Source organism: Leopardus geoffroyi, chromosome B1 (assembly GCF_018350155.1).
Source record: "Leopardus geoffroyi isolate Oge1 chromosome B1, O.geoffroyi_Oge1_pat1.0, whole genome shotgun sequence".
NCBI classification, from domain to species: domain Eukaryota; kingdom Metazoa; phylum Chordata; class Mammalia; order Carnivora; family Felidae; genus Leopardus; species Leopardus geoffroyi.
Window position 1 is genome coordinate 35,842,569 of NC_059327.1, and position 142,001 is coordinate 35,984,569.

General features: G+C 50.3%; 1 protein-coding gene across 4 annotated transcripts; it reads left to right on the forward strand.

Moving 5' to 3' along the window:
• Positions 1-29,889: 29,889 nt before the first annotated feature.
• Positions 29,890-115,514, forward strand: GFRA2 (GDNF family receptor alpha 2). 4 transcript variants are annotated; one of them, XM_045457978.1, is made up of 10 exons: positions 29,892-30,679; positions 35,904-36,218; positions 41,819-41,902; positions 61,495-61,849; positions 99,967-100,076; positions 100,827-100,967; positions 103,329-103,501; positions 106,530-106,673; positions 113,099-113,152; positions 114,168-115,514. In XM_045457978.1, exons 1-10 carry the CDS (start codon positions 30,640-30,642, stop codon positions 114,288-114,290), a joined length of 1,539 nt encoding a protein of 512 aa, XP_045313934.1. In that variant the 5' UTR covers positions 29,892-30,639; the 3' UTR covers positions 114,291-115,514. The 4 variants fall into 4 exon arrangements, with proteins under 4 accessions (XP_045313944.1, XP_045313934.1, XP_045313954.1 ...); XM_045457988.1 differs by lacking the exon at positions 100,827-100,967 and having other exon boundaries at positions 29,890-30,679; XM_045457994.1 differs by lacking the exon at positions 106,530-106,673 and having other exon boundaries at positions 29,894-30,679.
• The last annotated feature ends 26,487 nt before the right edge of the window (positions 115,515-142,001 follow it).

The window sequence follows — 142,001 nt, forward strand, 5'->3', positions numbered from 1 at the left end:
TATCTGGGGCCCAGAACAAGCCCTGGCTCCTCCCTGAAGCCCTTCCTACCCACCCGAGCTTCTCCTTCCTCCAACTCTGAAGCTCCTGTTGTCTGGAGCCTTCACTGGCATGAACCACACAGTCTCATTACATCCAGTGCAAGGTATTCAGCATGTCATGAGTTTCCTGGTTTCCACCAAAAGATCACAAGGTCAGGAATTAAGTCATTGAGATTTTTGTGTCCCCATCACATTTAGTACAGCCCTAAAACAGAGGCTGTTCAGTGAGTTCTGCAGGCAGCTGGGGAATAAGGAAGGGGGGAGGAGGGCAGGATGGGGGAGGAGGAAAGGATGGTTGGAAGGAGAGAAGGAAAAACACTCAATGCTAAAAACCTTCGTGTCTTTGGATAGGCAAAAGTGCCCTCTCTAGGAAAGGACATTAGTGGGGAACCGCAGGGTGGGACGTGGGTAAGTGGCCAGCAATGGGCTTGGTTCCAGGTGGCATGGAACCTGGGAAGGACCAGCTCTTTTCTGGCAGTTATAGAATCTGAGGGAGGGGCACCTGGGTGGTTCAGTCAGTTGAGCATCTGGCTCTTGATTTCAGCTCAGGTCATGATCTCACAGTTTATGAGATCAAGCCCTGCGTTGTTGCACTCTAGGCTGACAGTGTGGAGCCTGCTTGGAATTCTCTCTCTCCCTCTCTCTCTGCCTCTCTCTCTCTCTCAAAATAAATAAATAAATAAATAAATAAATAAACAAATTTTTTTTTTTTTTTTTTTTTTTTTTTTTTTTTTTAGAATTTGAGGGAGTGTATGCTGGTAAGAGGAGGGCAAAAGAGGAGGGTCCTTTCAGCCAATCACTGCCTCTATTATATTTCTCCTGGCGGTAGTGAGTGGAGGTGAGCCGGGGTCCAGGGGGTAGTTGTAGGGGGTGGGTGTTGATGCCTTTGGTGACAGGAGATAAATGGATCCATCCCAAAGAGCAGCTCCTTTTCTAGAAATGTAGCAGTTCAGCTCTTGACTTCACTGCCTTGGAGTTTTAATTAAATGTCAAATATAATTTAAGACTGCAGAGCTGATGGGTGTATGAACATGGAGTCTGGTGCCTTATCTTTGTGGGTCTCCCCACCACATACCTAATTTGGGGGGTTAATTGATCACTATTTGAATGTGACATGAGAAAGCATTTGATTTCCCTTCTCCCCTCATCCTTGGTTTTGAAATAATAGTTGGAAGGGTAAAAATCAAAAACAAACAAAACTTGCATATATGTTTCATATAGGGAAAGAACTAACTGATCGGTTTGTAGGTAATTGGAGACCTACAGAAATATGTATAGCTGATCCGTAGTTTTTCTTTCCCCAGTCAGGCTTGGGGTGGCATAGTTATTGCCCCATTTTCTCTGCTCAGTGCTTGGTGCCTGATGATCTCACTAAAGCCATCCCACAAACTTCCCCTACCCATTTTGTGGGAATAAAGAGGAAGGATCCCATGACACCTCTACAGGTTGCCGGATGCAGTCAGCCACCGTCTCCAGGATCACTGCAAAAAGTGAGACCAATTTCTCCACTTTCCTTGTGTAGATGAGGATGCTGAGACCCGGAGAGGGAAGTGAAGTCATTGGCTGGGTTAGTGGCAGACCCAGAAACACAACTGAAACCTTTCTGAACAGTTTTAGCAGTTGTTTGAAGCAGTGTGTGTCCCAAGGAAATAATTAGGTAACTTCATTTCAATTCAGTTCAACAAATATGACATGGTGACTATATAAGAGACTGTAGGGAACCCAAAATTGTAGTGGACACTACTCATAGGAGACATCTATGTCTTTAAGGGGGTGGTAGTTCTTCCTTTATATGATCGATGCAGTTATTCTCCAACACAACTATGTTACTTTCTTGTTTGAAGCTCTGTACACCTCTCCTTTGAACTCCTTTGCATGGTGAAGTGGGCCTTTTACTTTCCCTCCTAACCTTCCTCTGCAGCCTCTTTCCTGCCAATCTATGCTGCACACTCCATCCTCCAGACAGACCAAATTTTCACCAGTCCCAGGCATGACTTACTGCACAAAGCTTCCTCTGCTGAATCTCCACTTGAGTTGGTTAGGATGGTGTTGAGCTGCAAGTATAGGATACTGGCATAAACTTAAGTCTGTAAGACCTTATATTTCTCACATGCCAAGAAGACAGGCAGTTGCCATATGTTTGGCTATTATTCAGTTATGCTGTCAGAATTCCAGGTGCTTTCTCCCTTTCCACTCTGCCATCCTTAGCTCGTTGGCATTTTGTTGTCCTGCTCAACAGCTGATGGTTGCAGGATGGCTCTAGTGGCTTTAGGCATCACATTTGCATTCAGGGCAAGAGGAAAGAAAGGGACAGGAGCAAATCCATTTGTTCTTTTGCTCAGGAAAGCAAATGCTGCCCCAGAACCTTCCCCAACAGATCTCCTTTCACTTCTTATTGGGCAGACTGGGTTACATGACCATTGCTGGATACCAGAGAGCCTGGAAAGCCAAGAATCTGGCACGGGCAATAAGGAAATCATGACTGGCTTATGGGAATGGGTTGATGTCTCCACTCCCTCAACCCTCAAGTGGGGATCATTTTGAGGTGTGATTTACACTATTTCCCAGAGCTTCTCTGTGGGCTTGAGTTTCAGACACAAGTAGTGGGGTAGTGGGCTTAGCAAAACATATCTTCTGGACCATTCCTCTTTACCTTGCTGGTGTTCTCCTGCACCTCCCAAGTTAGCCACATTGGTCCTTGACCCAGGGTCTGCTACCAGGATGATCCAAACTAAGACATGGTCTTAGTCATCTAGGGGTTTCCAGAGGTCAGCATAGTGCTGACTTTAGAGTAGACCCCCAGAAGTTCCGTGGAGTGAGTAACTGGATAGCCAGGGAGGAAAGCTTAAGCATAGTTAAGTCACAAGGCAAAATGTCTCATGCAGTGTTGTGGCAGACATTTAGTGTTCATCTATGTGCTTTCTGTGTTTCCCGTCCTCCGTGCAGTGAGGTGGGAGCTAGTTGACAAGGCCTGGCCGATGGCTGGGAGGGGGGATGACACATATCGCTGTGTACAGCAATCTAATTCTCTCTTTCCTGCTATGGTTACATGGAATTTGTGCATAGACAAAGCAGGCAGTGCGCCATGATGCAAGCAGCCTAGATTTCTGAGTTCCTGCTTGACTCCTGACCCAGGTGGGCTTTGTATGAGTAGGAAGCAAACCATGTCAAGCCATGGAGATTTTTTGTTGTTGTTGTTATCACCGAGTAATCTAGCCTAACCTGCATGATTCATTCACCAACACTTACTTTTGAACTCCTCCTATTTGGTTCCTGGTGCTGGGGAGAGAGGTAAGCGGAGAGGCCGAGTCCCTGTTCCCATGAGCTTGTTGTCTCGGTACTTAAGAGGTGGACAGTTCTGACAGTGTTTTGCCAGTTCATGCCTTCTCTCCTGGGGGTGGGGAGTGGCTGTATCTTGGCCCCCTACCCTCTCTTTAGCACTTCACTCCAGACATCTTTGGTGGAGAAATTAGGCAGATTATAGGTTTGTGGTGCTACTGAGGCCAGAAGACACTAATATCTAATGCTTTCAAAAAAGTTTTGATTGCAACTCACAATGGAAAGTATAGTTTACATTTCATTAGTATGCAATGCATGCATATGTATATGTACATGATATGCCGGGATCAATATCACTGGCAATATATTCTGATATTTTGTATTCTATTCAATTTTGTTAAAGAATACTCATTGTGGCCCACTGAATTGATTTCCATGACCCTCTATTGTGTCTGCAGTTTGAAAACAAAATGAGTCTATACAATAGAGACTTTAGGAAGCTAGAAGGTGGTGGCGGTAAACACTGTGGCCTTGGGATGGTCTGGGAAGGTCTCCTGTAGGAAAAGGCCCTTGGGCAGGTCCTGGAGGATGGGCAGGAGCTGGATCAGTAAGGGAAAGTCATTGTGGAGAGAAGACTGAGCAAGAACTTGGAGGATGAACCTAGCTGTTTGGGGAATAGTGGTTAGCCCACCTGTAGGGGAGCGGGCATATGGGGGTAATGGGAACATGGAAAACAGGCAACAGTGATACTCAAAATCACTGATACCTGGAATATCTCTGATACCTGGAGGAACATGGGCTTTGACCAATCAGAACATACACCAGCTGTACTGTTTCCTGCCCTGAGCAATCATACAAAGGTAAGCCTGACCATCTTTCTGGAAGCAGGACATGCAAAGAAAGGAGTTAGTTGTGAACAGGGGTGGAGGATGGTGGTGGAGCTGGGAATGGCAGATTTGGGTACCAGAAACCCTTATGGGATAGAAAAACATATCTGTATTATTTTTTTTAATGGCTTTTTTTTTTTTTTGACAGAGAGAGAGAGAGAGAGAGAGAGAGAGAGCAGGAGTGGGGGAGGGGCAGAGAGAGAAGGAGACACAGATTCTGAAGTAGGCTCCAGGATCTGAGCTGTCAGCACAGGCCCTGACGTCGGGCTCGAACTCAAGAACTGTGAGATCATGACCTAAGCTGAAGTCAGATGCTTAACTGACTGAGCCACCCAGGCACCCCAACATCTCTGTGTTATTATATTTTCAAATGTTTATTTATTCTTGAGAGTGAGAGCCAGTGGGGGAGGGGCAGAGAGAGAGGTAGAGACAGAAGATCCCAAGCAGGCTCCACTCTGACAGCAGAGAGCCTCATGTGGGGCTCAAACTCACCAAACATGAGATCACAATCTGAGCCAAAGTCAGATGCTTAACTGACTGAGCCACCCAGGTGCCCGCAATCTTATTATCTCTTTATATGATTCCAAACCCCTCAGGATTCTGCACATCTCATTCCCAGGTGAGGATCCCATCTGGCTGAGAACAGGACTCAGTGAAGGTCAGGGGCAGGTCACAAACAGGAACACCTGTGTATGCTGGGGCAGCCAAGGAGGCAGCCTGCTGAGATCCCTGTGCTTAGTGTTGCTGGTCTGAGGACTGAGGGATGCATCGGGGATCTGACTTTAGGTCCAGCCAACAAACTTCCTTTGCCATGAGTTTCAGGATCTAATAAAGGAAGTATAACAATGTCTTCCCTGCTGACCTCAGAATTATACCATGAGCACATGATGATGAGCAGTTAGAAATCACCTTGGAATGAAAAAGTGGTTTATGAGCATAAGCACTGCCTTGGGGGGTAGGGGGAGCACTTTCCTCCCAACTTGCCTAAGGAGGAAAATTTTTGTTTCAATAACACAAATGTAATAGAACTGTCCAAAGTACATGATTTCAGCAATGAAATTTGTGGGACTTAACTCGTGGTTCTCTTAGTTTTATAACAGTGTGAAAGTAATACATTTTTCATCAAGATTAGAAATAAAAACAATAATAAAAATCTAACATTTATTGTGTGTTGATTATGTGCCAGCCACTATACCAGGTACTTTGCATCTCACTTAATTCCCACAGCCAACCTGTACAATGCATACTATTATCATCTTCATTTTGCAAAGAAAAACGATGCAAAAGCTGGTATAACTCAATTGATGATGACATGGCAATTGTTCCCACCTCCCGGGGAGAGCCCAGAAAGATGCAGCACCCCTCCACCCGTAAGTGATCCATCATGCTAGGCCTAAGTCCACAAATGCAAGGTGAGCTCCTCTGCCCCAGCCCCAAGCTGTGTGGGGCTGTCTTCCCCACAAACACAGCCACGTTCTGCTCCCACCCCACACCCCTCTCCTCTGATTTCTCCTTGCCAAGCCTCTTAACTTCCCAAGAACTTGGGTAGGAATGTGGTGTATGGAGCAAGTGCTCTAGCAGCAGAATAATCCTGTCACTTTCTCTGAGGTCTGAGCGATCCTCTGGTTATTCCAGGACAGGGCCTGGAGAATGGGGAGGGGAGGGCAGCCATCTGGGAACTAGACTGGGAGTCTGAGTTCCTTCTCTCTCCCATACATATAGCTACCAAAACCCAAGGGAGGCTTACCGTTTCTACTAGGTCTTCCCTGAGATTCCATCAATTCCAGGGGCCTCCCCATTTTCATCTGCTTTTCCAGATCTCTCCCACCCCAAGTGCCCTTGGAGGGCAAGCTCCAGGCATACCTCCTCCATGAACCTTTCCTTTGTCTTTTGTACTCAGGTGCATCTTTCCTTCTTGGTAACCTGTTTGTTGACATTTGGCCACATGTGGTCTTTAGTGTTCATATTGTGAAGAACGTGTTGAGTTGAATACCATCAGTGGGGACCCATGGCTGGGACATTCCGGGAGGTATGTTTCAGGACTTCTCGCATTGGGAGAATGTGTTTACAAACTCACTTAGGCTTGATTCTGTCTGCCCTTGATAGATATTTATGAGAAAGGATGGTTTAGTGACCTTGAATTCCTCATTTATTACTTTTTAACTGTGTGCCATTGGGCAAATCAGTCCATTTTCTCACCCCCAAAATTAGGATCATGTACCTCAAAAAGTGGTGGTGAAAATCAGAAATAATTTATGTAAAGCATATAGCACCGTGCCTGGTTTCAATAAATGGTCCTGGGGTAGTAGAGTAAACCAGGAATTGGGAGAACTGAGTTTTCATCCTGGATCTATGACTATTCAACTGAACTTGAACAAGATATTTCTCTCTTTGGAGCCTTGGTTTCCTCATTTGTGGAACTGGCATATCTGGATGATGTTTGAGATCTCTTTCAGTTTTTTTCCTTTTGAAGTTTTTATTTAAATTCCAGGGAACATACAGTGTCATATTAGTTTCAGTTGTACAATGTAATGCTTCAACACTTCCATATAGCACCTGGCGTTCATCACAAGTGCAGTCCTTACTCCCCATCACCTATTTCACTCATTCCTCCATCAACCTTCCCTCTGGTAACTGTCACTTTCTTCTCTAGAGTTAAGAGTCTATTTCTTGGTTTCTCTCTTCCTGTCCCTGTCCCTTTATTCATTTGTTTTGTTTCTTAAATTCCACGTATAAGTGAATCATATAGTATTTGTCTTTCTATGGCTAACTTATTTCGTTAGCAAAATACTCTTTAGCTCCATCTATATCATTGCAAATGGTGAGATTTCATACTTCTTATGGCTAAGTAATATTCCATTATATATATCACACATCATCCTTTTTTCCCCTCAGATCTAGAGTTAGGGTTTAGGTTAGGGCCAGTGTTGGGTTAGGGCCAGGGTGAGGCTATGTGTCTGGTAACCTGTAGTTCAGAGACCTCTCCAGAGCATTGGGGTTAGGGTTAGGGTTAAGGTACTGGTTAGGATTAGGAGTTGGTGGTTAGGGTATGTGCAGGATTGCAGTTCACAATTGCTGTTCTTTCCTTTTTTTCTCCTCCAAGTTTTCACTTAAATTTCAATTAGTTAACATATAGTATAATATTAGTTTCAAGAGTAGAATTTAGTGATTCATCACTTCCATACAACACCTGGTGCTCATCATAGTAAGTGCCCTCCTTAGTGCCCATCACCTATTTGACCCAGCCCTCTGTTTTCCTCTAGTAACTACCAATTTGTTGTCTAAAGAGTCTCTTTCTTGGTATGCCTCTCTTCCAGTTCTGATATTGTCTCTGACCCAGCATCTTCCCCCCTGCCCCCACCAACACCTAGATGAATGAGCCCAGGAAGACACAACTGGCTCCCAAGAGCTGCATTTTGAAGGAGCCTACTTTTCCAGAGGACCTGGTTGATCTCTCATTTGTGACTGGGGAAGCTTGGGCTCTTCGCTGGGTGAGGCATGGCTTGGAGAAGAGAGAATGGGCAGGAAGGAAAGAGGGAGGGTGTCTGAGAGGAGGATGGTGTGACCTTGAAGTTGAAGTCCTGTCATCAGCCCAGAAATGACAGGTTAAGGAGGGGTTCTGGTGTGCTGCTCTTCTCAACGTTAATTACTATAATTATGAGAAGACTTGAGTCTAAGCCTTAGATTTCCTCCACGTAAAACTGTGTCTTTGTGGCTTCCGCAGACAAGGACGTTAGCGAACTGGCAGTCAACGCTCCATCAACTCTCCATGCAGGGAGGGCCGCCGCTGACAGATGGAGGTGTGTATGTGGCATGGGTCAGAGCCTGCTGAGCACCTTCCCGCGTGCCTGGCTCCCCTTTCACTGTGATCACATGGCTACTCAGCTGGTTACAATTACAGAGATATGAAGACATCTATTACTTCCTGGGGAGGGGCCAGGTGGTGGAGAGAGGGGACAGAGCAATTCTGAATGAGGAAAAAGAAGAAAAGGAAAAAGAAGATGGCACGTCCATGTTAGAGGGGATACGGGGTCCTCTCAGTGCAATCCTGGGGGGAATGCCGTGTGTGTGTGTGTGTGTGTGTGATGGGGAGTGAGGGGCAAGGAACATCTGGTGGGGCTTGGAGAAGCCTGGCTTCCACTTAAGGATCTTACTCATTCATCAGGCCCCGATAGCCTGGAAACTTTCCTGATTTTGGAAATGATTATTCAGTAATTTCAATGTTGATTCTTGGCAAAATTCCAAAACAGAGGACTGAAACTGATGATTTGTGAGTTCTTGGAAAAGGAAGGTGATCGCTAGAAGCCAGCATGAGTTCACTTAGAACACAGCAGATCAACCCACCTCCTTTCCCTCTTTTTGACAGCCGTTAGACTGACAATCAGTGTGGCAGGGTGCTTCTGCTCAGCACAGGGTGGAGGGTGGTAGGTGAGGGTTACCCTTTGCCCAATGTTGTTCATGTGCACATGGGACTTAGGTACTGTGGGGTGGGTGGCCATGTAAGCTATCCCTCTCTTAAGTCTCTAATTTTATCCTGAACATACACAGGAGTGGAGGGGGGGGGTCCCAACAGAGATGAGGGAAGGGGACCCCATGCCCACACTGCCGCATTGGATGATTGCATCTAAGGCAAGCAGTCAGGCAAGAGCAGCAAGGCTCTCTGGGAGGACCTCACCAGTAGATAAGGGGAGTCAGGCCTGGGCCCAGGCCCCCAGGACCATCGGCACAAGGCAGGGATGTATGTGGGGTGGGGTGTGTGGGGAGGTGGCTCTGGATTCCATGGTGGCTCAGGGCTAACTTAGAACCCTGGGGGCCTGGGAATAGCTTTAGACCCAGGGCAAAACTTGGGTCCTAAGTAGATTTGGTGTCCTCTCTCTCACCTCAGAGAGCCATCATAGTACCCGCAAGTCAGACAGATATCTATGGCAAGGCCAGGGAGCAGACCTAGCCTCTGAGTTTCTGCTTTCTTTGCAGGTAGCAGGTAGCCTCAAGGAGGGCTGAGTTTTAGACAAGTGTATACAACCTTGGGAATTCTTGGGAATCTTTGGGAATCAGATCCTTAGTTAAGTGGGTGGGGACTCAAAGCCATAGTAACTTAGGCATGAAAGGAAATATGACCCCATTTTATACTTAGAGGCTGCTGAGACTTAGCTACTTGGGTTGGTCTATCCTTGAACACACAGTGTAAAATCACTCATTGCAGCCTTGTGAAGAAATGACAAAGAGTGAACTTCATTTGATAGTACATTTTGGTGGACCCATAGCTTCTAGGTAACTGTCCTGAAAGGGGATTGCTTACATCTCAAATCTCAATCTAGAAGGGAGACTCCTAGTATTGTGCCACAGAACTCAGTCCTAAACTCTCTTCAGTTAAATGATGTCATTGATGATGTGGGTGAAGACACAGAGAGCAGGATTATTAAATTTTTAGATGACAGAAGGGATAATTGAGGTTCAGAGAAAGAGCTAAGGGTTTGAAAACATCCTGATAAGCTGAAATGATGGCTGAAACAAACAAGATGAAATTTAACAGGGACAAGTATTAAGCCCTATATTTAAGCAATAAAAATGAATTATGTAGGTACAGTATGGGGAAGCAGGATTTCAAATTAAAATCCTTCAACTGGGACTCATTGAACAGCAAACTGCCTGATGGAGGCAGCAGAGAGCAGCTGCTTTATGGAGCTCACTAGGGGAGTGGACCAAGCAGGTAGGGATGCAGCACCATGGGACAGGCAGGCCCGAAATGGGCAGGGGAGGAGTGATTTGTAGCACCCAGTCTCCAGATATGTGGGTTGTCTGAATCCAAGTGAGGCTAGGCTCCCTGTGCCTTGAATCACTTTTGTCCTAGGCTTCCCTGTCCTGGTCAGTCCCCTCCTCAGCTGGGGTCTGCCCAAGTCTCTAAAGTGGGGTTTAAAAAAATTTTTTTTAATATTTATTTTTGAGAGACAGAGTGAGACAAAGTAAGAGTGGGGGAGGGGCAGAGAGAGAGGGAGATACAGGATCGGAAGCAGGCTCCAGGCTCTGAGCTGTCAGCACAGAGCCCAACGTGGGGCTCAAACCCACAGACCATGAGATCATGACCTGAGCTGAAGTCGGACGCTCAACTGACTGAGCCACCCAGGCGCCCCTAAAGTGGTTTTGCATGTCCACTAGCTCAGTGAGGGACAAAGACTGGAAATGACACACTTATAGACATGGAAAACAGATTAGTGACAGCCTAAGGTTAGGGGGAAAGACAGGGGCCAGGAGGTATTTGTGGGGGAGGAGGAGGAGGTGGTGAACTTTGTGGTGACGGAACAGTTCTGTATCTTGATTGCAGTGCTAGTGACATGAATCTGCACCTGGGAGAGAAAATGGCACAGAACTATATACACACAGTTGTACCAGTGTATCATGTCAATTTCCTGGTTTTGATGATATAGTATAGTTGTGTAAATTGTAACCATTCAGGAGACTACGGAAAGGTCTAGGAGGTGGATCTGTACTATTTTTTGCTACTTCCTGTGAATCTATCATTATTTTTAAAAAAGTTAAAGAAGCCTAAAACAAAACAAAAACTAAGCCAGACTCTGCTCTGAGTGACCAAGCATTGGGGTAGAGGAGCAGATCTCCATTCAGTCCTGCAGAAATGCACTGTTAATACAGCCTGTGGGGAGGGTGGGGAGGCTTTGCCTGCAAGAGTCCCTCGGGGTCACTGGCATTTGAAGAGCCCTTGGCACAGCCTATAACTTTGGGAATATAACGTTTCTGCAAGATGGAGACAAGAACGGCTCCCCAAACCCACAGGTGCTCCTGGTGGATGGAGGACTGGGGACACTCCACATTCCTGGGCCCCTGACAATGAGTTTGGTTAGTGGTTGCTAGAGAGAGATCATCTGGGACTTAATCCTGGGAGGGGCACTCAATTGTTAGTATTATCCAGCCTGGGAAAACCTGCCACAAGTTCTCTAAGGGCTGGAAAAGTAGAAAGTAAAGGTTTCCTGGCTTGAGAACTTAGAAGGGGTGGGAGCCCTGGGGAGGCCCGCCTCCAGCAGTGCTGGCTGAGGTGAGGACGAGGCTACAGCTATGGGGCCACCTCGAGGAAGGCCAGCTCTGCCTTCGGCTCTGGGGGAGGTGTGAGGCAGAGAGTACACTGTCCTAGAGGACACTGCCGGAAAGGCACTGCACCGGGGGCCCTAGCAACTTCCAAGGAGGTGGCTGCAAGTGTGTCCTCTGTCCTGGTTCTGCTAAGAGTTTGGGACTGTATTTCTCTCTGCGTGCTGCTCCACCTCTCTCTTGGGGTCAGAAGAGGCTCCCACATTCCTGTCCCCAAAGCCAGTGGGATTTGAAAATGGATTTTCTGGAGAGGACAGAAGTGTCAAGTATTTCTACAAGGCTATCAAGAGGCAGCCTCCTTCCCTGATGTCCTCTGGAGGGGGGCCAGGTGGCTTTCCAGGTCCCTCTTCTCCCTTGGGAGTTGCTTGCTTGCTGGGGTTCCTCCCAGTCTCCAAGACTGGCACCCAGAGCATGAGCTGCATCTCAGGAGGTGTGCCTCACTAGGTGGGATATCTCACCTCATTCCCAGGGCTCCTTTCCAGGAACTGGGCCTTGGTCCTGTAGCACCTCCTGTTTTTGCCAGAGTCCCTAAGAATCAGGCCTCTGTAGCTGATATTTCCATTGTCACTGTCCACTCTGTTGAGGCCCGTAGCCTACTCTGGTGATGGCATTCTTGGCACTGCTCCAGTTGTGCTGAGATTGGGTCTCTGAGTGACAGCTTCTTTGACGTCTCTATTTCCCCCAGTCCCGCTGGGATGTCCTGCTCCTGCTCCCTTGGGGCCCATTCCTTTTGCACCCTCAGCATGTCAAGGAGATGGCACCAAGTGGTTGTAGATTTTGATCTGTATTCTGGCAGCAAATGCCCAGGAAGGACTCTGTCTGGGGAGGGGAGGGACTTGAAGAGACTAGGGACATTGGTATGGGTCAAAGGAGCAACTATAATTCTCCAGACCAATCATGGGAGCTGGAGAGAAGGGGAGGCTGTCTGTACCCACGCTAGAGACAGACACACCCAGTAAGGAGGCATGGAGAAGACTGCATGTTGAGGCTCATTTCCACTCTCTGAGTCCAGACTTATGGATGGCAACAGGGGTCTGTTTGGGTATGGGGAGCTATGCTCATTGGTAAAGGGGGTTGTGTCATCTGCTATGTGCCTTTTGTATTTGGCTTTCGAGGGACATTGTAGGGCTTACAAATTCTCCTTTTTGAGCTGAGCTGGTGAGAGCCCATGGATTGCTAATTCTGTGCCTATTTCATAGTACATATTAGATAGAGGATGATCAAGGAGGATAAAAAATGTGGGATCCACTTATGCCCAGGACTTTAGGAGAAGAAGCATCTGTGGCTTAAGGCACCAGTCCCTATCACCTGGTGCAGGGTCTGCCGACCCTGGCAGAATTATGTTGCTGGATGAGGAGGGGCATGCAGTTTGCATTTGCTGTTCCCCCACTACCCTTCCTGAGCCCTGAATCACACCTGAAGTTCTCTCCCATCCCTCACACCCAGAAGGCTGCCCAAGGGAGCCCATCTCAAGGATGCTGTTCATAGACCAAACAGGGATTGCAAATTCAAAAGCCATTAAACATCCTGATAGCAACAGAGACTCTGATGGCAGGGATTGATGCATTAGGGCATGGGGCAGGGCAGTCTGTGGGGGACTAGGGAATCTGCACCTCAACTGAAATCATTCCCATACAAATTGCTTAAAAATGGTGTCTGCCAAAGAAGATACATCTGCACATAGAATCTGGCAACTGCAGATCTTTCCCTTTTCCTGCTGCCCTCAGAAGGGGTCTCTCCTGGTCTAGTTCCTCGGGGTTCCTCCCACACCAATTGGGTGACTCCAAGGAAATGGCATGGAGTGTGAGTTAAGGTCCAGTTTATTAATCTGCTCCCTAAATGACTTTGGGCAAATACTCGACCTCTCTCTGTCTTGCTTTATTCATCTGCCCAATGGGTATAACAATATCCTTCTAGTCCACTTTGAAGCATTGTTCTGAAGATGAAATGAAATAGTGTATTTTTAAAATTCATACCTTATTTCATTCCACAGTGGATTTGAGGCAGCTTCTAAAAATACCTGTGATATAAAGGATAAAAATAAATAATATGTGAAATCATTTTGCGATTGTACTGTAAACACGTTCTCCTTATCGTTCCTGGGAGCAGTGTGAAAGTGATAATGGATATATTATTTCCCAGACTCATTTTCAATTTAACCTTGGCCTTCAGGGCCTTAACTGAAAAGCAGGACTGTGGAGTGGGGGGTAAGGGGTGGGAAATCTCAGAAGCCAGCCATCTGCTGGGCCCCAAGTTTGGTTTTGCCTGGGGATGCTTGGGGGTTGGTCAGTTCTGACTTTTCAGCCTCCTGCTGCTCTACATGGAGGTTTTCCTGGCAGCTCCATTATCATTAATGCCAAACTCCCTTGAGCATCCCCTCCGTGCCTGGCCCTGGCCTGAGTGTGCAGACACAGAGAAGAAAATGACTAAGTCCTGTCCTACAGGGGCTTGAAAGGAAGACCTGGGAGTGAAAGTCACACTGGGTTTAGCTTGATTGGGAAAGTTATTGATTCCTTCTTATTTCAATTCTTTGTCTGGACAAGGGACCCCATACCCCCCTCTTCCTCCTTCACAGCAATGCTGGAAGGATGGAATGGGAATGTGCTCTGATAGAAAAAAAAATTGCTATGCAAATGTAAAAAGTCATCATCTCTGTTCAGTGCTGCTTTGAAGTGATTTAGGAAACAATGGAGCTGTTTAAGATGTTGGAGTGGACATGACCAGGAGGGTTTGCCTTGAACACTCCACCATAGAGTCTTTCAGGGACCTGTGCAGGACTGGGGGCCTAGACCACAGAGATGAGCCCTTCCCCACAGAAAATGGAATGCCTATCAGCTTTGGAGCATGTATCGAATATTTAGTATGTGCCCAGCACGGAGACAGGCATTATGAGTGAGAGTTGTTATGGGCTGAATCGTGTCGTCTCTGGCCCCCTTGCCAAATTCCTATGTGAAGTTCTAACACCCAGGGTCTCAGAATGTGAGTATATTTGGAAATAAAGTCTTTAAAGAGGTAATTAAGTTAAAATGAGGCCAGTAGGGTAGGCCCTAATCCAATTTTATAAGGGTATCTCACTAAAAAGAGGATATTTGGTCACACAAAAAGATACCAGAGACACTCACATGCAGACGGAAGACCATGTGAGGACACAGTGAGAAGACAGCCACCTGCAAACCAAGGAGGAGATCATGGCCAGAGCCAACCCTGCCAGCGCCTTGCCCTTAGACTTCCTGCATCCAGACCTGTGAGACCATAGATTTCTGTTGTTTAAGTCATGGAGTCCATGGCATTTTGTTCTGGCAGCCTGAGCAGACTAATATAGATTTGCAAAGAAAAGTACAAAGTAGTCACTTCTTTAATGACTACTCATTGAGTCGAGCACTATGTGGGCAGCAGATGCGAGGATGAACAAGAAAGATGTGGGCTGCACTCTCAGGAAGCTTAAAGTCCAATAGGATATTGTAGCTGCCTTCAAGATGGGGAGAGAAGACCAGCACTCAGAGAAAATAGAATTGCATCTAATTATATGTGTGTATGTGAAGTTTAGTGGTGCTGACTTCCAGTGATGGAATCGCAGAGAAAATAAAACTAAAAGGACATCATTAGGAAGGTTTTGTGGGGTGGGGGCTAAAAAAGGTTCAGGGGATGAAAATCTGGGCTGCTCCTGACACTTGCAGGGAACTTCCAGCTCTAGCAAGTGGTGCCCTGCCAATGCTGCTTACCTGGAAGGCCCCCCACCTTGGGGACTTCTCAGTGCTCAGGGCGCTGGCCAAGACAGGCTTGTCTCCTGGGCGCCACTGCTGCCACCCTCAGGCTGCAAGCTTCTGCTCTCGGGTGGCTGGGGCTTGGCTGGCCCTTGTGTGCTTGTTTGCTGCCATTTCTCCAGGCAGATGGGGACTGCTGGCTGTTTGTCAAGTTAGCAATTAACAAGTAATTCATTAGGCGCCTAATGAACAAATTATTAACCTGGCAAGCCATGTCCAGCTGCTGACTGGGAGTGGGGGAGAAATGACTATTAATAAGGTCTTGGAGTGGCAGTTGTGGTTTAGTGGTTAAGGCATGGGCTGGGCGACAGGAGATGTGGGTTCTGGACTTTTGGACCAATTGCCTTACCTCTCTAGGCCTTAGTTTGGCTGCTCACATGGTAGGAGTAATAAAGCCCTATTAGTGGGCAAATGAAATGTCAGAAACAGTCTGTATAAGTGCAGGGTATTCAGTTATATAAACTCTAAGGCCCTTCGTTCTAACTTCCTCTGATTCCACCTCCCCAAGCCAGTGTAAGGATACCAGGACCATCCCTATAACCCCTGTAATTGCTAAGTGTCACTCACAACTTACTATGTGCCTGGAGACCTAGTATATGCAAGGACAATACAGGGCAGGGAGCATGTGTATAATGTGTCCCTGCTCTCGTGCACTTGCCATTTGTGGACCTATCAGACATTCACACACAGCAACTAACTAGAGTATGAAGCAATTTGTGATAGGGCCAAGAGCCACAGAATTTCAGAGGGAAAAAAAAGAAGTGTAACCCCAGGTGAGCAGGAGCCTTGCAGGAGGGCAGGGACTTGAAGAACGACTTCATTGTGTTTTTCTGATTATAAAAATAACATGCGCTCATTCCCCCAAATCTCCAAATAGAGAAAATTGGAAAGAAGAAGATAAAGATAATCCGTAATCTCATCAGCCAGAGATAACTGCTGTTGACATTTTTGTGTGTATCTGGGAAGGATTTTGACAGGCAGAGATGGGGAAAGGATATCCTAGATGGACGCAATGTCTTGAGTGAAAGCTCTGGGCTGGAGGAGGGTAAGACCTGTGGTGGGGGCTTTGGGAGATGAATGTGCATACTGGGCAGGCTGGAGCAGGGGTCCTGGAGCAGAATGGAATTGGTAGCCGGTGGCCGTGAGGGGAGTGGGGAGGGCTGAAGAGGGCAGGAGGGGCCAGACTGTCACGGCAGAGGGTGTGTGTGAGAGATAGCGCCTTGTGCATCGGACCAGAAGCCCCAGCCAGCAGGCCAGCCCTCTGCTCTTCAATCACACTCCTGATGCAATGGAACTTATCGATGTAGCTGTCCCACTTAGGAGAAATACTGCAAAAACCCCGGCAGGAAAAATAAACAAATATGAAGCTGTGGCAGAGCTGCCAGAGGGAGTGTGGGGCCAGAGGAAGAGGCAAAGAAGGCCTGTATTTAGTGTGACCGGCTGAGGCTGTTTCAGCTGTGTGGGCAAGTCTGCACAGGGGATAAGGGACCTGTTCTGCTTTGTCCCCCATCCAGCAGGGGTGACATCCCTTCAGAGCCTTGTCTTATCCCTAGGAGACATCTAATCCACAGATACTTTTTGTCTCATAGCAGCAGAAAAGTTTATAGTTGGCAAAACTCTTTTCTATGAGACACTTAAAAGGGTAGGAGGCAGAGTTTTTCTTTGGTTCACCACGACAAAGACATTGATGGCACCACACAGTCCATCTCTTTATCCACATCCCATGTGTCAGATGGGACCATGTAATTGGTTCTGGCCAATGGGCCATGGGTGAAAGTGACACGGATCACTCTGGCCAGCTGTCTCCACTCCAGCTCTCTCTGCTTCTGCCTTAGTGACTCAGGAAGGGTTTTGTTCCAGGAGGAGCAGCCACAAAATGATAGCATGTCAGTCTGGATCCCTGAGTGACTGTGTGGAGCAGAACTCCCTGCAAACTTAAGCTGAGATTGTTGTATGAAGAAGAAAGAAACATTTATAACACACCCCATGGAGACTTCACAGTTTGTTTTTTTGCTGTAGCATAGCCTAGCTTAACAACCCATTTTGGTTGACTGAGGCTTGACATCTTACATTAACAGTAAAATGAATACCTTGCTCTGGACAGCTTTCCACAGTTTATTGTAGGGCAAATTCACATCTATCATTTTGATCCTAGGAGCAATTACATATTCGGGAATTGCCTCCTGGCAAGAGCTCAGGAAGCATTCATTCTTAATGTAATGACTTCCTTAAATCTCCACTGCTACACACATCCAATGTTTAATCAATCCCTCTCCCCACTATGCTCTAATTCTACCACTGGTTAGCTTCTAAGTGTGTTACACTTATTTGAATTTTTTTAAATGTTTTATTTATTTTTAAGACAGAGAGAGACAGAGGGTGAGCAGGGGAGGGTCAGAGAGAGAGAGCGAAACACAGAACCTGAAGCAGGCTCCAGGCTCTGAGCTGCCGGCACAGAGCCCGATGCGGGGCTCCAACTCACAAACAGCGAGATCATGACTTGAGCCGAAGTCTGACGCTTAACCGACTGAGCCACCCAGACGCCCCGTGTTACACTTATTTGTTCTTCCATCTGCCTCCCCACAACCAGGTTGGAAGCTCCTCGACACTGTCTTATTGAAGACAGTGTTTGTTGATATTGCACATCAGTGTCTACTGCAGCAGGCACTTCAGTGATGGCAGAACGAGCCACCAGTTGTGTATGGGCAGAGTAGGCCTACCATCACTGTTTTCTTAAGGGGCAGCTAAGTTAGGGGGCTGGCTCAAGGTCACACAACTAGTAAGTAGCACAGCCAGGAATGGGCCCCATCTTTATGACTAACAATCACAGCCTGTCGACTGTGCAGGCGGTTTTGAGGACCAGAGGAGATACTGCCAGGGTGCTTTGTGAGGCATTCCCATGATGTTTGCATTTCCTGTTTCTAAAGGCCAGTAAGGAGTCCAGTGTGGTGGTGTTAGAAGCTGGAGAGGGGCCTGGTTGGACTAAGGGGGGAGGTTGAGAGGACTGGGGCAGGGGCTCCCTGGGGGAGGAGGCCTTGTCTGCCATACCCTCAGCAGCAGGATGGTGCCTACAGTTTCGTGGATGCTCAATCCAGTGCCCCCTTGAACAAATGGGAAGGAATGAGCAGGCAAAGGGCGGCAGGAAAGGAAGCTGCAACCTGAATTTTGAAGGTACAGATCTGTAAGGGGGTGTGTAGGATGGGGAACAGGCACGGGCTCCCTTCCTACCCTCCTGCTATCTGCGTGCATCCCCTGGGGTCCACGTGGTGTCTGTCTCCTGCCCCTGTGGAAATGCTGGGGTTGGGTTGGCAAGCAGGTGATATTACGTGTGGCGGGCTCATTGTTGCACCTGTACAGTCCATTTAAGCACTCCCAGAACACTCATTAGCAAACACAACATCGGTCATGGGGCCTCCCCTATTCCTAGCTCCTCATGGGGTTGGGGGTGTAGAAGCAAGGCCTTTCTCATGCTCTGGTGGCCTGAATCTCATCCAAAGAGTAGATGGATGGAGCACACTGGAGTGGTGGTCCAGCAGGGGCTGCGAGCAGCACCTCGGGAAGAAATGCCTGCTCCCTCAGGGCTGATGGCAGGTGGAAGCTCTTGTGTAGCAGGGATTGGTTCTAATTAGTCATCAGATTCCAACAGGGGCTGGGTGTTTTTCTTGGCACAGTAGGTCTCTTCCAACAGACCTGTTCCTGTTCTCCTTTGGGGAGTGGAAAGGTCTTTGTCTTTTGAAAAGCTCTTTCACACCCTCATTGGACACTCCTGGTGTGGCTGGGTACCTCAGGGTCAGCCATAGTGTGATTTGAAGGGTGAAGGGAGTGGCTTCCCAGACACCTCCCAGAACTCCAGATTTTAGGACCAGAGGGCATTCAGAATTCATCAAGCAGCACTTGCAAATGGATTAGATGAACTCGCATGCCCACTGCAAGTGACTGGTTCCGGCTGCCTGGAGCGCTGCATTGAGAAGTCTTAGCTGCGATCAATTAAGAGTATCTACCTTGGTTAGGAGAGGGGAGGGGTGCATGAAGGCAGATTTGCCTTCTCAGATCTCATTTGAATGAATCCCTTTCCCCTGGTGCCTGATTTCCGCTATTAGAGAACCATTACGTCCTGTTAAGACCTTGTCTCTCTGTTCATATTTCTTTAAAATGCATGTGTGTCAAAGAGGAATACCTAGAAGGTATTGAAGAATTCAATGATTGATTGATTGATCAGAATTGATTGCAAAAAAAAAAAAAAAAAGACCATTCTCAGTTTTGCTAGTTCTGGAAAATGCAATGCACTGACAACCTTAAAATACATGGATTACCACTTGGCTTAGGATCTGCTTATCAGACTGCCTCTGAAGTGGCAGTTACCTGAAAGGAAATGGGAGAGCAGGTCAGTTTGGTGGAAGGCAAGGCTGGAAACTGGAGGACCCCCTCTCCCACAGGGTATGCCTTGTAGTGGGGACACCAGGGGTCAGAGGTATTGAAGTGTTGACCACCTGGGGGAGGGTGCAGATAAGCTCTACTCTTTTCAGTTCAGAAACCCTTTCTTGGGAGAGACCGGTGTTCCTGGCACTCTTGCCTATTCTCTGTGGGCTATGTCTTCATCACCCACTTTGGCGGGGGAGTCAGGTTTGGGGAGAACTGAGGTTGTAGCTGCCCCATTTCTTTAGAGTAAAAATTATTGGGGTTGCTGGGCTGAAGAGCAGGGGGTGGGGGATTACATGCTAACAAGAGCCAGGCAGTTCATTGTGTCGATCAGGAATTCTAATGAACTGTTAATGTACTAAGTCATTATAGACTTACACTTTAAAGTGAAGAGTATAAACCAATCTAGCTTGAATTAAAAGAACTTAAGTGGCAAAAAAAAAAAAAATCCTTCGGTCAGATTTATCAATTTTTCCTAAGGAAAACCGAATGGGAGGAAAGAGAAGCATTATAAATGGGTCAGTTAGATCCTAGTGAGTCCCGTAACAGTCCAGTAAAAGAAGTGTTTTGACCCAGGTCAGTGATCCTGTGCCTGAGCCTCTGTGCTGAGCTTAGGTCAGGAAAGAGGCATCATTCATTCATTCATTGATTCCAGAAGCACACACTGGGCACTGATTATGTGCCAGCCTCTGGGAATATGGGGATAAAGAAGATGTAGGTCCTGTCTGCATAGAGGTTTGAGTGGGGTGAGGAGTATAGACAAGAAATCAACAGGCATTTTTGATAGAGCATGAGTGCTCAGCTTTGGAGATCTTGGTTTTCATGTCTGAGGAAAGGGGATGTTCCTCTTTACCATGGATCTCCAAGTCACTGGAGCAGCCAGAGCTATGCCAAACAGTTCACTGGGTGTGGGCTGCTCACTCCTGAAGCAGATGGGGAGGCCCCAAAACTCTCCATGGGGTAGGGGCTGCCCCCCAAAATACTGACTGCTTCTTGCACCAGCAGAGTTTCTCAGACATTTCAGAGTCACTGTCACATGCAGCGTCTCACTGGATCTTCCTTCTCTTCTGAGAGGCCTCTTCCCTGAGGATGTTAAGGCTACAAGCATAGCTGGAGTAGAGCTGGGGCTGGAAACCAAGTACACTTGGCTGGCTCATTCCATGGGGTGAAAGGGGTGGAAGATGAACTGGGGAGTTGGGATGGAGCAGAGACAAGGAGAGGACAGAGATTCTAACACAGACTTCTCAACTTATGTATGACTTAATGATGGTACAACTTACAAATACTCGACTTTATAATGGTGTGAAAATGATATGCATTCAGTGGAACCCATACTTTGAATTTGGATCTTTACCTGGTCTAGCGACATATGGTACAATCTTCTCTCATGATGCTGGCCAGTGACAGTGAGTGCAGGTCCCAGTCTGCCATGCGATCATGAGGGTCAACAACTGATGCACTGACAACCATTCTGTTTTCATCTACAGCACAGTGTTTAACCAGTTACATGAACTATTCAACACTTTATTACAAAATAGAATGGTTTTGCCCAAATGAAAATGTTCTGAGCACGTTTCAGGTAGGCGGGGACAAGCTAGAACATTCAGTAGGTTAAGGTGCATTAAATGCATTTTCTACTTACGATATGTTCATCTTATGATGGGTTTATTGGATGTAATCCTATCGTAAGACAAGTAAGGGTAGTACAAAGTCTGTCCTTCCTTCCTTCCTCTTGTTCTTTCAACTAGGAAACCCAACTATGTGCACTGTGCTATGTCCAAATGGTACTAGACTCTTTTTCTTTTTTTAAGTTTATTTATATATTTTGAGAGGGAGAGAGAGAGAGAGAGGCAAAGAGAGAGGTAGAGAGAGAATCTCAAGCAGGCTCCACGCTGTCGGTGCAGAGCTCAACTTGGGGCTCCATCCCAGGAGGAAATGTGAGGAATCGATATCCAGAGTCTGACACTTAACCGACTGAGCCACCCAGGCACCCCCAAATAATACTGGACTCTTAAAGGTGGACCTCTAAGCCTAGTCTGGGCCTCCTTCCACAGTGCCACACTTCCCAGTTGGGGTGTTGCCCCAGGAGCCAGGTTGCAAGAATATGGAGAAATGGGACCACCCCAGGCCTGGGAAGATAGAAGAATCCTGAAGCTCCCCCTCCTGTCAGCAATGCAGACTCCCTAGTGTGGGGCCAGTGGATCTGGGGAGGCCCAGGCAGTGAAAGAACTCAGCCAAGGCAGAACAAAGGAGATAGAAGTTTATTGAATACACTGCAAGACAGCAGTAGGCAGGACGGTAAAGGAGAGACTCTGCCAGGAGGCAGTGGTGGGAGGCTGCGGTTAAGCAGGGAGTGAGGAGGTATGGGAACGTATGGAATGTTCCTTTTTTGGTACGTATGCCTGGTTGTTAAGTAGCCCATTGGTCAGCTAGGGCCTTTGGCTATTTTGAGATGGGTCACCTAAGGAATCTGTTTGCACTCAGTCCTGGGGGTCACTGTGGGCCCCTTCTACCTTACTCAAGTTTCCACTGCTCAAGCCTACTGCTTAAAGGTGGCCTCCAAACCTGGTACAGTCAGTCCCTCCCCATCCAGGGAGCAGGGACCCACCCATTTTTGGAGTAGGGAGGCAGCAGGTGCCTGGACCCCTGGGAATGGCCTGCTTTGCAGATGTGATGACTTCCTCCACGTGATGACTTGGGCTGGGGAGCAAGAGGTGGGAACGGTACCCGATAGCTCTGCTCCCTTCTGCGGAAAGCAGACAGCGCCAAGAACCCTGCTATCAGGGAGGTTGATGGGCAGCTGGCTGTCCACGGGTGTGGGCAACCTGAGGGACTCTTGGGGGACTCCCATACAGGTTCCATCCTTGCGGACACGGGAGCTCTGGGGAGACAGATTCCACTTTGGTGTAAGGAAGAACGTCTCAACGATCCAAGCAGTTTGGGACTGTGGAACGGAAGGAGAAATGAGCACCCTGTCAAGGGAAATGTTTCTGTGATATTGTCTTAGTTTTTACAGTTAAAAAGCATTTTATTTTTGTTTTATTTACGGAAGTGTTTGAGGAAAGGTTACCTCATAAATAGGAAATTTGGAATCAGTTATATCTGGGTTCAAATCCTACGTTGGCAACTCACTAGTGACCATGGATAAGTCACTTGGTGCCTTGACTTTTAAATTTTTTTTTTTTTTTATCTGAGAAATGCTCACCTCAGAGACTGTTTGGGGGCTGAAGGGAAATGAATTTACAGAAAAAAGCTTTGTAAGCTGTTGAATGCTAGGCATCTGTTGGCTCTCTATTCTTGTTGTCCTGCGAATTTCCTTCAACCCTGACAGCCTGAGGGCTCAGGATGATTGAAATTCTACCATTAGCAATTCATTCTTTTGGGTTAAGCATTACCCCTCCCCCTGGTTGCTGCTGGGGCTAGAGAGGATATCTGGAAAGTATAGTGCAAGGGGACAGTGGAGTGAGGAGGAACGTTTTGGATGATGAGAAAGTTCCCAGGGTGAAGAGGGTCAGGGTGAGGAAGGGGGGCCATGAAGGTAAATGTGCCCATCTGTCCAAACTCTACATTAGGCCTAGGGGAGGCATGTCTGCTCAAAGAGGGATATTCTGGTCCCTGTTTTCTGTCCAGAGCCCCTTCTGAGCTGCCTTCCAGGCCCCTGGAGACTGCCCTGGGCCCTTCGAGTGACAGTCCATTTCAGACCTAGCTCCGGTGCTCCACCCACTTTGCCAGGCTTGGCGAAATAAAGACATAGTCCCTGTGGGGAGCTGCTGGGTCTGAGAGTTCTCCTGGGGGACAGCAGGCAGCAGGAGCAGGCTCCCCTCAGCTTAGCAGAAGCAATCACTGCCCCTCTCCCTGGATTCTGCCTCTGACCTTGGGTAACCTGGCAGATCGCCAGTGCCTGAGAGCTGGGGTGGGTGTGCATGCTCAGACAGGCAGCTGGGATCTGCCAAGCACAGTGCTGGCATGGGGACAATGCTGGGGTGTGGCCTGGATGGTGCCAACATAGGCAGAGCAGTGCACTCAGGGCCAGCGGGGAGGAGGCTTGACAGTGAGCTGGGATATTTTAAGCTGATGGTAGCTCACCAGAAGGACCACTTACCAGCTCAGCTCTGGCCTCCATTGGGAAGTTGTGAGGCGGGCAGAGGAGAAGTGGGGTTTTGCAGTTTTCTCAGGACATCTGTGACTTCTAGTGAAAGACTTTAGAGAAACAGTCCTTCCCAGACCTGTTCTGGATGAATGAAAGACACTGCCAAAAACTGTTGGGTCCCTTCTCCCTCTCCTCCATGATCTCCTATGTAGGAGAAAGCAGCAGAGAGGCCCGGCACCCTGGCAGGATGAATGCTTGGTTTCTGTGTTAGAAGGGGAAAGCTCATTAGACCAGAGTGTGGGAGGACCTGCTTTCAAGTCCTGGCTCTGCCACTTGCTGGCTGCGTTGTGACCTTGGCCACATCATGGGACATGTTCAAGCTTGAGTTGGTTTTCACTTGGAAGAGAAGTTAATTCTGCCACGCCTTCCTCTCAGGGATGCTTATAAGAGCTTCAGGATCTTGGAGGAGAAAGCCTTGAAACTCAGAAGTGCTATATCCACATAAGGTGGTTCTGATAGCTCCCTGCCCAGTAACCATCTGCATTCCTGCATTCCTGCTTTAGCAGCAGCTTCCTCTCCCTCTGATGGGCTACCCCAGGGCCTGGGGACTCTTTGGCATGGGTGGGGCTGCAGAGATGTCTCTGAGGCCCTGGGGAGAGGCTAAGTAAAGCCAGATTCCCACCTCCTGCCAGTGCCTACCTCAAAAGAGAATGATGAAGCATGGAGAACATTGACCGAAATCAATTAGAGAAATCAATGCCCCTGAGTGCAGTATGCATTTCTTCCCTCCTAATATGGTCCCACCCACCCTGCCTCAGCAGCCCTGTTCACTCTTTGGGATCAGATAGTTTAGTTAAATCCCTGCTGGTCTTCATTCCCAGACTAGTTCTCCCCTGTCAGGCTGGGCATCAAGGATCTGGAGTGGTCCTATGGGGATGGAATGCTGGTGAGGGGGTCAGCCTGCCATTAGGAGGGAGACAGGGGGCTGGAACAGGGCTGGGAAAGGCCCCGGATGAGCTGGGCACCATGCAGCTATGCCATGTTGGACAGGATGCTTTCTAGGCTCTTGACTTGAACTCCAAGGATGAGGTCAAACAAAGCCCACAGCAAAGCAAAAAAAAAGAAATTTCAGTTTTTAGTGTTTTCACACTGTTGCTGGTCAGGGCAGGGAGAAAGGGAGTATTTAAGATGCTCTGAATTGGGACATGAAAACTTACAGGCTGGAGAGCCATCACTTTGCTTATTTATTTAGGGCATATGGGTTACCAGAGAGAAACCCTAGATCCCAACTGCCAGAGTTCGAATCATGATTCTGCCACTTAAAATATGACCCTGGCCAGGTTAAATCACTTTTCTTGCCTCAGTTTTCTTATTTATAAATGGTGCTTTTAAGAGTACTTGCCCCAGGTAGTTATTACAAGAATTAAAGAAATATCAACATGTACCTTGCCATAAAGTTTTAATTATTTTTTTCATGACAGAGACTGAGAAGTCAGGGCTGGTCACCTTGTCTGTCTTGACCGCTGAGTAGAAGGCAAATTCCCTCCTCCTGGGACTCCATGACGAATCTGTCACCAACAGCTTAAAACTTTATCTTTACGGTGCCTCTGACACCTTTTCCTGTCCCCGCCCACCTCCTCCAGTCCTTGCCTACCACTTCCTGTCCACGCCCACCACCACCTCCTGTTCCCTCCACCCCTCACTTCCTCCAGTTCTTGCCTACCACTTCCTGTCCACGCCCACCACCACCTCCCTTCCACGCCCACCTCCAGTCCTTGCCCATCACTACTTCCAGTTCACGCCCTCACCTCCTGGTCCACACCTGCCACTACTTCCAGTCCCTGAGTCTTCCCCTCCTGACACACCCACCACCACCTCCTGTCCTTGCCAACCGCCTGCCTGCTTGGGTTTTGGGCCCTCATTACCTTAGGCGAGACTGTTAACAATTGCCTCCTAACTTCTCTTATCTCCATCTTTCACAGAATTGTCAGATCAATCTTCTGAAAATACCATTTTCATCATGTCACACGCCCTCTAAGAGACCTTCAGTAGCTTGTAGGGGAGCAAGTCCAAAGCCTTCCCCGCTTGGTCCTCCACTATGCATCCCAATGGGACCTTCCAGATTTTCTCCCACCAGCTCCTCCCAACCTTTTCCCCTTGGTTCCTCCCCACTCTTGGCCAGCTCAAACCTTTACCACTGTGATTTTACCTTGGCTGCTCCTTCCCAGAATGCTGTCCCCTGTGTTCAGTCAAATTCTACCCATCCTCCAGGTCCAGCTTGAGTCCTACTTTCCCAGCAAGTCCTGAAATCCAGTGGCACTAACTCTTCTTTTCTCTTACTTGGCCCCAGTCAGTGTTCCCTTGGGTTGCTTACTCTTCATGGGTACATGACCTAACTCTATGTGTAAATGCTTCCATGGCAGGAACAGTTCAACACTGTGTTGGGGATAGAAAAGGGGTCCAATAAGTCGGTGCTGCTTGATTGATTGCAGGAGACTGGTGGGCTGCTGTTCCATGTTTGTTCCTGACGTGTCTTAGCTGACATTTTTTTTTTTAATCCCTGGTTGGCTTTTATCTCTGGGGCAAGGGAACACCCAGCCTTCTTCCCTCCACTGAAGGAAAGTAAGGGATGAGATTCTGTGGGGGCAGTACAGGTCTGGTCAGCTGAGCTCTGTGGCTACTGCATGTGCACATGCCTGTGTGTGTAAGCGTGTGTGTGTACTGTGGTGGGGCTGCAAGTTCCTGCCCCAGTCCTTCTTCCTCTCTGCTTCTATTGCTCTTGTCCTCCAGAGAATCCACTCCACAAGATGAGTAGGTCAAGAGAGATGAGGCCAAGGAAGAAACAAAAGGCCTAAGTGTTCTCCTTCCTTCCCCTCTGCACATTATAACTTCTGGATCTTTGATGGTGGAGGGGCAGGCAAGGTGGGTGGATGGGCATGAGAGTTACCTGCTGGTTAGCTCAGGGCAGCTGGGGTGGGCTCTGGAAAGCAGTCTGAAGGATACAGTACCTGGGGGTGTGAGGAAGTACATCAGTGAAGCCTAGGTGCTTTTGTTCACACATGCTCACTCTCCTTTCTCCCATGACTCCCTCTTGCAAGATCTCCTATCCATCATCCTCTACAAAGTAGTCTCTATTTCCCTTGAATAACTATAGCTTTTTATCTTCCCTTCTTATTCCGCACTAAGTTTTATGCCTTGTCGTAGGTACCCAATTCTTTTTTCTGGATCCCAGAGGAAAGGGGTGACATTTTATGAACAACTGCCTATGAACCAGGCATCTGACTAGCTACTCTGTGTACAGTATCTCATCAAATTTCCTTAAGATTTTTTTTTATCCTCATTTTATAAAGATTTTATAAATTAAATTGCCTATGGCTAGTATGTGTTCCTTTGTGTTTCCTCTGCAGATGCTGGTGGGGTGGGAGGCTTACATATAGCATGTGCTCAGGAAATAATGGTGTGGCACCTGGACTCCGCCATATCTAAGGGCAACGTAGGTTGAGGGCTGGGGTCAGCAGAGGGTGGGCTGTATTGGGAGAGGCTTGTATAGACAGGGAGGAAGAGAGGGCCCAACGCCAGAGGGCCCCACAGCCACAACAAGCTCAATGTTGGTCTGGCTGGTGTTGTCTAGTGTCCTTGTTAAGGCCAGTGATGCCTAGTCCCTGAAGGGCCTCAGCCACTCACCTTTTGCTACCAGATTCCCCTCCCGCCAAGAAGGCAAGTCAATGGGAGCCATGCCTGGTGTCCATTGCTGCTTTCTCAGCTCCCTTCACCAGAAAGGGGGTCAGGCAAAGCTCCCACATGTGTTTCAGAAAGTTGTCCTTCCATATATGTTTATTTATTTTTGAGAGAGAGAGAGAGAGAGAGAGAGAGAGAGAAAACGAATGGTGGAAGGGAGGAGAGAGAGGGAGACACAGAATAAGAAGGCTTCAGGCTCTGAGCTGTCAGCACAGCTGTCACAACCCAGGAGTTGTGAGATCATGACCTGAGCTGAAGTCCTAAGCATAACTGCCTGAGCCTCCCAGGCACTCCCAGAGAGTTGTCCTTATGTCTAGCCAGGGTTAAAAGACAGTTAAAGTTTTAGAGGAGAAAGAGCGATGTGTTGATTTGGGAGCCGGGAGTAGAGTTAGCCCTTGGAAGAGGGAAAAGCTGCATGGGATACCAGAGCGCGTGGGGATGGTGGAGGGAATTTGGGCTACCAGAAGTCCCTGAAGTGGGGGAGGGGAGGGAGAAAGTTTATTTGCGGGAGCCTCCTAGCCTCTGGCCTCCAGTCTCCCCAGACTCCCCAGCAGCATAAGCCCTATGGGCTTGTTACCCTTTCATCTATACTTTTCCGAAGCTGCTTCCTTAAGTCCCCGAATTCTGGAAACGAGGCAGGGAGGTCTTGTCAGTTGTGGTCTTTTCCTACAACAGAGAGGCCCAGAGGAACGGCAGGGAGGTCTGCCCTGAGGAGGCTTTCCCCAGCTCTTACCCCAAGCATTCTTGGACCCCGTCTCCCACTCCTTGGGTTCGGCCGCACCTCCATAGGGCATCATTCAGTGGAGGGCAGGGGGAGGGGCTAGGGCTCCGGCCGACGCCCCAATATCAGCAAAAGGAGAGGGGTATTCGAAGAAGACCCGCGCGCTGTGCTTCCAAGGCTGGGGGATCCGTGTTCCCGCCTAAATCCGCAAGATGGAAGTTGCTCCCTCTAGCTCTTCCACTAGCGAAGGCTGATGGTTTTGTGAGTGACCCTTCCTTTCGAGCCCAGGTCGATTTCTAGCGTTTACTCTTTTCTAGAGACTTGTTCATTTAAACATGCATGGTAAAAGACACCACCAAATACACCTTAGATCCGGTTTTGAGTAGCGCCGAAAGTTTACGAGGCACTGGGTGTACCCCACCCCAGTACCCGGGGTGCGCGCCGAATGTAGGAATGTGTGCACCAAAGCCGAGGGACGCAGGCAGCTCGAACGTTGCTGAGGATGTGTCAGGAGGAAGAGTGAAACTGGGGTGCCTGGCGTGCGTGGGCGTGTCCCCCGCGTGTCCACCGCCCCGCCGCCTCGCCCCCTCTTGCCGGAACGTGCCAGCAACCTCACCTCTCTTTCAGCCCTTTCCCAGCCAGACGCTTCCTTTTTGGTGCCTCTGGGCGTTTACTGTAAATTCCGTGACTAAAACACGCCGGTGAGCCCGGCCCATCGACAGATGGATCAATCGCCCCCTTCTCGGCTGGGGGAGGGGACCCCTCCCGGTGCCTCCGAAGCGAGGAGCTGCCGGTTGCCTCAGGAGAGCTCTCGGAGCCCAGCCCGTCGCCGAGCGCGGGCCGCCAAGCTTGGCACGGAGCCCTGGGCCGGGTCGGTCTCCGGAGCGCCCCCCGGGGTGGGGTTCCAGCCCCGGACCGATCCCTCTCGTGCGGTTCGGGCAAGTCCGCTGTTCTAGGAGGCGGTCAGGGCGCTCAGGCACCACGGCCTTCCTCCCGCACCAGGGGAGGAGAGACCATTGGGGAAGGGGAGTCTCGAAGGGCTGCAACGCCGGGGCATGCGGGGCGCCGGGGGTGTGTAGGGAAAGTTCTCGAGCCCCGCGTGGAGAGCACAGGTGTATGCGTGTTCGGGGCTGGACCTGGGCAGGCAGCCTGCGCGGGGACCCTGGGGGCTGGCGCTGGAGGGGGTCTTTCTTTTCTCTAGCACCTTCGGGGAGACACTCTGCTTGGACTCCCGGGTCCAAGGACGCTTCCGCTTAAGGAGGGTGGAGCCCGTCCCCAGACCCTGGCCACCAGGCCTGGGGGTGGTTTTCGAGCGCCCCTCCCCCACACCCCGGGATGGCTGGGATGTCCGGGACTCCCCACGCCCTCCGGCCTCAGCTGAGCCTCCCCAGGCCTCCAGGACCCGTGGACCGAGGCAGCGGGGGCACGGGCAGTGGGGGTTGGAGGGCGCAACCCGCCCGCCGCAGGGGGAGGTCTGGTGGGGCGGCGGGGGAGGAGGAGGGTGCGGAGCCTTTGGTGGGCTTGAGCCGTAGCCCCGCAAGCGGGTCAGTTTCCGGCCAAGGCATCAGGTCAGTCCCGAGAAGGGCGGGCGCCAGAGCAGAGGGAGTCAGCGGCGGAGCTCTCCTCTCGTCCAGCGTTCCCCGGCGCCACCGCCACCGCCGTGTCGCCACCGCCGCTGCAGAGTGTCGCTTCTCCGCCGCGCTCCCGCTCCCCGCGCCGCCAGCCGCCTGGGAGCCCGAGCGCCGAGCCCCGGGCGGAGAAGAGGGGCGCGGGCGCGAGAGCCGCGGCGAGGGAGCCGCGAAGGGGGAAGGGGGGGCGGGCGGAGGGAGGAGCAGGGAGAGAGGGAGAAGGGGGAGGGAGGGAGGAGAGCGAGGGAGAGCTGGAGAGAGCGAGAGCAAAGAGCGAGAGCCAGGGAGAGGAGAGGGAGGGAGACGAGAGAAAGACACACGCACGCAGATACACACGGTCACTGGAATTCCATTAGAAAAAAGTGAGACGAGCAAGGGTTAGCGGGAGAAGATTTTTTTTTTTTTTTTTTTTTTGTTTGAATCTTTTCTTCGTCTTGGTGCGAAAGAAGCGACTCCGGGCTCTCGTCCTCGAAGCTCCCACCGGATTGTTCCTTGGCGCTAACACCCGTCGGTGGATTTCTCTATTTGCATTTTATTCTGACCCCCACCCTTGCTGCTTCCTTCCAGCCCTTCACTCTCAAATCGCCTCTCCCCCACCTCCCCAGTCCGCTCCTGGGAAGCGCAGGGGAATTGGACCCGCGGAGACTCGCGCCTTCCCGGAGCAGCGGAGGGGAGGACAGAGCGACGACCGGGCTCTCGGCTTGTAAAGCAGATATATCCTCACATACGTGTATATTTCATTTTAGTGGGCAAGAAGGGCGTCGAGAGGCAGCCCACCGCCCTCCTTACCCCCCACCCCAGAGGCGAGAATCGCAGGACTCGGGATCTTCATCGGGTGGACTAGCTTGGGATCTCCGCATTGGATTTGGGGCTGATTATCACTGCTTGGCTATTATTATTGTTGTTGTTATTATTTTTTTTTTTACCCAAGGGAGAAAGAAAAAAAAAACACAAAAAACTGTGGGATTTATTTAACATGATCTTGGCAAACGTCTTCTGCCTCCTCTTCTTTTTAGGTGAGTACCTGCGGGCGGGGACGGAGGAGGGCAGCTTGTTCGCGGGAGCCTGGGGGGCCGCGCGGGGCCGCGCGTTCGGGCGCCGGCAAGAAGCCGGGAACGCGGCGGGCGAGCGGGGCGCGGGCTGGAGACCGGCGGGGAGAGCGCGCCGCGGAGCGAGCCGGGCCCCAGCGCTGCCGAACCGAGCGGGGCCGGGCGGCGAGGATGCGGGCGGAGGGACGCGAACCGCTGCTGGCTGGTTACGAAGGGGCTTGGGAAGGAGACGTGGAACACCCTAACCATCCCCGCACATACGCACGCACACACAGGCACACTCGCTTACTCGCACACAATGCTACTAGCATTCATTTCTCCCAAAATAATGGATTCAAATTGCGGCAACTTGAGAAAAAAAGAATTGCAACTCTTGATTTGGAAGAGAGGAGGGTGGGTGGGGAGAGGCACAGTGTCGCGGAGAGAAAAATCATGCCAGTTCCATCTTTCTTGTCGGCTCCCGGATCGACTCGGGCGGACAGCATGGGTTTCTCCAGGAGCTCCTGCTTGGACGTGTGTGGGGGCAGCGATGGCAGCCATCCCCTCACCTGCCAATCAACCTCTGGAAAGTGCATCCCGCTTCCCGCACCCGGAAATCCTTTCCAGTGGCCCCGCTCCCTGGAACACTTTTCAAGTTTCTCCCCACCCTTTGCCCTTCCTGTAGCCCAGACCCAAGCCAGATACCTGGGCCGGAGTGGAGGGTTTGGAGCATCCATTCACTGCCTATCTTTCACCACCTCTGGCCGCGGGGGCACCCTGTAGTTTGTAGGAAGAGGAGGGAGGTCAAAGTTTGCTTCCTTGGATGAAGAAAGAGAGGGATGTTGGAAGAAAGAGATCTGAACAAAGACCAGTGCCCATTCTGTAAGCCCCCTCCTCCAAGGGCAGGGAGGAGGGGCTGCCTGGTGCCCCCGAACCTTGGGCAGTCTCTTTCCCACCCAGAATTCCCAACCTCTCACCCCCTTTTGTGCTATGTGAAATCTCAGTTGCTTGGGAAATAGGTTCAGAGAGAGCATTCTGGGAGTGGAGGTGAGGGAGAAGGCGTTTCTGAGGCCCTGGGCAGACCTGGAGTCCCAGGCAAGGCTGCTGCTCTGGAGAAGGTGCTCCAGAGAGGGAGCTGGGGAATGCATGTGTTGAGGGAGCACACATCTGCTTCAGTGTGGATGCTCTTCCCACCACCCTGGCCTGCGATTAGCCAGTGGTGAGCCAGGCTGCCAGGCTGGGTCCAGAGTGTACCCTTTGCCTCCTGGTGGAGGGGAGAGGGGAAGGCCTGAGGAGGTAGGTGCCTATCCTGGAAAGATTTGGATGGTCTAATAAGTGCTCTCTTGACTTGAACAGGGGATTTGAGTCAATATTGGTTGGGCGCTGGACCCTTTGTCCACCCCCATCCTTTGCCCCTTCCCAGAAACTTCCTAGGGGGCTTGGCCCTGCTCTAGGGTATGGCCTTGGAGGTCCTGCCTTCCTAAGTCTGAGGCAGCTCCTCTCTTGGGTAGGAGAGGGTGTGGGAGGGAGCTGGAGAGGTACTCCAGGCCCATTGTGATCCTGCAGCCCTTCCTGGCTACCCACTGCAAGTGGACTCTCATTCCAAAGGGGTTGTTATAAAACCTGACCTTTTCTCCCACTGCTGGTCTGAAAATCCAGCTTTTTGGGATCAAGAATGAGCAGGGCCAAGAAGAAAAGAAAATTATATTTCAGGAAAAGCAACCAGATTGTGCGCTGCTGAGCTGTGTACAACCCAGAGGGGGCTTCTAATGTCCTGGGATAGAAAACAGCAATATGGGCCCCTTAGTCCTGTCTCGGCACAGAACACCATGTTGCAGGCAGGCTTTTTTCAGCTGAGAGGGCTGAGGAGTTGACTTTGTTCTCATGATATAGGTGTGTGAGAGCATGCATGCATGCATGCGTGTGTGTGTTTGTGTGTGTGTGTGTGTGTGTGTGTGTGTGTGTTTGCGTGTGTCAGAGATGCACCCTGGACTCTGAGACCCTGGGGGCTGAGTGGTGAGAGGAGGAGTAAGAGCAGGGGGTAAGCAGCCCTTTTGGTCAAAGCCCTTCCCTTGAGATGCCCCTTTCCAAAGCCAGGGCAGGGGAGGGGTTAACTGAGTGACCACAGGATATCGGAAGGCTGTGGGTTAGGCCCACCAAGGAGGAAGGGATACGTTGTTATTAAGGAAACTTCAGCCTCAGGGTCACTTTCCTGGCAAGGATCCTACTGTTGGGAGTTGGTTGGAAATTCCACTTGAGGGAGAGGTTTTGTGGAGCCTGAGACTGGGTTGGCAGTTTCAGTGTGTGAGAGGCACGGTGAAGCATGTTCCCAGGAGCACAGGTCTTCGGTGAGCACCCCCTAAGGTTCTGAGTGAGGTCTTGGGGTAGAGAGGCCTTTCTGGCCAGTCATCCTGACCTCCAGTGTTGACATGCCCAGGAGGGAGAATGAGCATTCTGGCTGTTGCCAAGATGTTCAGTACAGCTCCACGTAGTCTCTCGGTCCCCCTTGTCTCTAGAAGCTGTTCCACATGTCTTTTCTTGATGGATCTGAGTTTTTTCCCTGACCTAGAACTTGGGAGCATCTCCAGGGTACCCTCTGACTTTTACTCTTTTGGAATTCCTGGCCCAAGGCTCTCAGTTGCTATTTCTTTCTCTTGCTGGGCTTGATTGGTTCTGGGGGTCGTGACGCCAACTAGAAGAGCCAGGGATAGGTGCAGTCAGAGAGTTTGGTGAGAGGATTCTCTGGCTCTCTGCAGAGCATCTTCCTGCCCCAGTCACATGTGCCCACTGGCAGGATGGGGGAAGCCCTTGCTTTTGGCACAGGAGCCCAGGATTCTGTAAGGATTGTTCCGTGGGGCTCCGGACCCCACCTGCCGGGCATGCAGGGTAAGTGCCTTTATTGCCCCAGTCCCCTAGGCCAATGTCCTGACCTTTAAACCTGCCCACAATGCTCCTTTCTCAGTCTGTCTCCGACAGTGCATCCTCAGGCTCAGTCAAGATAGGAAGGGAGAAAGCTGCTGGGATGTTGGGGTGAAGTCAGTGGAAGTCCCAGGGCTGGGTTATTCTTGAGCAGGCAGGCTGGCTGGCTAGGTGGGGGCAGCAGGTGCAAGTGAGGCTGGGTCAGCTCAGCTGGTGTGGGTGGCCCACATGCACTGAGTCTTGCTCAGGGACCTAGGAATTTGCTGAAGCCAGGAAATAAAGCTGCTGCCTCTGCTTGGGTGGAGGACACCTCTCCAGCCAGTGCCTGGGCAGATGCCCCCACTCCATGCTGGCTTCTTCTCCGGTCTTGTCTCAGCCTGGCCACAGCCTTCAGCTCTTCCTGTCCTGGGGCAGAGGTATGGTCAATGGGAGAGGTATTATCTTTTGCTCTGGCCTACCCCTTCCTCCTTTACTTCCTTTTCTTGTGGGTGGGTGTCCTCTCTTCCAGCAACGGTTTCCTTTTCCCTCTGCAGCTGTAGGGAGTGACAGGCTCGTGGTGCAGTGCTCTGCCTCTAGGTGTCGCTGTCTCCCTGCAGTAGCACCCCCCCCCCAGTGAGCAGGGCCTTCTGGGGGAAAGAATGAGAAGTGGCTGTTCTGGATAGGGAATGGGGTAGGGTGTGTGTGGGGGATTCTGAGGAGGGGACTTCTGGCCTAGGATCTTACAATGTTTTGGGCTGGATGGAATGGAGGAGGCCTCCCAGATCACTCCTGGGTCTTGGAAAAGGCAGTCTTGGCTCTGGGGCACAGAAGAGCTTTTTCTGGGGCAGATCTGGAGTGAGGGGCTTGGAGAGGACAGGGAGACCAGGGAAATATCTGCGTCTAGAGGAAACCATTTTGGGAGCTTGATTTTGACAGGACCAAGTGAGCCCCTCCCTACCCTTCACTTCTGAATCTTTTTTCCTGAGCCCCTTCCTTCAGAGGCCTGTGGGTTTAGATGCTCTGAGGGTGATGGGTAAGAAAGGTGGCTGAATTCTGCTTGTTCACTTTTGGAGAGGTGAGGCTCCATGTGCAAGGCCAGGGTCTGAGGAGGGAAGCTCTTTCTCTTTTGTAATTGGCTTATTATTTGGCTTTTGGAAAGAAAAAAAAAAAAAGGAGAGACAGAGGGGGACAGGGTTTCAGGGGAGGGTGGAAAGAGAGGGAAGAAAGAGAAGAAAATAGTAGATGCTATAGAGAGAGAGCAAGCAAGAGCACAGAGCTATTCAAAGAGCAAAGGTGATGGAGAAATAGACCTTAGGAGGAAGTCAGAGAGAGAAGTGTGTGTGAGAGAGACATGGAAAAGGCCCGTCCGGACACACACACACACACACACACACACACACACACAGAGGAAATCAAGTTGCTTGTCAGGCTTGCCTGCAGCACTTTCTGTCAGTGGGGCTGGGGTAAAGCTTGTCTACAGAAATCCTGTTTTCAGCTCTCTAGCCAGTGTGCAGTTGGACTGGAAGGTGTGGAGGGTTGGGCCGGGGAGGGGTAGCTGCTCCCTTCCAGGCATGCCTTGCCTCAGGCCACAGGCTCAGGCTTGTCTCTTGGGGTCTTCTCTTAGGGTCTGGGAACTTAGAATAGACAGGTTAGGAGTCTGAGGGATCTTTTCGGCCTGTGTGTGACCTTGAGTTGTTATCTCCCTTCTTTAGGTCTCAGTCCCCTCACGCCCCCAACCCCATGGTAAAATGTGGGGGCTGGACACTGTCTCTAAAGTCCTAACAGATTAGGAAGGTTAAATAATATTCTGCTGCTTTCCTGGCTTAGCCCAGCATATTGGCTGGACCTCTGGCTGGAACTGAGGTTGATGGAGGTTTGGGCAGCAGGAAAGTGAGGGTCCCCCTCCGCATGCTCAAGCAGGTCCTGCAGCCCCCAGCTCTCTGCTGAGGCTGTGACCTTCTTCTCTGGCCTCCTGGTCTTTTACAGGGTCTGTGGTCTCTCCGAATGATCTTCTGGCTTTCCCGTGCTCTGCTCCTGGGCCCAGGGCTGTGGGGTGACAGGGAATCTGGTAGGGAATCTGGTAGAACCAGGGCAGAATGACAGCTCGAATTCTCCTTCTGGTTTGAGGAGGGGTGTTGGTGTCTTGGAGTCCTTTCACAGCTCTTCCTCTGACTGGCTCTGTGGTGGCCTTGGTGTGCTTTGGAGTAAAATGGGTGTGGAGTTTCCCAGAAGGGCGCAAGCCCCCAGGCCTGCATCTTGGGTCAGAGATTACGGCGGCCCTCATTCATGCTTGTCTTCCCTCCCCACCACCCAGACGAGACCCTCCGCTCTTTGGCCAGCCCTTCCTCCCTGCAGGGCCCCGAGCTCCACGGCTGGCGCCCTCCAGTGGACTGCGTCCGGGCCAATGAGCTGTGCGCCGCGGAATCCAACTGCAGCTCCCGCTACCGCACGCTGCGGCAGTGCCTGGCGGGCCGGGACCGCAACACCATGCTGGCCAACAAGGAGTGCCAGGCGGCCCTGGAGGTCCTGCAGGAGAGCCCTCTCTACGACTGCCGCTGCAAGCGGGGCATGAAGAGGGAGCTGCAGTGCTTGCAGATCTACTGGAGTATCCACCTGGGGCTGACCGAGGGTAAGCCCAGCCGGGCCTGGCGGGGGGTGGGGGGGGTGGGAGTGGGGTGGAGGGATGCGGTGGGATGGGGGTGGTGGGGAGGGCTGCGCACGGCGGAGGGCGGGGAGGTGGGGCAGGTTCAGGGTAGGACTTGGTAGTGGAGGGAACTGGCGAGCTCTCTGTCGCCCCCTGCCACGGGGGCCTAGAACGCAGAGGAAGTAGGGGTTGTCGGAGTCAGCCTGGAGACATGGAGGAGGAGGGAGAGTGACAGCTGGGAAGGAGACAGGGCCAGGTGGTGGGAGAAGAACGAGGCTGGAGAAAGGAGAGAGTAGGGGTCGGGAGAGGATGGATGGACTGATGGACGAGTGAAGTGGTAACAGAGAAGGGGAGGCTGGGGTACCCAGGCAGCTGGGAGAAGGGAGGGTGGGTCCTGTGCATGCAGAGCTGTGCTTCCAAGCAAACCAGTCCCTGGGACTCCCCGAAGCCCTGGGCGCTCAGCGAAGGGCAGTCCCATTTCTGTTCTTCCTGCTGCCAGAACACCTGCTCTTCAGGTGGCTTCCTGACTGCAGGGCTGGCCTAGGCACCTTCTATAGGGCTTGGGGCAGTGTGTGGGCAGCAAGCCGCTTCAGGTCCCAAGGTGGTACCTTACCAGCTCCCTCCCCTAACAACCCACTCCACACACCCCCATCCTCCCCTCGGGACTACAGTGTGGGGGATTTGTGTACAGTGCAGGGGGATTGGCCACCTTGGTTAGACGTTCATTTCTTGATTCAACAGCTGTTTATTGAGAGGTTCTCATCTGCCAGGCCTGTGGGAACAGTGGAGAACAAGCTGGGGTAGCCTCTGGCTTCTTGGAGCTCAGAGTTTGTGGGGGGATGTGGATAAGTGAGGGGCTTTCTGTCACTTGGTGGTGTGCGTGCTGTCAGAAAGCACTGGTGCTGTGGTAGCCCAAGGCAGCCTCTTATGAAATCTACAGAGTCTTCCTGGAAGAGGCAGCCTCTGATCTGAGACTAAGGAGTGAGCTGCAGTTACACGGTGGTGGTGGGGAGGGAGGAATGTGGGGAGAGTGTGGGAAGTGGAGGGGAGCTTGGGCAAAGACTCCCAGAAGGGAGTTGCCGGTGTGCAAGTGACTCAGTGTAGTAAGGTGGGGGGTTGGAAATGGGGATGGGGTGAGGAGAGGGGAGGGATGTGGGACCTGGCGGGCAGCAGCTTGGCCAGCTGGCCAAGGACAGTGGCAGGAAAGAGGGAGGAGGGTTCAAGAGCTATTTAGGAGGTGGAATCAACAGGTCTTGGTGAAGAGAGAGGACTCGAGGAGGGCAGTTTTCTCTTTTGGGCAACTGGGTTGGTTCATAAGAAGCAGCCAAGGGGGGAGAGCAGGGAGATGATTCCCTTATTTTGGGGCACATGACTCTCACTGGCCATGCCCTGCACACAGCTGGAGCCCAGGTGGGGAAGTGGCACTGGACATGGAGATTGAGGAGCCACCATTAGCCTGTAGGTGTGACTGGGGCCATGGGAGTGGGTGTACACACACTGAGAGGAGGGCAGGGACAGAGCCCTCACGACTCCCAGCATTTAAAGATGTGCCAGCAGGGGAGGGAGAGGGACCTGCAGAGGTTGGGGGGAGGTGTTGGGAGAGAGGTGGGAGGCACATCAGGAAACCTGGGGAGGAGAGAGGGTCCACAGTCTCTAGGACATGTCCCTCATGCCTTTGGGGTGAGCATTGTAGGTGGTCGCTGGGAGCAGAAGCCTGGTTGGGGAGTGAATGGGAGCTGGGGGCTGGGAGTGGTGACTGTGGATGTCTTCTAGAACTTTGGTGTGAAGAGGAGAGGAGAACAAAGGATGACTTCTTTTGTAAGAGGTGAGAGGGTGGAGCAGCTTGAATTCTAAGGTAGACTGGGAGTGATAGGGATGTCGAGGTGAAGAGAGAGGGCTGCACTGTGGAACAGTGCCCTTGATTAGCCTTGGATGGAGGAGCAGGGTGCTGGAGGGAAGGAGGAAACTGGGATCGGGTGTGAGGCTGGAGAATGAGGGATTCCTGACCAGTGGCCAAGATGGTTCCAATCCGCCTTGAATTTGGAAGTAAACCGGGCATGTAATTATGAACAGTGTTACCACCATTAATAGCAAAGTAATTCCTCATGTGTAGGTCTCCTGTTCCTAGTAGCTTCGAGTCCTAGAACTAGAAGTGAGCAGAGAGGGAAACACTGCCACAAAGCGCGTGATGTTTATTCTCTGCAAGGCAAGGAGCGGTCTTCACCCGGAGGATGCCTCTGTAGTGCATGAAAACTGAGGTTCCTAATTCAACAGCTGGCTTGTTTAGTTTCTTGTTTTCTTTCCCATGGCCTTTAGTCTCAATCCAAGGGAGGCTGGGTGGCACTTGGGGGTGGGCTTGTTGAGGGCTTGCAGGATGGGCTTGTTGAGGGCTTGCAGGACGGATGCACTGGGGAGGGGACAGAAGAACTGCCAGCTGGAAGAGCCAGGTGGGCCACCTGAGGGCCACCGGAATGGCTCCCTCTGGCATCACCGTGTCAGAACACCAAGAACCTTCCTGATCGCAGCCAGGCAGTGAGGCATTTGGATGATAGCAGTGTGCGTTCTGTGCATTTATGCTGCATCCTGCCATGTGGTCTTCAAGGCCCTTTCAACCCAGGAATGTCAGCCTGGAGAGGCGTGAGCTGGCTTGTTGGTTCCCTTACCAGGCAAACGTCTGTGTAGCCCCGACTGTGTGCTCCAGAAGGTGAGAACACAGATTCAGCCATGGTCCCTGTGCTGTCAAGCATACAGGCTAGGAGACCCCTCCCCTGGGCCAACTCTGGAAAAGTAGACTCCCTGCTTTTCTCCTTCCTCAAAACCTACCCTGCCCCCATTCCTGGCTCTTAGGAGTCAGAGGTATTTTCTGCCCAGGGTTGGCCAGGGAAAGCTGAGAGGCCTTTTAACAGCAGGTAATGTTCCTGTGAGTGACAGGATCCACCTGAGGGTTAATTATTCATGGTGTGGGATGAGTGGTCTCCCTGGGGGAGGCTGTAAGCACTTCCTCCCTATTCTTTAATAACACTTAATAACCTGGCTTGGGCCTGGGGTGGGGTGGGGGATTGTGGAGTGGAGAGATCTGTGCGGGTTTGGACTTTGACTGTGGCTTCTCCTTGGCCCTGGCTGGTGGGTGCGATTCCTCTCTTCTCCCTCCACCTGAGGCTGAGCTGTGCCTAGTCTGAGGTCCTTAGCAGTGGACAGAGCTGGCGGTGGCAGGACTGTGGCCTCTGCTCGGGTCCTAGATGGTCCCAACTGCAAAGACCTAGAGATCATTCCATCCCACTCCCACTTTGGTGGGGAAGCTGAGGTGCAGGGAGGGGGGCTGGTGGGACCAGGGCCCCCCAGGACTCCTTATCCAGGCCCCTTTCCAGCTGCCCTGGAGAGATCCTGTGGTCTCAGGCTCATCTTCCCCTTCTGTCACACCACCACAACCACCAGTATCTTACATGGTGGCACTGTCACTGTTGGTTGGCTGCATGGGGGACTTGAGACCACTTCTTGACTTCTCCAAAAGTGGCACTAAAGTTTGAGGTCATTCTGCTCCTTCAGATGTGAAGAGCAAAGGCCTCTCCCAGGTCATGGCCCAGGAATGTGACATCCTAGATCTAGTTTAATCTGGTTGCCAGGATGCCCGTGTGGCCAGGTCTCTGATTTCCCACTGGTGAATTCTGCTACAGGAACAGGCAGCATGGGTTGACTTAAATAGGATGCACCTTTTCCAGCCAGTCCTGGAAGAGGCTGTTTTCCCCAAGAGATTCCACCCCCGCCCATCCCGCCCCCAGTCAGTCATACTAGCTGATCCATACCCGCGGGCCTAGCTTTGCCAGATACGGGAGGGAAGGACCTGGTCTGGGGGAGCAGTCTGGCTGGCATAAGACTGACTCTAAAAAGTTAAACAACAGCGCTACTTGTGTAAGAACAGTTTGGTTCAATAACACTTTTACTTCTGGAGACAGTATTCATAATGTTTAAGTACTTGGACTCTGGAGTCAGCTGCCTGGGTTTGAAACCTGGCACTTACCAGCTGTGTGACCTTGGGCCAGTTTCTTAACGTCTCTGTACCCCAGTTCTTTATCAATAAAACAAAGGGTAGTGCCTATCTCATAGACGAGAGAATTAAATGAGTTAGTACACCTAAAGCACTTTCAATGGTGCTGGTACCTAGAAGGCTTAGTGTAACATCATTTTTATTACAAAAAGCTCTTGTATTATTTGGCCCTAACAAATAACAATGGCTCGTAACCCTACCATCGGGAGTTTCTCCAGTGTCTGTGGGTAGAGTGGAGTTTGCTGAGATGGTACAGCCCTGTGACAGTCTAGGGGAAAGGTGGGATTGGGACTGGCCTGAAAGAATAACCTTTGGATAGTAAGATACCACTTGGGCACCCATTGTGTGTAACGCATTTGCTGGGTGTTGCAGGGCATGAGGGTATAGGGTAAAGTGAACGGTGGAGGACATTTCTCCAGGGAGAGAATGAACATCTGGGGAATCTGTACCATTTTTGGGGGGTCTGCCAGATATAGCAGACAGATGCCTTTCTCTGTGAACCAGCAGAGGGCTGGACAAGCCTGGAGTGCTAGCCTCTGGGTGACCTCATGGGCCTGGCTGAATGCGCCCCTTACAGGCAGATTCCAAGCCCCCTCTTCTGGATGGCTGGCACCTTCCTGCAGGTGGCCACCATGGATACCACCCCACATGTACTCTTCTTTAGGTGCTGGGTCCTGGGTGGATAGGAAATCAATGTGTGAAGCTGTGGGTCATCACCTGTCTCCCCCGCCCCTTCAACACAAACATGCAGTCTGAGTGATTACCCATTGATTTCTCCTCGCAGTAAAGTCTCAAGAGGATATTTCCTCTCCTGCCGAGGTTTTGGCAAAGGGCGGGAGTCCCCATGAGGAGGCGGTGGGTCTCCAGGGCATCCCTGTGCCATTTATCTCCTGTCACTCACTTGCTTTTCCATTCACTGAATCTCTGATGCACCCAGAAGCCTCGAGGAGAAGTCTGAGAAGCCATCAGGTGGCAGGGAGTCAGTCAGACAAGCTGGGGATCAGGATTCCACTGAGAAGACCTTCAGCCCTATCATGGTCACATGATGGGAAGCAAAGAGGAAGTTCTCTGCCCTTACATGGCCCGGGCAGAGCCAACCTAGTGTGATGAGAGAGAATGCTGGTGTGAGGGTCAGGGGACCAGAGTCTAGTCTAGCTCTGCCGTGAGTAGCTGTGTGATCTCAGTCAGGTTGCTTCACCTCCCTGGCCCACCTCAGGGTCCTCTCTTGTGAAATGAGGAAGTTGCACTGAATGACTTTGGAGGGCCTTTGGCTTCAAATCCTGTGATTTATACCTGGCCTTCCATGGGCACCTCCCCAGTGCCTTCTTTCAAGAAGCATTTGGAAGACCTTAGAAAGGGCTGGACATGCAGGGAGGTCAGTAGAGGAGAGTATTGGCAGTACTGACCTGCTGTGGGGACTTCTCTAATTGGTGAGAAAGAACTTACCTGTGTGAAATGCTCACTGTTTCATTCATAACTTGCTCTCATCTAGTCCTGTAGGAAGGGTGGGCCTGTGCATGACACTGGTTCTCTCTTCCAGGTGAGGAGTTCTATGAAGCCTCACCCTATGAGCCGGTGACCTCCCGCCTCTCGGATATCTTCAGGCTTGCTTCAATCTTCTCAGGTAAGTGGGCTCTTGCTGGGGCCTCCCAGTCCTCCTAGGTGCCCTGGCCTTCAGTTGGCTCTGCCTTCCACTGGCGAGCCCCTTACTGCTTCTGAGCTTCGGGTCCTCATCTGTAAAAGAGGAAACCATAACAGCCACCCCCAAGGTTGTGTGTGGAGTGGTGGAACGAGCCCACCATGCAGTAGGTCTTGAATCTGAAACCTGGTGTCACTCTCCCAGTTTGTTATTGGTCTTGCCCTCCTGGGTCCTTCTTTCTAATTCCCAACTCTTCCACTTTGGAATTCTACCTTGGTCAAGTTGCTCAACTTTTCTGTGCCTCAGTTTCCTCAGTTGTGCAGTGGAACAATACCTACCTTGGATTGTCATGATGTCCAAATGAGTCGATGGTTGTAAAGTGCTCAGCGAGCTGCTGGGCAGCACAGCACAGGTCCCGGATAGGAACTATTAGCTGTGGTTGGTGGCGGTAGTATCACTATTATCGGTTCTGCTCTGGGATTCTCCTTCCTCGAGGGGTCTTCTTCTTGAACTCCACCATGAAGCCTCTGGTTCTCTGTTGCTTGGCCTCCCCCAGGAAGTGAGAAGGACTGTGTAGCTTTGCTTGCTATGGTCCTTGGGTAGGAGTCCGATGAGTTTGTTGGTTCTTTCTTCCTGGCCTGTTCCTTCTGGCCTCTGGGAGACCTGTGGGCCCAGGGCAGCTGCCCCTGCTCAGGCACTGGTAGGTGGGGGCCTTCCAGTCTTGGGAACTGCTCTGTGGGGGCTGGGGGTGAGCTCCTCCTGGAGCCACCACTGGTGCTTGAAGGTGGCCAGGCAGGCTGTTACAGGACAAGGCTGCAGGCCTCAGGTTTCTAGGAAGTTTTGTGGCAGAATGTGAAGGCTCCTGAAGTTTCTTTTGCTCTAAACCATTCTCAATGGCAGCACCACTGACATTTTGACCTGGATAATTCTCTCCTGTGGGAAGAGCTGTCCTGTGCACTGTAGGATATTTAGCAGTGTCCCTGCCTCTACCCTTTGGATGCCAGTAGCAGCCCACTGAGTCGTGACAACCAAAAATGTCTCCAGACATTGCCAAATGCCTCTTGGGGGCACAACTTTAGTGTTGTAGAGAAGCAGCACTCTAAACTGTGAAATGAAAGACTTTCCTGTAAGACCCTAAACCCTTTCAAATGAAGAATTCTCTAGGAGAGTGTTTCTCAAACTTTCTTTTTCCATTATGGCCCCGCTAAGGAGAAAAGCAATTCTCTGTAGAGAAATACTGTCTTAGTCTGCTTTGGCTGCCATAACAAAATACCATAGACTGGGGAGCTTAAACAACGGAAATTTATTATCTCATAGTTCTGGAGGCTGGAAGTTTAAGATCAAGGGCTGGCAGGGTTTGGTTTCTGGTGAGAGCTCCTTTCCTGGCTTGCAGATGGCCATCTTCTCACTGTGTCCTCACAGGGTGGGGTGGCGGTAGGGTAAGAAAGAGGGAGCGGGGTAGAGAGAGAGAGAGAGAGAGAGAGAGAGAAAGCTCTTCTTTTTCTTATGAGGACACCAGTTCTATTATGGCTCTACCACCTCACCTTTATGACCTCATTTAACCTTAATTACCTCCTAAAAGCTCTGTTTGCAGGTATAGTCACATTGGAGGTTAGGACTTCAGCATATGAATTTGGTGGGCACAATTTGGTCCATAGCAAGTGCCAAGGAATACCTGCTTTTTTTTTTTTTTTTTTTTTTTTTTTGCCTGCCCAAGAACCGATTTTTGCTCGGTTGGGGGTGATACTCTCTGCTCCTATTGAGAATACATGCTCTAAGGGATTGAGATGGGAAGATACCTATATACCTGGTGGGAGAAATCCTGGAACCCCATCAGAAAGGAGGCACTGGCCAAAGGGTGACCGTCTAGATATACCCTTGGGCCCTGGCGGTGGTTGGGGTGGTGGTGAATGAATTGGAGACTTCAGAGCCGATCCTGGTTAGTTTTGGATAGAAATCCACCTTTGGCCACTCCTTTTGAGACAGTTTTGGGGCTCAGGTGCAGGTTGAGAATATCATCAGCAGGTGATGATGGAGTAGGGATGCCTTGCAGCCCTGATGTAACCATTCCCCACCCTGCCAGCTGAGCACTACTACATGGGTGGGAGTCATTGGGTTTATCTCCAACAAAGAAATAGTTTTGACTTGTGCCCTGAAGGATGAAGGTCAGAGGTCTGCTTCCCAGACTCACACTAAACATCTTTCTAGCAGAAAATCTTTATGCGATGGGCGTGATACTCTGCAGGACAAGGACATTGACAAGACAAATGAGGAAATTATTGGGTTTCAGCTCACTGAATCAGCTTTCTTTATCTACTTCCCAGGTGAAACTGGGTCCCACATGACCCTGGATCCCTGGGCTCTGGAGCCCACTCCCCATAGAATGGAGGGGTGCCTTCGGGGTCTTGGCAGCTCCCCCCTCATTGCTCCTGTTGACCCCTCTCCACCTAGCTGCAGAGATGGTGCATGGGTCGCCCTGTTGGAGAAACTTGGGCACATAACTGGGTGGAGGGCCCTGGCCAGGCCATTGAGAAACTAAGTGGGCCAGGGTGGGGCACACAGCAGAAGGAAGGCTGGATGGGGGGCTGGGAGGCCCGGGTACCACTACATTCTCTGACCCAAATTAACTGAGGGGCTTTGGGCAGGTCACTTCCCTGCTGCAGACCTTATGTTTCATTTTGGAAGAAGGAAGACCTAACCTTAGAGCAGGGCTCCCTAATTTTTTCCCACCAAGGCACACAGACAGTGGCATTATTGCCTGGCATACTAGGGTGAGCAGAGCATCTTGGAGCTCAGGGGAACATGGGCCCCTGTCTGGCTACCCCGTAGGGTCAGTATCTGGGCACATATGTCACCTGCCTGTGGCTTGCTAGCTGGGAAGGCCTGGCCTGTGGGACCCAAGATCTGTACTGGCGCTTTAGGATGATAAGGCTGCCACCCTGTAGGACTGTATGGAGCCCTTCTCCACTTCTACACACCCATATTTGACTGTGCATTGCCTCTTCCATCATCTGTGTGGAAAGGCTGTGAGTGGGGAGCATGGGTCTTTGTGGCCCTTCTCTACACCATGATACCCCCAATCAGGGCCCTAGGAACTCAGAAAAGGGTGCTCCTGTATCTTTGGGGCTGAGTTGCCACTATATCCTTAACATCTACTGCCTAAGAATTTGGGCCCCTGTCATTGGGTCCTCCTGGAACATGTGTTCTTTATCTCTGGCCTCCTCTGTCTGTTTGGTTTTTAGAAAGTCCTGCTGGGATTCTCTTGGCAAAAAAGCTGCCAGGATTCCTCTAGCACTCTCTGATGCCAGAGGCCCTGGGGTAAAGGCAAACCTCCCCTCTGATCTGCCTAGTTCAAAGACTAGGCTTAGGGTTAGGGTCAGTGACTGGGAGTAGGATTACTGGTGTCCCGATAGCCCTGAGTCTAAGGCCAGGAGGAGAGCAGTCTGGCTGTGCCCCGAACCATGGCCACAGTGATGTTTGAGGCATCCAGGTGGGAAGGGAGTGCTCATGGAGAACTGAGGTTTTTCCTGTTTCTAGCAATTCAGCTGCCCTTGCAAGCATAAAATGGAGTGTTTAGGGAGTTAGTCCAGTGCACAAAAAGTGTGGGCCTTGAAATGATAGTCCAGGGTTTGAATCTTGACCTGAACACTTTTAATTTTTTTATTTTGAGAGGGGAAGGGGGTGGGGGGAGAGGGACAGATAGGGAGAGAGAGACAATCTTAAGCAGGCCCCATCCTGAGCATGGAGCCAGACGCAGGGCTTGGTCCCATGACCCTGGGATTCTGACCTGAGCCAAAATCAAGAGTCAGATGCTCAACGGACTGAGTCACCCAGGTGCCCCACCAACCTAACCACTTAGGGGAGTGTGATCTTGGGCCTCATTGGGCCTTCTTGAGCTGTAGTGCCTATGTTTGTAAAATGGGAACGTGATAACCTACCGACAGGGTTGATACAGAGGATTCACCGAGAATGGATGTAGGGTAACAGAATTAGTCATCCTCTCTTTGCTGAGGATGTTTAGTAGGGGACAGGGGGTTTGGGGAGCTGAAGTTGAGAGTCCCTCCATTCCTGGGTGTGACCCTGTGAATACTGAATACCAGCTGGTCGCATCTGGGGTTGCAGGAGAGGATGGAACAGGTGAAGAGAAGAAGAGCTTCTTAAGGGAAGGAGAGATCATTCAGGCAGAGAGAGGTTGTGGAAGGGTTCCATGGAGAGTGAGGGAAGTGGTACCTCTCTGTCCACATGGAGGGAGGCCCTCACTGTGAGGGGCAAGGGTCTGGGAGGCCCAGGCAGTGGTTTCCCTCGCAGTCACGGGCCTTGCCTCAGGGACAGGCTGTGCATTCCTGGTGAGGGACGGGGCCTCCAGGGCCTCCATCCCATGCAGGCCTTAGCAGATGCATGCGTGTGGAGCATATTTATGCAAACCTGTCTTTTCTGTAGCTATAAAGGAACTCAGAGATCACCTAGGCCCACCTCTTCCCCTGACAGAAAAGGAAGCTGAGACCATGAGAACTGGGACAGACTGGATTGGGATTCAAGTCCTTGCTCCCACCCCTGTTCAGTGTCTGCCTCAGGCAGGTGCCTCTAAACCTTGGTTTCTTCTTACACAGCAAGGGGCTGATGGAAACACCTACCTTCTAATTTTTGTTGGGACTAAATGAGATACTGCAGGTAAATCCTTACCCAGAGCTGGGGCATATTGCACTACAATATTTAAAACTTATTATGGAGTGATTTCTCTAAGGGCAATATGGCAGGCTATGGCAGGGCTGGCCTGGAAGCTTGCATTTGGGAAATGGTTGCAAGCCTTTTGGTGACACGAGGCTGCCTCCCACCCACGATAGTGCTTGGTGGGGGCTGGAGTGGGAGGTGACTGGGCAATTTTCAGGGCAAGTAGGACCTGGGGGCCCCTGCTGAGCCACCCTGGCCTTGTTGAGCTACACTGTGGAGGGATGGGGATACGTGGAGGCTGGCAAGACATCTGGGTCTGGGACCTTTTGTGGGTTGGAGGAAGAAGCTGTGGGCGGCGTCTGCCTCAGTTGGCCAGTAAGCCTCTGGGGTGGGCAGTCTTGCTTGGGTGGGGGCAGGAAAGGCCTAAGGATGTTCTTGTTTTAGGCTCCAGTGGCCCTTTTTTGGGGGCTCAGGAGTGGAGGGAACCCTGTCCCTGCCCAGAACCTGGCGGGTGGCCCCTGACAGATGAACGCCACCACACTCTGACATGTTGTGATTGTGGTTGTTGGTCTCTGTGTCTACGCATCCATGCCTGTCTGGGGGTACCTAGCACTGTGCTGTGCTCCTACTACATATCCATAGATGATAGACTAGTGGGTGGGTCTAGACTAGTGGGTGGGCCTGCTAGACCTAATTTGAATCTTGGCCTTGCCCTACCAGCTGGGAGACCACAGGGCGGGTCACTTGACCTCTCTGGACCTCATTTACTGACCTGTAAGATGGAGTGGCTGGGCCTGCCTGGTGAGGATTGGTGGGGACACATGCACGGTTCCTCATGTGGTACTGGGGCACCTTAGATGGTGGCCAAGGGCAGCACTGTTGAGGACTGGAGGGAACTAATGGCTTAGTGTGGGGTGTTAGACCGGACAAGGAAAGGTGATGAAGAGGGCCAAGCAAGTCTGAGGGGGCCTGTGTGTGCTGCATCTTAGGAGTATCTGAGGTTTACAGAAGGGCGGGTTGCTCATAAGTGCTTCATGGGAGAGATGGGGCGGGGACCGACATGTTTTGTTCAGTAAACATTGAGCTCTCTGTGTTCCCGATACTGCGTCAGACACTGCTTTAGAGTGACTCAGACTCATGTCCTCACTGTCTACTGGGGTAGGCAGACACCCACTTAGACACCCATGAGGAGGCTTATTGTTGGTGGCAGTGTGGACCAAGTGCTGCCGTGAGAGTTCAAGTATCCTGGGGAAATCAGGAAAGTCTTGGAAGAGGAGACATGGGGGTCTGGGAATGCCATTCTTGGTAGTGTCATGGTCTAGAGGGAGGCCTGGCTCACCTGGGATGATGAAGGAACCACACATCTTCTGGGCCTGGTAGGCTCTGAGAACAGTGAATACAGACCCTTGTGGCAGATGGGAGATTGGCCTCTCTGGGGTCTCTTCCCTTGGGACTCCTGCCCCAGACTTCTCCTGGATGGAGCTGTGCATGACTGCTTGGCTAGGGAGCCTGGGTCCCTGGGGAGGGGCTGAGCTGCCCTTGGATGAGGGAGAGGCTTAGTACTGGGCTCCAGAGCCAGTCCCCTGTGAAGGTTGCCTCAGTGGCCATAGTGGGGCCTGACCCAGCTCTGCTGGGTGCCTAGGGAGGCCTGTTCCCTTCCCCCGCTCCTCTGAGGGGGGGGCCTGAGCCTTCGTGTCACCAGTCCCTCCTCCCTTCATGTTGCTTAGCAGGGATGGGTGAGCCAGGGTGTTACTGGCTCAGCCTCAGCCTGTGGGCTGGTACCTCTCAGAAACCCCCTTCTGAGGCAGCCCCTGTGAGGTGGTAGTAGGGGAGGTTTGGGGATAGCAGGGGAGGAACTGAAGGAACAGGCAGCCTCTCTCCCTGCCCCTCTGCATGGTGGCTTAGGTGATAAACTGCTTATCCTCAGGTTGTCTCCCTGAGCTGAATGCAGAAGTGTGTTATTTAAATTTCAAAATCACATTTTTCTTCTAACAGCTGTCAGAGTCTCTGAGTGTCAACGAAAATTGGGCTTTAGCCGCAGCTCTGTCACCTCTTACACCTTCCCTTTCGGGAAGAATTCATCTGGTGGCCAGGGAGAGCTGGTGTGGGGTGGGGCAGACAGGGACTGTGGGGACAGGGAGAGGGGAGGTGACTAGGTGGATGGGGTCGGGTGAGCAGTGACTCCGGCCATGCTGAGCAGCAGGTGGGAGCACCTGGGAGGAGGCCAGCCTCCCCATCAAGGGGTGCCAAGGCGTTTCCCCCTTGTGTTTCATTTCTTCCCCTCTCCTATCAGTGCTGGTGACTCGGGCTCCTGTCAGTGGGTGGGAGGATTTGCTTGTACTAAGGTGTGAGTGGGGTGTTGGTGACTTCATGTTTCATTGCCTTTGTGTCCAAAGAAGAAGGCGAGAAGGAAAGAAAGAATGAGTAGAACAAGAGAGAACAAAGTTTAACCCCAAGGAAAGGCTTTGTAATGGTAAAATTTGACATGTCATGGTTGGGATGAGGTTTTTGGGGTGAAGACATTTTCTGGTACTTCTAAAACAATATCTCCCAGGGGCACCTACTTGCTTCCCCTTGGGTATATAAGCCAGGCTCTGCCAGCAGTGGGGATGTGGGGTGGTTCTGGGCCAGGTCTCTGCTCTTTAGAGGCTCTCAGATGGCTCTGCAAGGTTCTGTCTCCCTCTCCACCCCCTGAGCACGCTCCTGGCTTAGCCATGAACTATACTCACCTGATTTATCCTGGTGGAAGGCAGGTTTTGGGTAACTGCCCTGGGAATGCCTCTTCCAACCATATCTGTTGATGCGCTCCTTTAACCCCTAGGCTGTTGAAAGAAAGGAACAGGTCTGACTGGGGTCAGAGTGTGTGGAGGGAGGTGTGTGTGTGTGTGCGTGTGCGCATGTGCACTGTGAGCATGTTATGTCTTTGTGGAGTGGAATGTATGTATGAATTGGTATGTGTATGTATAGGTGGGGTGGTATGTGTGTGTGAGGTGGTGTGTGTGTGTGTGTGTGTGTGTGTGTGTGTGTGTGTGTGTTGTGCCTGAGTGGGAATGAAAAAGTGGAGGGGGTGATGTGGCCCTTTTGTCAGGGGAACAATCACTGCCCTCAGCCCTCTTTTCTACCTCCTAGGGAAGCCCTGAGAACACTGGTGCAGGGGTGAATACAGAGGGACATTAGAGGATGGGAAGGCTATCTTCACATGATTAACAAAAATAATTAGTGGACTAAACCTCTGTATGTGTATTTTGGGGCTTCCTACAGTGTGGAGGTTATGTCATCTTCTGGATGCTTTCGTCCCCTCCTGCAGAAGCAATGTGTATGTGAATTCATTCTTTAGACTCCAGGAAAATCCCTTGGGTGCTGTGCTCTGTTCTAGGTGCTGGGGAAATGTCAGTGAACAAACAAGGCAAGGGAGACTGTTGCTCTTATGGAGCTTATTTCGATTAGCCTGAGACAGAGAAAAACAGAAAACAAGCCAACAAACAAATTAACAGCAACAACAGAAAGATAGTGCTGAATGGCATGCAAGGATTAAATAGGAGGACAGGGCAGGGTGGCTGGTGGGTCATCCAGATTGGGAATGCCAAAATCGGACTCCCTGGAAGGATCCAGCCATGGGAAGTCTGTGGAATGGCAGAGAGCACATCTAGGGAAAGGTCCCCAGGGCAGGACACTGTGAGGGAGGGTGGGGCCTGGGACCCAGCGAGTGAGGTGGAGGTGGTGGTTTGGGAGGTTGGGCACCTAGGCAGGCAGGGGCCAGATCACTGGGATGCTGCAGGTAAGTTAAGGACTGTGGATTTCATTTTAAGAGTGATGAGAAACCTTTCTAGGATTTTAGGCACTTGAGAAGCACAGTATGAGTTATGCTTTTTTTTTTTTTTTAATTTTTTTAACGTTTATTTATTTTTGAGACAGAGAGAGACAGAGCATGAATGGGGGAGGGTCAGAGAGAGGGAGACACAGAATCGGAAGCAGGCTCCAGGCTCTGAGCCATCAGCCCAGAGCCCGACGCGGGGCTCGAACTCACGGACCGCGAGATAGTGACCTGAGCTGAAGTAGGACGCTTAACCGACTGAGCCACCCAGGCGCCCCGAGTTATGCTTTTGAAAAGCTTACTCTTGCGCTGTGACAGAGTGGATCATGGGGCAGGGAGGGGCATGGGCAGCGGTGGGAACCAGAGAGCAGTTAGAGGCTGTTGCACTGGCCAGAGTCCTAAGACAGTAGGGTGTACGATCTGGGATCTGTGGTGGCACAGAGCTAAGAACAACTGTGGTAATTTAGGCTTGAACAACAATGGGACTGCCATATATCAGGATGGGGAAGGGGGAAGAGAGTTCTCTGTCTGCCACAGTAGGCTGGAGATACTAGTCAGACCTTTAGACCTCTGTCTGGAAATGCCAAGTAGGCAGTTGGATGTAAGCCTGGAGTTCTGAGGAGAGGTTAGGGTTGATATATAGATTGAGAGTCGTTAGCATATAGATGGTGTTTAAAGCTCTGGACCCATGAGGTCACCTAGTGAGAGTGTGTGGACCGTGGGGGAGGTAGGTGGGGGCTCTCCAATGCAGAGGACGAAGAGCTAGCAGAGGAGGCTGATGAAGGTCAGTGTGAAGGGTACCAGGGGGAGCCAAGAAAAGCACGGGTCTCAGGAGAGAGGAAGGGGTAAGACATGCTAAATGTAGCCAAAAGGTCAAGTTAGAGATGTTTAGAGACATGACCGTGGCATTCGGCAGCATGGGGATCACTAATGACCTTGACCAGAGTGTCCTTAGTGGGGCTGTGGGTTGGAAGCTTGATTTGGAGAGGATGGAAAAGAGGATGTGAGGTAGCAAGGTAAAAACAGCAACTGTAGGTGGCTTTTTGGAATTTCTTTGAGAAGAAGGACTTCTTATGGTGAGAAAAGTTTATTTCATAATCAGTAAAAAAATTTAGCTTATGGTTGGTGCTTCCAATCCTGCGTCCATTCACCACAAATAAAAAATGCTGATGAAGGTACAGGTGAATCACATCAATATGAAATGCCTCAATTTTGGCTTTTAATTGTTATAAATACAAAATTAAAGCTGATATGCTGTTGTGGGAACTGGTGTGAGCATGGTAAAAATCCTAATTAAACAAACAAACAAACAAACCCACCCAAACTACATTTAAAAAGACATAGAACCCTCAAAAGTGGCTGAAAAAGTCCCTTAAAGTGTGAAATAATGAAATTTTAATTTTTAATTGCTTAAAACACAAAATTAAGCCTAATATGCCTTTTGAAGAATTGGAGAAAGCATACCAACGGTGGTTAAGATTTGACAAAATATAAAATGATATTCAAAAAGCAATCGATTTTTGGAATCGATTTTCAGTGAATTTGCCATTCATCAAATGGACTTTTGGTGTGTTGGTCTGCTTCCAAAAATACAGCTGACCCTGGAGGATGCTGGGGTAGCTGCGTGTTGTGTGGGGATGGAGGTGAGGGGAGAGTCCCAGAGAAGGTTGAGGATATAAGGTGGGGAGCCTGGACTAGCACTGCCACTTGGTGGGGGGCGGAGGGAGGCACCCTGAGCGGTGGGAATGAAGGTTGCGGTCCCGCTGGGTCCCTGGGCCTTGAGTGAGGACAGAGGACTGGCAGGCGAGGCATGCTGGGAGTGCAAGGTCATCTCTTGGGGAAGCCGACGGTATGCAGATGCATTCATGCAGATGGTATGGGGCTCCTGGCCACCGCTCCCAGCTGAGAGGAAGATCCTGGAGGTGCTGCTCTCTTAGGCTTCTGGATGAGCAGAGGGTGCTCTGAAGTCTCTTGCTCACCAGTGAGTGACTGGGGACCCTTCTATCTTTCGGGTGTTGTGTGTGAGGCTGGGGCAAGAGGTGCATGGGTTAGACTTCTTTTAGCAGGGTTATGTGAAAACAGAGATGTGGGGGAAGATCTTTCCAGCCGGGGAACACATTCTTAAACAAGCATTTATGGTGCATGTGCCATGGACCGGAAACTGTGTGAGGCATTTTTACCTACATTATCCAGTCTAATCTTTAGCATAGTCCTGTGTGTAAGCAGCCTGGGTGTTTTATCCTCATTTTGCAGGTGAGGAAAATGAGGCTCAAAGAGGTCACATAACCTGTCTGCACATGCTTGCTCTGCTAGTTGATGGCCCTGCCAGGTCCTCTGCCTCCCAGTTGGGCCAGAGTTCCTGCTCATAGTCACCCGCCTGGCCCCCAGCAGGGACACTGTGAAGCCTGTGGAGCGAGCCTCAGGCCAAGGGTAATTTTCCATTTGTTACTTGATTATAATCTCTTCATTTCCACTAGAATGTAAGCTCCAGGAGGGCAGGAGCATTGCCGGTTTGGTTCATTTCTCTTAGCAGTGCTTTACATGTAGTGAGTGCTCCGTGTTGGGAAAATCAGGGAATCTTGAGTGGTGGCTGGGTGTGGATGGCCTCATGAGGCTGAGGGGTGTGGAGGTGATGGTGCAGATGGCTATAGCCCAACAGGGAAGATGGGCTCCCCTTAGCTCCCCACCTTTCCTGCCTTCCATCCATCCCTATTTAGTTTGTTTTGTTGACATCTCATTGTTGATGGCCTTTCTGCTCACCCTTATGTCCCTAATTATTTGGACTCAGTTGACTGTCCTTTTCTTTGAAGTTCTTGTCTTGGCTTCCATGACACCAGTGTCTCCTGACTTTCCACCACCTCCCAATGTCCACTACATGATGATGTCCAAGGCTTTGTCCTGACCCCTTTCCTCTTCTTTATTGTCACCCTCAAACTAGGCAACCTCATTTAGTCTTATGACACTAAATAGCTTCCATGTCAGTCATGGTGTTTTATGCCTCTCGCTCAGATGTACCTTCTGCAACCCAGACTCATTGATTCTTCTGCCTTTTCAGTATCTCCACTTGGACATCTAGTAGGCATCTCAAACTTCAGTGAAAACAGAATTATGTGTTCAGTTCTGCCCTCCTTCTCCCCTTTAGGTCTTTCCTGTTTCACAAAGTGATTCCACCATCTACCTGGTGCTCCGGCCCAAAACTTCAGAGTTTTCCAGGATTTCTTTTTCTTCCTATTCAGCATCTGACCAATCCTGTTGGTTTTCTCTCTAAGTTATTTGCCGAATGGGCTCAGTTTTTGACATCTTTGTAGTTACCACTCTACCTAGACCACCACCTGTGGCTTCTTCTTTTACTTTTACTTCATTAAGGAAGCTCCAGCCACTTTATGGTTCCTTTTGCCTATGAACACACCAAGGTCATGCTTGTCTCAGGACCTTTGCACCCGCTTTTCCTTTTGCTTGGGATTCTCTTACTTTGGATTTTTTGCACATTTTACTCCTGCCCATCATTCTATCTCAACTTGGATGTTACCTCCTAGGACAGCCCCTTCCAGACCCCAGTCATTCTCTTCTGAATTTCCTTATGTATTTTCTTCATGGCACTTATCAGCACTTTATTTTTGTTTTTAATTTTTTTAATGTTTATTTATTTGTGTGAGAGAGACACACACACACAGTGCAAGTGGGGGAGGGACAGAGAGAGGGAGACACAGAATCTGAAGCAAGCTCCAGGCTCTGAGCTGTCAGCACAGAGCCCGATGCGAGGCTTAAACCCACAAACTGTGAGATCATGACCTGAGCCAAAGTCGGATGCCCAACCAACTGAGCCACCCAGGTGCCCCATCAGCACTTTAAATTACCTTACTATTTATATGTTTATTACTGGTCTTTCACTAGACTGAAAGCCTCTGGAGAGAAGGGACTCTGTCTTTCCAGTTCGCAGCTGGATTTCTAGAGCATGTGGTCAGTATCTGAAAATATTTGTTGACTGACAGCTGTGTGACTGACTGGCAGTTGATAGGAAATTGGGGGCTGTGCATGAAGGCAGCCGGTGTGGCTGTGACCCCTGTATATATGAGCGTGTTTCTGTGTGTATACATGCTGTGTTTGCATGGGGCCAGGGTAGACTCCTTTTAGCCTGTTTCTAAACGAGGTGGGATGGGAGCTTTCTCACTCCCTGCAGCCGTCAGAGTCTTATACTTGTGTGGGTGCCCAGGGGCTCAGTGTGGACTTGGGGCTGGACATTGCAGCTGGAAAAGGGGTTAGGGGCAAGCAACCAGGCTGGCAGACTCCTGGAAGGCCAGAAAGGGAGCAGAAACACCCGAGGACCCATTAGCCTGCAAGTATCATAGAATGGTGAGCATCTTATTTCTGTTCCCATGGGAAGAGGTCTGTTGGTTGTTAGAAAGTCTACCTTGATGAGCTTCTTGTTTGGGTAGTGGTGGGGGGGGGGGTGAAGCCCCAGAAGGCATGCTCTACAAATTGCCTTCTGCTGAGGGTGGGCTTGGTAAATGGTGTGCTGGGTGGGATGTGTGCATATTTGAGGAATGAGCATTGGCAACTCAGCCTGTGCTCCAAGTCAGTGGTTCTGCAACTTTGGAAGGCAGCCTCAGAGTCACAGGGCAGCTTGTGAAATCCAGATTCTTAGGGACCAGCCATAGAGCTCTTGACAGAAAGGCATGGGGCCTGTGCATTTGCATGTAACAGGCACTTCGAGTGACTCAACCAATGCAATGAAATTTAAGAACCTTGACTGTAAATCAGTTACTTCCCTCCTACTGACCAGACCAACCAGACTGACCAGGCACACTGCTGAGGGAATGGGAGATGGGCATAAGAATAAATACTTTGATTTTATTTTGTTTAATTAATTATTTTTATTTTAGAGAAAGAGAGAGTGTGTGAGTGGGGGTGGGCCAGGGAGAGAAGGAGAGGGAGAGAATCCCAAGCAGACTCCATGCTGTCAGCACAAAGCCCGACGTGGGGCTCAATCTCATGACTTGAGCCCAAATCAAGAGTCAGATGCTCAACCAACTGAGCCACCCAGTGTTGTTATTTTAATAGCAGTGCATTTAAAAAAAAATTTTTTTTTTCAACGTTTATTTATTTTTGGGACAGAGAGAGACAGAGCATGAACGGGGGAGGGGCAGAGAGAGAGGGAGACACGGAATCGGAAACAGGCTCCAGGCTCTGAGCCATCAGCCCAGAGCCTGACGCGGGGCTCGAACTCACGGACCGCGAGATCGTGACCTGGCTGAAGTCGGACGCTTAACCGACTGCGCCACTCAGGCGCCCCAACAGTGCATTTTAACACATAGTAGAAAAATGCAGAACTAACATAGATGTTATCATTTAGGACAAATCCGGGTAGGTATTGAAAAATTTAAAAAAGTGAGTCAATTGAGAAATTTAAAGATTTCATTTGAGAATTAAGAGATTTGAAAGAGAAATTTGACTGCTGTGTGGTGAGCCCATCTCCATATGGTGTCACACGGATATTTTAAAGATACCAGTTTGACGATCCAGGGACACATGGTCTTTGGCTCAGGGGAGCCCCCCAGGAGGGAAGAGGGGAGGTGGTTGAGGCTTCGCTGGGGTGAGGGAGCCCTTCTGCAGTTGTTTCCTGGCCCTGCTGTCACGGAGGGACAAGAAGGGAAGGGCGTGAAGGGCGTGAAAAAGCCAAGCCACGTCCCCAGGGGCTGGAGCTGGGAGGCTGAGTTCACTGCGGTTTTGGAAAAGTACCAGGCATGGTTCAGTCCCCACTCACACACCCTGAGGCAGCTGTTTCTCATCTACTCCTTGGCCCAGCTGGGCTCCTCTCGGCAGGCGTGGGAGACCCGCGTGGGTAGGAGCAGAGTGAGTATGGAGAGCTGGCTGGCCCAGGCCTATGATGAACTTCTAGTTCCTGGGTCCTTCTCAGCTCCTGTGTGGTCTCTGCGGGGGACGGAGGGGTGGGGTAGCAGGGGCCTCCCTCCCTGCCCTTTGCACATTTTAGTTCAGGGGCTCAGGCCCACACTGGGTGAGGCTGTTGTTTGCAATCCAGCATTTCTCCTTCCTCCCCCAGTAGGGGTTCCTGAAGAGAAAACAAAGCCTTCTGAACCCATGGGAGAAGGGCTTAGTGGTGAAGGAGAGACAGTGGATGTGGGAAGGGGCTGTCTGGTGGGCTTGCCTTCCCCCGGCACATATCTCCTCACTGGTAGGGAAAGCCGTGCTTGGGCCAGCTTCTGGGTCGGTTCTCCACAGGGCCGGTACCTGCTCAGGGAGGATCAGAAGGGGCATCTTCCCTGTAACTAGGCAATTGCTGTTACTGTTGCCACATTTATTGTCTTTTTTTTTTTCTAGGAAATTTACCAAGTTTTGGCCCAGGGGTTTACATTTCCCACCCCCCTAGCACAAGCTTTCACTATTCAGACTACAAATGGAAGGCACTGAGGCTGTAATTACAGCGGCATTAGCTCAGGAACACGCTGAGAGGAGCAGGAACAGGGCACCTGGGGAACCTAAAAGCAGCCGCGGGCCTAAATTAGCTGCTCCTCCGCGTGCGTTGTCGCCCTGCTCTTCTTTGGGGGCCCCCTCCATCCTCACTCTCTGCTCTCCTCCACCTCCGCCCCAGGCTGCTTTGCTTGCTCTTCCCCTCTGCCTGTCAGCATCCTGACAGGTGCAAGAAACACAGAAGAACAACCTGGCTGGTGTAGAGGTGGTGCCCCCAGAATAGCCTTTGTGTGGACGTGTGTCCTTGGATCTCGATGCGGGCAGGCTGGTTTGGCTGCAGCTTAGGGGACAGCTTGGGAGGCCGCACCCCACCGGGGACAAGCCCTTGCTGTGCTCTCCTGGGCCTCACTTTCGGTCTCTGTGTCCAGGCATCCTGAATTGCTGTCAGGTCCTCCCAGCTTTTGCCCCAGCTCTTTGTTCCCTTGGCCTGGGACCCCGTTCCTACTCTTTTTGCTTCCTCTGACTCATCCTGTAGGTTCAGCTGAGATGTCACTGCTTCTGTGACCCCTGGTCTGGGCAGGATGCTTTCCTCTCTGCTGCTACAGCACCCTGACTTCCCTGATGCACAGCTTAGCACTGCCATGGGCCACTCCCCTGTCTCCAGCTGGGTCTCTGGGGAAGTGCTTGCACCTACTAGGCCTTTAGTAAAGAGTTGAAAACCAACCTTGATTCCTTTTTGGCCTTAATCCCCCTTTTGCTTTCACAACAAGAAGAGAGGGAACTTTTTCTGCCATTCTAGGGCTGTTGTTGGCAGGGTGTCGAGGTGAGGCCCAGTCTTCATCCATTGTCTCCTGACTTTCACATCTGAGTCCTTCTGGACTGGGCCCTTACATTGATACTTGATTAGACATGGCCTTGTATTGACCACTATTGCTGGCTCCCACATTAGTTTGGCTTCTTTAATAGTATTAGCCAACAACTTCTAAGTACTTGTTACGTATTAGATATTGTTCTAAGTACATTTATTCTTTCACTCGTCAAATTTGCATTCAACACCTACCATGTACCAGGCATTGGGAAGTATGGATATGGCAGTAAGTACAACCAATAAAGCCCCTGCTTTCAAATGGAGTTTATATGTAACACAAACAAACAAATGACTAAGGAAGTGTATACTCTGGCAGATGGTGATGAGTTGTGGGAAAAAGAGATCAGAGAAAGGGTAAAGGGAGTGACTTCTTGTTACGTATATGGTCGGAAAGGATTCACAGATAAGGTAACATTTGAGCAGAGACCTGAAAGAAGTGAGGAAAGGTCATGGAGAAGAGCTTTCCAGGAAGTGGAAGCAGAAAGTGCGAAGGCCCTGAGGTCAGGGCACATTCCAGGAAAAGCAAGGAGGCCAGTGTGGCTGGAATGGAGGAAGTGACCAGGAGGAGGAGGTGAGGTCACATAGAGCAGTGCTGGCTAACAGAAATATGAGTCATCTATATAATTCTAAGTGTTCTAATAGCCACATTAAAAAAGTAAAAAGAAGCAAGTAAAATTAATTTTAACCATACATTTGCTTAATATATTTTCAGAATATTATTGATTCAATATATAGTCAAACTAAAAAATTATTAATGAAATGCTTTCCTATTTTTTTTTTCTTAGTGAATCTTCAAAATCTGGAGTGTATTTTCAAAATCTGGTGTGGACATCTCATTTTGGGCTTAGCCACATTTCAGGTTCAATGGCCACATGTGGCTACTGGCTACCATATTGGACAGCACAGATATAGGGCCTTGAAGACCAGGCCCAAGCCTCTGAATGAGGGGAAGCCATAGGAAGCTTTGAGGCCTAGGAGCATTATCTCTCTGCCTTATGTTCTAGAAGGTTCACTCCAGCTGCGATGAGAGGATTGTTTTGAGGCAGGGGGTGGGGTGGGTGTGAGGATAGAGCAGGGAGCCTTGGAAGGAGGCTCTTGCCAGGATGTGGTGATGATGGCTTGGACCACACTGGGAGCAGCAGTGGCGGTGAGAAGTGGTTGGATCCCGGATGTATTCTGGAGGTGGAACTGGTTGGTTTTTCTGACGTGGTGTGTGAATGAGAGAGGAGTCAAGGGAGTACCTAGAATTTTAGCCTGAGCTAGTGGGAGGGTGAGTTGTTTTCATACAGATGAGGGGAACTGGGGTGGGGGAACAGCATTGGGGGAATGTGTGGGTTTGGTTTGGGGCCTGTTAAGGTTGGGATGCAGTGTCAGCCTTTCAGGTGGAGTGGGCAAGTAAACAGGCAGCTGGACGTGTGAATCTTGTACTCACGGGGAGGCTTGGCTGGGGACAAGCCATGAGTGCCCTGGGAAGTGGGTGCACATAGAGAAGAGGGGCTGAGCCCTGGAAGAAAAGGTGGATAGTTGTGAAAGTGAATGCAGGGTGGCAGCAGGAAGCCCAGTGGAGAGGGCAAGACTGTGAGGAAAGAGGGCCAGATGGGGTAACCTGCTGTGCCTAGTGTCCAGATGGGCTGAGGAGGAGGAAGCCCCAGGATCCCTGACCACTGGCAAGAGGGGGAAGCAGACGCTAGGCTGCAGTGGGTCCAGGTGAGACCAGAAGGGGAGAAAGAGATCGCTGGTATGGATGACTCCTTTGAGAGCTTTTGCTCTAAAAGAGAGCAGAAAAATAGAATTACCTTAATGGTGGCTATATGGTCACAAGGAGGCTTTTTTCCCTTAAAGATGGGTGATATAGTAGCTGATGGGGATGATCTAGTAGACAGAGCAAAATTATCATGCAGGAGAGAGGAAAAAATGAGCTATCTCATTCACACTCACAACCGTGCTATGTGGTAGGTACTATTTTGCAGATGGGGAAACTGAGGCAAAGGAAGATTCAGTCATTTGTCCAAAGCTGTACAGCTAGTAAGTAGCAGGGCCAGGAGTTGAATACAGATGGCTCAGTTCTATAACACCCAGTCTTAACTGCTATGCTACTGCTTCTTGGTTTCCTAGCTCTTTTGTGAGCTCTTTGAGAATGGGGCCTCCTCTTACACATTTCTATCTGACACAGCACCTAGCCAAGAGAGGGCTGTGCAGAGGTGGGGTTTGCTAGATCTTTAATGACCAAGAGACCTGAACACCAGGAATGGTGCTGGGAATGCTCGGACACCTGGGCTGGCCACGGGAGGCGGGGTGTGGGGCATGGTGTTAGCTTGCCTCAGTTTGCGTCCTTCCCACCACCTCCCAGGACCTTGCATGAAGTGGATGGTGCTCAGGAAATACTGGCTAGATGAAGAATGAGTGAAAAGGCTAAGGCTCATCCATCCTAAAACCTAAGCTGATGATTCTTCTGGTGTACACAGTGTTGGCATGACCTGGTTCCTGCTCTGGTTTACCACCAGTGTGCTGGGTGGCCTTGCCCACTCACCGTGTCAGTTTCCTTAGCTGTAAAATCAAGAGGTAGGGCTAGGTGGCCTCCCATCTGGCTCTCCCCAGAATGTCTCAGGTGGGCATGTATGGGCTGGATTCCTGCCTCCCTACAGTCTGTCATCAGGATGGACAAGAGGCACTGTGGGTGGGGTCAGCTGGCAGTGGAGGGTCAGGTGGTCCTTAGAAGAGCCGAGACTTGTGGGGTGGGGTAGCCAGCACAAAGGGAACTTTACAGATTGTGGGAATCCTGCTTCGTGTCCAAGACATCTCACTCCAATGGCAGAGCTCAAAGCCATGGTGCTAACGGCCGAGTCCCAACATCTAGCACATGCGCCCTTTAGTTGGTTATGCGCTCAGTCCCATTAGAGTCTGAGGCTGGACTTCAGCCTCTTACCTCTACTTCCGGGGCTCCCACCTGGAGCTTCCTTTTTAGGGGTTCTCCATGCTAACTAGCTGCTGTAGCACCCCTGCCATGTGGCATTTTGAAATGTGTAGGGACAGTTTTCAGTGGTCCTGTGGTGGGGGTGAGGGTGGTGGTAGTGGTGGCTGCTGAAGATCCCATGATGAGAATTGTCCCTCCCTAAATGCCAGCAGTACCCAGAGCAGAAGCCTGTTCAAGTGTGCCATTGCAGGGTGCTCAGGGGCCTGGGAGCCCATCTTGCCTCAGCTGCCACTCAGTCGTGTGATCGTGAACCAGTCATTTTATTTCCCATTATCCACTTTTGTGAACAGGGCATGAACACCTACCTAGTTGCTTGCCTTTAAAAAAAAAATGTTTATTTTTTTATTTTGAGAGAGAGAGAGAGAGAGCAGGCACACCTGAGTCGGGGAGGGACAGAGAGAGAGGAAGAGAGAGAATCCCAAGCAGGTTCCACAGTGCCAGCAAAGAGCTGGGTGGCTTTATCTCACAAACCGTGACATCATGACCTGTGCTGGAATCAAGAGTCAGACACTTAACCCACTGAGCAACCCACTCCCCGCTAGTTGCTTGCCTTTTGGGTTGTGGTAAGTTTTAAATGAGCCTGGATTAACATTCCTCATCATCTTGACTCACCACAGGTAAGGCTGGCTGTGCACCAGGTGCTGTCCTAAGCTGTGTATTCCTCCATTTTAATCCTTACTGCCTGTTGGGTGACCCGTTTCACGGAGGAGGAAACTTAGGTAGAGGGCATCTTGAACCCTGGGAGGTGTGCCCAGTGGGCCTGTGGCGGTGGTCTTCCCGTGCCCCAGCAGGCCCCTGACCTCCCTTTCCTTCACCCCCAGGGACAGGGGCAGACCCGGTGGCCAGTGCCAAGAGCAACCACTGCCTGGATGCCGCCAAGGCCTGCAACCTGAACGACAACTGCAAGAAGCTGCGCTCCTCCTACATCTCCATCTGCAACCGCGAGATCTCTCCCGCGGAGCGCTGCAACCGCCGCAAGTGCCACAAGGCCCTGCGCCAGTTCTTCGACCGCGTGCCGGGCGAGTACACCTACCGCATGCTCTTCTGCTCCTGCCGAGACCGGGCGTGCGCCGAGCGCCGCCGGCAGACCATCCTGCCCAGCTGCTCCTACGAGGACAAGGAGAAGCCCAACTGCCTGGATCTCCGCGGCGTGTGCCGCACCGACCACCTGTGCCGGTATGCCCGCCCGCAGCCCCCGCTCCGCGCTCCCGGGCCCCGGCGTGCGCGCGCAGACACCTGCCGTCCGCTTGCTCGTTCTGACCCGCGTTTACGGTTTGTCTGCCTTCTCTGTGTTCACTCGTGCTTAGCACTGTGGGAATCCACGGTGAACAACCCAGCGAGCATAGAATTTCATAGACCCTAGAGCCTGCGGGGCTGAGAAGGGACCTTCAGTGAATTCGGCCCCACTCCTGAAGGAAACCGCCACCTCGTGTCCCATTGAGGTCATGTGGCGGGCAGGATGGGGCCCTCCTAAATCGCAGAGGCAGCTCCTTACACACGGAGAGCTGAGCCAGTCTGGTGCTGGGGCAGGGTGTGGGTTCGAGTCTGACTGCCCAGGTTTGACTTTTCTACTTACTAGCTGTGTGACTGGGAGCAAGTTGTAAAAATTTCCCGAGTCGCTGCCATTCCTTCACCTGTAAACAGGAGTAAAAATGTCCACATTCGGTTATTGTGAGGATTAGGTGACATGATGTGTGTCGGAAGCTTAGCACAGAGCCTGGTGTATACTCCATTTTAATAAGCATAGCCTGATTATTAGCAAGGTTTTTTTTGGTTGTCATTACCGTGAGTTGAAATTTGCTTCTGTATAGTTCTTATGTCTTCCCTGTTTGTTGTTAAGCATTTGTTGAGTCCCTGTTGCACCCAGCGCTCAGTTCTAAGACCTGGGTGTGCAGAGGTGAAGCACATTGTGCTCTCTGCGGAGCAGCCTGTCCAGAAGGGGACACAGACAAAGCAGGGATCCCAGTGTAGTGGCTCTCAGATGAGGCAGCATGGGGTAGGGACATCTGCTTTAGTCTGGGGCTCTAGAGGAGGGGGCCTTGAGCTAAACCTTGAAAAATGAGAAGGTGAAAGCCAGGGAATGTGTCAGCTGGAAAAGCATATGCAAAAGGCTGGAGGGTAGGAGAGAACCTGGCCTCATGGGGAACTGCAGATGGTGGGTGCACATGGAGTGTGGGTTGTGAGGTGGGGAGGCCACAGGTGGGGCTGCTGCAGAAATAGAGGCCATGGTGGCGCAGAGATATTCAGAGATTGCTTACTGTGTCCTGGGTGCTGGTTTATTACATGGTTTGTCTAATTTAATTCTCACAACAAAACTACCGGGTAGATAACTATTATCATCTTTATCTGTCAAAAGAGGAAATAGAGACATAGAAGGTAGCTTGCCTAAGGTCACACAGCTCATACATTGCAGAGCTGGGATCCATCCATCCACACTGCTTTTTCCAGTGTAGCATCCTGGCCTGGACTCAGTTAGTGGCTGTAGGGATGAACAGAAGTGTATCATTTCAGATATGATTGGTAAGTAGACTTGACAGGACTGGGTGATTGGTTGAAAGTTCCCTGGAGGCAGAAGTCATTTCTGTTTTGTTTACTCCATACCTCGTCCTACACGTAAAGCCTGGCACATGGTGAGCACTCCACAGATGTTTCTTGAAGGGATTAAATGAACGGTGACCACTATGTTTCCTAGTTAAGTAATTATGGGATGAAGGAGCCATTCAGTGTGTGTGGGGGTTTTGGGTGTGTAGCATTTGAGGTGCCTGGAGGACCATTGCCATGCCCCAGGCAATGTCTGGGGCATGCTCAGTAAAGAGGCTGGAGTGGAGAAGTGGGTTTGGGAGTTGATGGGCACCTCGTTGGTGATTAAAGCCCCAGCAGTGAGTGAAATGGTGCAGGGTGGATTGGTGGAGCCCAAGAGGGAGTCTAGGCTGGAGAGGCCTACAGATTTGGGCATCCTCAGTGTTTAGGTGATGAGAGAAGCCTTTGGTGTGGATAGTGAGGCAGAACTCTTCTGGAAACACCATTTATTCAGGGAGGGGCAAAGGAAGTGGGGCTTGTGGCAGGGAGGCTTGGAGGGTGGAAGGATAGCTAGGAGGAAGTGGGCCAGAATCCAGGAGAGAGGGGTTCCTGAGGGAGGGGGTGACTGAGACATGGTGCCTCATGGTGTGTACATGTGTGTACAAGAGAGTGTGTGAGTGTGCCTGTGAGGAAGTGTGAGAGTGTGTACGTGGGGGGGCGTATGGATGTGTGTGAGTTTGAGAGTGCATGAGTGTGAGAGGGAGTGTGTGAATCTGTGTGAGTGAGTGAGTGGCGGGTAGAAACCAGCTGTAGTTGGTTCAGGCATGGCGGGAAGCAGAAGTGGAGGCAAACCCTCTTGTTGAGGACATGCACGCACAGGAGAGAGAGACACACACACACACCCCGTGATAGAGGCTGCAGGGGGAAGAGAGGCCTCTTTCTACCATGGGAGTGCCGGTGGGGGGCGGGGGAGCGTGTTTGATGAAGGGGAAGTGCTGTTTTGGTTTGGAAAACAAGCACTGCCTGAGTTCAGAGACAGGCCTGATCCCAAGAGCTCGCTGCAGGGCTTGGGAAAGCTGTGAAGATGGTAGGCTTTTCTCTTTTGCTTACTTAAAAAAAATAGGCCTTGTCACTTACAGACACTGATTGAGGTGATTTAAAACAAACCACACATACAACAAGAGGATGGTTAGAGGCAGAAACCCAGGGCCCTGCAAAGGAAGTCGGGAGCCAGTGCCTCAGGTGCGATCTAGCAGTCACTGAGCTGGAGCTCTGTGCCTCGTGGTGGCTGGGATAAAGTGGGACCATGATGGCCCACATGAGTTCCAGAGCACACTGGAAGGGAGCATGGTAGTTATTGAATGGACATAACATCCTCTCCTTCTTCTAAGTGCTGACATGACCCACCAGGCTGTTACACATAGTGTATGTGGAATGACAGATGGATTAGGAGCTGGGCCTGGGAGGGAACTGGAGGGCCAACCTGAGTCCAAGTCCAGTGACGACAGGCTGGAACATGCAGGAGCCTGTGCGCACCTGTGGGCCAGGTGCACCAAGGCCAGCGGACGAGCCGGCCTCAGCCGTCTCCATGAGGAGCGGTAGCAGACAAGCCACAAGAGCACCAGCATCCCCTTCATGAGTCCTGTGTTAAGGGAGGACAGTGTGTGTGGTTCCTCGATGTGGGGGTGGGGGAGGTCCATGGTCCTGAGTGAGAGGGGGGGAGTTGAGAGCAGGATAATTTCAGGCTTCTAGAACATCTGTGTCTGTTTAAAGAGCCGGAGGGGTTTTTTTGTTTCTTATTCCAGGGGTGGGGGAAGCCAGAAACGGGAGATGGGGATTAAGCCTCATATTGTAGAACCAGAAGGGGTGTTTCAATGAGATTAAGGGTTGAGAGAGTCTGGAATGAGGCGTCCCTGGAGCTAAGGGCTGACAGCCTCTGAGAGGCACCAAGCCAACTGGAGGAGGCTCCATGCAACAGGACATAAATTTAGACAGCGATCGCAGGACCCGCCAACAGTGCAGTCTCTAGATGTTTGAATTCGGTCAAGTGTTGAAGTTCTAGGTGCTCCACGATGAGGTGACAGGGTGAGCTCTCGGTCTAGAACCGGGCATTCCTCTAACCCTCCCTGCCCAGCTTCCATTCCTGAACAGATTTAAAGTGCGGTCCTGAAAGTGGTAGGACAGGGCTGAAGGAGGATCTGCATCCAGGATGGGGCTGGCAGGGCCTGGGGGTTATAAAAGCCTGGCCAGGTGTTCTCTGGGGAGCTTTGCCTATGACTCAGAGCTGAGGCTTGAAGTACACTGGGGCGAAACAGATTGATAGGTGGTGGGTGGAAGTGGTCACCGTGGTCACCCTAGAGCTGGCAGACCTGCCCCTGGTCTCCTGAGTGGTCCCAGGTGGGCCATTTCACTCCTCATGCCCTTGGTTTCTTCACTGATCACATAGGGATGCTCACCAGTCTGCAAGGACCCTTCCCAGGTCGGTGAGTCTGGGTTTGGGGGCAGCTTTCTCCTCCTGCACCTCCACTTGAGGTATATTTCTGGGAAGATGAGCTCTTGGCACAAGAGAATACAACAGAGACCCCTTGTTGGGGTAGAAGGGATGGGAGGGCAGATTTGAAGGACCTAGGGACAGGCCTGGAAGGGGAGGAGTTGATGTTTTTCCATGTTCTTGCAAGCCTGACTTACGGACCCATGGACCCTTTCCCCATGTCACGGAGGAGCCCAGGAGGTGATGGGTGGCTGGAGGGGGGCATGAAGAGAAGAGGTAGCCCAGACTTTGTTCTCCATATGCCTAGGGAGAAGCACCCTCCCTTTCTTGCCTAGCATTGGATCCTTCCAGGTTTCTGCCCTCCAAGATAGGCACCACAGGTGGAAATCTTTACTGTGAAATGGGTGAGCTCAGTGCCGTGACGTTTGGATCAGGAAATGGAGACCCCAAGCCTTCCTTTCCTGGTCACTTTAATGGACAAAACTGACTTTGATGGGGATCATGGGAAAGCTTCTTTGGGCTGACTCTTGGAGAATGAGGCTCTTGCTGGCAGGCATCTCTTGGGACATGCCTGGTGCTCCAGTGCTATAGCACCCAGTCCTCACTTTGCCAAGCCTGCCTGGCCCCTTCGCTTTCTTGCTGGGGGAGTTGGGGCCTGGCTATGCCCCAAGATTCATTAAGAGTGAATCTTGGCCCAGGATTCCTGGGGGACAGCTCTGCCAGAGCCCACCTCAACTGGCACTGCATTAAAGCAAGTCTGTTGATCTGCTTTGTGGCATACCCAGGGGCAGGCCTTGTACATCCCCAGTGTGATATTTAACAGACTCCACTGTGCTGTCTTATGAAATGTCACTACACACAAGGTGTTGGGGTTTGAAGAAGCCTTTGGTTAAACAAGGACATCTCTGTGCTGGGGCCAGGGTTTATGGGAAGCACTTCTGAATCCTCCCCTGACTCTTTGGACCAGGATCAGCGTGGAAGCTTCCTGCTCCCTGGCTCCAACTGGCCCTGAATTTGAATGCTCTGTCTCTGGCTTTTGTCTGGTTTGTATCCCATGAGCCTTTAGAGCTGTAAACTTAAGTCCAGGAGAGGCTTTTCCTTTAAAAGTCTTCTGATACGGAGTCTGGAAAGCCCAGAGAATCTCTTGGAATGAATCCATGGAATTTGGCTGAATTCTCTCACCCTAGCCCCCCAATGGGCCATGACCTACTTTTTTTTTTTTTAACACAATCTTCTGATGTCTACTCTCTGCTTATACTTATTGCAAGGACAGTCTGGATTGTGTGTGTGTGTGTGTGTGTGTGTGTGTGTGTGTATGTGCTGTATGTGCCTGGGAAGCTGTGGGGAGGATGGTTATGTTGTCCTGTAAACTGTGTCCCTTTCAGGCCTCGTTTAGAAGAGGCCCTCTGAAATGCCCCGTTCCTCTTGGTCTGCCAAGAGGATATAAATAACTCGGTGCTGGCCCTGTGCCATGTCCTGGGCTGTAATTTAACCTCTGGGTGCTGAGGATGTGTATAAATAGATTCCAGCCTGGGGCTGCCCTGGCTGCCTGGGCCCCCTGTGCAGTGGACACTGTCCTTGTCCAGGAGGACTGCCGGGAAGGCAGAGGGGCTGGGGACCCCGTCCCCCCCCCCCCCCCAATCAAGGTTGTCCACAGGGAGCGGGGAGGAATCTCTTCAGCAAGCTCAGCCTCTTGCCTCACTGGGGCATGTCTGGGGATGTAGGCAGTGTATATGGACAGGCTTGCATTTGATTCTTGGCTCCTTGGGGTGGTCCCTCAGCTTCCTTTGGACTCTGTAGAATCTGTTGACTGATGCTTTCAGTGAGTTATCTCCATAAACAGCAGCAGGTGATTATTTGCATGGGGTGAATGGGTGCTGGGGCTTCTAAGCCTTCACTTCTTTTAAAGGAGAGGGTCTGGAATATCTTGAAATCATATACAAAGTTTTGTGTGTATGTTCCAGAGAGAAATGCGTTGCTTTCATTAGATTCTTAAAGGGTTCCTTCATCTCTCAAAACTTAAGAACCTCTGCCTTGTCTAGATGGCCAGCTTGGATTGGCTGCCTGGAGGACTGTGAATGATTGATTAGCAATACCTGCTACAGGCACAGGAGGGGCACAATGGCTGCCCTGCTGGAATCCAGCCAGTGTTCCTGGGCCCAGTGGGTCACCTGGAGCAGGAGGAATGCAGGTCTTAGGGCCATTGCTTTATTCACCTGACAACTATTTATTGATCATCCACTGTGGACCAGGTCTTGTACTCAGATCAGAGAGTTCTTGAAGTAGGTGGAGGTCATTGTCCTCAGTTTGCTTATAGTCTAGCGTCAGCACTCTGTTTGTTGCCTCTGCAGCGAGAATAGAGCCACACAATAAACTAGATGATAGCATTTCCACTCAGGTTCTCTTGACATCACAGTTCTGCTCTGCTACCTACCAGGTCTCCCCTGGGTCACTTTGGTAACAGTGAGAGCAGCCATACACATGAACCTGGCTTAGGGGTCTGCCCGGTCTTGAGCAGAGCTCAGAACCCCACATCCCAGTCTACCTCCAGAGCAAAGCTGTGCCCAGGAGTGCCATGGGGGTAGAGACATCATCCTCTTCCTGAAGCAAACCTAACCAGCAAGGTTGCCAGTGGAGGGAGACGCTTCGTGTGGCAGCATCCTGGGATCTTTAACCTTACCAGAGACACTGGGGATCCCATGCTGGCTCCTGCTGCTGGCCTTAGCAAGGGTCCTGCCCAAATGACTCCTCTTGGAATTTCCTGTGATACATTGAGACCAAGCTGGAATTTTGAACATTATTTTACTAAGGCTCTGGGAAAATAAACACAGTAAGAAGCTGCTGCCTAGACATCTAGTTTACATCTTCCGGCTTTGCCTGCTGCAGGGGTATTAGCATGGCTGGGCAGAGAGTGCCTTTAACCTTTCCCATCCAGGCTAACTCTCTGGGCATCTGGGCTGCATAGAGCTTACGCCCCACAGAGATGTGGTGGTGCACCCCTTGTCTAGCTAAGGTCCCCTCTTGCAGAGTTCTGCACAAGAACCCCTCCAGTACTGGATGATTGGCAGGAGGAATGACCCATCTGGGAGAGATGCCACTATGCAGAGAGGATCAGAATATAAACCAGTAAGGTCTGTTCCTACCATAGGCATTACCTACGCTTGTGTGTGTGTTTGCTTAGATGGGACCAGGGCACACTTTCAGCTGCCATCATCTTGGTTGTGCCCTAGGATCCTTGATTATTTCCACTTCCACTCATTGATATGAGCTGTCTACTGGCTTGCTACTTAATATCTTAGGGTTGCTCTAACAAAATTCCACAGAAGGTGATGGGGTGCTGAAACAGCAAACATCTTCTCACAGTTCTGGAGGCTGGAAGTCTGAGATCAGGGTAGCAGCATAGTTGAGCTCTTGGTGAGGGTCATGTCCTCAAGTGTCCTTCCTTGGAATGTGCACGCAGAGAGAGATCTGGTGTCTCTTCCTTTTTATATAAAGGCACAAATTCCATCATGGGGGTTCTACCCTCATGATCTAATTACCTCTTGGAAACTCTACCTCCAAATACCATCACACTGAGGATCAGGGTTTGAACATATCAGTTTGGAGGGACATGAACATTCAGTCTATAGCATGAAGACTTACCCTTCATTCAAAGCCTGTTTGGTCCCCATCTCCTAGCTATGTCTTCTACTGATGCTTTCTAGAACTTTGCTGTATACTTCATGTGGCACTGATCACATGACTTTCCTTTAGCACTGTGTCTCCCTAGTTAGGTCTCTGGTTTTGTTGTATTTTTATGTTACTACTCTGTTGACTTATTTAACAAATATTTATTGTATGTCAGGCACTGTGCTAGGCATGAGAACATGATAGAGATGGTCCCTGCACCCCTGGAGCTTATATAGTCTGATGGAGGAGATGGGAGTAAACGGATAAATATATAATTAACATTTGCAAAATGAGCAGGATGTAGAAATAGAGGATAATGGGGAAGGAGGGGAGAGCTACTTGGACAGGGGGCCAGGACAAATTTATCTGAGGAGGCGACATGTAACGGAGACATGACAAACGAGAAGCCATAGGTAAGACAAATGGGGGAGAACATTTCACGCAGAAGAAATAGCATGTGCAGAGGTTTGGAGGAGTGGGGGGTTTGCATTGCTGGGGAAATGAAAGAAAGCTGGCATGGCTGGAGCAGAAGGGACTCCGGGGGAGAAGAGCAGGAGGAAGTGGAGGGGGCAGGCAGTGCCAGGTCACACAGGGCCTTGCAGGCCACGGCAAGGAGTTTGGGTTTTGTTGTAGATTGAAATGTAGTTGACATACAACATTACATCAGTTTCAGGTACGTGACATAATGATTTGACAGTTCCATATGTTATGCAGTGTTCATTATGGTAAGTGTAGTCATCCTGTGTCACCACACAAAGTTACTACAATATTATTGACCATATTCCCCGTGCTGTACATTACACTCCCATGACATATTTGTTTTATAACAAGAAATCTGGATTTTTTTCTGAGCGCAATTAAAGGAAGCTTTGAATCCAGCTAGTGACATTATTTAAATTGGGATATGAAAAGATGACTCTGGCTACTGTGTGGAGACCCAAGGGAGGGGGCAAGAATGGTCTCAAGCAGCCTGGGAGGTGGTTATCCTAGTATCACCAGACCAGAGGTGATGGCAGCTCAGGCCAGGGGGTGTCAGTGTGTAGAGAGATAAGTGGGCTGATGTGTGATGTTTGGAGATGGAAATGATATACCTTGATGTCGGAGTGAGGAGATGAAGGGATTCCAGGGTAACCTGCTGGCTTATGGCTTGAGCAGCTTGGTGTGTGACTGTGCCATTTTCTGAGATGGTGAAGGCTTGGATGGGAGATAAATCAGGAATTCCATTTTAGGCATGTTAATTTTGAGATGCCTTGGAGACATTCCTATCTGGAGCTTCACTGGGGTTATAAATTCTGAGGGTCATTAGCATATTTCTGGTATTCAAGGCTAGGGCAATGGACAGGGTCCCCCAGGGAGAGGCTGGCCTGGGCGGAGGCACTGAGAATGTGCCTGGCACCTGTAAGTGTCTGGTAAGGGGTTGGTGGTGTTATTATGATGTCCCAGGAGTCAGAAGGAGGTTTTTGAGAAAGAGGGAGTGGACGGCTGTGCCAGATGCTGTTGAGAAGTCCAGAAAGATGAGGACACACAGCTGACCATTGGATTTGGGAAAGTGGAAGGCACTGGTGACTTCTTCCACAGCAGTTTGGGTGAAGAGGTGATTACAGAAGCTTGATCAGAGCCATAGAAATGTTTGTCAGTTGGTTGGTCAGAGCTTCCTGGGAAAGATCCTCAAGGAAAGGGAGTGCGTGCAGTGTAGAGAGTTGCTCATCTGCCTGTTCAATGAAGAAAGGGCCAAGGGGAACCCAATGCTGGTATGGCTTTGACAAGTGTAGGGTGGGGGTAACTGCCACCGTGAGCACTCTCAGGCACTCTGCCATAACACCCTGTAGGTCCTAGGGCCACACCCTTGGCCAGGGTCAGTCTGTGATCCTGAGGCTGCCCAGCCTTGAAGATACAGTGTATGGTGTGGGCCCCATGTGCCTGATGGTCTTTGATGCGGACACATACACTGCAATGTGATTAGGACCCCAAACATCCCACCTTCCATGTCCTCCCTGCGCTCTGAGGGGCAATGATATGGTTGCCACTGACTCAGCTTTTCTAGTTATGGCCAAAAATGCCCTTAAATGTGGGAAGAGACTTTTTCTAAACCCCATGGTCTTCTGAATGACCTAGATGACCCACCCTCCTGGAGAAGATGGCCTGAGGCTGCCTGAGGAACCTTGCTTTTTCAGCCTTCTTCAGCCAGGAGGCATGCACTACAATACCAAGGAGTATTTGAGAGGTGCCCCTGGGGCTACCTGCATGGACATTCCTCTCTGGCATTCAGGGGGCAGGATGTGGCTTTTTCCATGGTTAGCCAGGACATGTTCTTTGTCCTCCCGGGGTGGTATCCACAGGGATGAGGCAGTTCCCCTTCTTCCTAAGTAGCACTAGCCTGGTATCCTCGAGCTGGCTGTCTGCCTCAGGGCCCTTTTGGAGGTTCTTAGTGGAAGACTCACAGCTCTCATACAGGTGATTCTATTATCCCAGGGTCTCGAAGGCGAGTTAGCATATCACACCGCCGTTGGTGCCCTTATGCAGAGTAGAACCAGGACATTGGGCTATGTATGAAGGAGTCATAAGATACTCACTCTTCATTATGGAGCAGTAGGGAAATTTTGGGATAGCTGCTCACAGCCTGCCTTCCCCATGGTGTACTGCTTTAGTCTGGCAGGGGTCCTCCCGGGTGTGTGACTTCTCTTCCACCTGGCCCATGGCGGGTGCTCTCTGAGCACTGTGACATGCTCAAGAGAAGACTCCTCAGATGTATTCTTCACAGGGCAGCATGAAGCAGCTGGAGTCACAGTCCTAGCTTCAGATCCTCACCTAGGCAGTTGTGTGAGCTTGGGCAGGTTCAGAGCCTCACCTAGACAGCTGTGTGAGCTTGGGCAGCTTTAACATCACAGAACCTCTGCGTTCCTCATCAAAATAAGGACAGCAACGTGATGATGCCACGTTGAAGCTTGGTAACCCATTCAACAGGGCTGCTCTGGGTGCTCAGCACCCAGGATGCTCAGGTAAACCACAGGCCTGCCTTGGTACTGGCTGAGAGGTGGAGGGCTGGCCCCACTGAAGTTGGCGGGGGCCCTTGCGGAAGGAAGCTTTGGGGGATACCTGGGCTGAGTTAGAGGGGGGAATAGGTCTGTACAAGGAAGCAGGCCTCTGGTCCTTCCAGAGGGAATGCATGTGTTATAAAGTGGGGACCCTGTGGAAGCACAGGGAAAGCAGTGTGATATTCTCCAGAAGAAAACGGGACATCATGAAGTCTTTTAAGGAAGAGAGTGACATGATCCTGCCAGTGTTTTGGAAAGATTTCTTTTGCTGCTGTGTACACAATGGTCTGAGAAGAGTGAGGCTGGAGACTGGGAGTCCCACTGGGACCACATTGTGATGGGGCCTGGGGTCAGGCCAAGGCACAGGGTGAGTATGGAGGGGCTGGGTCACAGACACACTTCAGAGACCTTTAGAGGTCAGTTCCAGGGGACTTTAGGATGGGCACCCAAGGGAGTGAGGAGTCCATGGTCTCTGGCTTGGTGGTCTGCTGACTGATGAAGCCATCACCCGAGAGAAGAGAGGATGAGGAAGAGGAGAAGGTCTAGGCACAGAGGGAAGAGGTCTGTTTCAAGCCTATCATCGGAAACAAGTGGAAATCCCAGTGAAGTGTTTGTGTATGTGGGAATTCAGGAGAAAGACCGGGGCTTGGGATGGAGATTATGGGATTAAGTGAGGTAATGCAGAAAGAGAAGTGAGCATGGGGCCTGGCACACAGGCACAAGGTAAACATTACTTCCTTCAAAGAGCATATAAGCTCATTTGGGGAGACAAGGCTCACACGTCTGAAAACATTAAATACGAAGAGGAGGCCCCAGTTAATTAAGTGTTGTAAGGATTAGGCTGCTTGCTGTAGGCATTCAGAGAAAGGGAGCCATGTGGCTGGAAGAGCCACGGAGGGTGGTGTGGAGTCCCGGGTCCTGTGGCTGGGGTGGGAAGGAGGACAGGGCACCCTAGGGGCAGAGGCTTCCAGGGGAGGGGGACAAGAGGGAGAAGCAGGACTGGGAGTGTTTGTTCCAGGCAGGAAGAAATGTGCTGCTTAGAGCAGAAGGTGCCACAGGTGAAAGAGAGTGTGTGTGCATGTATGTGCATGTGTATGCATGAGGTTGGAGCTTTGAGATGTCCTGGGGAGACACAGAGCACATAGGGTCTCCCCCTGTCCCTCCCAGGCCTCCCACTGTGTGTTGCAATTTCAGCAGACCCAGAATTTTTCCAAATTTGTTGCTTACGAAGAGGAAGAAATAGAGTCTAGTGAAAAGGGTCCTGGATTAGGAGTTATACTAAATCCCAATACTGCTGCCGTCCTGGTACTACCTTTGTTAGTATCTGACTCTGATCTTACTGGAAACTGGGATGGGTAGTGAGTTCAGAGGTACGGACCAAGCAGAGGCTGGAGGCCCCTTGGCAAGCCTCGGATGAGTGTCTGGTTGGATGGGCTTTGTAGGTTCTTTCTGAACAGATGTGGCATGTATCTCCTGTCTCTTGGGGTCATGTGAAGAGAATGGATGAATGGATTACATGATCTAGGAGGTTCCCTCCCCTCCCCTTTCTCTTTCCTTTTTTCTCTAATTTTTATTTTTAATTTATTTTTTAAAGTTTCATTTATTTTGAGAGAGAGAGCATGCATGTACACACACAAAGAGCGGGGGAGGGGCAGAGAGAGAGAGAAAGAGAGGGAGGGAGAGAGAATCTTAAGTAGGCTGCATGCTGTTAGCACAGAACCCGATGTGGGGCTCAAACCCGTGAACTGTGAGACGATGACCTGAGCCGAAATCAAAAGTCGGGACGCCCAACTGACTGAGCCACCAGGCACCTCTTTCCCTAATTTTTAAAGCGAAATTCACTTTACCATTTTTGCTGATTATAAAAGTGATATGCACTCACTATAACACATCATTCAAGCAAGCGTACTAAAGAAAGTAGAAATCATCGTCTTCTCTAACACCCTGAAATAAGCCATGGTAAACATTTTGGAGAAAATATACTTCCAGACTTTGTAAATCTGCATACACGTATTTTGACAAAAATGATGTCATGCAGTATGTGCTGTTTTGTGAGCTATTTTTTTCTCTAAATATATTGTTAACATTCAGTCTTTGTTAGCATCTCCATACATACAAGCTTACCGGATTTTAAAGGAGGTCTAGTTTTCCCTACGGGTTTGTGTCCCCAGGGATGACATACCCCACTTGTTCTTCACACACATGTGCATTCACTCTTATGGGAAAAACTTGTATCTGGATCTGAGCCTGCCAGAAGGTAGGGGCCACTGCCTCCTAGGCCCTCAGAGGGGAGTCGGTACCAGGCAGCAAGACCCTCAGAGAGCTCTTGGGTCCCGACCTGAGACTTCCTCAGGGTCCGGGGGAGACAGGGGACTGGAATGAAGCAGTGTCTCCATGGTGGGTGTGAGTGCTTGTGGCTAGCTTCTCTTGGGTTTCGGTTGCTCTCAGTCGGAGCAGGTTATTAAGGAGAGTGCGGTCTGTTTCCTCTAACTTGTCACAGGCAGTGTGCAGGGTGAGGGCTGTAATGGAGCCAATGAGGTTTAGAATGAAACATGCCAAGGCCTCTTTAGCCACTATCCAAAGGCAAGGAAAGATGATGCCCAAAGTGGAAAATGTTAGGAATCAGTATGGGTGTTGACACCATTAAAAAACAAGCTGGCTGGTGAGGTTGAGGACAGGGGTTCGTGGGGCACTTTGGAGAGGCCTGGCAGGCTGAGCCTGGAAGGAAGGTCTGGGGCGGTGGCATATTTTCTCCACTTGGTTTTCCTAAGTGCTTTGCTTCTCTTGGGGAGTTGTAAGTAAACTAAGCAAGGATCATTGCCTGCTGCTTGCTAATCCTCCCCTAGTTCCAGCAGGGATGGGGAATCCCTGAGAAATCAACTAGTAGTTATGAAGTGGTAACCAGTGAGCTCAGAAGACCTGGGGGCCACAGCAGCAAAGGCAGTTAAGCTGCCAGCTCTCCCCGTCGAGCTGTGCTTGGAGCAGAGGTGGGCTCTCATCCCCTAGAAGGTACGCAGGGTGGGAAGAAAGCTGGGCAGGTGAACAGGTCTGGGGGACCCCTGCCTCCTCCTTCCCCCTGCTGGGAACATGTCCACAGAAGCCTGGGGAGGAGGAGACACTTTGGCCACCTCTTCTGCCTGTTTCTCCCTTTGTATTCTAGTTTCTTCAATAAGGCCTGTGTCTCTGAGGAGGTTGGGCTGAGAGAGGGGTCCTCAGAGAGAGAACCAACCCTTAACTGGCTCAAGGGTGGGAAAGGGAGAGCCCTGGAGGTCTCCACCCACTGGTCTGAGCACCCCTCCTCTCTTCTAACTGCTTGAAGGAGGGGTGGCTTGGAGGGACCCTGGTGTGATTGTGTATAATAAGGGGAGCTGGCAGGGGTAGGGCCTTGGTTCCTATGTCTTTAGTGTTTCATAGCCTTTTTTACTATGAGAGAAAGGTGTGTTGTCTGGAAAGGTGGCAGCTATGGGCAGAGCAAGGTACTGTGCCTCCAAATGTGTCTGGGTGGAGCCCCTAAGGATCTATGAGTTCACCTGGAAACAGAGCTGCAGGAGATCGTGCAGCTCATGCCAACAAAATTTCATTTATTTATTTTTTGAGTCTACTTATTTTGAGAGAGAAAACACGAGTGGGGGAGGGGCAGAGAGAGAGAATCCCAAGCAGGCTCCGTGGGGCTTGAACTCAAGAACTGCGAGATCATGACCTGAGCCTAAATCAAGGCTTGGCTGTTCAACTGCCTGAGCCACCCAGGCACCCCTAACAACAAAATTTCATTTATAGGTGCAGAAGCTGAGGTCCAGGGACATGAAATTAGCTGCCCAAAGTCACATAGCTAGGGAGTGGCAGAACCCAGGCAAAAGGTCAGGTCGCACCTCCCTGGGCAGTGCAAGGCATCTTGGCCAGGCAGTGGGTGGACTGGACAGGGAGTCAAAAACTGGGGTCCCAGACTTGGGATACGGAACATTTCTGAGTCTCAGTTTCCTTATTTAAAAGAGCGTACAGAATCAAGTCTGTCGTGTCTACCTTACAAGGCTTTTGTAGAAAATGAGAGATCAGAGAAGATCCTTGTAATGCTGCCAAGAACCCACCCCTGATATCCCCTCCCTGCATTCATTCATTCATTTAAATGTTTTATTTATTTTTGAGAGAGAGAGCGAGTGAGCATGAGCAGGGGAGAGGCAGAGAGAGAGGGGGACAGAGGATCCGAAGCAGGTCTGTGCTGACAGCAGAGAGCCTGATGTAGGGCTTGAACTCATGAACTGTGAGATCATGACCTGAGCCTAAGTCAGGCGCTCAGCCAACTGAGCCATGCAGGTGCCCATCCCCGCATATTTAGAAGTGTGGTGTGTTCACACCCAACCCCCAGAATCCTGACCTGTAACCTGGGGAGGAAGGTGGGCAGCGATGGGGTACTGGGGAAGGAGCCGAATGTCAGGGAAAACTTTGTACTTGAGTACTTGCAAAGCCCTGGAATGGTTTTTGGCTTCTGGCCATGGGCAGAAGGTCGAAGACCACTTGGATCACAGGCTAGACCAGACCTCTGCTTCCTTCCCTCTCTTCCCAGTTCTTTCCCAGGGAGTATGTCAGACAGTCCAGAGCCCATGTAGTCCTGCCAGAAGCCCAGCCAGTCCACCGTGGACTACAGGCTGGGCAGGAAGGGGTGGGGGAGCATGGGGGTGTCCTACCAGTCAGTGCCCCCCCTTTCTTCATAAGGGCTCACACCTGCATTGCTTCTGTCCCCTGCTCCTCTCTCCCCTTTGGACCAACCTCCCAGAGGTCAATGGCAGAGAGGAGCGGGGGAGAAACAGAAATGATGATGACTTTGATTTTTTTCTCCTGTCGGAGCCTGGGGAGGGTGGTTGTTTTGCTTCCTGGACCTCAGCGGAGAATTCTCTGCCAGACAATCATCTTGGCGCTTTCATTGCTTTCTGATGCTCCTCTAACTGCACAGGGTCGGCTATTAAATGGTCATCAAACCTCAGCCTCTATCCCATCAATAGTCATAAAGTTGGGGAGATAAAAGCCATCAGTTTTCCATTATAGCTGAAAGCAATACTGTAGATAGCTATTTTCTGAATGCTGCAGATAGATGTATTTTAACTAGAGCAGGGTTTCTAGTGGCCCCCAGCTCAGCTGTGGGCCCTGCTGGGCCTGGGATAACCTGCCAGGTGGTTACAATGGGGTGGGGTGGGCAGCCGGGGCATTCTCTCTCCTGTCTCTTTTCTCCTTGGAGAATTGAAAGGGCACATCTTCAGGTGTGGGGTGCTGGGCAGAGGCCACGGTGGTCGGACTGTGGGCTTCAACCCTTCATTCTAACCACATACTATGGATAAATGCAGGGGTTGTAATCTGCTCATTCTGATGAGAAATGACCCTCCTGAGCTCGGGCTGTGGGCAGGCCAGGGGCCGGGCCCAGGGCAGGAACCTGGTGATTTGTGGGGCTTCTGGGGAGAGTGAGGGGGTTGGGGCAGGCTGGGTCTCTGTGGAACAGGAGCGGCCACAGCCTGAGGAAGCCAGGAGACAGCTTGGGATGTGGGACCTTGGGAGGATGGCTGCTTCTGATATACAGTCCCGATGGCTTCTCACAGACCAGCAGGCCATTTGGCAATGGATTTTGCAATCAAACACCTTGGCAGTGAGCAGCCATCAGGTAAGTCCTCAGAATGAACTTTTCAAAGCCCTCAAACCCGGGGGCCATCCTGCCTCAGGTTCCTGAAGAATGTAGAGTTTGAGGCCCCTGACTCTGACCCATCTGCACCCCTTTGTAGGCACTCCTTCCAGGTGTCTCTGCTTGAGCCTCCCTTATCTCTGGGATGTTGCAGGGACAAGTCTCCCTTTGGGGGACTTTTTCTCATGAAACAGAAAGTGCCCCTTCATCCTAGAAGACCCCTTGGAGGTCATCACCTCTTTGAAGCTTCTGTGTCTTCCAGGAAGGTGTGTTCTGTTGCCTGTGCTCCAACACTACTTTGTCCCGACCAGTCAGAGCTATTCTTAGGATGCATTGCACTTGTAAAGTGTGTGGATTTTACTCCACAACACTCTGGGGTCAGATCACATTTCCTGATCTTTTTAAACTAGCTCCAGCTGCCCGCTACCCACCCGGGCCAGCAGGAAATGCAATCCCAGGTAATTGAGCTTCCCCTGTCTGTGGCATGAGGGAGCCCAGCCCGGGTTTAGGTGAGGAAGCCTGAAGGGGTGGGGGATGCTGGTCTTCAGCCTGTGGTGGTGTTCCTCCTGCCAGTTGCACAGTGGGCCTGGGTCTTCTAGCATCTTCTGGGCACCCCTACCCCCACAGCTATAAGCTCGACTGACTCCAGACTTGCCCAGAGAGGCCCCACAGGCACTTCCCTCAACGCCATGGGCCTCCCTGTTCAGCTGCTCCCAGTGGTCCTTTGTCTGGGCCTTAGGACTGTGTGGCCCAGGTTCCCTCCAGCCTGGGGAAGCAGCCTTCCCTCCCGCCCTGATCACCAAGCTCTGGGCATCTCCAGCTCTCAACCTGCTTTCATGAGGCATTTGAAAATAAGGCCTTTCAGCGGCAGGGACACCCGGGCCTCCCAGCTCGCTTTCTAGAAGGGGCACATGTATGCAGGGAGGAAAGGAAAACATTTTTCATCATTTTAGTTCATATGCAGCTGCCCCTTTAGGCACATGAGACACAGCTGCCTTCTCCAAGTTTCCTGCATGTGGTGCACTATGGGCATCTCTCGAGCTCACATGGTGGCTTGTTCACTTACCCCTGCGTCTAGCCCAGAGCCTGGCACAGTGCAAGGTGCAAGAAATACTTGAGTTCTTGAATGCTCTTTGTCTCCTTGAACAGAGATTGTGGAAGGTAGCTTAACCTTTTCTTGATGACACAGTGCTCTCCTTGACTACCCGTTCCGTTGTACAGATGGCGTGCGGCTATGCCTTCAGGTGCTCCTGACTTATATAGAACTGTTTGCCCCTGTGCTAATTAGCCCCAGATACTGTGAATTTTGAGTTGCTGTGTTTTGCTTTTCTGGTAGTTCTGTCTCCTTCTTCGTGTTTGCTGTCATTTCCTGCTAAAGGCTCTGTCTGCCCCTGGGAGTTTCCTTCTGTCCCCTTTCTTTTTCTCAGGTTTTCTGTGGAACAGGAAACCAGAGCACCTATGTATTAGAATTATGTATGCACTAGGAGCCATTAGACTCTAAGTGAGATGATAAAGGATTTTCTTAGGACTAAAATATCTGTTTCAGTGTGCAAACTTTATACTCCACGCAGGCAGCTTGTTCCTTGTTCCTGGCAGGCTGCCAGATGAGTGACCTACAGAAGTGCTGTTATGGTGGAACTCTTTCAGATTAAAAATATATATTGTAAGATGACTTTGGAAAAGGGACAACAGAGCATATTGAGACCTTTTGGAATTAGAGTTGGCTATTGAGATGGGTAAAGATAGGCAAACTCTCTGTTTTCACCAGAGAAGAATGTGACCAAATCCTCATTGTCGTGTTTTCCCTGATGACCTTGGATAAGAGCACAGTTTTATGCTGTTGTTTTGTCGCTGACTGCAGGCCCAGGGATTGGGATGAGGGCGGCTTTGGTCTCCGGTGGGGTTGTGGCAGCCACACAGGACACTGTGGGCCTGGCGCTGTTGCGTCCCCACCCTGTGATGGTGAGCACCACGCCGGTGATAGTGATAGTAATGCCTATCCTAAGCAGGGGTGCCATGAGGACCAGATAGAAATAAGGCATGCTGAGGGCTTCTTTTCGAATGTGAGGGAAGTGCGAGTTAACTTGGTGTCAGCAGCTTAGTGGAAGGGACCAGGCCTTGGCTGGAACTCCTGAGTCCTGCCCCTAAATCAGCCCATCTTGCTGGGAAACCTCAGGGATGCTGCGTAACCTGTTGGGGTTTGTTCCTTTATCTGAAAACAAAAGGGCTGAATGAAATGACACTTATCCCAGCTTATATGTTTCACAAATTGATTTGCTTTAATTCTAGAATATGGGGCAGGGCTGGAGGGTGTATGTGATCTGAAGAGGACCACAGGCTCAGGGCATTCATAAAATTTCTGCCATACAGTGAGGTAAAAGACCGAGGGCTTTGCATTGACATCTGTTGTATGATTCCATAAATTTGCAGGAGAAGATGCGGGGGTGAGTGTTTAGGGGTGCTGTGCGTGTGTGGATGTGTGAGGTGTGGGGCACAGAGAAATCCCAAGGGCACGTGAGTCTGTGCTTGAGCTGCTGAGCTATCAGGAGAGGGCCTTGTGCTGTGCATTGCTCTGCAAGCCTCAAACTTTCCCCACTCTGGCACACACACACGAGCCGTAAAAGAGGCCTTGGGTTAGCCCCTTGCCCCTCTGGGCAACAACTTCATTTCTGGGGTGAGGGGAGTGGGCTCACTGGTCTCTACAGCCCCTCCTGTGTTACAACACTGAGAACCTGAGAAAATGCCTTTACAGTCCCTTCTCCTCCCACCCAGGGAGGTCCTGCCTGTGGGCCCAACCCCCCTTGAGTCCTCTGAGTGGTGTGGCACATGACCGCTCATTTCTCCAGGGCATCACAGGTGCTGCATCTGTGATTCTAGGTTTTCCAGGTATGGAAGCAGGTCAGTGGGGCTGTGGGCTGTTCTTTGTAGCATTTGGGCTTCCCAAACTCAGAAACATGGGGGCCAGGCAGGGCAGGGTGGGGGAGGTGGTCTAATAATTCTCAGAAGAGCAAAAAGGAGAGAGTCATCCCCTGGTGACTCTCCCTGGGTCATGGTGCCCTTCAGGGCTGGCAGTGGAAGGAGGGAGACTCAGTGTGTGTGTTCTTTGAAGGATGAGTGTATAGTCACATGAGGGGCACAAGGGAATGAATGTGTGTGTACACAGTCAAGAAGGATTCCTTCCATGAACGGGTCTGTGTGTTGTCTATGGATTTTGTCAGCATGCTCCGCCAAAATGTTTCTGAACTGCAGGGGCCTCTTCTGTACAGAACTGCCTTCTTCTTTAATAGTAATGCAACCCACGCTCTCCACAGTTGTAAAGTGGGGAAAGCTGTAACTCGGGAAGGAAAGGCAGGTGGGCCTCCAGGCCCCCCCCCCCTTGTCTCCTGGGGCCCTTTCCCTGGGACCTTCCATGGATGGTTCCCACTCCTCTGTCTGTGTGAAGGGGCTGGGCAGCACTCAGGCTCTGGTGGGAGTGCCTCTCCATGTTCTGATACCCCCCAGTCAGAACTGGGATCAGCTGAGATGTTCATGGACACTGAATAAAGCCTCAGGGAGGCAAAGGAAGATCTACATGGGGAGTTATGTGCTTTTTGGGCCTAGCATGCTCTGTGGGGCTAGCTAGTGCCCATCCTGCTCTGGTCTTGGTTTGTCCCATGTTGGGGGCACCACTTGGGATCTACTACCCAGGCACAGGCCTGTGTTGTCCAACTCTGCTGTCCAGACCCCAGAGAGCAAGTAAGGCTGCCAGAGGGGACTTGTCCCTTCTGCTTGTAGTTGATACTGGATTGCCACCCCTTTAGGGAGGCCAGCCTTTCCCAAAAGAACGTGGTCTTCCAAGGCAGGTAACATTGATGGAGCTCTTGTATGTTAGGCACCATGTTACTGTGTTAGGAATTTTCACGCCCAGCCTCACGTATTCTTTATGACCCTTTGAGGCAGGCACTTTTACTATGTCTCTATGCTCAGATAAGGGCACTAAGACCAGAGATTTTAAGTAACTTGCCCAAGACCACACAGCTAAGAAGGTGAGCAGAAGCCTAAAGTAGGCTGGCTCCAAAGGCTGTGTTTTCACTGTTATTCTTCATCATGTCTCCAGATGCGGCCCATGGCCCCCTATCTCAATTACCTGCAATGTTTACTAAAACACTGATACCTAGGTCCCTCCTAAAACCTATTGAAAGAGAATCCCTGGGTTTGGGGCCCAGAAATCCAATTTCCCTGTGTCCCTGGGTGATTGTCTTCATAGTGAGGGTGGAAAACTGATGCATGTGGGCACACCCTGCCCAGGACCTGTGATGTACGGGACCTGTAGATAAGGTCCTGGAACATGCAGCATGATGAATCTACTTCCTAGATCCACGTGCGAGGGGTAGCTTGTTTGCTGATGTCTCCACCTTCTCTGCATTCTCTAGAGCTCTTCCAAGGGTAGATGGAGTACGCCTGGGTGGGAGAGTGGCCCAGCTGTATCTGCCATTTACTTGTGTGGAGCACCCAAAAACTTTTGTTTTATTTATTTATTTTTTTTAAATTTTTTTTAACGTTTATTTATTTTTGAGATAGAGAGAGACAGAGCATGAATGGGGGAGGGTCAGAGATAGAGGGAGACACAGAATCTGAAACAGGCTCCAGGCTCTGAGCTGTCAGCACAGAGCCCGGATGCGGGGCTTGAGCTCACGGACCGTGAGATCATGACCTGAGCCGAAGTCGGACGCTTAACCGACTGAGCCACCCAGGTGCCCCCCAAAACTTATGTTTTAATATCCAGCTGGCATTTTTACTATTAAAATGACCTCTGCTTGTTTATCCTTTGGAAAACAATCGAAGTGTTTGCTGTGAGCCTAGATAGTCATTGGAAATGGGATGTCAGTGCAGAGAAACACTGTGGTATGTATGGAACAGGCAGATGGGCCTGAGCCTCAAAGACCGAGTTAGGTCCTGTGTGGAGACTAGTGCTCATGGTCAGAGGGTGGTGGCGCTCCCGCATGGATCTGGCTGACCCCTGTTACAGTGAGTTGGTGGCCAAAAGGCATCCTGCACGGCCAACTGCCGTGCTGGGGCACGCTTGGCCCTGAGTCTGAGGACCCGAGGGCCTGAGTCTGAGGACCTCCGAGTCTGAGGACCTGAGGAAGTAAGTCCCGTAGCTGTCTTTCTCTGGCAGGACACAGGGAATGGGGAGAGCACAGTGAGAATTCCTCCCCCAGGGTGTCGCTGCAGCATGCAGGTCCTAGGGACCTGGTCCTGGTAGGGCTCTGACCCTCTCCTCCACGACAGCTCCTGAGGGCCTACCCAGAGAAGGCCCTCAGCAGGGGCCGGGGAGCTGGCCATCCTTGGGTGGGCAGCAGAGTCTCAGATCCTGGACAGTCAAAGCTGCCCTTGGAGGAGTGAGTGGTCACCAAGGCTAGGCACACAGAGGGTCTCAGCCTGCCTCTGGACCAACCTGGGGGCGTGGCAGGAAGTGGGACCAAGTGCCTGCTGTCAGGGGAAGGTGATTGATGAATATAAGTGGGTTGAATAGCATCTCTCCAAAAATTCATGTCCACCTAGAACCTAGGATGTGGGTTTATTTGATGTAATTAGTTGAGGCCACACTGGATTAGGGTGTCCTTATAACAAGGGGAGAGCAAGCGTAAGGGCATGCTGGGAAGAAGCCATGTGAAGACAGGCAGAGGCTGGAGAGATGCAGCTATGAGCCAAGGGACACAAGGACTGCTGGGAGCCGCCGGCAGCCAGAAGAGCTGAGGAAGGCCCTCTTCTGGCACCTTCAGAGTGAAGCACAGTGCTGACCTTTGACCTCAGACATCTAGCTTCCAGAACTGAGAGAATAAGCCATTGGTGATGTGTTTGGGCAGCCCTAGGACACTAATACGCTGAGGCAGGGTCTCCCATACTTCTCCAGGGAAAGGCTGTGTTGCTGCTGTCACTGTGACCCCCAAGCTGGTGGGCCCTGGCCAAGGTCATGACAGTTCATGTCCCATGAGAGGCAGGTGGCTCAAATGGGCAGGGGCTATTCAAAGAAATCTGGGAAATTCTGAGGGGGGCTTTCTGAGGAAAGGAAGTAGGAGTGAGATGGTGGGTGCCAGGACACTTGGCTGGGGAGCATGGGCCAGGGACTGCGTTCACACAAGGAAAAGGGGACAGGGTATGTTCAAGGCCAAGCAGCACTGGCTCTGCCCTTGTGACTGTCCCGTTCCTTGAGGCCTCTCTCTTGGTTTCTACTGCTGCTATCATACCAACCCCCCAAGGGCAATGTCTGTTTCATGCGGGAGCAGGAACCCAAACCCTGAGAGGACCAGCAGCCTTGGGCTTGCCTGGGTTCAAGTCCCAGCCCCAGCTCTTCCCAGCTGTGTCTCCAGTCATTTCATGTCTCCAAGGCTGGGTTTCCTTCTCTGTAAAGTGGAGGATTTTGTGGTACCTGTCTTAGGTTTGTGAGGGAGAAACAAGGTAATGCTTTTAGAGGTGCTTAGCAGACACGTAGTAAACATGTCAAATTGTTAGCTATTATTATTTAGTATTAGTTTGGTAGGTATCGGTGAATGCAAAGGCGAGACTGAAAAGAAGTAATTATAGAAAACATAAACAGCATAAAAATATAGGTTTCCAAGGTACAGATTTCAGATCCTGAGTGCCTGGGCTGGCTCAGCACCCTCGTGGCTCTGCCTCTCCATGGGCTGGGTACGGAGCTTTTGTGAAGCAGTCTTCTGCTCTGGCCCCCTGACCTGGAGGCCTCTCAGCCTCTTCGGTCTCCTGTCGGTGGTAGCAGCAGACTGTATCCGGGTAGTGGGAGCAGGGCTGCTGCAGGTCTTGGTCCTTGTCAGGAACTGGATTGGGAGGACCCAGCTCTGAGGTCTCAATTTTGGGAGAAACCCAGAAATCTCCTTTGGAATAACTAACTGGTATTAACCCTTGACTCTTCAACTTCTCCAGGCTGGCTGGCTCTGCTCCCTTTCAGAGCAGGAGGGGTCAGAAGGGATGGATTTTGAGAAGGTCTGCTGTATGAAGGTGAACATGAGCAACTCCTGGCCTAGGAGGCTGGTGTCTAGAGCTTGTGTGTGGGCCATGACTCCATTGCACCTGGCCATTGCAGCCTTGTCGAGACGTTGAATGTATCCCACAGTGACTTCTACCAGGAGTGATGCTCTGTGCGATGCCATTACATATGCTACCTGTATTTGGGCCTAGAGGTGGGTTAGGGGGCTAAGGAGACTATGAACTCTTGAATGTTTCCTGGGGTATGATTATTTTTTATTTCGTTTATGTTCAGTTCTGTGCACGTGAACCTACTATTGTCTTGGGGTCCTTCATTAAAATACCAGCTTTCACCCTTTGTAGATACTTTGCCTACAGATCATCAGCCACCTGATCTCAAGTTACTGTTCCCAGTTTGCCTCCTGGTTTGGGAAGGCTCTGTTTAAGGCCTTCAATAGCATGGGTATCTAGTTGTAGACCTACTACTACAGAAGAACATATCAACTGGGTATTCAAAGAATAGCTCTCTTGTCAGCTATACAACTGGTCTACCTTCCTCATTACTGTAGATTCACATGTATCAAAACTCATTGTACCCCATGCCAGTGCAACAGTAGATTCTACTCCCTCTTTCCTTTGAACACCAACATCACCAGCAATATCCAGATGAACTACAAGTTGCCTATACAGACATCCAGTGGGCCAAGAGACAGCAAGAAGGAACACCATGAAACACCATGCCCTTGCAGAAGACAATTTATGGCTGGGCACCATCAGGATTTCCTGCTGGTACATGTTACCTTCCTGTGCAGGAAGCTAGAGGACTGCTTCTTGGGGTCTGGGGTTGCCTGATTGGCTTTTGTCCCTGTGGTGTAGTTCTCTTAGGGTGTAGTTCTCTTGTAACTCTCTTTAAACAGAACCTGACTGCCCCTGGCCCCACTTGTTTCCTGGTGGGTCTGGGCTGTAGTTTGTGATTTTCCACCCACTGTGCCCAGCTATCCTAACACAGTCATACTGGGGATTAAGTTTCAACATATAAATTTTGTCATGACACCAGCACTCAGTCTGTATCAGACCCCTTAGGGGTTTCCTTCTGCTCAGGCTGGAGCACAGGTGCTCTGCAAAGCCCTCTGTTCACTGCATCCAGATTCTGGGGCATTGTTCTAGATTCTGCCCCCAAAACTCATTCATACTCTTTGCTGGATCCAATTCCTACTCTCCATCCCACATTGGCCTTGATAGCCTTCCCTCCCTTCCTGGGTCTGCCCTTACTTGTGTCTCATTTTCAACTCAGGATTTTCTTTCCTCTGTACTTTGTACTCCTGTATCCCATCCCCTATCCTGTGAACCTCAGCCTTGGCAGAGCCCTGTAGGTTAAGTGTGAAAGACTCAGAAGTGGTGAGGAACTTGCCTGGGACCCAGAGTCTGCTTATTCTAATATAAATTCACTTAAATGCTTGACGAGCTAACAAAGAGTCTTCTTACTCCTCGCCTGGCATTACATCTTCACATAGGAGTCACCACTTTTTTCCTGCCACATGGGAATGTCTGTCTGCACACTTCATCTTCTTCTCTGATGAAGCCAGAGGCTTCAGTTCAAATTCTCAGAAGCTCTAGGGTCTTGATGTTTCATTGACTTATAGTAGAGGCTTTCCTAGGGGCTAGTGACTAGTCCTTTGGGCCCCAGTAGCCATCTGCATCCCTGAGTGGTTTGCTGTGGCCCCTCTGATTTCCTTCCTGTCCATTCTCCATGGGAGGCGCTGAGAGAAGCAAGATTGCAGCGCCATGTGATCAGTGTTGGTGCACGTCCCGCCCATGCAGGATGGGCGTGGCTCCCTGCTCTCTGATGTCAATGGGATACTTGAAGTTGTCATTTCCTTTGGAACTGGAGGGTAGAATGGGGGAGACTCATGCAAGTCAGGGCGTAGCGGAAGGGCCTGGAGTTGGGGGACTGAAGACTTTCTACCTGAGGGGTATGTGGCAGGGCCTTCATGTGGGCATGTGTGTGGGTGAGTGTCCTGCTTACGTGAAACAAACCGCCTGTGTTCTTGCCTCCCTGGATGCTACATTCTGTGTGCTTGACCTTAAGCTGACAGGTTGGAACCCCCTAGTTTATAGATTTTATTTTTTTAAAGGCCTTTTTGTAAAACACTAACCTCAGCGAAGGAGAAAGAAGGAAGAAAAAGAAAAAAAAGCTGAGTTCAGCAGCTGCAGTTTGCTGTATTTTTCATCTTACATCAGCAAGTTGGGACCACAAATAATCTGGTCTTCTATGCTTCAGTGATGCTGCTGCTTAAGACTTCGCTTTCCTCCTAAGGCAGTATATTCCTGGGAGCCAACATTGCTCTCCTTCCCCAACCTGCTGGCTCAGGTGGTCCGGAGGTGGGTGGCCAGGGCAGGGGATCCAGATGAGAGGTGGAGCACAGAGGGAGCATTGACCAGCCGGAGGCGGAGCGGGGGGGGGGGGGGGGGGATGTCATTAATTCGGCATGATTTCTGGAATCAGCTAAACATTTCCTTTTAACCAGTTTCCCCAGCCTCACATTCTTTGTTAGTTCAGGAAAAATGTCATTTATAATGAATGTTGCCTTGATAAATTGCTCCCGAGAAGCATAGCGTTCTCATTAGTCTATATAATGAGAAAGACTCTTAGTGGTGACATAGCTGCCCAGATACTTGCCTGATATGAAAAATATTTGTCTATGCAGTCTGTTCTAGAAGGCCTGGAATGGAGGGCAAGGGGGAAGGGGCTGAGGGCTCAAGGCTTCCTGCAGGCTCTGTGACTCTGAGGATGTGATCTCCCAGCACTCTCTGAGGATGGACCCCAACCACTCCTTCCTGCTTCCTGGCAGGCACAGGCTGTGGTATGCAGGCTTCTTACCCATGCTGCCACACCAGCCCTCTCCTGTCCCCACTCTGGCTGCCTGTGCTGGGAGCTGGTCTGTTGAGTCAGCTGGAGAAGAGAATTTTGGTGCCTTGTTATTCCTTGTTATTATTTTTATTCCAAAGAAAGAAAGAGTAAACGTGTTTATAGTGAATTCTGTTTTTGTGAAGTGCTTTTGCCTATGTGGTTTCATTCCAAGTACTCTTCTGTGTAGGTATCAGAGCCACTTAGGTACTGAGAGATGCAGTGGTATTTCTAGGGTTTATGGCTTGGAAGCAGCAGCATTTTGACCCAAATACTCAGCCCCATCACTAATTCCTTTTGCCCTTCTGCTTGTTTGAAAATGGACAATTTACCCAGCCTTTCTCCACAGGGACCCATTGGGTTTTTATCTCCAGGTCCCCAAGGCACTTCTTCATGTTAGGAGTGGTGCTTAAGGATGTGTGTTAATTCTTGCAGGCCACTGGGGCCTCCTTTAGCAGATGGCTATTACCAGAGATAGCGAACATACTTTTCCAAATTCCTAACAACCACCAGGCAGGATTAGAGGAGGAGGAAGACAGACCCACCATAGGGCATTTTGAGGAGCTGAGTTAGCTATCTTGGGGCTGAAGTTAATGCAATGTTGATGCATTTTGCTGTGCTGCCAGCTAGAAATCTGCTAGTAATTTTATTTTTCAAAGGGAGGTATTAGGAGAGTTCTTGGTTCTCCTCCTGCTTTGACGAAAGTCTTCCAGGCCTCTATAGGCTAGTCCCCATCCATCCATCCATCCACCCACCCATTTATACATCTACCTATCTAACCATCCATCCATCCTTTCATCCATCCTTTCCTTCTTCCTTCCATCCAGTGGCTGTTGAGTCCCTATTGGGTGTCAAGTATGACTCTAGGAATTGGAGATTCAAACGTGAATAAGATAGTTTCTGTTCTGAAGGGTCTCCTAATTTAATGGGAGAGACAGATATGAAAAATATAAATTATGATATGGTTGGTGGTGCAAGCTCAGTAATTGGAGTTTGTGAAACATGTTCAGAGTTGGGACAGGACATTCACAGAAAGTGCTCCAGAAGAGCTGGCACCTGAACTGGGTCTGGAAGGGTGAACTGGAAGAGGTTTAAGGAGGGCATGGTTGGGGGATGGCATTCCTGGCAGAAGGAGTGCCGTGGGATAAGGGTCCATGAAACATCATGGTTGGGGAATGTGTGCTCTTTGATATTGCTGCAAGGGTTGGGGCTGGAGAGAAGAACATGAGGAGAGATGAAATGGTAGACATCAGTGGAATCCGGATTATGGGTGAGGATCAGGGTGGTACATGATGGGCTGAAGGAGCCCAGGGTGTCAGTGGGGCTTTGTCACCAGGTCAGAATGGGCCCTTCATAAAAGCCAAGGCTGGCAAGCGGGGCTCAGCCCTAGGTGTTATATGGGAATCTCGGTTACCTTTTCAGAAACTACTAGACATTTTTTTTTTATGGATGAGGATGCTCACAGAGAAGTGAATACTTGCCCAACATTATGCCCCTTGTAAGTTGTAGAGCTGGGGTTGGAAGGTGATTTGGTGCCTGGGATGTTGCTTTTAGCCATGATGCTATTCTCTCCCTTCAGTTGGTCTGCAGTTTCGGCTAAGCATCCACCTTTGGATTTTTCTCTGTATGTTATGTTTCAGGAAATGTTATTTGATGTAAGAAACTATCTGAATCTCTGTAACAATATACCATGGGTGTGGATGGACTGCGAAGGCTGAGAAGCACATTGTGTGGAGGTTGAAGGGAGGGGAAATGCTGAGGAAAATAAAGGTAGGGAGAGGTCTGGGTCTTTGTGTAGGAGGTTCTCAACATCAGGAAGGGGAAGAACGAAGGACAGAATGGCTAGAACTGAGAGGAAATAAGCTAATGGGACTTCAAGTGTCACTGCCTCTGGACTAATTCCTAGGGTTAGGAAGACCATGTGAGCGGCTGGCCACTAAGGTCTGGGACATTGCCTGCTCCCTGGCACTGCAGGATTGCTTCCTACCCCCAACCGGTGGGAGGTGGACCTGGAAGAGGGGGGTGGTGGGGAGAGAGAGAGGGAAGAAACCCAACCTCATACCACCAGCAAGAACCATATCAGCATTCAGAGAAAGTTGAAAGAAATCTTTCAGCTGGCTGGCTACCTAGCTCAAGGCTAACCACACTCTTAACACAATAATAAGTCAATCCTCACTGAATAATTAAATAGAGAGCCTTCATAAGTATTGACTTAATGTGACAGCAAGTCTATAGTGACTCGGGGTTTGCTTATGTAAACACAATCTCTTGTTCAGCTTACTTAGCAGTTCAATGAAATAGAACAGTCCTTCAATTAAAATCAAATGATGCATGTGTTTAATTCTTTTCTCTTCTTACCGTGTAATAATAGGTTTGGAACATAGGTGAAGATCAGATTGGGGAAAAGTGGAGAAAAGGGTATCTGCCCACCTGCTTGTGTTTTCAGAGGACATGAAGGGACTTAACCAATGGTCTCTAGAAGAAGGATACGGTCTTGGCTCTTATCTCTGGGCCCTGGGTGGGAGATCCATCCAGACCCTACTGATCGATCCTCTCCCAAAGCAGGCTTAGGTTGGCCACCGTGGTTGGTATATCTGTCTCTTGATGGTGGCCTAGGTCTAATTGATTGCTTTTGGTCAGTTGGGGGTGCAGTGGCTCCAACCACAGCACTCTCCAGGCCATTTCTCCATGGCTCACCTGGAGGGGAGAAGGGGGATGCTGTGGGATCTCCAGGCTGGATGACAAGGAGGGGCCAAGGAGCAAGGTAGCACCCCATTTATTCCCTTGGGGATGCCAGAGAGAAATAAACCTCCCTCGTTCTGTGGCTTCAGAATGCTGGGAGAAGGGACGGGGGTGGTGTGCTGGGAAAAGGGATGGAAGGTGAGGGTGTAGGCCTTATGGTAAAAGGGAAAACCCAATGGCTTCATAAGATTTGAAGCTAAGTCTTCTGGTCTTGCTGCTGAGATAGTAACTGAGTTAATTAACCTAAGTCTTTGTTTCCTTATCTTTAGCAGAGGTAATAATGCCAACTTCAGAGAATTGTTGTCAGAGTAAAATGTGAGGATGTTAGTAGAAGTACTTTGTGTGACACTGTACAAATGCAGAGGGTGCTTGTTAATAGATCAGAGATGTTATGTCCCTTGGCCTGAAGGGAAAGGCTCATGCCTTCTAACACTGTGTTCTGTGCTCAGGAGTGGTTAGCAGGGTCTTCTGATCTCATCAAGAGCGGCAGCAAGCGCTGCCAGGGCATCCACTACATGCCAGGCACTGTCCAAGCACTTACATACATTTGCTCATTGGACATCTCATTCAGACCTTGCCATGACTGTATGAGGTAAATACTATTGTTACCTCCATTTTCCAGCTGAAGAAATGGAGGCCTGGAGAGATTTAATGACCTATTTAAGGTCACACAGCTAGTGAGTAGCTAAGCCAAAGCTCAAACCCAGTCAGTATGGCATAATGTTGGAAATTGGACCTTCTGGCTGAGTGCACTTCTGGCTGGGTGGAGGGGAGAGGGGTTCTCGTGAATTCAGGACCTCCTGTGGGAGGAGAGCAAACATTTCTACGTGTGGCAGCCTGCCCTGGGGTCATGGTCATGTCCAGAAGGGTTTGGTGTGCATTTCCCAGTTTGGCACCAGGTTCTGTCTCCAACCTGCAAGTGTCTAGGTATCGGAACTGCCTGGAGGGAGGAGCCAGTTCTCTGAGATGGTAGCTTTTCTCTCTCAGCCTCTTTGTCTTGGGACAGAGGGTCAGTAAAATTTGCTGATGTTCCTAGAACTAATAACCCTTCCTCTAAATGAAGCTTAGAAAAATCATTGTTTATAATAACTCAGGAATCCTGAGGCCTTGTTCAATTAAACTTGAAGAAATAATTACAATCTTAAAGCAACTTTATTAAAAGAGAGCATAACAAACAGTGTATTCTATTAGCATCTTTTGAAATTTACTTCTGGATCTTGTTAGTTTATACGCTTACCATTTTCCCCTGTTTGCAACCAGGGTATGCAAACTGTATTGTCTACTGATTTTTAATCCCTTCACGTGATTTCATGTTTGACTTTTCATATATTGGCACAATCTACGTCCTTGTCGTTTTTAATAGCAGCGTTGCTTTCTGTGGCTCATCCATCTGAGCCATTCCCCTCTAGTTAAGCTGGGGAAAGAATCTAAGGCTGGGTACATCTTCCTTCATGAATTTTATTAGCATCTGTTTTCCAAGTTGCTCTCACTGAGGTACTCCTGCAATCCTGGCTCTTTCACATGGGCTAGTCAGACCCTTTGTGGGTTTGGTTTTTGATCTGTGTCCTTTTCAGTGTATGCCTTTTTTTGGTTCCTTTGAACGTGGGCAGAGAAGATCACATAAAATTGGAGAGTGAAGCTAGACATTAGGCAAGAATTTTTCTGTTTTAAGTGACCCCCTTAAGAGAAGTGACCCCTTCTTAAGAGACCCCCTTAAGAAAATTAAAAAGGAATTTATTGGTTTCCAATAAAATTTAGAAAGGGCAGGAGTAGATTCTAGGACTCAAATACAAATAGGCCTTTCTCTCTCCTTGTCTTTTGTTTCTGCTTCTCTCTGCGGGTTAGCTGCATGTTTATTCTTCTTGTGACTGTGAGGCTAGAGTATGGCCCCGATTCATCTGGGCTCATGTCTGTGGTGTCTCATAACCAGAGAGAAAAGAATAGTCTTCCTTGCTTGCTCCATTAGGAAAACCCCAGGGAAACACCCTGTTTAGCCTAGCTAAACTTCCTTATCCCTAAACTAGTCTGTGTGGCTGGGGACAGAGTTGTATGGTTGGCCCAGCCTGGGTCATGTGTCCACCTTTGGCCCAGGTAGTAGAGTGCCATGGTTGACAGCCTTTATCAGAGCTACCTGGCTGGAGGTGGGAGTCCCTCCCCTCAGCCCACTCCCAGGGGAGCTGCTATTCTGAGCAGGTAGAATAAATGTTTACTGCACACCTGAAGAATAAACAGAAAGGAAAGAAGCCAGGTTGGTACTTGATTTCATGAAACAAGTGGTGGCAGTCTCTTGGAGGAGCAGGAAAGGATGGAGGACCAGGCTGTCCACAGTGAGCCCTGGAGGTGTCAGAAAGCAGCCACATGGGTGAAATCCATTTTCCCCTTTCTCAGTGTCACATAACATTGAACGCACTTAACCAAGCCTGCACTGCTGGAGAGAACCTCAGAAAGCCATTCCAGAGGCACTTGGGTCTATTAAAGCCATTTTCTCTGCATTCCCATAAGTTGTCTATGAGGCCTATCATGAGTAATTTGCACTTCTTGGGAAACCCTTTTCCCTTCCATGAAATATTCAAGTACCCTGTTCGTTTGCATGAGGACAGTGCTGGTGGCTGCCTTTGGAATCATCATTAGCAGTGGAGGATCGTGACAGCACAGCCAGAGAAAAGACCCTATCCTTGTTAGCAGGTGCCTGGTCGTGGTATTCTGGCTGTAGGGTACGTGTGGCCTACCTCTCAGAGCTGCTGTGTTCTTGCTGTGGAATATGTCTACTTTGTGGAATTGTTGAGAAAATTCAATGAGGTAACTGCATCTGGTACATAATAGGACCTCAATAAATATTAGCTCCCTTTTCTCCTTCTTCACTTTTTAAAAAAAAATTTTTTTTTAACGTTTATTTATTTTTGAGACAGAGAGAGACAGAGCATGAGTGGGGATGGGGCAGAGAGAGAGGGAGACACGGAATCTGAAACAGGCTCCAGGCTCTGAGCGGTCAGCACAGAGTCCGACGCGGGGCTTGAACTCACGGGCCGTGAGATCATGACCTGAGCCGAAGTCGGACGCCCAACCGACTGAGCCACCCAGGCGCCCCTCCTTCTTCACTTTTAAGACTATCAATAGTGGGGCGCCTGGGTGGCTCAGTCGGTTAAGCGTCTGACTTCAGCTCAGGTCACGATCTCGCGGTCCATGAGTTTGAGCCCCGCGTCGGGCTCTGGGCTGATGGCTCAGAGCCTGGAGCCTGCTTCCGATTCTGTGTCTCCCTCTCTCTCTGCCCCTCCCCCGTTCATGCTCTGTCTCTCTCTGTCCCAAAAATAAATAAACGTTAAAAAAAAAATTGAAGACTATCAATAGACAACCATTGGTTTCCATGGCAACAGTGTAAAAGGTATAATCTGATAAATGGGAACTTTGGGAAGCTGACAAGAACACACCAAAAAGCCATGTACTGTTTGGCATTGGAATGCTTTGGGGTTCTGTGGAGTAATTCACCTTGTATTATATTTTAGTATTCCCAAACTATATGTGTTTGGGAAGGTATTTAGAATTTGGATCAAGGATGGTCTCATTGATTACAGGTGCCTGTACTTTCTCTTGGTTAAGACCAAAGCATAGAACTGAGAAGTGTGTATCCAAGTGTAAGTGCATGTCTGTGTAGGGATTGTTGTGTGTGTGTGTGTGTGTGTGTGTGTGTATATACACAAATATGAGCATTCTTTGCCATGTAACCAGGAGCCTTCTCAGGCCCTGGCATGAGCATTATTTTCTTCCATGGCTAGGTCATAAAGTGGGGATGTTTAAAGCTGAGACCAGGGGGTGGGTTCTGAAGGCCCCCCCCGAAGCCCAGCTCTGCAGTCTGTGTAGATTGCCATATTCCCAAACTTTAGCCTGCCTCAGAATCACCTGGAGGGCTTGTTAAAGCACAGATTGTTGGGCCCTGCCCTTAGAATTTCAGATCTTGTATGTCTGGGGTGGGCCTGGAGAATTTGCTTTTCTAACAAGTTCCCAGTTGATGCCAGTGCTGTTGCTCTGTGGACCACACTTAGAGAACCACTAACCTATAGGGAGTCTGCTTGTATGGCTGATCTTTGCACATCGAGCCTTGCCTCTTTTTCCCTCTGTAGAAGCACATCTGCCTAATCAAATAGGATTGCCAGATCCAACAAATGAAAATTCAGGATACCCAGTTAAATTTGAATTCCAGATGAATGATGAAAAACTGCTTAGTATTAGTATTAGTTATGTTTAGTTTAATATTAGTATGTCCCAGATACTGCATGGGATATACTTACACTAAAAAATTCATTGTTTATCTGATATTCAAGTTAAATGGACATCCTATATTTAATCTGGCAACCGTTTAATCAAATTGGGGGTCAAGTGTCTCTCTGTGCCTCTCCTGCTGCTTCTGTGTGATTGAATAGGCTACAGCTGCTAATGAAACCAGCCCAGAGAGGGTTTGTGTTTTTCGGACAGAGCCACCTGCCGCCCTGAGCTCATTTGGCAGTCTTCACTTGATCTCACTGGGATGGACTTGGCTTTGTTCATATTTGCTCTTTTGCTGGCTCTCTGTGCCTTTCTTTGTCTGTCTGTCTCTCTTTTTCTCATGCTTTCTTTTACGCCCTCTTTCCTATGGGGGTTCTTAAAGGTGGAAATTTGCAAAGTGATGGGGATGGGCCAAGGAGAAGTCTTCTTAGCAGTGTGAGAATGGAGTCCAGAGGCGACCTCACGGGGTCTGCAGGGAGGAGCAGCATCAGGCCCGGAGAGGGCAGAGAGAGCCCCAGCTGGCTGGCCACCATGCACTATGAAAAGGATAACATTTGCCTTGGAGAATGCGCCTTCCAGGGTTGGGTAGGGAGCGCTTATGTGGCTGTTTCACATAGTGGCTGGAGTCTAGCGTGTCGCCAGCTTGAAGGAAATTGATGTCACTTGGTCTTTGATGCTGACAGAGGGAGCTGGCTGCCGTGGACATCAGCCTGTCTTGAGGGGCAGAGAGAATCTGAGCAATCAAAGGCTTTCTGGAGACTTGGACACAGCATCCCCCTAACTGGCCCCATTTGCCAAGATCACTTTGACGCTAAGAATGGAGAGATGGAGGAACAGAAGGCTGAGCTGTGGCCCTTCCCTTCACCTGCCCCTCTGATGGCTGCTGCGCCCGGGCCTACCTCCTCTCCTCCCTGTGCTCTGAATGGAGCTGGAGGGCCTGCTTAAAGGAAGTAGGCCATGGCATTAGATGGGTCTGGCAAAGGAGACTTGTGTATGCTTTGGGGGCTGGTGTTCCTCTTTCTGTGTCCTCAGAGTGGCATGGAGAGTGATGGTGGGGTAGGGAAGCCATTGTTCACCTGGGACCAGCAGGGTGACCCTGGAGCCTTGTGGTAAGGGAGAGGGCATGGGGGTCTTTTCTTCCTGATATGCCTGCATTGCCTTGTGTGGGAACCAGACCTACCTTGGCAGGTTGAACAGGTAGTTTTCCTTCTATCCCAGACCCAGGAAAACCTGTTCCCTGTTTGCACTTGCCAGTGTTTGGCAGGCACAGTACTGGGGACAAGATGTCTGGATAGAGAAGAAAGATAAGGTGATGCCTCCTCTGAGTTCCCCAACTGTCTTACATAGCCCCGTGGCGGGTGGGGGTGGGGGGGGAGATTGGCAGGCATGACTCACCCTATTTGATAACTGGGGACACTGAGCTCAGAGACATGACAGACCTGCCCAAAGTCACAGCTAGTGAGTGATAGAGCCTGGCTGTGAGACAGAACCTCCCAGTTCCCAGCTTCCTTTTCTCTCATCTCTTCTCCAGTGGCCTGTCTTTGTGGACAGTCACATTCTTCTTGCTCATGCTTTGCACCTTCTCCAGCCCGTGGGGCCCAGTGACATTTTGAGGGGCTTTGTGGATGGTGGGGCCAGGCAAGATCTTCAAGGTTCCCAGTGTCAATGAGTGGAGAACTAACCTTGCAGAAGGGAAGTGGGCAGCATGCTTCCACCGGAGGGCGAGCCGACCGTGACCTCTCATCAAGCTCTGGGCCATGGCTGGTGGGTACTCTGCCCTGACCCCATTAGCTGGGATTTCCTTTCTGACATTGCCCTTCCCAGCCTTGTCTGTCAGTCATGTGACAGGGGCTCAATACATGTTTGGAGGAAGAATGAAGAAATCAGTGAAGTCTGACACTCTAGGAAAATAGGTACCAGTTGGAGAGACCAAATAGGACAGTATCGGTGTCTTTATACAATTGAGTATGAAATTGCCTGGTCCAGACCATGTGTGTAGCTAGAATACAGAGGTGGGAGAAATCCACACAGCTGGGGTGGTCAGCAAGGGCTTTGTGGGGGAGGACTGCAGGTGGGCCTTGCGGGGGTACTAGGAGGGAGTCAGGCCCTAGTGTGATCACATAGCTTTGGAACGTACTCATGTACTTTGGTTAAGAGATGATTTCAATGCCTCTTGGTGGGGAGGAGATGACAATTGGTGGCTTTGCTTGTTGTCTAGCACCTTCCTTGCCCCACACCCTGCAGGAGCTTGGTTCTGGCTTCATGCTGCCCACCTGCAGCCCAGCCCTCCTTAGTGTTGGGGCCTGACCACATCCCCTTGGCTCCTCTTGGAGGGAGGCATCTGGCCAAAGCAGACAGTGAAGTCCCTGAAGGGCTGTACGAGTCTCCTGCGGCTGCCATAACAAAGTCCCACAAGCTGGGAGCTTAAAAGGGAAATGTATTCTCTCACAGTTCTGGAGGCCAGAAGTCCCATATCAAGGTGTCAGCTGGGTTGTGTTCCCCAAAGGCTTGAAGGAGGAATTTGCTCAGTGCCTTTCTCTCAGCTGCTGGTATTGCCTGCAGACCTTGCCCTTCCTGGCCTTGTAGGGGCGTCGCTCAGTCTCTGCCTCCATCTTCACATGTATTCTCACTGTGTCTGCGTCTCTTCTCTCTTCTTAAGGACACTAGTCATTGGCTGGAGGGCTCACCCTAATACACTGTGACCTCATCTTGGTCAGGTCTGCAAAAAGCTCATTCCGACGTAAGGTCCCATTACAGTACTGGGAGTCAGGATGCGATTCAGCCCACAGCAGGTGCCTAGAGCTTTTGTTTTGCTTGCCTCCAGGTCTCCTCTACCTATTAAAGTCTGTGTCTCTGGAGGCTAGGAGGTAGGCAGAGGCCACCACACTCACACTGTCAGAATGTCTTCACGCACATGTGGGGTACGCGGTGGGACAGACGCTGCTCTTACCATTTAAGACTGAGTCTTACTCTGCAGGGACTGAAGTCTTGGTTAGAAATGCTGTTTCTCCCTGTTTCGGTGTTGGGTGGTGAGGAGATAGAGGGTAAGAAGGAGGGGGAAGACACCTGCAGGCTTCCTGTTTTCAGGGACGCAGAATGTTGGCTCTGGAAAGACCTTCAGGGGCTTTTGCCCCAGAAAGGGCATCCACCCTGTTGTTCATTCTGGGGCGGTGCCCTGGCTCCACTGCTCAGGAACTCTATGATCTTGGGCAATTTATTTAGCTCCTCTGAGTCTCAGCGTCCTCCTCTATAAAGTGGGATAGTAACAACAATCCTGGTCAGATCTCACATAGTTCAGGTCTCAGTGTTTGTGAGGATTTAATGATAAATGGATGGATGTGTAAGTTTCTTTTCTTAAATCATTTTTATTGTGATAAGTTATACATTACATAAAATTTACCATTTTAACCATTTTTGACTGTATGGTTTTCAGTGACATTAAATACATCCACAATGTTGTGCAGCCATCACCACCTCCATCTCCAGAACTTTTTCATCTTCCCAGACTGTGAAAATGTCTTTTACTGAGAGCACTTTGTATTTCATTTGGTAAACCAGGAAACCGAGTCCCTGAGAAGGAAGGACTTGCCTGAGTCATCCAGTGAATTAGGGGCACAGCTGAAGTGTGAACCCCAGTCCCCTGTGAGTTCGGTGCTCATCACCTTCTGTCTCCCACACTTCTGTGGGCTTCAGGGTCTGGGACACATGAGGCATCGCTGGGGTTGAATTCCTCCGCAGAGCTTCCTCTCTCTCCCCCAAACCCTGTCCCCAGGACAAACCAGAATGTGTACCATGGTGGGACACACACAACTGCCTGCTCTGAGAGTGTTCCTGTCAGGCTGTCCTGGTCTCTCTCAACCTCTGGTCTCTCTCTGCCTGCTTCTTTCTCAGATGGGACAGAGTTCCGGTGGAGGACCAGGGGAGCTGAACTTGGGGCAACCTTTGGGATGACTTTGTGAGGTGCCTTATGGCGTGGAGAGAGTGGGGGCAGGGAGTCAAGGGCTGCATTTTGGTCCTTCCTATAGCTACCACAGTCTCCTCACTGAGCACCTATTTGTTGAGGCCCTACTGTGTGCCCATCATTGGGAAAATACCAGTGAATGAGACCATATTCCTCTCTACTTGGGGCTTCTGTGAGGCACAAATGGTATGATACACGAAGACCCCATGGCAAAGGGCACTCACCTGTAGGAAGTGATGGCAGGTGGGGAGGTGAGATGGCCAGGCTGATGGTAGCCAGGGTGTCAGGGTGGGTTAGATTTGGGTGTTCTGGGCTCCATGTGACCTTCCACATCAGGTGCTGGAGACAGACCCTGGCCAGAGAGCATCTGTTTGCCTTCAGGTGACTCACGGTCAAGGAGGGATGAGCCCACATAGTTATGAAGCAGTATTATGGGGGCCAACAGAGAGGAAGGGGTGACAGCAGGTTATATCACCAGGGGAAGAAAGGGCTGATTCTGCCCAAGGGGCAGTTGGAAGGACAGCAGGGGAAGCTTTGCTCTGAGGTGGTTCAGAAGAGGACTGTCAGGAAAGCCTATGGGCGTCTCACCCTAGACGGACTCTTTTTTTACCTGTCTGGGGGCTGGCTCCTTTGACCCTCAACTGGATCCTGGGAGTAGCTGGAGCAGGGATTATTGTATGCATTTTGCAGGCAGGAAGAGTGATGTGTTGAAGACCTTGGGCAAGGTCACCCAGGACTGTGGTCAAGCAGAAAGCAGAGCCTAGCTTTCCTTCCTTGGTCCCAGGCATTCTTGGCAAACCCACCCCAGGTTCTCTTTCTGTCTGCGTTCCTCTGACTGGAAGATCCATTCAGAGCCCACCGTTCCTAAACTGTGTACCTGGCTCTCCAGGAAGTCCTGCCCTCAAGGAGCTCCCAGCCTGAAGTCCTTCAAGGCTTGGTTCCCCCCATGTTCCTCTCCATCTTCCTGGCTTCCTCCTGCCCTGGGAACCTGCAGGCAGGAGCCGCTCTGCTGGAGAAAAGGCGGGAAGGCAGCCAGACTAAACCGTTCTCTCTGTTGGGTCTTCTCCTGACACCAGGTCCCGGCTGGCAGACTTCCACGCCAATTGTCGTGCCTCCTACCAGACGCTCACCAGCTGCCCTGCCGACAATTACCAGGCGTGTCTGGGCTCCTACGCTGGCATGATTGGTAAGCCGCCCCCGCGCACCTGGGCACTTGGTGGCTCCTGGCTGCCCGATCCCCATGGGCAGGGGGCCTGGCTCAGGGCCAGAGAGTGGACAGCCTGAGCTCGCTTTTCTCTGTGGTGGGAAACCAGAGGAGAAGGCAACCTTTTATCATGGGGGGAGGAGGGCCCCAAGGGCCTTATAAGGCTTTTGAAATGAGAAAGCAACATTTATTACATGGTTTGGACTTTCCAGGTACCACACTGAGCAGTTTACACCAACTGTTTTATTTTAATTCTCATAGCAGTACTTACTAGGGGGGAGTTGCTATCTCCATTCTACAAATGGTAAAACTGAGGCTTAGAGAGGTCAAGTCACTTGCACAAGTTCCCATAACTAGTAAATGTTGGCACTGGGATCCAAACCCAGGATGTGAACCTTGGTCTCCCTGGCTCTCGAACACAGGTTCTGCTTGCTGGTGAAGAAGGCAAAGGCCCAGGGAAGCAGGGGGCAGGGTGGTGACTCCAGGATAGTTCCTCTGCTATCTTGCTCTGTCCTCAGTGTCCATACCCCTCTGCTCCCTGTGGCCATGACTGCATGGTCGCTGGGATAGTAACGGTCCGTTTGTTTGAGTTGGGATGTATGTGTGTTTGAGGGGGCAGGTGGGAGGAAAGGAGAGTTCCCCAGCCTCTTATCTGTTGTGTCTGGGGCCTGGGGCCCAAAGAGAAGGCCTCACTATTCCTCTTTCCTTTGCCTTCCCTTTCTCCCTGCCCAGGGTTTGATATGACACCCAACTACGTGGACTCCAACCCCACTGGCATCGTGGTGTCCCCCTGGTGCAGTTGTCGTGGGAGTGGGAACATGGAGGAGGAGTGTGAGAAGTTCCTGAGGGACTTCACCGAGAACCCGTGCCTCCGTAAGTCCGAGCAGGCCCTCCCCATGCCTCTCAGTCCCAGAGGGGCCCTGGAGGCCTGCCTTTGCCATGCCCTTCTCTCTCCATTGGGATGGCCAGTGATAATCTACAGGGCTTCCCCAGTGACCCACGGAGAACTTGGGTTTTGTGCTCTTGGGGACTCATCCTACTGAATAGTCAGTAGGCCAGCCTGAGTTTACCACCGGAGGATTTGAGCCTATGTCAGGCCAAGGTCGAAGATTTCTGGTCTGTTATCCTGAGAGCTTTAGCCAGGTTCCTTCAGGGACAGCCGTATGATGAGGATCTCAGCATCTGTCACTTGTCCCCTTAAGGATTTGTTTCCCGTTAGACTTGGTGACTTGCAAGTCCCAAACTGCTAATTAAAGGCTAGAGAGAGAGGGTAGCCACAGTCTGCCTGCCTCGCTCTTTTCAGTCTGACACTCTTGCCACCCACCCACTTGAAAATCTCCCGCCTTCCTTCTGTCCTTTCTTCCTTCCATCCGTCAGTCCATCCTCCCTTTTTGTATGGCACTGAGGATTCAGAGAGATGAGCCATGGTGCCTGCCATTGAGCAGTGTGGAGTCTGATGGAGGCACACTGTCAGGGGGTCACTGTGACCACAGTACGGAGTGAGTGATACTAGGGTGGAGGTCAGTACAGGACACTTTAGGAGCCCAGACTAGTACCAGTCAGCCTGGAGGAGGAGGCCCTGAAAGCTCCTCAGAGGCTGGCCCCTTGAGGGAGAGTGGGCATTTGTCAGCTGACGAGGCAGAGAGGGCACACCGGTCCACCCTTGTCAGGGCGGCTTGCAGGAACTGTGGACGATGGAGTCTTGCTGTAGAGCATGAGGACGCTGAGGGTTATCTGGACAGGGAGAGGGAATCCTCCTCATGAAGGGCCTTGCAGTCCTAAAAGTGTTAGGATCTTATGGTCCTACAGGTGGTGGAGGTGGGGGTGCAGGTCACTGAAGGGGAGTCAGCAGGTGGCATTGTGGGCAGACCAGCATGCAGATGGCCTGTTCTCTGGTTCTGGTGTGGAAGGTTGGGGCTGTGGTTCTGACAGGTAGTCCAACACAAGTGTACTCAGAAGTGGGGGAGCAGCTATTCCCAAAGCGGCCGGTGTGACTGAGCTGGAGCAGTGGTGGGCAGGAGAGAGGAGAGAGGGAGTGCACAGATCTTTAGGCGATGGGCTCAACTGCCGGCAAGTGGGTGGTCATGGAAGCATGGTGGGGAGCTTGGGTGGGGAGAGATGACCTCTGCAAGACTGTAAACATGAGCAGAAAGCAGTGATGCAACAGGAGGGAGCGATGCCTTGTTGGGGCGTAGACATGATGAACTTGAGGTGCATCTGGGACTTGGAGGTGGAGATTTCTGGAGGCACTTGGTTCCAGGGTCATGTCTTGGGAACAGTTTGGTCCAAGAAGTCCCATTATTTAGTCTTCAGTGCACTGGTGTTGATGGTGTGGGAGTAGGTGAGGCCACTGTGGAGGATGGCTGAGTCTGGGGCTCTTGGAATGCCATTGGCAGGACCTGGAAGCATCTGAGGTGGCAGAAGAGCCAGGAGAACCTGTGTGGGGGTTGGAGGGTGGGGCAGGGGTGGGGCAGGGGTGGGGATGGGGGATTGGTGTGGGGGACGCTTTGAAGTGGAGGGTGGTCTGCAGCACAGGATGCTACAGAGAAGCCAGTGATCACCGCCCTGGGCCCGGCCTGTTGCCTCCTTCCGGGCTCCCCACCCCACTTCTCCTCTTCCCTTCCTCTTCTGCATTTCTTTTTCTATTTCTTTTTTTTTTTTTTTTTATGTTTCAAGTTTTTATTTAAATTCCAGTTAGTTAACATATAATGTAATTTTGGTTTCAGGAGTAGAATTCAGTGAATCATCACTTACATACAACACCCAGTGGTCATCCCAACAAGTGCCCTCCTTAGTACCCATCACCCATTTCCCATACACTTCCCTCCATCAACCCATAGTTTGTTCTGTATCGTTAAGAGTCTCTTTTATGGTTTGCCTGTCTCTTTTTTTTCTTCTGTGTTCATCTGTTTTGTTTCTTAAATTTCACATGAGTGAAATCATATGGTATTTGTCTTTCTCTGACCAACTTAAGTCACTTAGCTTTCGATGGACATTTGGGCTCCACATTTCTTTCTTTTTGTCTTTTGCAACCTCCCTCTTGCTATTTTCTTCTCTCCATGTGAGATGTCAGTAGTGTCTGAAAGGGGACTCCAGAGAAATTAAGTTTGGACAAGCCACACCCTGTCCCCGGCTCTGGGCTGTTACAGGGAAGGCAGCATTAGGATGTGAGGGGAAGAAATTATGGAGGCAGCCCCTGATTTCTCTGTGCCTACCTGCTCTCACCCCCCACAGGGAATGCCATCCAGGCCTTTGGCAACGGCACAGATGTGAATCTCTCCCCTAAAAGCCCCTCATTCCAGGCCACGCAGGCCCCTCGGGTGGAGAAAACACCTTCTTTGCCAGATGACCTCAGTGATAGCACCAGCCTGGGGACCAGCGTCATCACCACCTGCACATCTGTCCAGGTGAGGGGACACGGCTCTGCAACTGGGGAGGGCAGGCTGAAGGCATAGAGAAACACCACGACATGAGAGGCGGGTGTGGGAAATTAGCTCACTGGGGATCAGGGATGGGACTGGCAAGTTCTTGCCCCTGGGTCAGGACCCAAGAGGCAGGAAACAGCTGTTGGGGGCTAGTTTTTTTGTGCCTACATTCCCTAGGCATTCACCTGACAAGTAGGAAGCACTGGATTGTGCTACAGAACACGGGGTGCCAGGGAAATGGAATGGTTAACACATACTAACCATCTGCTAATTACCAGGTGTTATGCTAGCAGATTCTCTGCCTACTTCACTGAATTTTCACAAAGTGAGGTATTGGTCTTCATGTATTATACACAGGAAACTGACCCAAGAAGAAGTTTAGGTAACATACCCAAGGTCATACAGCCGGTTAGTGGTAGAATAAGATTTCAAACCTACGTCAGACCCCAAAACCCATGATGTTCATTTGTTTGTCCATCTGTCCATCCACCTAGTCATTGAACATGTATTATGTATGCGTTATGTGCCAGGACTTATGTGAGATGTGAGGGAGACTTCGGTGAATAAAACTGACAGTGTCCTGGGTTTTGTGGTCCTTACGGTCTTGTACAGGGTCAAACAATTCAACAAGCATCAGGCATGGACTGGGTTCAGTGCCACAATAGGGGACACATGTGGCACTATGGGGGCACGTCCTAGGGCTCCCCACTCAGCTTTTTCTCTCTGTTGGGCTACCCTCCTGCCATCATGCCATTTGCTACAGTAGATTCTTTGCTTAGGCAGTTGGATCTAGTCAGAACACACACACATACACACACACACACACACACACATACATACACTCACACACATACACACACTCACCCACAACACACCCACTCACTCACATACATACACCCACACACACCACACCCCCCCCCACACCTATACACTCTTACACTCACATACATACATACACTGATATATATACGCACACAGTACAGCCACTCACACACACGTACATACATATATACACACACCCACACTCACAACACACCCACAACTCTCACATTCACATACTCTCACATAATACACTCACTCGTACACTCACACCCACATGCATACTCACATACACACTTTCTCACACTCATACACACACACCCTTAGAACAAAGAGTGTAAAAGAGGACTGACCCCATGCAGAGTATCGGAGCAGAGGAAGGAGGGAACAGCAAGGTTGAGGGTGTTGGGGTACAGTGAGGGAGTTGGGCCTAGAATTGCCAAGAAGGTTGGGGGCAGCAGGGGGCACAGCCTGAGTGGGTGAGGGGGCAGGGTTATCAAGACCTGGCTATGTGCGAGGCAGTGAAGACGCCAGGCTAAGTTGGGTGTCATGCTCGAGGGATCAACAGTGCACATCTACTACAAAGTTTTACTTGTGTACAATAAGGCAGTTCTGAGACCTGGCATACAGCGATGTGACTGTAGCTGACAGTATCGTATTATGAAATATGTTGATTGGCATGTGGTAAATATTTCACAGTGTGTGTGCCCATATATTGGGTTATCAGGTTGTACACTGTGAATACATGCAATGTTTGATGGTCAATTACAACCTCAGTAAAGCTGGAAAAAACCCCAGTGGGCATTCCTGGTGCCAGGATGAGGACTTGAGCAGGGACCCATTGTACCACAGGAGCTGGGGTGGGTGCCTGTCCTGGTTGGGAAGCCTACCCCCCTGCCCTCCCTGGTGGGCTTCTCTGTGCTGAACAGCTGACCTCCAGGTATCCTCCTGTTAGGCTCAGCATGGGCCCTTCCATGCCCTGAGCCCCTCCATCAGGCCGCTCCTCCAGATCCCAGCCGAGGAGTCCGTGTCACCCTCGGGCAGCTCCTAATTACACTAGCCACGCTTGAGTGGCTGCGGGCAGGGGCTTGGGGGCCCGCTGCACAGACAGTTGCCAGCTCAATTTCATGCTAGAGTGGCAGGCAGCTCGGCGGTCAGGGCTGGGCCACCTGTCAGGTGACCATGCTCTGGCATGGTCCACATGTCCCTTGGGGCACCACCAGCCTCCCTGAGCTCCTCGGGGCAGGCTTACAAAGGGAAGTGCTGATTCAGCAGGTGGCTGTGGATCTTTCCTGAGGCTCTTACTGTAGCTTGACTCACCGTGGGTGTGGAAGAGTTCAAGGGTATGGTCTCTTGCCCTCACTGCAGCCCACTCAGCCACTCAGTGCCTGGTGGCTCTGACTCCTTTTTAAAAATTTTTCCTCTATTCCCTCGGCATTTTGCTAAAACTGTTGCCTGGTTTCTTTTAGCCCCAGCCTGGTTTTCTTCAGATTCACCATCTTGGGGCTTGTCTTACACTTGGTTTAATTCCAGTGGAGTTAATACACCATGTGTATGTGAGATGATGTACGTGAAAGTGCTTGCAGACAGAGGAGCACTCTGAATGCAGGGGCCTGAGCTGGGGAGGCTGATTAGCAAGGGGCTCCCCAGGCCTGGCCTCAGGGACTGCCCACTCACAGTCTACTGATTGTGTCACTCTGGGCGGGACAGCTGAGATTGGCCATTCCAGGAGAAAAAGAAGAGATGTAGACCCTCAGAGGGGGCCTGCCAACCATCTTCCTGGTTCCTTCTCACTGAAACTGAAGGGGAATGGCCTGATTCTGTTTTAATCACAACCTGTTTGGTGAGAACCTACTACTCTATGCCTGATGCTGGGAGTGCAAGGGGAATAAATCCTCATCCCTGCCCTCAGCCTGGATAAAGGCTGGCATGGGTGGTTTGTCCCCACACCCTCTCCCTCAGCTCTGCTGGGCTGGAAGGGGCTCCATGGTGGCCTTTGTGGGGCCTTGGGAGTGACAACAACCTACAACTACAGAAGGGAGTCTTTACTCCACTCAGGGGAGTGAAGACAGAGACAGGAAGCTGAGGCCAGGGTGGGAGGAAGGGTAGAGGAGGCTGTGCACCCTACACACCCCCTGGAGAGAAAAGCAAGGTCTTTACTTATTACCTCTGTCCTCCTCCCCATTCATAGGCCCAAGCCCTTGGGAAAGCCTTAGGGACCCCCTTCACTGACCCAGAGATGGCAGCGAGTTGGGGATCCCACATAAGTGATTGGACATTAGGACAAGAGGGCTTTTTGACATCTCCTTCTCAAGCCCCAAAGTATGGAAGCTTGGTAAGGACAGTAATTTATTCAGAGCCCCCAGCCCCTAGCTCCCGAACAGTTTCCTCTGGCTGTACTGCACTGGGTCCTCCCCTAGATCTGCTACCCCAGAGGGCTTTCCCATGGTGGGGTTTGGGGTCTTCAACTGGAACCCTTTTCCTCATCATAGAGCTGCTACACAAAAACCTGGGTGTCTCAGCCACCCAGGAGCCAGGAGCCAGCAGGCCCCTGAGTTGGCCTGTGTCTGGGCATCTTTGATGCTGTTTTGAGTCCTGCTCTCATGTTTCCATTTCTGGCTGTGGTCACCGCTTCAGGCAGCCTTACCTTCCTGGAACTGTTTGAAACTTGGAGAAAGCATGGCAATATCTGCAAAATCGTCTCTCCCCCTCCCTTCTGGCCTTGGCTGTATCTGTAGGTAAACACACCCCTGTGTGAATTCCCTCCCTGATCTGTAGGCGGCAGGTCAGGCTTGAACTCCCATTGCACAGCCAGGCTGTCCCATGGCGTAGGCTGCAGTGAGCAGGTTGCTGGCCTGTGCACTGGTCAGTCCTCGGAGTGAAGAGCCTGTCCCTCTCTCTGCTTGGCGAATCCTGTTTGGCTTCCCCTTTTGGCGTGTTCCCCTGACTCTGCTCCTGCTTTACCTCACTTGAGCCCCCATCACAATGTGCCCTACTCCATCCCTGATGGACAGAGGCTGCCTCTCACCCTCCTTGTTGCCCTGTGGACCCCAGTGCTCAGTGCATGGCATTGAGTAGGTGTTCTAGACAGGTTGAGGGAAGAACCCAGAGTTCCTGGTTCATCGGGTCTGTTGGAACTTCCTGCTCTCCATTCGAGAATGGGTTCTGAGTGCCTTATTGCTTGCAGCCAGCTTTGTGCAGCTTACCTCCTTCTCACAGGTGCTGTTTGCATGCCATGAGGGTAGGCAGGTGGAGAGGTCTTTCTATGGGGGATGCAGGAAGATTGGTTAGAAGGTTCTTTTGTCACATGACCAGCGGTGCAGTGAGGGGGTTGGTGGGGAGACTGGCAGTGGGCTCTTGCTTTCTCTGGTCATGGTTTGTTTCAGTGTCCTTGGCATTTCCTGTGGTTTGCTCTGAGCCACTTTGCAGGGACCCATCAGATCAACTGGGGTCTCACCTTTCCCAGGGCTGCAGAGCCCTGGCAACACAGCCTCCTTTGCTCTTTTGGTCTCTACCAGCCAGTTTTTGCTTTCCCCCTTCATCCTACCCATCACACCTGGTGGAATTAGAAATGAATTTGGAGGGGTTGATGCAGCCCCCCCTCAACACACCTGCGGTAGGCTCAGCAGCCTGCAGACACTTTCATCTCTTCCTCATCCCAGTGCGCAGGCCTGTGGGCATCAGAGTGGGGGACTGAGAGGCCTGTCAGTGTGTTGTAGGTCTATCAGGCATATAGTTCTGATATACAAATATGGCAGGTTTCAAAGCTTTGAATGACTTGAATGCATTCCTTCTTTTCTTCCCTTCTTCTGGCTTCCCTTATAGTCATTCATTTATTTGCCCATCAGTGCATTCATTCATTACTCAGTGTAGATTCTTCCTGCATGTTCTCTGTTCCAGGTTCTGAGGCTGACAGCTCACCAGGGCCAGTACCTTGGTCCCATACTGGTAGGATGGACAGGATGCACACTCAGATAATTGGTGGGGAGGAAGCGATTGGCACCCTAGGAAGGTGGATAAAGTGACACGGGGCCCAGAGGAGGGAGGGCTGCTCTGGACTGGGAGTGGGGACAGAGGACTCATGGGCAGAGTAAACCCTGCTGCTGGGCCTGGAAGAACAGGGATTGCTGAGTATGTGGAGACATGGAATTGGAGTAGAGTGGGCAGAGGGGCTCGTGGGAGTGAGGACATGGAGTCAGCATAGCACAGAACAGGTCCAGTAGGGGAATCTGTTGGCCATATCCGGCCTGCTGCCTGTTTGGATAAATCAGGTTTTATTGGAATACAGCCACACCCCCTTGTTTACATATTTTCCATGTGCTACAGGCAGAGTTGCCTAAAATACTAACTTTCCTGGCCCTTTGCAGAAAATGTTTGCCTGCCCTGGTCTAGAGAAAGAGCAGGCCCTGGGTTGGGTGAGAACAGGGATGGGAATGCAGTCTGGTGAGCAGACTGAAACACGGGCTTTGGAGGGGCCACCAAAGGCTTTGGACTGGGGAACGTGCTGATTGGAAGATGAGCGCTGTGATTTGGGAAGATTGTGACAGCAGGTAGAGATTGATTGGCAAGGGAGACGTGCTTGCAGGTGTGTTTGATCTTTGCCATAATCGATAGTCATAGGAGGCAAGATGGAAGCGTTGGGCCAGGGGTGGCAGGTAGCGGAGGGGAAGAGGAATGAGTTACTGGGTGGCCCTGCCAGGAGGAAGGCTGCCGAGGACACTGAGATTTGGGGGTGGGGCCAGGACCAGAAGCAGGGGACACGGTTTTCCCATGGACGCAACACTGGGCTTCGTCCCTAGCAGCTGGGCTAAGTCAGCAAGGACCTGGGACTGCCAGACCTGGCTTAGGGAGTGGGAGACAGAGGTGGGCAAGGAAGAGAGGAAGACAATAATTCTTTCAACTTCCTTTTGCCAGAGGGCAAAAACCCCTCTGGGAGAAATTTCTAGAAGGATGAAGCTTACCTTTGCTGCCTTTCTTCCTCTGTGTCTGTGCCCCTTCCCTCATTCAAGTCCCCCAGTGCCGTCTGCTTCTTTCATACTTCTGGAGGCCCCCTGTAGTACAGCCAAGGACACAAAGCCCCTGTACCCACCTTTCTGTCACATGGATTTGCTGTTAAAAGCCCTGCCTCCTGCCATCCTTGCAGTCCAGACCTGTGCCCTTTGGGACACTAACCCAACAGTGCCTGAGCTTGCCTTGAAGGGAGGAGAGTCTCAGAGTAGTGATGGAAGCAGGACAGGGGTGAGCAACTCACCTCTATTCCCATAAACTTGTTCCATCGGAGTCCAAGAAAATTGGGTGAGATGGGCATTGTGGGTGGCCTTAGGGGGGCATGGCCTCAGAGGGCAGCCTGCAACCTGCGAGATTTGGGGAGGGAGCAGCCTCTTCTCCTGCTCCCATTTACTTAACCGGTGCTGAGTTGACTGTGTGAATGTTTATTTGTCTCATTAGGGTGTGAGCAGAGCTGTGACTCATTCATCTTTAGAACCCCTTGTGGGAGCAGTGGGGGAAAGTTAATGGTGAGGGAGGGAGGCAGTGAATCTGAGCCACTGGTGGTTTTGCCATTAAGTAGTGCAACCTTCTCTCTGCACCTCGCCCATATGCTGCTTTCAGAAAAGGTCAGCCGATGGGCAAACCCCCGCATTGCTCTGTGTGGCCGGAGCTGTGTGGGGGTCTCAGGTTTGCCACTGGGGAGATTACTGCAGCCTTCACTGTCTGCTCTGTGTCTGCTGGAAGTCAGGTGCTGGGGCAGAGACTGCTCCATGTGCCGTGGGGTAGGGCTGAGGTAGCCCCAGGCTAAGGCTGACCCTGGGTTTCATCTCACAGCCCCTTCCTGGGCCCTTCCTGCATTTCTCATAGGCTCTGCCTTTGAATGCAAAACTAAGCTTGGCTCAGCCTCGTGCCTTGTGGAATTGAGGAGCCCTTACAGGTGTGTGGAGCTTTGCTGTGCCATGTGCACTGTCTCATGTAATCATCACAGTGGGTCAGTGTTGTGCGTTTGTCTATTCCCTATTTTATAGATGAGAGAATGGATGTTCCAGTAGATGAAGTGACTTTCCCGGGTCACTGGATAAAGAAGGCTTGAGCCCGGGTCTCTGGTCTCTCAGGCTTTTCTTCCTTGGATCCAGGGAATTGTCCTGTGGGGATGGACGCCAAAAATTAAGACCCTTTGATCTAAAAGGGAAAGGCTGCATGGGTCTGTGAGGATAAAAATCTGTAAGCTAGATTTCACAGCACTTGAAGGAAGTACTTTTGGACAGCGAGAAGAAGCTCAGGATGTCACCTGGGCATTCAGCACACATTCAGTGTGTGGCTGGTGGCCCTGGAGCCTGCTGGACTGACATGTCATCAGTGCAGAGGGACATAGGTGAATGCTGTGGATGCTGGATATACAGTGGGTCACATGGGGTACAGGGAGAGGCCCTATCCCTGATCTTCATGGAGGCCAGTCCTTTTCTCCCACCACAGTCGCTGTGGCACCTGTCAGAGACCAGCAAGCAAGGGTTGGATTGCCTTGGGGCTGGCCCAGGGGTGTGTGTCACTTTCTCTTGTTGATATGGGTCAGATGAGAGGATGAAGGCTCTTCCTCTGCTTCTTCCTCTCCTCCTGTTACCCTCCTTCTCCTGTGGCCCCTCCCTTCCTCTCTGTCCCCTGCCCCCTTCTCCCCTCTGTCCTCCCTGCTCCCCCCAAAACCCCCAAACTCTCTGCATGTGCTCTCCTAGGGTGCTGCCTCTCCTTTTTCTCTCTGTTCCCTCTCTCTCTTGATCCTTTCCTCTGCTCCTCCCCCTCTCTTTTTTCCTTGAATATTTGCCAACAGCCCCCTCTCCTCTCTTCTTCTAAGAGGAGCCTGTCAAGTCTGCTCACTCTGAGGAGCAAAATCCAGCCATAAGCCAGCTGCTCCAGGTGAGATCTGTGTTCAGATCTCCCCTCCACCCCACTGCTTTAATTCTAAGTCCTGGTGCTCCTCTGCTTTGCTGGCTTCTCTCTGTGTGACTTGGCCTGGGGCTCAGCCTTCCAGAGCCAGCGGTGGCCAGGCCCGTGTCGAGGACCCATCACAGAAGGTTGTACTGCAAGGCCCTAGAGGTCACTTAGTTTAGTTCCTTTCTGAAACCTGATTTATTTTTAAGTAGTAGGCTGTTTTTTAAAATACTTCTTGTGTATAGCTCCAACATCTAGAACAAATAAAATCAGAGTTGCTTTGGTTGAAGTGGGGGTGAGAACACTCATCCTGGCTGTTTGATGCAACACAGACACGTTCCATATTTAGTGGCACTGGGGGAGGGGAATACACAGGAAGAGGACATGGGCCTGGAGACAGAGACCTGCCACACCTGGAACCCATGATACCTGGAAAGAATGCCAGGAAAAGCGGGTGTTGGGTCTTGTGGCATAGGATATCAGAAGTGCTGTGAATTGCTCAGGGGGGTGACCGAGGGAGGATTGTGTAGATGAGGGCAGTTGAATGGAAGATAGTGGTGACAGTGCAGCCCCTGGGATGGGGTGGGCAGGCTCTGTCCAGCAGTGACCTCCCACAGGCCTGGCTGGAGCTGCACTTCGTCTGTGGCAGTAGAATCCAGTCCTTGGGTTCCAAAGGGCCCTTCTTCAGGGACAAAGGTGGGTAGCATGGTATCTTGGATCTTGGCACCTGAAGTCATGGGCACTGTGGTCTTGAACAAGATCTTCCTGGGTCAGGTCCCTGGTTCCATTCCCGTTGTGCTCATCATCACCGTGGTCATATCTCCATGATTGGGAGTGACTTAGATTTTGGCTGGCCTCTGTGTGACAGCTGGGGCCTTGTTTTGCTGACCAGATGCCCAGGGTGGTAGATTGCCTATGATGTTTAAGGGATTATTGATACTTCTGGCCAAGAGCAGTGATTTAGGAATAATTTCTTGGGCTTCCTGGTGCTTATGGTGGCCAGAGCTTCCCCACAAGTACATTGGGAACCAAGCCATTTGAAACCAGGGTAGAAACACCATGTCCCCCAGCTGGTTCCCATGGATCATTATTATGATGATAACAAAGGACACTTCCTCTTGCTCACCCTCTGGTCCTGCATCCAAGTGGTTATGCCAGGAGTAGAGAATCCTAGAATCATCAGTAGGCCAGCCTTCCTTTCTCATTCATCACCTCGGACCACCAAGCTCCCAGGTGCCCACATCTGTTTAGGGTGGAATGGCCAATGCCTGGCACTATTGCCATATGTCTTCCTACCATGCACCAGTGACAGACATCACTAATCAATTACAGTTCTCTTCCCCACAAGCCCAGATAAGGCTTATGAGCTTTTGGGAGCTGGCACTTGCATGCTGGTTCTGATATATGGCATTCATTCATTGAGTCATGGTTTCATGCATCTAGTAAAGCATTTACTGAGCTGGTGTTAATGAGCCAGACACTGCTTAGTGCAAGGAAAATGAGCCATGGTCCCTGTCCTGTCAAGAGGAGTTTTGAGTATAGTAGACAAACATGCAAATGTCTTGTAATTATTCCATCATGGTCTAAGTTGAAAGCAGAGTTAGGAATCCCTTCTCCAGGAGCCTAAGGGGGACAGGACCTAAGTGCTGATGGTGTGAGAAAGGGACCAGGTCTTTTTGCTACACGGGATTGAGCCAGCACTCTTCATGTGAACCTTGTGCTTAATGATGGCAACGGTGGATGGTGGGGCCATGGACTCTTTGGTCTTATTCAAGTCATGGGACAAAGCTTGGCCAGAGACCCAGCTGTGGTAGCCCATCCTTACTAGCACCTTCTCTTCCACAGGAACAGGGGCTAAAACCCAATAACTCCAAAGAGTTAAGCATGTGCTTCACAGAGGTGAGTGAAGGGCAGAGTGGGGGATGGCTGCAGGGGACTGGGCTAGAAGAGGGTGTTTCCTAGGTGAGTCTCAGACTCTGAGCCCCCAGATCCCATCACATGAGCTTCTGGCCCACTTAGACTTGGGTGGGTGCTCACTGCACTGGGGGTGCAGGTTCGGAGGCTGCAGCCAGGGGCCTTGGCTGTCTCCTTGGGTGAGACACAAACAGCTGCTCTGAGCAGAAGCCCTCTTAAGCCCTCCTGACTCTTTATGACAAGTGCCTTGAGTACCTACTCTGTGCTGGTTCTGTGATATTGAGGAGATTGGGAGATGGGAAAAGAAACAGTCCCTTCCTAAAAGGAGCCCCAAAACAGGAGTGTATCTATGACTCCATATATAGTGTGTGTAGGTATTTATATGTATGTATGTGCGTGCGTGTGTGTGTGTGCATACACACACACTCTCACATATATGTATATATATATATATATATATATATATAGAGAGAGAGAGAGAGAGAGAGAGAGAGAGAGAGAGGGAGGGAGAGGAAAAGAAGTATAAGCTCCTAGAGGAGAGTGCTCAGACAGAGATGTGTAGGGAGGAAGCTTCATGGAGCAGGGAGATTCAAAGACATTTAGGAACAGGTAGAACAGAGCTTCTCCCTCCTCTCCTCTCAGGAGCAGGTGCCTGTGGACCCCGAGAGCTCCTTCTTGAGACCTTAGGTACCATGCTCCTCCTCTCTGGTCTGTGTCCACAGACCCTCTTCCTCACTTGGCAGTGTCAACCCTTTTCCCTGGGGACTGCTGCCTGGTCTCCTGGAGCCTGGGGCTCAGCTCAGCTCAGCTCTGTGGAAGCCTAGCTCCACTTGCGGGCGAGCACAGAGCAGGGTCCCCTGGGTGGATGGGGCGGGCAGTGGCGCAAGGACTCCACTTCTCGAGTCCTTTCCTTTGCCTGATCCCAGCCCTACTGACTCCTTTGTTTTTCTGTCTTTTGTTGTGCTCTTTGCTTCTGTCTCCCCTTGTGTCATGGCTGCAGCTCACGACCAATATCATCCCAGGGAGTAACAAGGTGATCAAACCTAACTCAGGCCCCCGCAGAGCCAGACCGTCGGCTGCCTTGACCGCTGTCTCCTTCCTGATGCTGAAGCTGGCCTTGTAGGCTCTGGGACCCATGTCGGGGGATTTCCGGAAACTACGCAGATGAGAACACCCGCCTGGCAACATGGAAACACACACACACACACACACACACACACACCTTGCAAAAAAAATTTTTTCCCCACCTTGTCTCTGAACCTGTCTCCTCCCAGATTTCTTCTCTGGAGAAGTTTTTCTAAACCAAACAGACAAGTAGGCAGGCAGCCTGAGAGCTGGCCCAGAGGTCCCTCGGCAAGGGAAACCCAGTGCTGAGGAGGGTGCAAGGGTCTAGAAATGCCCTTCGTTTTCTCCCGGTGTTTTCTTCTCTGGACCTCGCTGACATAAAAGACCAAGATGACACCCTTGTGGCCTGAGGGACTGGAACTGTGCTGATGTGAACTGGGGCCAGGGATCCCCACTGGCGGCTTGGCAGAGGGCATCGGGCAGCAAAGCAGCCAGGCTGGCTGCTGGGGGTCCAGCTGGGCACCTCAGCACCTCCACTCGGTTTCGAGCATGGAGTTTGTTTTGTGCTCTCTGTCTGCATCTGAACTGAGAACCCCCAGTGATGCCTGTGGAGGGTGTGGTACCAGGCCCTCCGACTGTGGTATGGAGGGAGTACTGGGGCCAGCTCCAGGGGGCTTGGGAGCTCAGCCCTCTGGGGACATCCCCTTGGGCAGAGGGAGCAAAGCTTGGGCACCAGCTCAAGGCTGCTGCTTCCTGCTTGGTGGCAGGAATTTTGAAATCAAAGAGAAATGATCCGTCATTGGCTCTTTTGGTTTCTTGTGGGTTCATTTGGTGGGTCTCCCACCAGGGAGAGGGGCAGAGAAGAACATGGCGGGACACCTGCTGGCACTGTGCTTCACTGGCCGCAGCTCTCTCCTCCTCTCGGCCCCCTGTTCCTCTTTTCCACATTCTCTCCTCATTTCCCAGACAAGCGCCAACTGTATGTACATAACACGACTCCTTTCTCAACATATATGTATATATAGATCCATATACATATATTGTGTGGTTTCCCCTTTTTTCCTTTTTTTAAGAAACAAAACTATCGAAATAATACCCCAACAGATGAGCGAAAATGTATTATTGTAAAGTTTATTTTTTTTAACAATGTTGTCTATAATGGGAAAAAAAGGAGATTGACTCCCTGTGTCTCTGCCTCTGTCAGGCTGACTGGGCTGTGGAAGGGGGTTCCTGATCCGTATTCATACTTAGCCAAGGCTCCAATAAACATACTAGGAAGCAATTTGCCTTCTGCCTCCCTCCAGTGTGCCTTCTCCTGCTATTTTTTTCCTTGGCACAGTGCTGCCTCTTGGCTGCTTACCTGGGGTCCTGGTGGGCCTTGGAGAATGTGTGTGTATGCGGGGGGGGGGGGCATGCACGCGTGTGCACGTGTCTCCATCTGTTATGTGTCTTTGATGTGGGTGATGGAGCTCCTTTAGGAGGTGGTTTTACACTTGGTGGGTCTCTGCGTCCCGGCTATGCTCAGCCTTCTGGGCCCTTCTTCACCCATCCTCCTCTACCTTCCCTTACCTATCAGTGCCAGTGCCTGTTGGTCCCCACCTTGAAGAGAAAGAAAGTACCTGTGGGGACCTGGAGGGGCAGGAGACCAGTTGATCTTGACACCTCGGGTATATTTTTGTTTTAAGGCTGTCTGTGTGGTCCTATTAAGTGGCCCATTGGTCTTATGTGGCATGAGGTGATATCTTCTCACTGGGACTCCTGGTTTATTTAAGGTATGTGATTATGAAGGCAGGGATCTGGTCTTCTGGGTCCTACTAGAGAAGGAAGATGACCATGATCCATACCTTCTCTTTTTCTCCATTTACCACCCGGGCTCCACCTGGACCCTGGGCCTGCTGTATTCCCTGGGGAGATTCTCCCTGGAGAAGGCTAGGAGGATGGCTGCTGGCCGAGTGTGTGTACGTGCACCCACGTTCAGGCTTGTGAGTGTTCATATGCATGTATGAGTGTGTGCACATGGCAAGATGAAGGAGGAAGACTGTCATGTGAGGGGGTGCTCCCACTGTCAGGGCTGCACATGATCCCATCCTGTCGCCATTGGGAGATAAGATGCTGTTTTCTGCTCTCCCCAAATGGCTCTTGTTTCCAGTTGCTGAAATGTCGGCAACATTGGCCTATGGTGGTGAGTAGTGTGGTGTACAGGTTCCAGCCTGTGCATGGAGGGCCAGTGGGCCAGTGAACTGTCTTCCCTAGCCACCACTGGTGTTACTGTGTGTGGAGGTGGCTGTGGAGTTTACTTGGGAATTCATGTTCTTTGTGAACAGCAAAGACTGGCTAACTTAAAAGGCTTTGGGGGGAAAAGGCTCTTCAGAATCAGTGGAAGGTGGGGGGACCAGGGGAGGGTACAGTGGGAACCAAAGGACATCTGAAGAGGCAGAAGGCATGATCTACAGGGTCAGCATGCTGCTCTCTCTGTGATGAATGGCCACCAACTTGTCCAACCGGTTTACTGGGGCCTTGTGCCTACCTCCTGCCATACTTTTGTGAGAGAGGAGAATATCTCACATCTGGTATTCCTAATGTGATATAAACCCTTGGCTTGCATAATGAGGGAGAGAAGATTTCCCAAAAGGAACTGGAGGTGCCAGAATAGATGCAGGGCAGCTTTACTCTGCCTTAAAACCTCTCCCTGTCTAGGTATCACATAGCTGAAATTTTACCATGAAATATTCATTCCTTTGGTTGAGATGATTCCTGTTCCCTGTGATTCTCTCAAAATGTGTAAATAAAAGTGGGAAGAATAAAATGTTACTATCTTAATGCTAATTAGTTTAATAGTTTGAATGAATCTTAGTAACATTAAGACATTTGGACCTAAACACTGAGATTGGGCATGGGGGACAGATAAGTGAAGAGGGGCAGGAATGGAATCAGGAGAAGATTGGTAAGGACTCCAGAGATAGAGCTAAAATTGTTTTAGTGTTCTTTTGGGGAGAGTCAGCTGCATCAAGTATAGGCTCACTGTGCCTTTACCCCAGTTAGCAGTCTATACAATGTGCTTTCTTTGCCATTAGTCCCTTGGGGATTCCTGACCTGAGGTATGCATCTGTCTGCAACTAGGCTCTAGTACCTTGATGAGACTGAGATCACATAGGAATGCTTTTCCTCTCCCTGGGGAGGCTTCCAGCCTGCGATGATTTTGCTCAGCCAAGAACCCAGACGTCAGCTTCCCACCTGGCTCATGCCCTGCCACCTTCCTGTAACGTAGATAGGACCACTCAGAATGCACTGAAGGCCCAGTGGAGACCTATGATGGTGGCAGATCCAAGAAGGCCGATTCAGGAGCACAGAGGGCTCAGTATCAAGTGAGCCACGCCCTGGTCTGAGCTGACCTTGGTGGAGAGCTGCACAGCTGGACCTCTGCCTTGTTCTGAGACCAGATGCAGGGTCATTACCTCAGTTTCCTGCATCTCACACCCTGCCTTCATAACCTACTTGACAGCATAGGTTTCCCAAGACTTAGCCCAACCTTGCTCTCTAGAATCCTTCTAAGACACAAGGCCTGACTCGATCCTTAGGCCCTAGCTGGGCCCTGCTGTGTCCACCAGACCTTCTAGATGCCGAGCAGCTTTGGGGCTGACAGGGTGCCCAACTGTCATCTGCTTTCTGGATCCTGCCCATGGCTCACCTGCTTACTGAGATGTCCACCCAGGGACTCTGGTTTAGCCTCCCCTGTGCTGGTTAACTGCTGGTCCCTGGGCTCCCAGGGTCTGATGGTCCACCTGCAAGGACTTAATTTCATGCCAAAGGGCCTCATGGGGGTGGTGTGCATGTGCTTGTCTCTAGTTCCCAGATCTGTCTCAGGGACTGCCTGATGCCCATATAAGACAAAGACTTGCCTTTCCTTACATGAGAGCAAAGCTTCAGTGTTGCCTTCTGCTGGAGAAATTTTTTGCCAGTCTTTTCTAATCTGTGAAATGAGCTTAAGCTGGGTGTTCCCTCTCTTGTAGGCTGGGATACCAGGGGATAAAACTGGCCATACACTCTGTGTTAATACAAGTAAATGTATTCATAGCCTGTTGCCTATTCCTCTAAAGTCTCAGTGGGGAGTAGATATTTATCTTTTAGAAAGAGATTTAGCATGCCTGGGTGGCTCAGTTGGTTAAGCATCCAACTCTTGGTTTTGGCTCAGGTCATGATCTCATGGCTTCATGGGTTCGAGCCCCACATTGGACTCTGTGCTGGCAGCGCAGAACCTGCTTGTGATTCTCTCTCTCCCTCTCTAGCTGCCCTTCCCCCACTTGTGCTGTCTCTGTCTCTCTCAAAATAAAAATTTTAAAGAAAGATTTAATTTTTTTAAGGAAAAGGCAGTCATTTGGAGCCAAAACTAGCAAAAAGTTGGTATTTAAAAAAATGTTTATTTTTGAGAGAGAAGGGGTGCAAGCATGCACACGAGTTAGGGAGGGGCAGAGAGAGAGGGGGACAGAGGGTTTGAAGCAGGCTCTGTGCTAACAGCAGACTCCAGTGCAGGTTTGAACTCATGAACTGCGAGATCACAACCTGACCTGAAGTGGTAAAGTTGGATGCTTAGTTGACTGAGCCACCCAGACACCCAAAAAGTTGGTACCATTCTTAGTGGTGGGTTTAAATGGTGGAAACACTGGTTTCTGTCTTCTTGTTCAACCTTGGTTACCTCATCTACAAAGTTCTGTTAGAGGATAGTTAAGGTCTTTCTCAACTCTGAATAAGCTCTAGAGGGGGAGAGAGATACAGAGACAGAGGTTTACACCAGAAGTGCGCTTCCTGCTCGATGCCTCCAGTGTTCTGAGTAAGGGGGAGTCATCCCCGTCTGCCACATGACCATTTCAAATTCTAAGTTCAGATGTGTTTTCTAAAAGCCCAGACATACCACTTCATTGTTACATTCCTATCTCAAGACAAGTGAGCAAATGGAAAGGGCTTTGAAATCCTCACAAAGATGTGGTTTATAAAATCAGGGCTGTGCAGAGAAGCATTAGTTAATCAGAACATTATTTGCCACATTCCACTTCTGGAGTGAAGTGCTTTTTTGTGCTTTACCTTCCAGAGCAGAAAAAGGGAAGTGAACAATATAGAAGGATTTTAATAGCATTACTCAAAACTGAAACCAAATGTGGATATTTTAAAATATGTATATATAAGATTTAACCAACGCTTACATAGCCCTCACATGCACCAGACACTGTTCCAAAATTGCGTGAGTATCAACTCATTTCATTCCCATGGGGATGCAATTAGTTTAGCTCTGCCTCCCCATACTACATACTGAGCAGACTGAAGCATAGACAAGTTGCGATCCTGCCCAAGATCACACAGAGGGTAGGTGGCGTGGCGGCACTCTGACACAAGCCCGGGTGGGCTGCCTTGTGGGTCTGGGCTCAAACTGCTCAGCTGCTGCCTGAGCCACACTGCCACACTTGTCCCTGGCTCTGTGCTGGCCCTCAGCTGGCCTGACCAAGGCAGCCACTTCCCTGGGGGCTCCAGTTAATCTGGGCTTCGTTACTGTGCTTTCCCTTCCCTCTCGGCCTATAGGGCAAATGGTGAGGGAGTTCTGTAAACCAGTTCATTAAATCCAATACATTGCAGACTCCAGAAGGGAGAGAGGCATGAGGAAGATGCAGCTCTAGACGTGGCCCACCCCAGGTCTTTCTGATGGGGAGAGTCCCACCTCAGTGTTTGCTAGGACGAGTGTGGACCTTGTGCGGAAACAGTTTGGTGGGAAGATGGCCTTTTGAGGAAGAAGACTGACCATCTGGGGACCTGCCCTTGACTCTGAACTGCTCTTGCTTTGGGGACACCATGGTGATGATGATGGAAGAGGACACATTTGGGGCTAGGCAGACCTGAGTTTGAATTACAGATCTGCCATTGACCAGCCAGGTGATCATGTCTAGTATGAGCTTCAGGTTTCTCATCTGTAAAATGGGGATGGCTGTCCCTGTCTCATAGGAACTCTTGTCAGGATTAAATGGGATTATACCCTGCCAAGGGACTGGCGCACAGTGGGCAGGACATTAGCCATGCCACTCCCGCTTCCAGTGGGCCAGCCAGCCTGGACCTCCGCAGATTCTCTGCACCTGCCTGGCTCACCAGGTCTCATCCTCATGGCAGCCAGATGCCTTGTGGTAAACACAAGAACACAATGGTCATTAGGCCCCTGGACTGTGCTCTTTGAAGGATTGCCATGTGGAATTGAGAGGGCAGGAGAGGTGGGGAGAGAAAAAAGGGAAACTTCCTTGTTATTTGTAAAGCACAGTTGACTTGATCTATGAGTCACTGGGGACAGTGGCTACAGAACAGCCAAATGTCATGCTCTCTCTGGAGTCCTTTTGATTGGCCACCTCCTCTCCATGCATGAAGGCAGGAGACGTGCTGCTGCAGTGACATCTCAGCTCAAGGGCACCAGGGCAAATGCATATCAGATCAGCAGCCCCAAATGGAGACCAGGAAGCACTCATCAGCCGTGAGGCCTGGGAACAACGTCAGCACCCACGGGTGACAGGCTGGCATGGGGTCCTGGAGGGTCCAAGGCAAGCTTGGGAACTCCCTGTGAGGAGGGAGCCCCAGGCCCCAAACCCCTGTTTTGTGATGAATTCTGAGTTACTTCCATGCTTTCTGAGCAGAACTTTCTCTCCTCTGTGATTTCCCTATAGAAAAAAAGGCTGGCAATGAGGTGTGAGTCTGATGACACGTTCAAGCTCATATGCTGTCCTCAAGAATTGTAGGGTATACTTGAAGGGGTGTCGTGGGACCTGGGCTCAAAGTCTGGCTGGCCATCTATCAGCTAAGTCACTGAATTTCTCTGAGCCTCAGAAAGATTGTTCTCTGAGATCAGCAAACTTTTTTCTGTAAAGGGCCAGATAATAAGTAGCATAGGCTTTGTGGGTTGTGGCATCTTGGCTGCCAACTATCAACTTGGTCTTTGTAGCTTGAAAACAGTCATAGGCATTGTATAAATCATGGGGCTTGTCTGTATTCCAATAAATATGTATTTACAAAAGCAGATATGGGCTGAACTTGGACTAGGGGTTATAGTTTGCCACCATTTGCTTTAAATAATCTCTGAGACCAAGCTCTCAATCCTGGGCATTCTGACTACTGAGGTTTGGTGGCAGGAATGCTAATGGGTGGAAGGGCCAAAGTTATCCTGGGGTTGTAAGAAGAGAGAGGACAGTCTACCACTGTGACAGGGGAGGTGAAATTGGTGGGAGAGGACACCAGAAGGAAGGGTCCTATGCTGGCAGGAAGGAGGAGAGAACCACGTAGCCTATGGTCTGTGCTCACAGAAGTGTGGTCTGGAGTGTGGGGGGCTGCAGTTGTGTTCTGCACAGGGGCTTTGGGCCAGGAGGGCAAATAGGTTGGAAATTCAGCTGTGCTCAAGTCATCCATCCATGGGCCCACCCTGGGCTTGAGGAGGGGTCATCGCTTGCTGTTTTGCACGAGGGCTCCTGTATGTGCTGGAGCAGGGCCTGTGGCCAAGAGCAAGGGCAGTTGCCATTCTAGGGGCTGGGAGGGGAGAAGGCGGGGTGTGGCAGTGGAGCCCCTGAAAGCCCCTGTCGTCAAGTCACTTAACCTGGTTGACCCCCTGCCCTTTCCTCATCTACAAAGGGAAGGGTCAGAGGCACTGTTCTCCAAGCTTCCTTTCCACAAATAGGATTCTCTGATTTTATGACTGCCAGCTATTTCTGAACTCACTAGCCCGGCACAGAATGACTTGGAAGGAGACGGAATTCATCTCTCTTTCAATAAACGCCGCCACCCGCTTGGTTGCTCCAATTTTTCACCAAGTGTCTTGTGCAGAGCTTCGGACTGCTGCCGTGGGGCTCATTCTGGGTATGGCTGATGGTGGTGCTCTCTCAGGCTCTGCCTCATTTCTTTCCCTTGCAAGGTGGCATTTCCCAGAAAGTCAACACCTGCTGGGGCCACATGGAGGTATACCCACCATGTCCTGTCTGAGTCCCCATCTTGACCGGGATGCTGCTCAGGGATCAGAGGTCATGGAGCTGTTTACACTTGGACCACCCAGGCGGGAGGTGACTAATCCTCATCAAATATGTCTGCAGGAGGAGTTTGCCCAGCCACCTTGGCCAGCATGATTTGGGGTGCTGAAGCTCGTGCAGCCAGAAGAAAGGCATCTGAGAAAACCTCTGCCGTGATTTTTCCCGGGCCTGCACAGTGGACTCCCCTTCTTTCTTCCCTGCCCACCCACATGCAGGCGCTTGACAATTTAAAATAAAGGCTGCAGCTCTCTACTTCATTTAAACAGCAGAGTCTAGCTTAGTCGGCCAAACAAATCCTTGTGGGATGACACCTTTGGCCCAGTGCATCCTTCACTTTTATCCTCCATGGAAGATGAAAGGCCTTTTTTTCAGGGGTCTCTACAACCTGAAATCACTCTTAATTCTCATTGTGTGAGAAAGCTGGGTGAGTGTGAAGCCCCAGGACATGAAGGACTCTAAAATGCCTGCCTCCTGGAAGTTTGTAGCTGGGAGCTGCTGAAATAACCTTCTCTTCCAAATGAGGAAGCAACTTTATTGATGACTGGAAATGGTCCAGAGGGGCTATTGTCTGGGTGATGGGGAAGACCCCTCGGCAGCCCTCAACCCTGCCCAAGTCCATGCATCTCAATGTCTGGATATCTGGGGCCTGGACAGCCATGGAGAGGACAGGTCTAGAAAGACTCCTGGGTAATCAGAGGAATGTTTGTGGGAGCAGCCACAAGTGTAGGTCCCTGTCATGGATGGGATGGGGCTGAGCTCACGCTGTGGCCCTCGTTCCTCTTTGGGCATTAGCTGGCAGGGCTTTCTCCATTCACCCTGGCACATGCTCCTGAGTCTGACAGACAAAGGACCCCATGCATCTGGGTGACAATTCAGCCTGCTCGGTCCTCAGGTGAGCATCTGCATGTGGACTCAGGGAGTCACAGCTCTGGTGTGAAATCTGATTGTATCAGGACAGTGGGAGGGCTGGGGATGGGTACTATCTCCTTCTGAAAAACTGTGATGGATGGAGTGATTGATTTCCATGGAAGGTGGTGGTCCTGAAAATCCCTCTGACTTCCACCCTGGGGGCTGCTGTCCCAGAATCCCTTCCTTTTTCACTCCATCTGCTGCTGTCCCTGGCCAGGGCCGTGGCCTTGGACACTTCCTTTTGCTGGAACCACTCCAGAGCCTACAATTTAGGCAGGCAAATGTGGGTTTTGACTATGGGTGTGGCTCAACAGATTAGGTGACTCCCATGTGCTGTGGGGCATCCAGAATTCAGACTATCCAGTCATTCTCTTCCTGGAATGCCATCTTTCCTTCTCCTTTCCATCATCTTATCCCGGGCTGTTTTTCTCTGGTGTTACCTTCTGGTATGGGTGTCTGTTCAGCATCTGTAGACCTGGAGAAGTAAGGGCTTTCCTCCTTCTAGTTCTCTGCTTCATGTCAGGTTTGTTCTTCCTTTTAGCAGCTGAGCCCAAATGAGCAGCATTTTGGGGATGTGTCCCCTCAAAGTCCCTGAACTAGCTGTTCTCTGCTTCCATCTCGATCCTCCCATCCATGCTCCCCCCACCATCCAGTCCTGCCCCTGGTGGTGTCCTCACCATGGGTTGTGGAGTTGAGGGAAGAAACCTATAGGGTTCCTGTCAGCTTGGCAGGCAGCCTCCCTTCACCTGCATGGTTTACCCCAGGAGCTCCATCTTCCCCACTAGCAGCCTCTTCAAATTTTCCTGTGCGTTTTCTTGTATCCCTCCATCCACTGGGGACAAACTCTTCTCATCTGAATGAATTGGGAGGTCAAGGGAGACTCACCTAAATGAATAAAAAAATCTGAACTTTAGAATCTTGCTGAATGAGTAGTATGATGTCTTTGCAGTAGGCCAAAGCCTTTGTAATGGCCTTTAAGGCCCATGGGATCTGGCTGGCTGTCTTTCCCATCTCCTTCCCAATTGCTGTCCCCTGCCCACTCTGCCCCAGCCACATTGACCTCCTTGCTGTTCTTTGAACATGTGAGACTGGCTCCTACTTCAGGGTCTCTGTAGTGGCTGTTCCATCTGTCTAGGGTACTCTTCTAGTCATTCTAGCTACCTTCCCTGCTCCCTGCTTCAGGTCCCCACTCAAATGTCAGCCAACTAATGATAACTTTCCTGTCCAGGATACCTCTCTCGGCACCCTCTTCAGGACTTTCCACTCCCTAATGTTTTACTTCCCCAAAGCACGTGTCACCTTCTGACCGACTATACATACACATATATGTTCATGTGTATTTGGTGTCTCTGTGTGTGTGTGTGTGTTGGGAGTTTATGACCTGCCTCACTCCACTATGATGTAATCTCCAAGAGTACAGGAGCTCCATCTGTTGTTTTTTCATTGTCATATCCTTAGCACCTAGAAGAGTGCCTGGCAGAGAGGGACCTCTGCAAATGTTTGTTGATTGGCTGAAAGTTGATAAGGAGTTTGAGCAGATCCTGGAGAATGAGCAGGTGGCACATTGAGAGAAAACAGGTTTGGGGAGGAACAGAGAGAATCTTGAATTAGCATATCAAAGCAGAAGCCCAGGGAGTGCTGGCTGGACACATTTTCCTTATTGTTGAAACAAGTCCAGAGTCTGTACTCTCTCCCAGGCCACACAGAGTGTACTTAACAGCAAGGCTGATACTAGAACTCAGGATTCCGTTTGTTAGTCTGATCCTCCTTCCACCTTGGACAATGGCTTCTTAGGTGGTTGTATACATACTCTGTGATCTCATGTAAAATAATTAATTAGCTTAGCAAACTCTTCTGGTGGATAGGACAAAAGGAATGTTCAGTGGAGGTGGTAAGGCACAGGTTTACACCTGGTCAGATTTGATGAGGGTGTCTAAAGAAACCTCTTGGCTGAGGATGGTGGCTTGAACATCTGTTTAAACAACTTCGGTGGAGTTCCTTTGCAGGAAGCTTATTTTATAATCAAGCTCACAGTCATCAGGATTTCTCCATCCCATCCCTCCAAGGCACTGTATGTCCTCATTTACCCAGCCTCACTCTCCTAGTTAAAAAATTGGGAGGTTGGTAAGGACAATCTACCCAGTGTACGAGAGTGAGCTTGGAAGGGTTCCTCCACCTCCTGGATGGAGAGGTGGAGGAAGGGGGCAGGGGGTTTATTCACTCTGTGAAGCTGCTGATAATAAAAGGGGAAAATTAAGTCTTGCTTGTTCAGGTATGTGATTGAGAAAGGCCGTCAGCAGAGGGACGAGGAGCTTGTTAGAAATCACCAGGCCATTACAACCGAGATCAACAGCTGCCTCTTGAAATGGGGAGGAAATAGATACAATCTCAGGAAGGCGATAAAATTGAAAGGTTCCAGTGCGCCCTGGTGAACAAACATAACATCATACAAAGTCTATTTGGGTGAACAGCCTCCTTATCATAATTATCCCCCCAGCTACTGGTGTTGGAGAGTGAGGGGCATTGATCTGGGGGACTGGAGTCAGGGGTCACAGGCAAAGTTCCTTTGCCTCCTGTCAGGGGTCACAAAGCTGCTGACTTTTAAAGACAAAGGAGAAGCCAGGGACCATGAACAGCAAACCCTGGGTCTTAAGTTTTTGAAATGTACTGACAATCTTCTACTTAAGAAAATGCTTCATGTGCATGACACAGGGCTCTCCGTGGAGGGCGAGTGGAGGAGGGCTGCGTGCGGCACTGCCTGCTGGAGCTCCACACCTGAGCAGCTGGCTGCGCAACTCAGGGGCCACGTTTCCTCTTCTGTGCTCCTGTTCTGCGGTGAGGGGTGATGGGTATGTGCATTCCAGTGAGCACATATATATGCACACACGTACACATTTCTTCTTGGTGGAACAATGAGGGTGGGTGGAATTGTTCACCCTGACAATTCTCTGAGCCAAATCTGAGTTCCTTTGTGGGAAGCTGACTGACAAATCAAAGGGCAGTGGGCTGAGAAATGGCGGGACTATGGGGACTGGTCTCTTTGGCCTCGCCCTGTGGCCACCCAGCTGCTTGTGTTCTCAGGTGACTAGGCGACCACGGTTGGGCCTGACAGTGGGCTGGGGGGAAGCCCCCACTGCAGGAGGGTCCTGCTGTCTGTCCATCTGCCTTCCTGTCTCAAATCTGACTGGGAGCCTGCCAGTCCAGGGCATTTCCTTTAATGACCCCTGTGATGGCACTCTTCCTGTGATAATTTACAACTGGTGAAGAATTTTGCTAAGTCCTTTATTTGGCTTTTTTTTTTTTTAAATTTAAATGCTTTATTTATTTTTGAGAGAGAAAGACAGAGCACGAGCAGGGGCAGGGCAGAGAGAGAGAGAGACATAGAATCTGAAGCAGGCTCCAGGCTCCAAGCTGTCAGCACAGAGCTCGACTCGGGGCTCGAACCCACGAACTTGGAGGTCATGACCTGAGCTGAAGTTGGACACTTAACCAACTGAGCCATCCAGGTGCCCCTTCCTTCACTTGGCTTTTAAAAATGTCATTAACTGTTTGCATGTGAACTCAGAGAGAAATCCAAAGAAGAGTGGACGGGGAGAAAAGCAGCCACAGAGAAGGCTGTGGAGGGATTTTCCCTTTCACTTTAGTTGGCTTCCCTATGCATGGGGGAGATTGCCTATAACAAAAGGTTGGTAGGATTTCGACACTGCATCCCTTTGGATGGGATCTAGGATGTATTTGCCCTTTGGGGAATTCTGCTTATAGCCCTCAGGGCTGTAGTGAAGTGGCCAGTGCCCTTGAGATGGAGGACAGGCAAAGGGCAGGGGGGTTCTAACAAGCTCCTCATCACTGAGAAGTAGTCATTTGTGGGGGCTTTTGACTGGCTGCTCCATCAGGATGGGCAAGACCATTGGCTTGCCCTAGAGGAAAAGTTGTGAGGGAGGCGATACCTGCTGGGGAGTCAGGAAAGCAAGGCTGTGGTCCTTGTTCTGGTCTAGGTGGCTTCCTTCTGTCTGCCTCATTTTTCTCTTCTGTCAGTGAGTGGTTTGGAGCAGATGGTCAGGCAATCTAGAGCGAGTGAATGGGTGAGACTGTAGGTGGCCAGATGGAGAAGATGGGCTGTCTCTGTGTGGGCCAGTTCAATTTCCAGCTCCTTCAGCACTAAGCTCCTGCTAAATGACTGTGGGAAGCCCCTTAACCTCTGTAGTCTCAATCTGTCACCTCAAAAGGGGGTTAAGCAAACGTATTTTGAAGATTTGGGAGTACTGAATGAGCTAATGTGAATGTAGTGCAGGGCATGGCACACAGTAGGCTCTTTAACAAAATAGGTCCCACCAGGGTGCTTGGGTGGCTCAGTCGGGTGGCCGTCCAACTTTGGCTCAGGTCACGATCTCATGGTTTGTGAGTTTGAGTCTCGTGTAAGGCTCTGTGCTGACAGCTTGGAGCCTGGACCCTGCTTCAGATTCTGTGTCTCCTTCTCTCTCTGACCCTCCCCACTCACACTCTGTCTCTCTGTCTCAAAAATAAATGAACATTAAAAAATTTTTAAACAAAATAGGTTCTCTTCTCATTTTCTTTATTCCCTCATTGCCCACACCTCCATTTTTCTGGCTCACTTGCTGCACCAAGTTTGAGAATTGGAAAGCCATATAAGGCGACTGTGTTAGTTTGATTCCCTGTACAAATATGCACACTGGGGGACATTTTAGCATTCCACTCTCAGCTCCCTTGGGGGGATTGCTGTAAGTCCCAGCCACCTGATGAAGGTTTGCTTTGTCTGCAAACCCATTCTGGAAGACACTGCCCATTATAGGCAATAGCCCTGAAATACATGATCTTAGATTTTAGTACAGGAAAAATGAAGTCTTCCTTGATGTTAGACCACCGTAGAACAGTTCATATTTCCCCTTTTGGCCTTGGTTGCCAGAAAACTCAATTAAATTTTGTACTTGAGCTATAATACCCGAAATACTTGTACAACCTAACCTCTCTCACACATCCTTCAAGGAAACCTTCTTTGACTCCCCATGTCTGAGAAAGAGGCCTACTTCAGTGCTTCTGGTATTCATGCTTTCCTCAAACAGAACCCTGTCCAGTTGACATTCCCACTCCCTTTCTCTCAACACACACACACGTACACACATGTATACATGTATATGCACACACACGCATGCACAACACACACATGCATGCACACCTGCATGCACACACAACACACACATACACATTTACGCACACATGCATGCATTCACCCCACCCCCAGATTTAGGTTCCTTGAGGACCAGCTCAGTTCACTGAGGACAGAACACCTGCTATCTGGAATGTATGGGTACTCAATAAAAGCTCATTGAATAAAGGTAAATGAACGAACAAGTGGTTATATAAACACTTTAGTTCAGGTATCAGATATAACCATCTTTTCTTTCCAATTCAGTGGGGTTTGACCTTTTACATTTCGATCTTTTACAATTACCACACACTTAAAAAATTTTTTTCAGCTTGTCGATACTACCCAAAGCAATCTACATATTCAATGCAATCCTTATCAAAGTAACACCAGCATTCTTCACAGAGCTAGAACAAATAATCCTAAAATTTGTACAGAACCAGAAAAGACCCTGAATAGCCAAAGCAATCTTGAAAAAGAAAACCAAAGCAGGAGACATCACAATCCCAGACTTCAAGCTATACTACAAAGTTGTAATCATCAAGACAGTATGGTACTGGCACAAGAAAAGACACTCAGATTAATGGAACAGAATAGAGAACCCAGAAATGGATCCACAGGTGTATGGCTAACTAATCTTTGACAAAGCAGGAAAGAATATCCAGTGGAATAAAGACAGTCTCTTCAGCAAGTGGTGCTGGGAAAACTGGACAGCAACATGCAGAAGAATGAACCTGGACCACTTTCTTACACCACATTCAAAATTAAACTCAAAATGGATGAAAGACCTCAATGTAAGACAGGAAGCCATCAAAATCCTCGAGGAGAAAGCAGGCAAAAACCTCTTTGATCTTGCCCGCAGCAACTTCTTAACACATCTCTGGAGGCAAGGGAAACAAAAGCAAAAATGAACTACTGGGACTTCATTAAAATAAAAATCTTCTGCACAGTGAAGGAAACAATCAGCAAAACTAAAAGGCAACTGACAGAATGGGAGAAGATATTTGCAAATGACATATCAGATAAAGCTTTAGTATCCAAAAATCTACAAAGAATTTATCAAACTCAACACCCAAAAAAACAATCCAGTGAAGAAATGGTCAAAAGACATGAATAGACACTTCTCCAAGGAAGACATCCAGATGGCCAACCAACACATGAAAAAATGCTCAACATCACTCACCATCAGGGAAATACAAATCAAAAGATACCACCTTACCCCAGTCAGAATGGCTAACATTAACAACTCAGGCGACAACAGATGTTGGTGAGGATGTGGAGAAAGAGTATCTCTCTTGCATTGTTGGTGGGAATGCAAGTTGGTGCAGCCACTCTGGAAAACAGTATGTAGGTTCCTCAAAAAACTAAAAATAGAACTACCCTATGACCCAGAAATTGCACTATTAGGCATTTATCCACGGGATACAGGTGTGCTGTTTCGAAGGGATACATGCACCCCCATGTTTATAGCAGCACTATCAACAATAGCCAAAGTATGGAAAGAGCCCGAATGTCCATTGATGGATGAATGGATAAAGAAGATGTGGTATATATATATATATATACGCAATGGAGTATTACTCAGCAATCAAAAAGAATTGAAATCTTGCCGTTTGCAACTATGTGGATGGAACTGGAGGGTATTATGCCAAGTGAAATTAGTAGGAGAAAGACAAAAATCATATGACTTCACTCGTATGAGGACTTTAAGAGACAAAACAGATGAACATAAGAGAAGGGAAACAAAAATAATATAAAAACAGGGAGGGGGACAAAACAGAAGAGACTCATAAATATGGAGAAAAACTGAGGGTTGCTGGAGGGGTTGTGGGAGGGGGAATGGGCTAAATGGGTAAGGGGCATTAAGGAATCTACTCCTGAAATCATTGTTTCACTATATGCTAACTAATTTGGATATAAATTTTAAAAAATAAAATAAAAAAGTTTTTTAGCTTTATTTATTTGAAAGAGAGAGAAAGCACAAGTGCAAGGGGCAGAGAGAGAGTGGGAGAGAGAGAATTTCAAGCAGGCTCTGCACTGTCAGTGGAGAGCGCGATGCAGGGCTCAAACTCATGAACCGTGAGATCATGACCCGAACCAAAGTCAGATGCCTAACCGACTGAGCCACTCAGGTGCCCCTGCACACTTTTTATTATAAACACAACTTTAGAATTACGTGGGGTTGAGGATGTAAATAAATGAAGAGATAAATAACTAAGTTTCTCTTCCACAGCACCTCCTTTGCCAGCTCCAGCGAGTGTCTTGTGCTCGAGAACATAGACTTTGGAGCAGAGCAAGACATGCATTTTCCTGGCTGTCACTTAACAGCAGTGTGTACTTGGGCAGATTTCTCTGCTTCTCTGTTTATAAAAATGGAGGTAAAGAAATTTCTCTCATAGGGCAGTGGGAGATGAAATAGAACATGTAAGTGAAGTGTGCAACAGAGTATTTAGCCATAATGAGTGCTCAGCAAATATTTATCATGAGTGAAAGAAAGTCTCCAGCTCAGTGATGTGATGCACCTCATGTGTCCTACTGTTCTGAGCTGACTTTAAGCTCCTTGAGGCCAGGTGCCTTACCTGATGCTCCTTTTGTGTAAGCTGGGCCACCCGACTGAACACATTGGCTCTGTACATCCATGAATAGACTTCTGAACACCGTTGGAGACACTGTCCAGACAAATACCAGGCTGACTCATGGACTTATAGCACATGGATCTGAAAGGGGCCTTTGTGGTCAGGGGTCTGTCTCTCATTTTATGTGGGAGAAACTGGGGTACAGGCAGGTGCTGTGGTGTCCCCAGGCTACACTGCTGGGTGGACAGCCTGGCCCCAGACCCGGGCTCCTCATGTCAGGCAAGAACACCTTCCAATCTGTTGTGCCCCTGGCCAGGATAGACTGAACGTGGCCCAGGATATTGGCCCTCCCCGCACCTGGCCTCAGGGCACTGTTCTGAAGCTACGGTAATTACCTGTGGTGCAGGTGTGGAGCTTTATGTTTCTAAAGTACTATTTCACAGCCGTGATCTCATTTCATCCTCGCAGGGATTATGTGAAACAGGCTGGCAGGCGTTTTCATCTGGATTCTCTGTGAGAAGCTTAAGGACCAGAGAGGTCAAGCGATGGGGTGGAGATCCCACAGCCAGCTAGCGGCCAAGCTAGAATAGAAACTGCAGCTAGGGCCCTGGTTCAGTGCTCTTTGTCCTGAGCCTTGGGGGAGTGCCTCCGGGGGCTGTGTCTAACAGTTGGCACAGTCTCTGAAGTTTGCTCTGAAGAAGGTCAGAGCCTGAATCCCAACCAGTCCAGCCTGCAGAAGCTACGAGAGCCTGTTTTTTTTGGTGAGGCCGCCTTTGCCCATGACTTACACGGGATGATGGCATCAGGGGAAGACAGAGGGCATAGATTTGAAGGTCTTGATTTGTCTCTGGGGCCGGGTTCAAAGTCAAAAGCTCTGACAGGCAGAATTGCCAAAGACAGTATTAATGTGGTAGGGGTCGTGGAAAGGGCTGCATGTGGAGTAAAGTCTCTGAAGTTTGCCTCTGAAGCTGTAATATGTATACACACACGCCTCCATTCGGAGTGGCCTCCCAGACACACGCACGAGTTGGCATTTAGCAACTTTCCAAATTCGAATTGCAGTATAAAATTAAACCCACATTTAAGGGCTTTTAAAGCATAGCCTATTTATTCAGTGGCTCTTTATGAAGCCCTCACCGATTTGTAATCTATGCGGTAACTCACTCCACATTGCTGACAGCTGGGTGTTAACCCTTACCTAGAAGAATCATCTCTCTCCCCAGACATAGCTGGTCTCAGTAACCTGGGCCTGCAAGACATTGGAGGCCCCGGGGATGCTGCTCACTCAAGGAGGCAGGTGGTCACCTGATAGGGGAGGTGATCTCTGTGCACACTTACCCCTGCCCTGATCTTCTCCTAGTCCTCTGGAAATCTCTGCGAGCTTGGAGCCTGAGATGCAGACAAATTTATTCATCCAACACCATTTATCTAGAGCCTACTATGTACTGACTCTAGGGGGACCCAAAGAGGAAATGCCTTAAAAAGTCCCCCATGGGCCAGCTGGCAGGGCGGGCTTCCCCTTCACATGCATGGGTGACTGGAGCCATGCGCTCTTGCCCCCCGGCCCCCTCCCCACACCTTCCCAGGAAGTGAAGAGGGACTTGGCAGCACCCCCCAGGAAGACCCTGAGGCCTTGGCTTAGCTCTCTCCGGTGGGCAGGTGTTCTCTGATGGTTTTCAATTAAGTCTGTCCTAGGGAGGAAAATCCTTCCCTGATACTTGGGCTAATGCAAGCAACTTTCTCCTTTCTCTGTGGTCTCCTTCTGGAGAATGGCTCGGGCCTTAGGGGGTGTTTCTTCCACTTCTGTTGGGGAGCATTTGTGCTAATAATTTGTCATCTCAGTTACATAACTGGGCTTTTGTCAGCGGTTTTCCAATGGGACCTTATGTGAAGTTGGGGTTTGCTGTTCAGTAAGCATTTCCGAGGAATGCTCCAGAAAGCCCAATGTGCTGTAATTGTGCCTCTGTCCTGCTGGGCTCCATGTGCCCCTGGAGCGCTAACTCAGGCTTCCCAACCTTTGTGTTGTGCTGGGAGGTCTCTGTCATGGAGGCACCTGCTCCTGAGCACACTCAATCCGGGAAGCTCTCTGAGTCCATCTGCGTTGGCAGGGCCCAGCACACCTAGTGGCCTCAGTGGGAGCAGGGACATTTAATGGAAGGGACAGAGCATGGTAGAAAGAGCTCTCCTACAGGAAATGTGAGCCCAAGCCCAGCCCTGCACCCTCTTGTTAAATGTAAAGCTCAAACTTCAAACCTCATTAACTAAAATCTCATTAATGGCAACGATAGTAACTAACATTAATTGAGTGCCTTTTAGGCATTTTACATGTGTTATCTTATTTAATCCTATTAATATTCCTATGAGGAGTTATTATTCTCTCCATTTTACAAGCATGAAAACTGAGGCTAACAGAGGCTTAATTCCTTGTCTAAGGTCATTTGGTTGTGGTGAATGGTGGTGGTGGATGATTGGGATTTGAACCTGGGGCCTCCTGCTTATTGCTTTTTTAGCTTGTAAAAATGGACATCCAAACACATAGTGGGTGTTTTCTGTAAATCCAGCTCTGAAATACAAATGAAGTCCTTGCCCAGAGTCTAATGTGGGAGGCCTCATTCGAAGCACAGCCTGTGGGCACAGCCTAGCTGAAAGTGCTCAGCAGAGGACGTGTAGAGCACCCAGCCCCGGAGGGCTCCACGAGGGTAGGCTAAGCATCAGCGACTGTTGGCATGCAGGAAAGGGTCAGCCTTCATGGCAGCAGTGTGGTGCTCGAGCTGAGTCTGGAAGAGTGGGCAAGAGAGGCCAGACAGCCAGGGGGAAAAGGGCACCCCAGCAGAAGGAGCAGCATGTGCAGATGCACAGAGAGATGAGAGCTACCGCTGGCAGTGAGCAACTCGGGTTGTTTGGTGTGGCTGGAATGTGACAAGCCGAGGACCAACAGGAGGCTCATATGTCTGAGGAAGTGTCATATGGATGGAAGGAAGGGCCTAAATGGAAAGACAAGGAAAAATTCATGGATCTCAATGTCTTGCCGATGCTCATCTCTGCCATCCAACAATGCCTTTCTCTTTCATCTTTAAAACTTAAAACCCATTTTGCATATGGTCCCCTTTGGTGTCAGTGTTGTAGGATTTCACCCCCTGCATTAAGCAGTTGCAAGCTGCTGAGCCCAGTTATGTGCTCTGGGGCATCTGGGAATGTCTCCATCCTTTTAAAACCTCCTCCCCAGTCTTAGCACATAGAAAGCACCTACTAAACTTGTAACTTGTCTTCCACCTGCCCACCAACCACTATAGTGACACTGAGCGGTCCCAATCCTAAATTGGATGTTCAGAAGATTATGAAATTAGTGTGTCCTACTAAACTACTTCAGTGACTCTTATGTCCTCTCAGAAATCTCAAGTAAGAAGAGTTCGGATGGACGTTAGCCACAAACAGTATCATGGCAGGAATGGCGGGGGGAACACGGCCAATACAGGCTTCACACCCGCCATGCTTATCACCCCATCCCACACAGGACTCGAGACCCTGAAGCCAGAACTCATTCTCCCATCCATCCCCACCCCTGTTGGGAAGATTGGAAAAGGCCAGTACTCTCTGGGCTAATGTATACATTTAATATAATTCCAATAACATACCAGTGGGTTTTGTTTCCCCCCTGGAACTAGACAAGTTATTTTAAAGTTTATATGGAAATTTAAACAAGCAAAAAAAACCCTGAGAAATAATTAAAAAGAAAAAAAAAAAACAAACAATGAGTGGAGACTAGCCCTACCAGACAATACAAACACTATACAGCCTCAGTAATTACAATGGTGTGGCAGTGGCATAGAAAAATAGTCCAGAGGGACAGAATGCTCCCAAGATAGGCCCAGAACATTTATAAGAAATTAGTAAATGATACAAGTGGCCTCTCAAATCAATGTGGTAAAGATGAATTTTAGATAAAGGACATTGGGACCACAAAATAGCCATTTTTAGAAAAAAATACATTTGGCTCTGTGCTTCATGCCATGCATTGGGATACTCTCCAAGTGTTAAACACAAACATAAAAGTGCCATACAGGGGGGGCCTGGGTGGCTCCGTCAGTTAAACGTCCAACTTCGGTCATGATCTCACGGTTCGTGAGTTCGAGCCCCGCATCTGACTCTGTGCTGACAGCTCAGAGCTTGGAGCCTGCTTCAGATTCTGTGTCTCCCTCTCTCTCTGCCCGCCCCCCCCCCCCCCGCTCTCATTCTCTGAGTCTCTCAAAAATAAATAAAATGTTAAAAAAAAATTAAAAAAGGTGCCATACAGAAACATGAAGATCACTTTTGATGAGGACAGACCTTCTCACTATGATTCAAAATCTAGAAGCCAAGGAAAAGATGGGTAAATTTGATCATATAAAAATAAAAAAGTTTATGCATGCCCCGAACACCATGAGTAGAGTCAAAAGGCAAATGACAAACTGAGAAAAAAGTATTTGCAACAAATATATCCCAAAGAGCTAATCCTCCTAACATGAAAAGAAATAGAAATCAGGAAAAAGACCCATTATTCAATAGAAAAATGGACAAGGAAGGGGCGACTGGGTGGCTCAGTTGGTCGAGTGTCCTACTCACGACTTTAGCTCAGATCATGATCTCACGGTTCGTGGGTTTGAGCCCTGTGGCAGGCTCTGCCACAGTGTGGAGCCTGCTTGTGCACTCACTCTTTCAAAATAAGTAAACTTAAAAAAAAGAAAAATGGACAAAGGATATGAACACTGAGTTCATAAAACAGAAATGCAAACGGTCCTTTCCCCTTCGAACACATGCGCAGTGAGAGGGATGCAAATGAGAACTACACTGAATTCTCACCTCTCAAGCTGGCAGAACTCCAAATCTTGATGAAACACAGTGCTGGCAAAGTTGTGGGGAAACATGTGTCCTCCGCCATTGCTGGTGGGGTGTAAAGTGGAGTACTTCTTCGGGTGACCCTGGGTCTCACCCATCTGTCTCCCAGCATCACAAATGCATCCCACCTTTCTGCCCAGTGATCCCACTTCTGGGGGTCTGTCCTTCAGACACAGCTGCACATGTGTGAATTCACACATGCACAAAGTCACACATGATGGCATTGCTGCCGATGGCCGAACACCGGGAACAACCCTGCGTCTGGCAAAGGGGAAGGGATGAATACATTATGGTACATCTCACCTAGTGGAGAACTACAGCGGTAAGAAAGGAAGAGGAAAATCTCCACTTAGGGATGTGTGGGGATCACCAGGATATTTTTGTTAAGTGAAAAAAGCTAGGTAGAGAACATATAAACAGTATCATATCTTTTGTGAAAAAATGGGAAGAAATAGGAATATATATATTCCTTTGTGCTTGTATTTGCCTGAAGAAACATTGGGAAGATAACAAGGAATGGATCAAAGGGTTATCTGTGGTGGGGAACAGGGGCGGCACTGAGCAGGGCTTCTCTGGATTTATTTATTTATTTTTAGCTTGGGCTTAATACATTTTTTATCTGACTTGTCCTGGAAGTCTGTATGTTCTAATCCAGCTTGATCATAAGAATCACTTGCGTTACTTGTTAAAATCAATCCAGATCCCAGGCTGCTGTCTGTGATGGGCCCTGGGAGGTTACGTTTCCCTACAAGTTCCCAGTTACGGAGGGAAGGGCAGCTTGGGAGAGACAAGACCGACCCTGTGTCATGACCCAGGTCCTGAAAACCCAGGTTCGAATCAGATGGGTGTGAAAAACCTTGCTCCTTCCCCTGGGGATCCTGTCTGTGCCCTCCAGGGCTGATCCTCCCATCACACAGAGAATCACTGCAGTTAGGTGCTTGTCTCTAGCAATCAAAAGCATGTTGGATTTCATTTTCCATAGTTTGCATTATGAAAATGACATAAATTTTTTTGTTTTTAAATATGAAATACTGTACTCTTGAAGATACTTTTTCAAACTACCCCTGCCCTGCCCAGTTCCCCAGGGAGTTCTGAGAGCTTTGATGGATATCCCAATCCACCCACCCAGCAATGTCCCTCTCACACCCCCAAACCTTGCTCAGGGAAACTGATGGAAGATGCTTAAAGTGATCTCTCTGGTCCTTCCTTTCCCTCCAGGAAGCACTGCCTCCACTACTGTCAAGGGGATAATGCAGAGGAAGCCCCTAGTCCTGAGAGGTGGGCATTGGGCAGTGGCCCTGGGGGATCTCCTGGCACCAGGCCATCTCTTCTTTCTCTCCTTCTGGAACTCCCTTCCTTGTCCTATGGGCTATGTGTCCCATGGGCCGTGTGTTGCTACAGGCTGTGTTCCTATGGGCTGTGTGTCCCACAGCCACCTCACCTCCTTGCTGACTCTGGAGCTAGGCACATAAGTGTGTGTGTGGTTTTTTTTTTTAAGGGTTCTGTTGCTAATCTTCATTGAGAGCAGCAAGGAGTAACCCAAATAAAGACCATGCGGGAGTTACAGAGGCTGGGGTAAGAACAAAACCATGATCTTGCTCCTCAGGCATCAACTCTGAGGCCCTCTCTGGGATGCACTCTGGAAATTAGGGAAATGTTTGTGGAGATTCCGTGCCAAGTGTCAGCCCTTTAAGCCCCTCAGCTGCCAAGAACATGCCAGGAGGACCCGGAGGGGCTCTGGCTGAGCGGCATTCAGCTAGGGTTCTCTGTGGGCCTCTAGTCAAAGAGGCAAGACACAGAAAGGAATGTGGGCATTGAGTGGTGGAGGCCAGCCTTCCCCAAGGACAGTGGTGGTTGTCTGCACCCTGGCCCTTTGTTCTACCCTCTCTTTGCTGTTGCAGCTTGATTGTTTTTGTGTTTTTATGTTTTTATGTGTTTGTGTATGTTTATTTGTTTGTTTGTTTTTGTATCAGGGGAAAAAGTCTGTTTCCTTCCTGTTTCTTCCCGAAATCCCCAAGGGCTAATGAGAGTGTCATGGAAAAACTTGGGTTTTCCCATATGCTGCTAACAATGAGGAATTGTGAGCTAGAGATTAAATTTGCCAAATCTGGCCTGTGGTAAGTATTGGGTGTGAGGTGTTGGCAAGAACAGCTCCCCTGTTTTGCCAGCACCCTATCCTGCCTGGATCGCATCTGTGACCCTTGCTTCCCGTTGGCAGAACATCTCGGAGTAGGGAGAAGAAGTAACTGTGTGACTGGGAGCATGCTCCTTCTCCTCTGCAGGCCTCAGTTCCTTCCCCAGTGAAATGAGGGAGTTGCTCTAGGTCCCTCTCCAGAGCCCCTCACACCAGCTGGCATTCCTGCCTGGCACCTCTCTGCAGCAAACATTTGGGGTAAAGGGAAGACCATTTGAGAGGCAGCATCTCTCAGCCCCTTGCCCCTTCCTACCATGGCCAGAGCAAAGCGTGGATGGCAGGCAGGCTAAAAGAAGAAGTTCCCGGAGATGATGGACCACTGTCCCCACTGCACCCAGGTTGACAGCAAATGCATGCGGGGAGCCCACCTCTCACTGCTGTGCGATTCTCAGCATGGCTTTGAACCTTTGGCACTGAGGAAGGATAAGCAATGTGTCAAACTTCACTCCCATCTGGAAACAGACACTCTCTTCCATTTTCTTTACATTTTGCAGGAGTTCAGGCTCCATTTCCTGCCACCCCCTCACTCTCTCTTGGCTGGATGCAGATCAGCTCATTCTCCCAGGTTCTGGAGTCAAAGCATTAGGGGAACATCCAGGCTGATAGCCCCAGCTTGGCCCTCTGGGGGCCAGGGAGGGAAGTCTGGAGAAGCTCCAGAGACTGGAGCTCTTAGGAACATTCTCATATTTACGGGGCCCAGAGGGCTCTGAGATAAACAAATGAGCTGGCATGTGTACAAGGTATCTGGCAGGAACTGCTCCTTGCAGGGACGATTTTGTGGTAGCTAAGGATGTCTTTGGAATCTTCCTACTTTCCTTTGCATCCCCCTCCCAATCCCTTAGGGTGTCCCCTCTCTTGCCGACCCTGTCTTTACCTCTCACACTGACTGATGTGCCCGCTGTTTCCTGAGGTCCCTGCTACAGAGCTCTGCTCCCTGTCTTGTGCTCATTTATTCTTTGAACAAACATTCGCGGGGGCCTATATGCATGTGCCAAGGCACACAGGGGACATGGCAGCCCTGCTTCTGAGGAAATCACGGTCAAGCGCAGCCATGAATGCTGCCTGATCTGCACCCAGGACATGGCGCTCAGCAAAGACAACTCATTCTTTCCCTTCGACCAAGTTCATCTTCCCACAGCATCCTGATGTTTGCAGGAGAGCAAATAAATGGGAAAACTTCACGCTGAGATGTGAAGTCCCCATTAGTTCTCCCTGGGATTCTGTCCACCTCCCACCGGGGAGCTGAGAATTGCACGTCCTGGAGGGAAGGACCGTTCCTCATGGCCCTCGCTACTCTACTTTCGACCCTTCCCCTCTCCAAATCAACCTGCACCTTACTGCTGAAGAGCGGCCAAAATCTCATAGAGATGAGCAACATATGATGTGCATGTGTTTGAACACTATTTTTGGAAGGAGGTCGGCACTGGGAGTCCAGAAACCTGGATTCAGATTGCTATTAATTAGCTTTGTGACCCTGGGTGATTCATCACACCTCTCTGGACCTCACTTTCTTTATAAAAGAAGGTAATGCTATCTGCCCTGTTTACTTCACGAAAAGTAATCCTGGGAGAGGATTAGAGAGTGTCTGCAGATGTTTTATGAATGCTTGACAAGGTGCCCTCTGAATACTAGGGACCACCTGGCTTATCCTGCCGTGCTCAGTAGCGCAGTTCTGGCACTATCCAGCAGCTTGGAACTGACTAGGAGCTGGAACTCCCTCTGCTCACATTTCCTCAGACACCCATTCAGTGACTGCTTCTGTGAGTCCCTTCCTGGCTCCAGTGAGCTTCCAATGCCTGCCCCGATGAGGGTAGCCCAGGGGGTTTGAGAGCTGCTTCTCAAAGTGCCAGGAACCATACCTCCTCACGCGCTTGCTCTGGGCTCTTTGTCCATGACTGGGGAGAACAGGAGTGTAAGCCTTACTCCCTGGCCTCACCGTCAGGACATCTCAGATGTGTAATAGACCCTGAGGGACCTGCTGAGGTTGCCTTCCTGGGCCTGCCCTAAATCTGCACTCACCCCGGCTCCTTCTTCCTTACAGATTTCTCCAGGTAGAACACCATTGGGATGTCACTCCCATGTGAATCCTGGCTCAGAATGCTGGGGTCTATTTCTAGGGAGCTTGACCTTGGGGAAAGCTTTCTGGAGATAATGAGCTGTTATATTTTCGCGGGGAAGGAAGAGTGAAGGGGAGGGAGAAACAGTTGAATAGTTATTAAGCACGAGCTATATGCCAGGCATTGTGCTAAATGTCTAATATTTCACCTGATCCTTCAAAAAAAGATCTGTGTGATTGCTATACTCACCTTCCACTTTATAGTTGAAGAAACTGAAGCTCAGAGAGTTTAATACTCACCCAGGTAATGAAGTTAGCAAGTGACACTTGAACTCGGGTTTCATGCCCTCTCTGTTTCATTCTGCCGCCTCTCTGGTCTGCTGTGGTTTTGGGGTGCCTGGGGCTGGCTTTGGGGGGGCACCTGTGAGCAAGGCATCTCTTTGGGCTAGACTGGATCTGAGTATAGCCCCCCACAGGCATATCCTTGAACATGGGACAAACTTGGGAGCCTTTTTTTTTCTCCTCTAGAGAGCCGTGTGTGTGTGCGAGCATGTACACGTGTGCCCCTGTGCGTGTGTGCAGAGGGTGGGCTGGTGGGGGGAGGGCATCCTTTTACCCTGTTAATGAGGTTTAATTATCAGCTGCCTTTCAAGGGTTTTGTGGGTGACAAGCTGGGAGAGAAGCTGCTTTCTAATCTCATCTGTAATAACCACTCTAATGCCAATCAGATGCCTTTTGTCTCCCCATCTTCACTGTTTATGGTGAGTTCTCTCTCTCAACCAGGCACTGACACACTGCCACATCTCCTGCCAGTGGGAGGGAGTGGGGGACAGCTGTTACTTTTTCTCTTTGCCCTTTCACAAGAAAGAATACACAGATGTCCTCCTAGGGTGCAGAACAAACGCTGAACAGAAAGCTATGTGACCTTGAGCCACTCTCACCATCTGGTTTTGGGGCCTCTGCTTACTTACCTGTAAAATGGACATAATCACACTGCCTGGCCTTCTTCATGGAGTTGGTTGAGGGAAGAGTGAGAGGACAGGTGGAGAAGTGCTAGCAGGGAGACAGCCTATAGAAAGTCTGGTGCTCCCTCTGCACCTCCCCCTTCCTGAACCAGTGTGAGAGCAGCGGGCCCTCCCTGGAGTTGCCTATGGGGTGGAGATTAGACTCCACACTGCAGGGGTGGATCCTCCACAGAGCAGGGCACCACCAGCTGCTATGCAGTCTGGGCTGCAGCTTAAGTGAACCCTGCACGCCCCTCCCTGAGCAGCCCTGTAAATTGCCTGGGCTGAATTCTGCACACACCTCAGTGGAAGGGGAATTATTTGCTAGATATACAGTGTCTGCTAGAAGGGCCTCTTATGAGTCAGTGTTCAAATATGTTACCGGCTCAATAAACAGAGGTTTGCTGTAAATTAAGGGAAGGAAGCAAGGTGCCTGCAATAGCCCTTGTTCATCTACTGTTTTCTATTAGTGACACTTGCCCCTTAAGTAGTGCATAATTCCCTGGGAGCTGCGGGGCAGGCAGCTTGGAAGGGGGGATATCATTACACTGCAGTTGTTAGCTAGTTAGACCTACACAATAAGGTTAAGAGAGGAACAGGAGCAGCCCCTGGGGGGCTTGGCTGGGCTCCCCAAACAGGAACATGGGTTGCCCGACATCCTTTGGGCAGAATTTGGACTGGGGTGGTGAGGGGCAGTACAGGCTGGGGAGGGATGGAGCAGCCTGGGCAGGGGCAGGGTGCCAATCTGGAACACGAGGCTCTGACTCTCATTGCTGGGACGAGGTGGGGTTGCTAAGGTCATGGCACCTGTAGGGGACCCGGTGCCAGTTGATTGGCAGGCTGCTGGCAAGGTGCAGCTGTTGCTGGCAGAGATAGCAGGTTGGCACCAGGGCTGGCAAGACACAGGGTTCAGCCTGGGTGAATAAGGCCTGCCGGTTGTGCAGAGGAGTCT

Excerpts from the sequence above, each read along its gene's own strand:
- GFRA2 (XM_045457978.1), top strand. The coding sequence starts at position 30,640 with ATGATCTTGGCAAACGTCTTCTGCCTCCTCTTCTTTTTAG. Across the intron at positions 41,903-61,494 it reads GCTTGCTTCAATCTTCTCAG|GGACAGGGGCAGACCCGGTG; the intron begins GTAAGTGGGCTC and ends CTTCACCCCCAG. Across the intron at positions 100,077-100,826 it reads CTCCTACGCTGGCATGATTG|GGTTTGATATGACACCCAAC; the intron begins GTAAGCCGCCCC and ends CTCCCTGCCCAG.